Here is a 124,943-nt window from a genome sequence, read left to right on the forward strand (position 1 = left end):
TTATTACAAGTATGTAGCACATAAGGAGGCCTCAGCCTGCTAAGACAGGGCAGCTGCTGATTAAATAATAGACAATTAACTGTCAGTCTTCAAAGAGTGAATAAGAGCTGTTAGGCACTGTTAGAAAGACTGATTTTTAATATGATCAACATTTATATGTATTTATTATAATGACCACACAAATATTTATGTTAAGCAAGAAAACCACAGGGAGAGGTCTGCATTTTGTTATAACTATGTAATATTCTGCATGGCAGAAATGTCCAAATAAGATAGGCATGTTTGATGTGTCTGCTTTTAATTGAACCTGGAGGATGGTGCAGGGCTCAGTTAATGAATTAAGCCAAATAAGTTTGCAGATGTTCTCCAAGCAATCATCTAAGCCTGATTCTTAGACTTGCCCATAGACTCTCATTGAAGACCTAAAATTTGTTAAACCTCCACAACTTCCTTATAGGAATTCTTTCCAATGATTGATAACAGACTCTTAAAGTTCTCTTATAAGCCAATTTCTGTTTTGTCTCATTTCCACTTAGACTGTAATACTGCCAAAAGGTCTGCTTGTCCTTGGTTTTGTCACAGTTTGTCCATATAAGGCAGCCAGACCAACCTGCTTGGAGTGAAACTTGTGTTTACCTTCACTTTGAGAAGATTGCAGTGAGTTTGTTTAGCAAGAGGAGGGTGACGTAGCTTGTAGCTGACATTACCAAAGCCCTGATGGGTACACATTGCAGAATGCTCAGCAGCCAATCAAGCACCTCCATCAATTCTAACACATCAATAAATACTGAGATGTGTCACTTGTGTTCTCTCTCAGTAATTCCTTGAAAAGATGCTGTTATCAGAAGTGCAGCTTATCTCTGCCTTCCCACTGCTGTAGGAAATGTGGCTCTGCATAAGGTTTCTCAGTGACTTCTACATTCTGGAAACTTGCCAGCTATTACTCATAAATAAATGTATTAGTCCTGATAAATATGTGCAAAAGGGAAAAGCTTTTCAGTTCTAACATGAAGTAAGCTCAGTAAGAGTCATAGTGTTATGTCTAAATGGCATATAGTGAAATTTTCTGTAAACACAGATTGAAATTCAGCCCCTCCATGAAGTATTGATACATCTCCTTGACTCTCTGAAGAAATTGAAAAAAATCATACAGAAAATGGCAGCATCAAAAAGTAGTAACACCCCAAACTGACAAGCATATTAAGACAATTTAGGGCCTGTATCTGAAGGGAGGAACCTTCAAGTGAACTTTTCAAAATTCCCATGCAACTTCCCTAGAGATGTTTAGGGCCTTCTTTACACAACTATTATTATTGCTATTTGGATCATTTGTCAGCTGAATATTCTGTGGATTTTTCTTCCAATTATTACTTTCATGGCAGTTGTGCCCATTTCCTCCCCCATGAAGATGCACGGTATTTCTGACCCAGCTATTCCAGCCCTTCCCACCTGCTCTCTGCTACTGCAAACAGTGGCACCAAAGGTGAATTCCCAGCTCCTCTGAGCACTCACAGCACCGACTGCTTGCTTTCCTAAGTGCTCCAATTATCCACTACAAAAACCAACTTGTTCCATCATCATATGGGAAAGTGTGTTTTAGTGCCTGGAATGAAACCTGAATCCCTGGCCTCTCCTCAAGCCAATCCATTGCTGCCAGAATAAACAAGGAAGAAAAAAACCACCAAAAAAACACATTGAAATGACCTCAAAATGAGCCCTCAGATTTTGCTGTTGCCTGATTATATACTGGGTACAGAAATTCTGCAATTTTAAGTTTGTTTACTCCTCAGAACCTCTCCACAAGTGTATGATACCAAGGTATTTTGGGAAATTAACTTCCCGCTGAGGCCTTCATTTATTATCAATAGATAATAGAGCTTTGAAGTTTGCTGCCTTGAGCAGATGGAGTGAAGGTACAGTTGGACAGAGCCAGCAGATCTCTGCACTTACAGCTTAGGTTCAGTAGGAAAACAACAAACAAGGCAGGAAGGAAAATGCAATTAATTATCCTTCAGAAGGTCACTTCTCTTACTCCAGTTAGAGGAGACAACACATACAAGAGCACACCATCTTCCTAGCATTAACAAAGCATACTCTAAAAGGAAAGATGCAACCCTGAGGCCTGGCAAGGAGCCTGGAAGCACATTTCTTTCCTGATAGCAGCCTAGGAGGTATTTTCAGGAGTAATCCTTTCATTCCCAGAGGTTACATGTCTTCCAAAAAGCACACAAGCTTAGAGCTAGCCAATCCTAAAATGCCTTCCACTACTACAGTATGCTGGTTATGATTTAAAGAGAGGCATTTAAACATACCTTTAGAGGGTATATAAAACTCAGGGGTCTAATTTGGCAAAAGTTGTTGCCACCAAACCATTTTCATCCAAGGAATTCCCACTCCATAACTTTTTGCATAGTCAATCACCCTTGCATTGCTCACAGGAAGCAGGGACAGGATAAAAACCCAGCCAATATCCACTTTGTAAAACTAAAAGCACTCCTTATTGGTGTCTTGGCACATTACTGAGATCTGTGTCAGTAAATATGGTGGAAATTTTTATATTTGAAATGTTCCACTTTTCTTCAAATGCATCCAGAGTTCAGTAAATCTCATTTTTCATCCCTGCCTCTATACATGTGCCATTTTGGGGAAGAAGGTTAAACTTCACTGTCATCAAAACTCCCTTTCCTCATGCAGATGGCTGAACAGAGCAATTTTTCCACATATAACTGTGCAGGGGTTTTTGACAGCATCCCCAGAGAGATGTGCTGGTACCACAGGTTGGAGAATTGACACATTTGAACAAAATTTTCCCAGCAACCAAAAGGAGCAAAAAGCATGTGGCCTCTGGTATCAGCCGGAAGAAGTTGTAATGAGTAAGAGGAATAGGTCTGCATAGTAAGAATATGTCACCATTAGTTTGTAACTTCTGAGAATAAACTCTTTTATACTGTGTTCCAGGAATATTACCAAATAGCTTCAGTGTATTGAGTGACTCAGCGTGCTGGTGAGATGGAATAACAGTTCAAAGGAACCAAAGCAAGGAATTCAGAGTCTCATGTGCTAGTGTTGCTGGAAAACTCAGTCACCTAACCCTTGGCAAGTTATCAAAGCACTAAATGGTAATATAACCTCAAATAAATTGAAATTGCATAGTGCCGGCTCATCAGTCCAAGAAAGAAAGTGTGACCATTATAAAACAGATGCCTCAATTAATTTGTTATGATACACTGGCTCCAAAGCTGTGGTCCATTAGGCAATAATCCAAGACACAGATCCAGGATTATTAGCATCAGACAAACAAGCTGGCATTTGAAAACAGTTTTCCTGTAGTCTCAAAAAAAAAAAAAAATCAGCTCTTTCAAAATCATGTAAAATACACATTACTCAGGACACTGGCAGTGGCTGAGGCTGTGTTTTGTTTCAGCTGCATGATTTCCAGGGCTCACCCCCTGATGGAAGCACCCCCATTTCATCCATGCTTTCTGACAGAGCTGAGCTCTGCAATCACCACATCAGTGTCAGAAAGATTTCTCCTGCAGGCACGAGCGCTCCAGGTCATCTCACAAGGGGCAATCATTAATAGCCAAGTTTCATTTTAAAAAATGTTAGAAAATACCTAAACCATGGTAACTGAGGCTGAGTACAGGCTAGGAATGACATCCATCAGTTTTGGATGCCCACTTGTGTTTCCAGGAGCCATATGAAATAACAAGCTAGCAGTCCATCCTGTGCCCATCCAAAGCCAGAAGTTGATTTCTTAAATCCCCACAATACACAGCTTTGGGTTATGCCACAGTGAGCTTCCACATCCCAACAAAACCTTGATGAAATGATGGTTAGATCAGCACCCTCAGCTGCTGTGTGGAAGAAAAATCTCCTGTTAAATTTGGTTACGCAAAGTTGAACAGAAGTGAGTTGAGCCAGCCATGGCCAGCCAGGAATCTGTTACTTTAGACAGAGCTCTGAAAAACAACTGGAAGACTTTGGGGTTTCAAGCACCTCAGCGCCCAGGCAACAGGTTTTAAAACTGTTTTCCTTTCAACTCTGGAAAACAAATTTCACCACAAGAGCTAAGAAAATCTTCACCAGCAGTAGCTCAGATACCACTGATTTTTATCAAAACCAAAAGGCTAGTGAAATTGCCATTTTCTTCTTTCAAAAGAAAGCTACTGACAGGTTCTGATAAGGAGAAAACATTAATATACAAAGTGCCTGTAGCCAGGGCAACTGAAGGGCTCAGCTGAGCTAAGGCTTGCACTTCTGATAAGAATGCAAGCAGGTAACTTAGGCATCCAAATGAATTTTCCCTTTGGTTTGTGGATATGTTTACGCCACAGAATTGGAATAACACAGGAAACCAAACTTACTGTACTTACTTATTAGCAGGGTTAGAGACCAGGGAGGGAAGGAAAGGCAAGAAAGCTGAGATTCATCAGGTACATCTCTAAATGTCACATATCTCCAAGTGATTATTTGCCCTTAGTAAATTGTTCCATTACTTATCACATGGATCTGCTGAATGGTTTCATGCTAAGATTCAACTCTTCTATGTCACTGAGTCTCCCCAAAATGGGGAAAAAAAAGCACCATTGCTACATGGAATCATCACACTCATTTAGAAGCACAGATCAGATTACAAGTGTAATTGAAATAAATCCATCCTCACAATTTTCAAGTTAGGGATGCTGAAGTACAAGAATCCTCAACCAGAGGCTTAGATGAGATGTAAAAATTGCCCCAGTTATCTCCTCATCATGCACAGCACACCACAGGGCTAGTCTGTCCCTTCCATCAAATATGGGCTAAAACCCTACCCAAAAGCAACTGAGAGCAAAGTTATTTAAATCAAGAACAAACTTCGCATTTCCAGGCAATCCTATGTGAATTACAATGCTTGGAACAGAAAACCCAACAGCAAAAGTGAAATGGGCAACGTGTACTTGCCACTGTAATTGGAATAAGAGATTAAAAAGTCTACCTACTGTGCAAATAAAGGATCAAAGCAAACTGCATTGCTTCTGGTTCCCAGGAGGTGGGGTTTACTTTTTTCTTGTTTAGTTTGTTTAAATAAGGCATTGTTTATTCATTCTTCCATCTTTCAATAGAGCCATGAATGTCCCCAGTCAATGAGGCATGCTTCCTCCCAGGGTACTTGGAAAAGCATTGCACATTTACAGAACTCTCTCTGTCACAAACATTTATTCAGTGATGTCTTCAGAAGACCATTCATGTGATCCCTTCTCAGGTTTTCTGCTGGGCTTTTTTGCCTCTTCTGAAGCCTGGACTGCAGGAGAAAGAGCACCTGGTGAGATCCAACAAGCTTGGCCATACAGGAAACCGCTTACCAGTGAAAGGAACCAGAGGCTGACAGCTTCTGCAAGAAGATGCAAAATAATACAGGAGTAATGATGTAAAAATCACACCCAACTCTGCACCAACACTGCAGCCTCAGGAAAAACTCTGCTGTGGAAGTTTTTGCCAATTTTCCCCTGTGAAACAGACCCCAGCAGCACAGATGCAGCTCATGGCCCTGAGGCAGACAAAGCCCACCTGAATGAGAGACATCCACCTCACCTTCCCTGCCCAGAAATACCCCAGGAGCAGGAGTTGGGAAAGACAGGGCCATGGCTTCTCTGCCCAAGCTACAATGTGTGTCAAATTAAGACATCAAACCCATAGTAAAATTGAAATAAGAAAAGGAAGATTTGTTTAAAAAGGTGAGTGATGCCATTCACTCATGAAAGACATAATTCTCCAAGAGATAAATAGGTTTTAGCCACCTTGACCCAGTACTGACAGCCACTACTGATGTAAATCCTTCCAGACTCCTTGCAGATTAAGGATACTTTAGTTTTATGTTTAAACAAATTAAAGACAGTTTATGAGAGAACTCTCACACAAATCCACACAGGATTGGAATATCAAGCCTAGTCTCCAACAGGAGATTGAATCCAACAATCAGCTTCCCAGTAACCTGGTCCTGACAAGCAAAGGCTTCTTCTGTACTGGCTTCAGGCCACAGAGATCTTGCCAGACTTAACACACAAAAAAACCCCACAAACACAAAACTTGCTCCAGCTTACCAACATTGCTTTTCTGTCTATGCCAGAAGTACAAAATAGTTTAGAACAGACTGTTCAAATTTGCTTGCAGATTTTAACCAGGACATTAATCCTCTGTGACACTTTTTTGCCCTGTTTTTCTTTACAGATATGATCTTCTGCAACCTAGTAGCAATATATCAAAAAATGTAATTATGCAAAAGCTTAACTAATGAAACAAGTGCCAAATTACCTCAAGGAAGGTTAACAAGAAGGGGCAATTGATTAAGCCCAGCTAGGTTTCTGTGACATGAAAAAAAACATGACCTCCTCTTGTATACGTTTGCAGTATCAAAAACATTTATTCTACATCCCATTTCTACAATTGTTGCCAAGATAATATTTCAGATTAAAGTACAGAAACACACTCCAACATTAATTTTTGTCAAGAAAAAACTTAGCAAAATAAAATTCAGAGTTTTCGTTGGTGATTTTTCATGACTAAAAGCCCTCATACTTCTAAATAGCATATCCCAATGACTTTTTTTAACCCTGTAGTCTGTGAAAGGATTCTTAAACTCATTCAAAACCTAATTTTTATGCAAGAAAACGTGGTGTAACCTGCTCTGTTTTGCTTCTCCCCTTTCCTTCTTTAAGGCTACAAAATGCAAACATTAAACATGAAGGGAAATAGACAAGAAATAAAAATCACATAACATGGCTTGCACATATCTTCATGTAGTGCACTTTTTGTATAAGTGTGATTTATTTCAGTGGAAAAACTGACTTACCTGTTGTGATGCACGAATTTGAAGAGAATCAATCCTGGAAAACTGAGCTACAACTATAGGGAGCAGGAATAGAAGGGTGTTCTTCCCAAAGGCAGGTGCTCCTACAGTCACAGTAGTTGCAGAAATAACAGGTCACACAACAAAATAACATTGCCATTGCCATGTGATGAATTTAGTGTTATCAGTAGCAAAGCCATCCCTAATTCAGTCTAAAGTAGGTGTTGCATTTTATTTTAGGCATCATTGCATATAAACGATGATGCAATCAAAATGCTGAAGCTCTTAAGCGAGACCCTTCCAGGTTCTGCAGCAGATTTTGAAAGCATATTAGATGACAAAAGTGAAGAACCAACATTTACCCTGGCTTTATTTTCTGTTATTTCTGTTTTTGACAGGCTCCAGGCAAACAACTCAGGAATGTAAGGCCTTCCATAGGTAAGCAGCCAGTGCAGCTCACTAAGTGCCAAAGAGTAAAGGGAACATTTATGGGAACTTCCAGAGCAGGTCTGGGCTCAGATCTGGCAGAGTTGTCTTCTGCTGAACATCCCTGGGTGCAGGGCACACAGCAGAAGGCAGCACATAGAGAACTTGGCTAAAAGCTTTCCCCAAAAATAGCACAAAGAAGAGTTTAAAGCAGGTCTGTGCAATGCTGGAAAATACTGCTAGTCAGACTCAAAGCACCAGCTTTATAAACCCTGCTGAGCTCAATTAACCAATTAATTAACTTATTAACTATCTAAGTTACTGAGCAGTGAGACCCTTCTGTCCCCCCAGTAGCAGCTCAAATCCATACCCCTGCCCACCAAGTTCCTTTCTCAGTGGTTAAGGGAAGTATTACAATAAAAACTTTATTAAAAGAGAATAAAAATACAGAAAGGAAATAGAATTGATAAGAGATATCTTTTGCATATGCTGGCTGGACATACCTTAGCCTTCTTTTGAACCTACAGATTGTCCTTGGAGTACCTTGCAAGAAGAAACAAGCTTGACTGGCTCATTACTAAAGCAGACACAAGTTCTTACCTATGCTACAAGATGTACAAGTCGTAAAGCAGAAACTAAAGAGAGACTCGTGGCCTTGCAGCAGGTCCAGCACCCACTGAGCTCAAGCATGCTGGCAGAGCCAGGTGGTTTCTGCCTGCCACCAGTGCCACCTTTCCAGGCACTGAAATACCCACACCAATGTCACCTCAGGGCTCCCTTGGACTTTGCTGCTCTGAACCTCCAATGGGCTGAACTGAGTCTACAAGCTTTGTTTTAAAACACAGCTTCCCTCAGGGCTAAGGGACACAACACCCACCCAGAGCACAGAAAACAAAACCCAGGCTCTGTTTTTAACTCTCCCTGAAGGGAACTTCCGAGTAATTATTCAATTGATCACCTACTTAACCTATTTACTTAAACTGTATTTTACTGCTCAACATATTTACTTAAAGCTGTGGTACTAGAATTCCATGGAACTCACGTGCAGGTTGTGCATCCAGCCTTCTATGCTGGAGGAGCTTCCTGTAGGAGTGCTCTAGCCTCTGCCACTCAGACGATTTGATGCAAATATCCTCTTAGTAAATCAGAAAGGTAACTCAGCATAGCTTTCAAATTTTAAAACACTCCACTATATATTTTAGATCAATGTCTTAAATAAACCCTTTCCATTAAAACTTACAACATTTTTTCTTTCCCAAATACAGCATGTACTACCACACAAAACCCCTTGTAACTTCAGTATCCTTATGTAACAGCAGTTAATTGCTCAATTAGCAGTTGTCAAATCACCCGTTTGCCATTTAGGACAGCCCCAAACCTATGGGGAATGAAGGCTGTGGGCAGCAGCAGCTGCTAAATGAGCGTTAAACCCCACCTGCTGTGGGGTAGGATCTGCTACTTGTTCCAAATGAGAATACCTTCAATACTACTCAAACTATCCACACAGCTAATTTTGGATGTCAGTGTATCCACACAAAATTACGGCCTAGTTTTCCTGGTGTTTCTATGGCGCTCTCTAAAATATACTTCTGTCGAGTTTGAAGAACTGCATTTTGTTTACAAGTACATATCCTTGGCATGCAAAGAAAACACTGCGTTAAACTTGGGTTTGCAAGACCCCTTGACATAACAACCTACTTGGAATACTAGAGAAACCTGAACCAGCCCTTCCAGTAGGGACCATGAGCTAAAGGAGAACTTTCTACTTCCAGTCTCTGTCCTCAGGAGAACAGCTCTCTGCTCCTCTTGTAAAGCAGTGGAGAAGTTGCCATCTCTAGGTCACTATTGCACTGATTTGTAGTCATTTCCCTCCTGATTTGTAATCACTATCAGCAAAATAGAAAAGCTTTACAGAGCCTGCCAATTAATTCAGCACAAATTTCTGGTAAAGATGGACTGGTGGAAAGCCCTGGCCAAATTCCTTCTCAGAGGAAATACAGAGCAGGAGATTAAAATGTGATGTTCTGAGCCTGTCCTTGTTTTCTTTACACAAGTTTCATCACAGGGCAGCCATCGCAATTCCTGTTTAGAGAATCCATCAAGCAGCAATGGCTTCTACATTTCACTTCAAGAAAACTGTGCCAAACTTCTCCAAAAACCAGCTGCCAAAAGTTGGATTCTTGTCTCTGTTTATAGTTGGGTGACCCACATTTGATTAGCTCCAAGGGGTTTTGGTTTAGAGGCCGGAATCACAACTGCACAAGGTTTTAATTAGGTATTTGGTCACTCTGCCCTCTCCTAAATTCCAGCCATTTCCTTCCATGCTTATACACAAAGTTGGAAGCTTTTAGGGAGGCAGAGTGAAACATGTAAACGTCCCCAAGCTGGCAACAGATGACTAACTCCTCAAAGTAGCACAAAAAATCATTTCACCAGGAGAAGTCCTTTGCCAAAGGACTGGAGTTCAGCAGGTAACTGTAATTGTGCACATGGCCGAGTCAATATTGTCTGGTAATAAACTGATTTTAAAGAGCTGCTGTGATTTGCACATCACACGTGACTGCTACAGAATGTCTTGTCAAATGGTAATAAAGTTTTGTCTAAAAATGGTGTATTAATTTCCTGTAATAGTAGCACATCCTCAATATCAGTTTAAAAAAGAGGATGGAACAAAAAGTGCATCTGATGCCCATGAAAATATTTTCTTTCCAAATCCAATTAGTCTAAAAACCGCCTCTTTGACTAAATTCTGGCATCAGGCTAAGAAACAGTCTGAACTTACAAGAGAACATGAGATAAGACTAATTTTCATAAATTTCGTGGTTCAGTACATTCAGTTTGTACTGCAGCTTTTTCAGATTTATTGCCGTTTCGCTCAGCTCAGTGTGTCCTACACAAAGGAACTGTCTCACCTACAGTGTGAGCTCTCCAAGCCCATGGAGATGGACAAGCAGAATTTTGTATACTCCTGCTTATCTTTCACTTAGTCCAATCTTCAGTATTTGTAGCATTTATAGTATTTGGTGCAATCCACAAATAGTGACCCTATTCCTTAAGTTTTCTTTTCACTAACAAAAGGAAGGGAAAATGCTTCTGTTGAGAAAAAAGAAATTTCTTAGCAGGAGCACACTAACCCCTATGGCCCTCTTTTTATATGTACCGTTCAAAACTGTGCAGCAAACCCTGGCTGTAAGCATGGACATTGTAAAACTAATGAATTCATCCTTCAAGGAACTGCTTGCCAAATTTGCTGGTCCAAAACTGGCCTCCCATTTCCTATTCCCCTCTGAACATGCACACACTTGAAAACAAGAAGTTATGGCACTCTGCAACCCACGCCTTAACCAGTATCCTTCCTGATCCTCTCAATGTCTCCTTTCCTTTTTCTACCTCTTATATTTCTCTGCTGCCATTGTGCTCTTTTGCAGTTATGTTCTCAAAATAAATTACCTCCAAATTTTACCTTTCCCCATTAGAAGAAAGAACAGTTCGTGTCCTGTTACCTAACTTATTCTTTCAGATTTCCTTTCCTATTGCAGGGATGACTCAGCTGATAATGAAACAACTGCTAAAACCTCACAGCCTAAACCAGCAATTTTAGTCTATCTTCACCTGATATGCTGCACATTTTGATAGGGTCTCAGGTGCTGGCAGCTGAGTTCTCATCCCTGCAGACAGCTGCAGGCAGGAACTGCTGTATTCATCCAGAGAATGAAGCCTCTGCTCTTCAGCTGGATTTGAAGGACTTTTTTCACAGACTTTGATAGGACTGCAGCAGTTCCATGCTCTTGTCATGCTAGTAAAGCTAGTTGAAAGTTAACACATGCTAGAGGAAGTCACTCAGACCTTGAATGCATCCTTCTGTCTAAGACTTCTAGCCTCATCCCTATGAATTGAGGATTAATTAAACATTTTGGTTAATAATGTAAAATATTATTTTATGCAATGTAACACTTATCATATAAGTTTACCTGGAAATAATGTCTGATGTTTACACCGTGATTAGCAAGATAAAGCCAGGAAGTCACAAACAGGAAAAAGTTGTTATATTTTATGGGTTAAACAAGCCCTCTGACTCATTCTCTGACAGTTAAAAGGGTAAGCACATTGCTTTTCTGGCTACAGGAATAATGGGACTGCAATTAGACAACAAGGCGAGGGCTGTAACAAGATGGTCTTTCTGGAATTAGTTCCTTACAGTCATCAGCAATAGAGGTTGCATTTTGTGGCTCAATATCTCTATGGCAATGATTATTTGTGAGAGCTCTATATTCAATCCACAGGAATCAAGGAAATGTTAATAAATCGTGGCAGATAAGAGAACCTCCCCGAAGACACTCCAGCAGGGGAGCTGCCCCTTCAGTATGGGAGCTGCTGCCTCTGGGCCTCTGGACTGTAGAAGTTTTTAAATGGCTTTAGGGGATCCCCAGCCAGCCCCAGAATGGTGGGGTCAAGCCTGAGAGGCTGTTCTTGCTGAAATAACAAAGCCCAACTTGCTTATTATTATCTTTAAATATGCTTTTATTTGTCACTAGGTGTACAAGCAATTCTCCCCCTAGACTATGATAAATTGTGAATATTTACTCTCATGAAGACAGAAGAATTTCCACCACATCCACTCTTTCCAGCCTCCTCCAGTACAGAAGAGCAACTCCTGCCTGCAAACCATCCTGTCCTTTTCTTGGTTGCTTTTGGGGTTTTTGGGTTTAGGGTTTTTTCTAATGTGTGTGGGAGGTTTTGGTAGGGTTTTTTGTTTGTTTTTCTTTTTTAAAATCTCTTTCCTTGATGGTCAGTTCCTCGAATCTGGCTTATTGCTGGTGTGGGGGTTTTGGCTTTTTGGTTTTTTTTCATGCAGTCCAAGTGTATCATCCTCTCTTGCCCACTTGGCGCTTCCAAATTTCCTGAGCTTATATGAAAGAATTTTCTTCTCTCCAAACAGTCACCATGATGCTCTTCATGTCCAAAAAGCCTTCTCTGGTTTCAGAAAGGAAGACCTCTCTGGCACTGAGCCTGGAGCTGCATGAAGAAAACAAGCCAATGACTCCTCATAATTCTCCCTTTGGTTCCCCTGTTTACAGATAAACCACACAGATGTCAAGTGGGACCATCTTAAAACTTCTGGTCAACACGGTGATTTTGCATAAAAGTGTATTAACTTCCCATCTTAAACAACTATCCAAAAGTAAACTAAACTAAACAATGCATTTAGTCTTCAACTTTGCTCCAGTATCAGAGAGCTGTTATTCAAAAAAGATCCCACTGGAAGAGGCTTTTATAAAACCTCTTCTGCCTGATTATGAGAAGAGCTGAGATACAGGACACAGAATGTCTCCTAGAAGTACCACGCAATTATAAGGGAAATGGAAGACGAATGTTTTGGAAATGAGACAACAGATATCTTTTCCTGAGAACTGGAAATCCGGTCCTTGAGGTTGGCTCCTGTTAGGAGAAGGCCCTCCTGGACTCCTTAAGCAACTTTGCCACTAATATGTAACAACTCTAAACAGCAAAGCTGTGCAGTAAAATAGGTTTGACTGCTAGTGATCCTACACAGAAGGATGAGAAGAAAATGACACATGACAGAAACAGTACATTTTTGAATTTTCAGCATCCCCATGACCTCCATTTACAGCAAACCAACCACAACTCCAGTGTTTATACCACCAAAGCCAAGCCAAAATACATAGTCAGTAGAAACCAGATTATATAGTGCTGTTTACACTCGTGTAGGCACTGAAAACTTCCCTTGTAGGAATGTCTGCAGGCAGTTGTTGAGACCTTCTGAGGCACCTGCTTCCTTATTAAAATTAGGAGGAAGCACTAATTCTAGAGGACCGATCATATTCCTACAACTTTCACACACATCCCACAAAGCTGCCACTTCCACAAAATATTGGGTAGGAAATTTGGTGTCAAGCTGTTCTTTTAACAGTTAATTTCTGGTTTAAAAAAACTCAGACAAGGAGTTGACCTTATTCCTCTTGTAGGAAATCTCACATCGTTACTGAGCCTAGAGAGGCAAGAGCACACTCACTCCCTCCTTAGAGAAGGAATATTTTTCAGGTCATTCTTAGAATATATTTGGAGAAAAGGAGCTAAAACAACACTCTTGTTATTATTTCTTGCTTCTTTCCCAGCAAACTTGTGAGAAGGAGCTTTGCTGGAAAAGGAGCTCTGGCAACCTTCCTTCCTCTGCTATTTTAAATCTACCTGTGATCCTAAGAAGGTCGATTCTTTTGACACTGCACTGCAAGAGACAGGAACATTTAATTCAAGCAGCCTTAAGAGCCTTTAAATACCATACTGGGAAGTTTGTTTTCCACTTTTTAAATATGAGATTGGATTATTTTAGCATCTTCCTGCAGTGAGACTCCTTATCTCTTTTTGATTTTGGAATGCATATGATCAAAATAATACTAATGTTCTCCAAAGTACCTTCTAAAAATGTAAGATGTTCATGCCTCTTGGAGCTTGGGCCAGTCTCCTGTTCCTTCCCAGGGACTGGAGGAACGTGAGAACTTCAGAACTGAAATCTTCACTGCACAAGCGGATTGCTTTTATTTTTAACAAGCACCCCCCAACAAAACTTGCTGTGCCCTGTGTATAACAAACATTATCATAAACCAGCACTAAAACTAGGCCACTGCAGCCTGACCACAGCAGGACCCACCCCAAGATCAAACCCTGCACCAGGGATGGGATGTGCTGTTGAAGCACCTGCTTTCTGAAATGTGCCTGCAATCCTGTCTGTAGTGCTCAGCCCATATAACACAGAAACATTCCTATTTTATTGGACCCTGTCAGCCAAGCCTTTGGGCCATGCCAAGCCCTTCAGTAATATTTACAGCCCCTGTCCCCAGCTCCATCTATCAATAAAATGCAGCTGAAGTCACCAGCACCACCTGCTCTTGCAGCTTTGCTGGCCAGCCAGGATCCATGTAAGCAGTGCTGTCAACCTGCCTGTGCTGAGCCCTCTGCTCAGCCCCAGCTGAGGCTGACAGCTGCTCCTGGAACATCTGTATAGGCTGCACTGCACTGGGATTCCTGCCACAGTGTTTCTCACGTGTTGCTTTATTCCCAAGAGCTAGTTTGTTATCTTGGAAGCAAAAAAAGTCAATAAATAGGAGAAATAAATCAGAAAGCATGGACGTATTTTTATGTGAAGGTTAAAACCTGGCCATCTCACAAGTACTCTGAGCTGTGCCAAGTGTATTTTAATGGAGCACATAACAAAAAGAAAAAAGAGTATTTTATGTCATCTGTATCCATGGTGAAATCTGCTGATCAGAAATATGGAAAGCCTGGTGTTTTCTGCTTGTAAAGGAATGGAATAACAACTGGCTTCTCCAGTGTCCATCAGTTCAGGGTTGAAAGGAAATGTTTCACAGGGCAGGGAAGTTTTTTGAAATCTTTTGCTTGATCCAGCTGCTGTGTTGGACTTTTTTTTTTTTTTTTTTTTTTTCTTTTAATAATTAGAGTCCCCAGGAAAACAAGGGGAAAAGTCATGATTCCAGATGCAGACTAAACGTTGTGCCATGAGACCACCTCCAATCTTTCAACCCAACCCTGTTTTTCATTGTTACAACACACAGTTTTAAAAACTGGCATCATTCTTCTTGCATCGATTATCACCAAAAAGGAGAAGTCATTTGATCCACAAAACACCTATTTTTCTTTCTAAATGTCTGTCCCTCAGAATATCCTTTTGTAGGTGTCCCAAACTCCAGGCAAGGAATTTGCACAGCAGTAATCTCCACATTTCTTAGGGTATCATGTCATCCAGCCAAGGCAGTGTAGGACATAAAGAAGCACCTACAGGAGCTTTACCTTTTCCCATTATTTCTCTCAGCTCGGATATAGTGACTGGGAAAGGCACAAAAGCACCAGTTTGGCACCGGAGCAGCCAGCTGAATCACACCCAGAGGCTCCATGAGGGCTAGACCCAGAGCAGCAAGACCACCCCCTGCAGAAGCAAATCACCATTTGGTGTGTTCAGCTGTCAGGTGAAACCCCATCCCTCCACATCCCTTTCTTGGATGCACAAGGAATAAGGCTGAGGGACAGCTGGCCTCTTCCAGCAGAAACATCTGGGAGTTACAGAGGCTGAAATGGCTCATGTTTAAAGTCACTAATGGTTGTTCCATCCCATAATATAAACATCATTCTGTAAACATATTTTTTCTCTTTTGCAAGAATTAATTGTCAAGCAATTGCCCCATTTTTCTTCCTCCTTCCTTCCTTATTAGTACAGTAGTTTTCATATGGAAAAGACAGAGATGAATCCAAACTTCCCACCCTCAGGATAAATTAGTCCTTACACTGGGATAAACGAACAGAAGTGACTTCTTTGTTTCTCCTTGAGGTAAAATCTTGTCTTGCCTTCCAGGAAGGGCAAGTCCATGGCTGACATTTCTTCCAATCTTTTACCTGGAATATGACTTGCTGAGCTCAACATTTTCATTGCCTTGTCATTGCAAAGTTTTGACATCCATGACACAAAGATATAAATTCCCAAGCACAAAAAAAAATATCTCTGATGGAGAACCTGTGCACCTTGGAGCCAAAAAAATTACAAACATTATAACTCAAATAAGGAACTATTTCCCAGTGAAGAAGAACACATAGTTGTTTGTTCCTGCCCTGTCATTCCAGTGATACTCATGGTTGCAAAAGCAGTAAAACACACATCCCGTGATCTTTTAAAAGGAGTGTTTGATAAAATGAGATATTGAAAGAGATGAACAGACTTGGCAAAGGGGAAATGCAGCAGCCTGGTGTTGCAAGGTGCCTTCCTGCAGGTCTCTGCATTGTCACTGAGGTGCTGTGGCAGTGCTTTTTCTTCTTCTCAGATGGCTGCTGAGGCTTTCTCTTTTTTCTGCCCCTGTCTCCCCAGAAGCAGCATGAATCAGTAGATTTGATGTGTGCCATAAGCTATGAAACCCACTAATACATTTTTTGCATAGGAACCTTTCTCAGCATCCTTTGTGCCACAAGTCCTGTTTCATAAACAAATTAGGGGTGAAGCTTGGCATATGCCATTAGATTATTGCAGTGCTAAGGGCAGGAATAACCCAGGGTCAGTTGGAAATATTTCAGGAAAACACTGAAAATCCCTCCTGATTTCCAAATCAATAAACAAGAACCTACTGACATTTTTCTTGCGGGAGAAAAAAAGCATCTGCTGTATTTTCTCTAAGGGCTTCTCTTGCCTCCAGGGTCTTTGTATATAAGTGCAGCTGCCTGGAAGATTTTCTATGCAGCCTGCAAAATATTTCAAACATATGAAAAAATATAATCTGCAGTGGTAGACTTGGATAGCCAACAGAGTCAGCTGATGTGGCTGGAAGGACAGATACAGTCACTGGCTGCAAGAGCAGACAGGAGCCACTGCAAACCCAGCAGAGGAAGAGGGGAAGAGCTCACCTCTGTACCACCTGCCTGGTGACTGCCAGAGAGCCTGGCAAAGTGGGGGAATAGTCTGGGCAGAGCACCAAAGACATTCTTATTGAGACTGTATATCCTAGGAAGATGTTTTCCTTTGAAAGAATCAGCCTTTTCTACCAGAAAACCAATCAGCTGGAACACCTCCAAACTGCTCCAATGTCTAGCTGAGTCATTCATGTTTTTCTACCCATCTTCCAGCTAATTAGCTCCAGCTAAGACAGCACATGGAGATTTGCTACCTCTGCAGGTAGCATGTCTTGGTGAGCATTGCACAAACTGCCAAAAACAGGATGTCTGTCAGCAGCCGCTGTGGACTGTTTGTAATCATCCCCTGCCACTTATTAAACACAGGCTCCGAACCCAGCCATTAGCTGTGGTTTTGTTTCTTGTAAAAGATTAACTTATTTTTCTCACCTCTTTTATTTTTAACTGATAAACATTTTACAAGTGACAGGATACTAAATAATTTTGCTTATCTGATTTTATCTATACCTCATCTTCTAAACATACTTTGAGCCAGGGTAAAATTAGAAAGAGATGTTCTAAGTCCTTGGCACTTAAAATCTCTCTTTTGGCTCAGCTGACAGGACTAACTGGATGTGATTATTTATATAGCTGTGTAAATGTTCGTGGTCCTATTTAACCAAATAAAGTATAGGGCCTGAGTCTAGCAAAATCATGCACACATACAGGGTCCTTACTTGTAGAATTTTCAGGGGTAAATGCTTTAAGCCCTAATCATGTGGTGGTCTGAGCAATAAATAAAACTTTTAAGGGCACAGAAAATGCCACAGTGGGACAGAGCACTGCCTTCTCTAGCCCTGCAGTCGGTGTCCAGTGGTGGTGAAGTAAGTAAATAGGGAAAGCACAAAAATCCAGCTGTTTTCTTGCTCTGTTCCCCTCATAGCTGCTCAGCATTCACAGCTATTACAACAGGGATTTTAGAGCATCCCCATCCTTCTAGGAACTTATTTGTGGATCTGTTGTCCATGAATTCACATGAACCCAGTGACTGCCCCATCTCCACAGCCTGTTGAAGACAGGTTTGATTTTATTCTAACTGCTTTCCTACTGCTTGTATCAAGTGATGCCCTAAGTGTAGTTTCACCCCTTTGGTCATTGTGATTTCCCTTCTTTGCACTATCTCCTTGCTCCTGTTAGAGAAGTCCAAAACAGCTGTCCTTTAGTATCCATGTACAGACCTACTGCCCATGAACATCGCAGCCTGCTCCCAGCAGGAACTAAAGCATGAAATAACACAAAAACGTGGAAGATTCACCACCACCACGTTTTTCTAGTGGCTCTAACCATGACATTCTAAAAAGGGCAGCAATTAAGCATCAAACATTAATTACTTGGTGATATTTTTGTCTCGCATCTTGAGCACTCGCAATATTTCTTGAGTGCATCCACATTTAACTACTGGCTAAAATCTGGTTAGGAAAAATAAAAAAAGGCAACAGGAGCAAAAGTAGTGTTTCAGCAGTTCACGAAATGCACGTCTAGAAAATGGAGAGTGCCTTGTGCAGCCCTGAAAATGGCATTGGAGTAACTAAGGAGCTAGCAGAAAATAAGCTCCGTTTATCCAGGAGCTGATGAAAACCCAGCCTGGTAATGACTGGACAAAGGCTGACTGTGGCAAAGTAAACAGCACAAATGGATATCTCTGCCTAGAGAGGATTTCACCTCAAAACGGTTTCAGAAAAGGAATCATTGGAGCTCTCAATCTCTCTCCCTAAAACTACCCTAGATTCCAAAACGCACAAAATGCTGTTATCACACTCTGAGAACATTCCAGTTCAAATCAAATTTGGCTGTAGATGAGGATAATTTCGCATGCATTTGAGTCTGCTTTGTGAAAAGGTTCTTTAAAAAAATATACCTATTTAAAACCCTCAAGTGGATTAAGCAGGAAGCTCAAGGTGATTACATTGCTGGCTGAAAACATTCAAAGGTTCTATGTACCTTAAGGAAAAGAAGTCCCTGAGCATGGAAACCCTTGCTAATTAATGACAAAGACATGAGACAAAAGACAGAAAACAACCACTACTTCTCCAAAAGGTGAGGCAGGTCAAGGCAGCTGCCTGAGTTAGTACAATGCAGTTTCTTCTGCATTGTTCCCAGTGAGTTTAAAACTTCATTGTGTTTCTCAAATGCATCCCAGCATTCTGTGGTTCAAGTCAAAACTCATCACTACCCTCTAGGAAGGGGGTGACTAACAGCAGGGCAAAATACAGGCCAAGGTAGAAACTTCTGAGATTGCAAAATCTAACTGTCCTCTGTTGCTGTAAAAATAACAGGATGCTTTCCAGATAACAATTTCTTTTAGATTTCTGAAAAAAAAGTAGAAATCTGACTCAATTCTCCTTAACTCCAGAGGAAGTTACATTCCAGACAGGGCTATTTTAACTCAGAGTCTGCAAAGCACAGTATTGTTAATTTTTTTTGCAAAAAGAATATCTGCTGGCATTTACATTATCTACTTTTTATATTCTTGCTAAACAGTATATACTTTTTAAATGCAATTAAACCTCAATTACTATTTAATCTTACTTATCCAGTCCTCAGATCAGACTTTCAGCTACATGCAGCTTATGCAGAGCAAAGTGGGTGAGGATAAACCTACGGCACAGGTTAGAATAACCAATGTAGGCACCCTGAAATTTTCAGGATGCTTTGTACCTTTCAATTTTCCCCAGGGTATTTACTGGCTAAAGGGAAACCTTGGAGCTGCTCACTGGCAACTTTCTTACCTAGGAGAGCTCACAGAGCTGGAAAATTGCTGTAAATCTGCTAAATGGTACCACATGACCAGGTCAATATAGAGGATTGGGGAAAACATTCTCAGTTTCTTGTGTCATTATCCTTTGGGTAAATATTTATAAATAAATACGCCCTTAAATTTGAGCAATTGCAAATGGTAATAACCTGCTGCTTTTAAAAGCTTAAAACATTGGGCCAGTACTGCTATTTCACTGAGGGTTTGAAAAAAAGAAAAAAGAATCACAGTCACAGCAGCACAGAATGCACAGTTCTCAGAGTTGAGAGAAAACATGAAAAGTAAAATAATAAAAATAAAAATACAGAAAGGGAAACATTCAGCCTCATTGTTCAGAGGGCACTTTCCAGCTGCCAGCACCACTTCAAAGCTCTTGCTGAGCCTGAGGGGTTCACACACATGAAGAAAGAAGCCACAGATGGATTTCTCTGCAGAAGAGAAGCCATGAGTGCACACCTGTCTGGGAATGGGACAGGGTCCAAAGGGAGCTCCCAGCCTGGCAGGGCTGGCTCTGCCCAGCTCTGCGCTTGGATGGTGACGCAGCCCTTGCCAGGTGACAGCCAGCTGTGACCAAGAGACGGCTGCAGCCAGGCCTGCCAAGCCCAGCCCAGCCCAGCCAGGGCTGCTGGGACTCAGCACAGCTGTGTGCGACACTGGCACTGGGCTGTTGCACACAGAATGTGACCCTGGGCCAGCTGCAGGGGCAGATAAACAGTGAGCAGCACACCCAGAGTGGCAAATGCTCCTTTCCCAGCCCTCGATACAATCGCTTCCCTTTCTGCCCATGAACGTGTTTGAATATGCGTTCGCAGCGTAGATTTTGGGTCACGCCAGGGAAGAGGGAGGTTCATGGACAGCAAGGAACAACCTGTCCACATCTAAGGGTTGCTTTGCTCACAGGAGGTGCAGCCATCTACCAGGTGCTTTGCCAGAGGTGCCAGCTGGCTGGGCGTCAGGCGGATCCAGCAGGGAAGCCGCACCACCACGTGTGCCACAGCTGAGAAAGGCTGCTTCTCACCACTACAGCCACCATAGTAACCCAGCTCCATCAGCAAGACAGCCAGCCCAAACCACAGCAGGCACACTGTAGGCCTGACTGTACCTCTTCTTTCCTGATCCACTTTCCTCAGTTCTAAGAGGACTCATTGTGATAACATCATAAATATATGTTGATTCTTCACTCAGAGACTTAAAAAGCAAGCAGACAGACAAGCAAAACCCAGTCTTACTAGATTTCCTCCCATGTGGGAGAAAAAAAATGGGGATGTAGTTTAATAAAAACCTGTTGATTTCTCAGCTGTATTTATAACCAAAAAAAAGTCCATCAGAAAAGAAAATGAGCTGGCTAGGAATGCATTATAAATGCAAATGCAAACTGGCAAAGAAAACAAAAGCAGCTCATTTTGAGAGCATTTTGAGCTGTAACAAAATAACCTCTCATTTCAATTTGTTTTAATAAACACAAATTAAATAATACTGGTGGGCAGATGATCTAGTAAACAATATTCAAAGTACCATGCCTGTATGATACACACAGGGCAATTGTGTAATACCTGCTGTGAACCCAAAAGCACAGCAGAGAACCTCACCACATCCTTCTTTACTCTCCATTTACTTGCAGAGAAACTGTCAGTGCAAAAATACCCTCCAGCTTCAAGAAGCTTCCCATGTGTTTAATCTGTACCCACTTCCAAATCTCTCCTTGCTGCTTACTGCGCATGGATTGGAGTATTTGTCTGAAACAAAGAAAGTACATATGCAAAGAAGGAATAATTCCATAATACATGGAAAAAACTGTCCTCACTTCTCCTGTAGCCAAAGCAAGCAGAAGATAATCAATGCTGTGGCCACTGGTATAGGCCACAGCAGAAGGTAATTTCCTCCAGATGAATTTTGTTCTTCTTTCCATTACCCCTTGCAATTTACCTATGCATCTTATAATTCCTAACATGTTCACATACATCCCAGAGAGCTTATGTGAGCCCTCTTGTCCTTGGTTTCTTTCTCAGTTATACACTAGCCAGGAATGCTGTCCCAGTCTTCAAGTAACAGTTTTTGTTGGAAAACTACCAGAAAAACAAGCTTACTTAAAACAAAGACATTAGGTAAACAACTTGATTTGAAAAATGAAAAACCCATAGCAACTAAATACCAGTTTAATGTTAAATGTGAAATAAGTTCATCGTTCCAGAGCTTGAACTGCAGCTCACGTGTCACCTCTCAGAGCAGCACACATCAGAAAAAGTACGGAAGAATCCTGGTTTGAAGTGTGTGTTTACAAACTGCCACACAGTGGGTTTCGTTTTTAAAAGAGTTAAGAGAAGCTTCCTGGAAGGAGCCGGTGAAATCACAGCCAACATCACAGAGCACCCTCTCCTCTGCAGTAGCTGTGCATCTTGGAAAAGATGAACCTGCCAGGAGAGAAGTGCTGAACAGATGAGTTCGACTCTCCTCCCTGTCACCTTAAATTAACCTGCCCCATCCTTTAAGAACTGGCAAGACCTCCTTTTTTCCCTTTAAATTGTCTATTTGGTACATGTTAGTGCTTAAGTGAAGAAATGGTAGATTTTGTTGATTCTTTTGTTAGTTCAGGTTTCTTGCTCTCCTTTCTCAATGATGCATCAAGCAATCCTTGAAGAGCATCCTTGAGAAATCCCAAGCAGCTAATGTAGAGAACACTGGAGGCTGTGTCACACGGTGGCACTAACTACAGCCTCTTTAAAAAGGAGTTTGCCAGAACAGTCAATGAGTTATTTGCAGCCTCTCAAAATTCTGAGTGCTACCTGTAGAAATGTGCACTCCTGCACTGACATTTCCTAGCACTGCAAGAAGCCAAAAAAAAGTTTCTTTAAAGCAAAATTACCTGTGCCTGCTGTTTGCTGTGACACTAAGTACTCTGAGTACATCTAGCACATCTTGCAATATCAGCAAGGAGAGCTTCACTAATTTCTGTGGAATTTTACCTAACATGCATTCAAACACAAGAAATGACATTATCATTCTCTCCACATATTTTTATAGGTTTGGACTGCTATTTTCCACCTGGAATGATTCACCTAAAGTCAGCAATTAATTGCTCTGCTCTGTAGGCCTGTTTGAATGCTGAACTAATAGAAAAATGTTCTAGAGGAACCATGTACCTGCCTACAGCGCTTGGAGGATGGAGATACTATTTTGCAATATTTGTCATGAAGGGAATGACTAATCTGTCAAGATACTTGACTATGTCTCTCTTCCAGACTGGCCCAAAGACACTCTGGTTATGTCCTGACCTCCTCAGTGTACTCTTCAAACAGCCAGGAGGGAAATTCTATGCTTTGATGAGGACAAATATCACCCTGTCCTTCCCTTCTCTCCCAGCCTTTGCTCTGGGAGTAGTCCAGGGCACCACTGTGGGATTAATAACCTTGTACAGGAAATCTTCATTCTTTTCGAACTCCAGAGAGTTTAACTTACAAATTTTGAAATAGTTTTTGACAGTGTGATGACTAGAAGGGGCGAAAGACTGCCCTTCCTGAGATGTCTCCTGACTTTGATAAGCAAATTTGCTCAGAAAATGCTTTCTCTCCTCTCCACTACCATGCAGTCTTTACTGCATCTCAAAGACATTCATTACCTTTCTACTCTTCACCAAAAAGCCTATACTGCAACACTGAAGGTGATAAAGAGAAAATATCACTCTAGAATAATTTTAAAGAAATGAAAAAATTTCCTCTGACAAATTTGATATTTTGCCACAGTTTTTATTTTCCACTAAGAAATTCTAATTAAACCTCTGCTACTTCTACCCAGCATGGAGATCAGGGTGTCCCAAGAAGTGGTTTTGTTTAAACTTTTTTGCCCATCACAAAATAAGAATGACATTTGATACCCATTTCAAAAGAAGTGCTTGTTTTCACTTACTATTTTCAATTTTTATTTTAATTTGAACTTTTAAGGTGATGCACAAATAGTTATACTCCTATGCTCTAATTTCTAATTTTCTTGCTGTTGTGCTCCTGACAGTATTCACCTGTGGGAGTTGTAAAAGGGTTTGATTCTCTAAGCCACAGAGACTTTCTGAATCAATATCTGACTAACCTCATTCAGGTATTTGCAGAGACTTTCATTAACATGGATTAAATAGCCATCAGAAGGGCTGTGTGCTGACTGTGTTATGCGCAGATAATTTGATAAAGGTGGTGCCCACATCCAGATTTAACAAACATATTTGATTATTTAATGTCCCTCTGCACACCCAGGTTAACAAATACAGGCTTTGAGGGGGGAGGAGCAAAACAGGCTGCAGCTGGAACAGAACATGGAGCCAGTGTTCTGCATCACCTGGCTAACCTCAAACAAGATTAATCATCTCTCTTCACCTGAGATGGTGTAACCCAGCTCGTATCTGCTAAGAAAACTTCATTGTCAATAATACCCCTCTTCTTGCTAAGCTGTTTGCTTTCTGTATTGACAAAAGGCATAAGGAATATGAGAATGTCCTGTCCTTTAGAATGCAGTCTCCTTTCAGCTTATCTTTACAGAAGGGATAAAGCAGATCTGACACGAGCAGGACAGCCATCCCTGCTTCCCAGGGAACCTGTTGTTCCAATTCCTGCCTGCTGCTGTCCAGGGTCCCCTTCAAAACCAGCATTTCCAAATATCCAGGGGCAGAGGGGGAATCACAATTTAGGCTCAAAGCCTAAATTCACATGCTTTTCACAGCATCATTAAACAGAGATGTACACATCCACACAACAGCAATACTGTAAGCAGACATACAGTCCCAGCTGATCCACTTGACAAATTTCAGCTCTATTTTAGAACTTTTATAAACTAATGTAAGTGTTTATGTAAAACAAGGTGGCTGAGGGCTGGGACTGATGAGTTCTCAGAGAACTCTGTCTAGTTTATACATTACTCAGAGGATTTTGCTGTTAAGTGAAACAAGATCCATTTGTAACAAGATATATTTTATTTTTTATTTAGGAAAGACTTAGCATTTAATTGGTCCCGGTTAGTGTTAATCCATAGTAGAGTTAAATTTAGATCCAGAAATGGCTTCTGGTGATTTGCACATTTTGAGGTTTATGACTGGAAAATTATACTGAGGGAAATACAACAGCCGGCAGGGCCAAAGTCAGAGAATGCAACAACTTGACTTCAGCAATCTTCAGCAATTGAAAAAACACAAACAAACAAACAAACAAAAGAAAAATAAATTTAAAAACCCAACCCAAAACAACCACAAAAAAAATCCAAAGAAAACCACACCCCCTACTACATGTAATTGAAATTCTAACAGGAACTAGAAAGGCAGAATGCAATGAACGGGATTAGAATTAGACTAAGGGTTTGAGTGAACTTCTTCACTTAGTAAGAAAATCAAAAAGAGTGGCAGTTTTAATATTCATAATCATAATATTCATCTAGAAAGTGGTGCCCTACCACAGAGCTCGTGCTTGGCTTCTGTTTTTTAGCAATGCACGGCACAAACCTTCGCTGGCACCTGTAGCTGGGCACCTCTGTGCTCCTCTGTACTGATGCAGATCAGCCCCTGCACTTCAGAGAAGACACAGCCTGAAAGAGAGGGAAGAACAGAAGGTCAGGATGTGCTGTGCTTTGGTGATCTCCTGTTCTGATGCTTACATGAATCATCCCATGGACACAGCACAGGACCGTACAGCTGTACGTGCAAGAACAATAAAAATACCTGCCATTTGCATTACAAAGCAAAAAGACTTGGCTCAACATCTTGTTCCTTCTTTTGAATATGATTTTTCAGTTAGTCATAGCTGAGGGTTCAGTAAGACGTCCCTCAAATAGTTCCCATGCATGATTTGAACTACCATGCAAAAGCATGTTCTATCCTCCTGGCTTTATGAAACTCAGCTATAAACTCTGGACCACTTTTCCTGTGTCCTACAAGTCAAGCAAAAGAAAGAAACAAGGGTTGGCATTTCACAAAATGCAGACACAGATTTAAGTATCACTCAGTGAGAAGAACTCACTGGGGACTTCAAAAGATCAGCGTAGCTATTGCGACATAGAACGTAACCGAGATGGAAAAATCCCAATCTTCTTCCTGGGATGTTTACTGCCTGTGTTACAGTCCCCCTGTACATCCAGCCATCCCTGGTGCCCGCAGGAATTGTATAAGCAGAAAAAGAACAGAACATTCTCAAGAAAGGCTCTGAAAAGCAAAGTGTGATCTCCAGGGTGAGCGCTTGTGCCATTAAATGTCTGACATCAGATTTTGCTGCAGGCGATGGCAAATTTGTCACCGACTTCAACAGGAAAGTTTGGGCTACAGGCTCCCTCCTCCCACCACTTTCCCTCGGCCTTGCCCCTCGTCAATGAGATTAGTGGGACAGAAATAGATGGAAGCTTTAAGGAGGACGAAAAGGAAAAGCTTGGGCATTATATTTGCGTTTGTCCTCAGCTACCAAGAGCTTCCCTGTTTCCAAAGGGCAGAGGTCAGCACACCCACAGGCAGATCTGCAGTGCTGCTCTGGGCACTGCTTGGAGTCACTCAGCCCCATTCCCAAGGAAAGGAATCACAGCTCGGAGACGCTAATTTTCCAGCAGCACTATGCTCTGTGCTGCGCTAACACACCTGAACCTGTGCTGCAATTGCAATCTGGGGCTTTTCTTTAAAACCACAATTCCTAATTTTCCTGAGATTTTCAATATACTGTTGCAAGAGAGAGTGCAGGACAGAGCTGAGATGCCAAATCTCCTATGCCCATTCAACGTATGGTGCCACTGGTGTGAAACAGATTCCCCATCAGAAAGGCAAGCTAACAACCCGAGCCATTTTGCCATCTTGCTTTGAAAAACCAAAAATTGATAAAATGAAGTAATGTTTGGGTTTGGTGCCTTTAAAACTGCTCAGTGAGCCCAAACATTCTTGCAGGCAGTGCAGCCACTCAGGGCCACTTCATGGCCACTGCACCTGGCGAAGCTCTCAAGGGGACAATTTTGCTGGCCCCCTGCCAGCAGCCTCTTCCCTGCCATCCCAGCCCTGACTGAATCCTTGCACAGCATACTGGCGGCATTGCAGGAGCTCAGATGCCTTTTCTTGGTCTTTGAACATAAATGGAAAACACATTTTATCGTGCAGATGTGTAATTGATGTCCTGAAAAAGTGTCCCAGCCAGAAAACACACCAGAAGCAAGAAAGTATTTTGTAGTGTCTCTTTTACTGGAAAACACAACCTTAAAAGTATAATAAATATATAACCCAAAATATATCTAATGCAGCCGATAAAATTCAACTTTAAATAGTTTTTAAACCAAATGTTACAACAAGAATGTTTTATAAGGTCATCTAACCTCACACTTCCATATTCAGCTTAATTTTTTACCTGCTTTTTTTCCACTTGTGGAAGATGTTACACATGTTATAACTGCCTTCCTTAACTGGCGCTTCCATTTCATGGGTTTCTGAAAGAAGCAATTAAAAAGTTTGAAATAGAAAGTATCAGATAAATACGTGATTCATGCTGCAATTTTCCATATGCTGGCTACTGCCAACTTTACAACTTGGCAGATGCTGGGAATATCCCAGCTCTACCCTTGCAAGCCTCCTCTAGGATCACCAAGAAAACATTTTGTCAGGCTTCAAACATCTGCAGGATCTCTGGTGTGCTACAGGTAAGCTCCCAAAATGTAATTGCTTAAGCAAACCTTCCTGTAGCTTGCTAGACTCTGAAGTTTTCCACTTGCCAATAGCTGGCACATTTTCCCCCATTCATCTTTGAGAACCAGGTGAAAGAAACTCGAAACCAGCATCCAAACTGGGGAAATCTGCAAGTCGGGTGGCAGGTGGGAACGTGCTGTTCTCCTTTGCAGATCATTTGATCCTTTGCAGAGGCTCCAGCGTGGGGAAGGCCCAGGGCTGAGTTTCCCAGTGTTTTTCAAGGCTGCCTGTGCCAGGCTCGCACGTGCGGGCAGTGTTCCCGAGTGTCACAGGCTGTCCCGCAGCCCTGACATGCTCACAGCTGCACGGCTCGCCTGGCCCTGGCGCTGCAGTGACAGTGGAAGCACTGGAAGGCAGTCAGCGCACACCCATCCATCATCCAGGCACTGCCTGCCCCGCTCTTCACTTTGGCAACTTCACCCCACAAAGTTTCTGGAACGGAGGCTTTTACAGCACTTAGAGCCTTACTCTTTCCATTCTTTCTCCTATGGTAAGCGCCCTCACAATAATTGCCCTTTAGAAAACGTACATATCATATACAGGACTAAGAGCTACCTGTTACAAAAATCATTTAAAGCGGTTTGGTAAAATTTATAGGCTGGAACTTTATTTTCCTATCAGATCATCAATATATACTGCAAAGTACAACCAGCAGCACTGAAAAGTCGTTTAAATGCTGTCACAAATTAAATGGCATTCCTTTTCCACAGACATCTCATTTAAAGCAAAATGCTTTTGTGCAGCTTGTGAGTGTTCAGCTAGCAGAGGTTGTAAGGCTACAGCGATTACCTAAAAGGATCAGACATTTATGCAATGTGATTGTGTTGAAGTCAGCCGGTGCTTTTGAGAGTCAGTCTCTCTGAACACTGCTTTTTGTGGCAGGAAAAAAAGGCTCTAGGGTACTATGGAGAGGAAGACACATGCACAGAAAAGAGCAGAAAAGCAGAGAGAAGTTAAAGAGAAACTCACATAGTTCCTAAATCCAAATTCTTTGGACATGATACCCTCCAGCTGGACACTGCTGTGAAGGACCACATGGCCTTTTCAACAAGCTGAGGGCTCGAGAAAGGCAGTGAAACTTCAGCTTCCAGTGCTAGGGGTAATTTACACAATTCACGGGTAGGTGGCAACACTGCACAGAGCTAAACCCTGTGCAGGCGCGGGGTGGAAGGGATCCACAGCCGGGATTAGCAGAGGGGCCGCACCAAAAGCACCGTACGCTCAAACTTAGGGTTACTTCATTTTTTGAAAATACGGCTAAGTCCTTCCTCTTTCGCGTACTGGCCACACTCAAAAATCTGAATAACCTTAACACAAACACCTCCAGAAGAGCAGGGTATATTTCTGGCTGACGGAAAGGACAGCCAGCCCTTTGCCGGTGTGACACGCCAACAGATTTCCAAGAAGGAGGTGGGGGGGTGGGGGGGGTGGGGGGTGCGCGAAATACGGAAAAACAAAATAAAGGGGAAAAAGAGACGTGATGCGGAGGAGAGGCAAATTTTGCTATACTGGGAAGACAGGCAGGCGTGCCTGGCTCGGTGCCGCCCGCAGCCCAGCCCATCCCGGCCGGCCCCGCCCGGCCGCAGGGCCATAAGAGCGGGCGCGGCGCGGCGCGGCGCGGTCGGGCGGGATGCAGAGCGCGCTGCTGCTGGCGGTGCGGCACGGCGGGCGCATGGAGCGGGGCCGCCGCCGCAGCGAGCCGGAGGAGGCCGACAAGGGCAGGATGAAGAGAACGATGTGAGTCCCCCCGCCCGCAGGGAGGGGAAGCGAGTTCCTTGCCTTCAGGGGCTGTGCGTGACTCCTGCTGCAGGAGCCGCCTCAGGGAAAGCGCTGCTGCCTGAAGCTCTGCGAGTTGTCATTTTTAACGAGCATCTCCCTCTTCTTTCTTCCAGCATTAAAGATTGGAAAACAAGACTGAGCTACTTCCTGCAGAACTCTGCCAATTCTAATAAAAGGAAATCTAAGAAGGCAGGGAAACACCGCAACTACTTCAGGTAAGTTGTGAGAAAGAGACTTTGTTTAAGTACCTCAAGTGTTCTACAAAGGCAGTAAAGCTTGAGCAGTGTAATCTGATGTTCTCCCTCTCTTTCTGCAGACCTTCCCCTGAAGAAGCCCAGCTGTGGTCAGAAGCCTTTGATGAACTTCTTGCTAACAAATGTAAGTTTTTCATCAAAAAGTAACATTTGGGAGCAAAGGGATGGAGAGGTTTATACGTCTGTAAGAGTTTGCTTCCTTCCATGTCAGTGTTGTAGCTCTCATGTAAAGAGCTTTGGTTCTGGTCTTGCAAGTTAAATGTTTTTAACAGTTCAAAGCCAAAATACACAGAAGTGGCTTTTTTTAATTGTAAAATAACAGTAACACAAAGAATACCTCATTGTAGTAGATTTTTTTTTTCTTGAAGCCATTGTAGCTAGAATCATACCTATCAGCTTGGCTTTGCCAAATGGGAAAAGGGCATTTTTTCCCTGAGCTTGTATAACCAAGGCAAACGCTTTCCTGTAATGTGGGAAGGATTCTGCAACACAGGTTCAGTGATCTTGGGGTTTTACTGTAGCTCTACAAGAAGCAGCATTCAACAGCAAAGCAAAAAGACTAAGAAATAATACTACTATTTGCTCTTTGAGCTTGAGTCATCATTTCCATTGAAAGAATATTCCAGAGTACTGTAGCAGTCATATTTACTGCAGTGTAAAGGTTAACAGAGGAGACCTTATCTTGAGAGAAGTGGATTTTTTTAATGTATTCTCAGGCATCACAGGAGGAAACATATCAACTAGAAATAGTTTCATTTTTTGTGTTTGCCTAAGAAACGGCAAACTCAAAGTAAAACCTGCTTTAATGTTGAAGCATTAATTTGTTCGCAAACATAAATTATGGAAATTTTTTATTGCCATTATATCACTGAAAATAACAGACCTAGAGCAAAACATTTTGGTAGAAACTGATGTGACCAACAGGTAAAATCAAGATTCCTGAAATAGTTAATTGATGGCAAGTATTTTTTTCTTTGCTTAGATGGTCTTGCTGCTTTCCGAGCTTTTTTGAAGTCTGAGTTTTGTGAAGAGAACATCGAGTTCTGGTTGGCCTGTGAGGACTTCAAGAAAACGAAGTCACCCCAGAAGCTGACATCGAAAGCAAAGAAAATCTACAATGACTTCATTGAAAAGGAGGCTCCCAAAGAGGTAAAGAAAACCTGGTTAAACATAAATGCTCTGTTCTGTGAATTCTTACAGCCGTTATTTCTTGGAACTCAGGATACAGATATCAAACTGCATTGTTATATACCTCACTGCTAATGTCTGGGTCTGAGTGCAGCTGCCTTTTCACTGAGGTGGAAAATGGCACAAGCATCATTGCAGAGAATTTCCATTTTAACAGAAAAGACACATCTGAACTACTTTTGGCTTTGTGCAAAAGAAGAATTTTCTTTTTTAAATTCTCCATTAATTTGACCCTGTAGTAATAGGATCTTGCCTTTTTCACCCCTTCAGAAGTTGTACTGTATATTACACTTAGTTGAATTCCATTCTCAGTAGTAATGTTCCTCTTTGTGTATTTCAGATAAACATAGACTTCCAGACCAAGAACATGATTGCACAGAACATTCAGGACGCCACCCATACCTGCTTCAGTGCGGCGCAGAAGAGAGTTTACAGCTTAATGGAAAATAACTCCTACCCACGCTTTTTGGAATCTGAGTTCTACCAGGAACTGTGCAAGAAGACACCCATCAGCAGAGCAGCCCAGGGCACATGAGCGATGGAGAGGAGGGAGAAGCAGCCTCTGGACTGGTGAGGAAGCCAAGCCACAGCTCATGAGCAGCATCCTGACCTGAAAGGCTGAGGCACTGAGCGCTCAGTCTGTTTGCCACAGTGCAAGGACAAATCCTGACTTTGATGCAGAGCTGATGGCCCAGAGTGGTGCTGTTGGAGGGTGTTCAGGGGAGATGGCAGAAGTGTGCCAGCCACTGCTGGCACTGCCCTTCTCTGCCAGTGCTGCAGTGAGAGCTGGCTGTGCGTTAGACCGAAGTGTGCTGTGCAGGAGCCCTTCTGTCACGGCCCAGGAGCGATGCGGCAGGTCCGGACAGAGCTTCCTTCTTGTGAACAGAAGCTGCTCTCTGCACTGGGGCAGTGCTGGGAACTTGAGTAATTGGTTGCCTATTTATTTTTCCTAAACATCCCCCAGCGCTGCTGTTGTTGGTGGCTCGGTGTGCTCACACCGGTTCTGTTACTGCCTCGAGCTGCCAAGGGCTGTGCTGGGTTTCTGTGCAACCTCCTCACAGTAACAGCACTGTGAGGGGAGGAAGGGATATAATAACTCAGTTCCCAGAGGAACAGGTTCTGCAGCTAAAGTATGCAGGGCTGGGTTGTGTCAGCAGGGCTGTGTGGGGCCAGACTGAGGGCAGAACTTGGCCAAGGCGAACAGGAGCTGTATAGTATTATATTTATATGTGGATTATGATTGTGTTCAATGCTGCAATGTCATAATTCTGTCTTGAAGACAGCAAGCTTCAGTGAAGTTTTATTGTTTTTAATAAACTATTTTGATACAAAGCTTCTTTTGTTCCCTAATTTGTGTTGCACACACAGATACTCTGGAATCCAGTGTCAGACAGTGTGTATAGGGACTGTGGGTCCTGGGTGAGATCTTAATGGGGCTAATTTTAAAGCAGTTAGTTCTTAATCTATGAGCTGAGTTGTTTGGGTTTTATCAACAGAACAAAAACCTTCAGAGCTTGAAAGCTTAACAAGGAGACATGTTCAACCACATCCTCTGTCCCAACATGTCTGTGAAGCCAATCTCTAAGACATGCAAGGCACACATACAGCTACACATGCTGACAGATCAAACAGAGCAGCAGTGCTGCTGCAGGGCACAGGATGCCATTGGGATTACAGGTACCCATAGTACTGCACTTGTTCCTGCCCAAGATCTCTGCTTCAGAAAGGATTTAGGAGGACTTTAGTATCACAAAACCTAAAGTGCATAGTCAGGAGAGGCAATAGTACAATACAGGTGCTTGACTCTCAGCTAGGCGACAGTTGCTTGTGGGAAAGTTACTGCTCCTTGTTATTCCATGTATTATTTTTTCCCCAACCCAGTCCGTAGTTAGCTTTGTGTCATCTGCACTTCAGGTCTGCTCAGGGATTGGCTCTAGGTATTTTGACTTCAATGCTTGTTTCAGAGTTTTCATTGCTTAGTTCACATATATCCACAGCAGTCACTTCTATAACACTTCACTTTTCCAAGCATCAAGAAAATTCTAACTATGGGATTTTCAATTACACATCCAAAAGTTGTTCAAAAGCAACTCCTTCAGGTCTGTATATATGCATTGCAAGTGGGGAGCCTATAAGAAAGATGGAGAGGCTCTTCCCACAAGAGCAAGGAGTGACACAAAAAAGGGGAATGTATTCAAACTGAGAGTAGATTAGATTAGATAAGAAGGAAGTCCTTTGCTGTGAGGGTGGTGAGGCTCTGGACCAGGTAGTCCAGAGAAACTGTGGATGCTATCCCTGGAAGTGCCCAAGGCCAGGCTGGACAGGGCTTTGAGCAACCTGGTCTAGTGGAAGGTTCCCTGCCCATGGTAGGGGGGCTGGAACAAGATCATCTTTAAGGCTTCTTCCAACCCAAACCAATCTATGATTCCATGAGGATTCTCCATATAGTAGACTCCACATGCACACACAGAGATATGCATATCTGTTATACTGGCTCAATACACAGAAATTAATTTGGTACAGCCCCCACCTTGCCATAGCCCTGTTTCTGGGGCTGTGAGAGCTGGCTCTTTTGCAGCTGCATTTGCTGATCAGTTAAGTCCACATAATGAAAGCACAAGAAAAACTCATCCCAATAATTTCTTGCAATGTGTTTTTTTTTTACTAACAAGGAAAATGAGATTTGGGCTAATAATTGCTTTTGTAATATAACAAAATAATAAAAATAGCAGAAGTAGGCCTATTAAAGACTCAGACCTGGTGCTGGAATAATTCTGTGAAGATTGAACTGTGCCAGTTTGGGATGTGGTAATTAACCACTGCTGGTGTCTGGTTTTAAGGAAAGAAACATTTCTAGATTCAGCAGGTGCCTAAACTACTTCTAGCACAGTATGTAGCGGAAATTAAGTGGGGGTGTAAGGCCCAGCATCCCTGCCTGAGGCTGCCCTGGAGTATTTTAAAAATTTGAATCATGAGCACTGAGCATTAGGAAGGCCATGCAAGCAGCTCTGCAGCTGCCACAGAGTGTGCCACCAGGGTGGCAAAGCAACCAAGCCATGCTGAGTCCCTGGCACAGTCTGTCTGCAGCACCAGTGAGCCCTGGCTCCAAGGCCAAGCTGTGCAGCAAAACAACCTGGTGTATCAACAGGAAAAAAAAAATCTTTTTAGTAAAATCCAACACACAACGTTCCTTCCAATTACTGCTTTTCCATTTTTAATCAGAGACCTGTTTTCCCAATTCCTAGGAGTAAGCTTGATCAGAAAACAGAGTACTCCAGACATACTGGGAGCACTGCAACCTGAGATATTGCTATGAACATTTCCTGTGGAAATAAAACCCCAGTGATTGCTTCAAGAGATGCTGGTTCTGTCCTCTGGGCAGCCTTACAGCTGCAGTTAAAATTGGTACTCTGGTATCAGTATCCACTGGCAACAATAAATAAATAATAAATAATAAACTGCTCCTGCCCCCACAGCCCGTCCACATTCACACACCCCCAGTCCCACCGGGCTGCCCTCAGCCAAACACACCATGATGCCAGGGACAGGACTGGCATGGGAACAGCAAGGGGAGGGTGACACAGCTGGGGGCCTGCAGGACAAGGTGTGGGCGCTACTCAGCAGCTGCCCAGAGCACCGTGCCTGTTTTAGCTTCCAGCAGGTTATAAAACTGCTCCTGCCCACATTCCCTTTGGGGTATGGGCTGGAGCTGCCCAGGCAGAAAAATAAGAAGGGATGTCAGTGAATAGCTGCAAAGGAGCACAGAACCTGGACAAATCTGTAAACAAGCTTATATGGAACAGACATGCTGCAAAAAGCTGAGGAGTGAGAAGTGGGCAACTGTAGGAGGCCACCCCAGCAGCTGGGCGCAGCCTCCAGCCACACAGCGAGCCCAGACTGACCCCAAGCAAGTCACTGCCAGCCCATGCCCTCCTAACACACCTGATACTGCATGTGGGTCTGAGGATCTGGAATTGCTGGAACACCCCAGCAAATCTGGAATAACAGCAACTTCTAACTATCCACATATCCCTGTTTTTGAACCACAGTGTCAAAATATTTGGTGCTTTTCCTAGCCGCTAGAGGCAAGCAGTTTCCCTAGTTGTGTAGTGCAACAAAGACACCTTTATGACAATGAAGAGAAATGCAAAATTGCAACTGGAGTCTCTCTAGTAATTCCCCAAACAAGAACTTAATGCAAAGACTACACAATCATTTTTAAAAAAAAGTAAATCTGATTTTCTAAGCCAATCACATGATTTTGGGAAACTAGGTCAGGAGTTTCAACTGACCACATCCAGCAACAATTTGGGCTTTGGAGGGCTTGCCCTGACACCACAGCATAGGACAAGCTGAAAGAGAAACCTCCATGCTGCCAAAATGCATCATGTAAATGCATTTAACCTCCTAAAGCACAACACCAAGGCTGCTGACCCTCATCAAGTGCTCTGTGGCCCAAAGACTGGAGAGGGTGAGCTCAGCAGTGAGGATGATTCACCTCTCCAAGAGAATGGGAAAGCAATGCCATGCAATAAACAAATGGCAGTGTGGGGATCCTGCTCCATGGGTTTGTGTATTGTGGCTGAGAGATAAAACCAGACTATAAATACAATCAATCTGCTTCTCCACTTGAAATTGCAGCTCTCTCTTTGGAAAAGGGGTCACTAATGACGATTTAAAGGGCTGTATAGGCACGGATGTATGCGTGTGGAAGGGTTTCTTGGATGAGACTTTGTAATTTGGCAACTTGAACAGAGAAGAAACGTGACCTTTAGAAGTAGTTCAAGGATCTTAATGGATTTTTTCCCCCCTAGATTTAATTTACTTGATTCAAGAGGGAAAAACTGGTCAGAAGATGGGACAGCATCCCAAATTCAACTTCCTTCGGGTGACAAAACATTACCAACAACTCTTCTTTATCCCACCAGCACACATAACATGTGCCAGGGAGCAGCAAGGGTTCTACATCAATCCAAGGTGCACCCCAGAGACAGGGCTGGTGACAGACCTACCTGCAGTGTAGGGAGCAAGAGCTGTATGGGAGGCTGCACCTACAACAACATGCAGAGGGAAAGAGAGGGACCTCAAGGCTGAGCTTAAATGGGGCCCCTGCCAATGGGCAGCAGGTGGGGATACAGGAGGGACTGGTCAGGGCAGTTAAACCCATCAGTGTCCTCAGGGTCCTGACACAAATATGGAGATGTCCTTTTTTGAAGGTTCCTGTGCTATCCATATGAGCCCATCAGCTCAGACTGTTTCTGAGGAGGCTCCACAGTCGGATTTGTGGTGAACACCCTCAGCAATTGGCCTCATTCAGTTCTGTAGCTGTGCTAATTGGCATTACCCTGAGTGCCCTGACGGGGAAATGAGGACTGGCCAGCCCAGGGAAAACAGTCCCGCTGTTATCCTACGTAGGAGTTTCGAATGTGAGTCCTTTGGCAATCTTTCATTAAAATAATCATTTAGATCAGAGTTTCCAACAGCTACAAAGTACCCATGAGCAGCAATTAAAAAATGTTCCATTAAAAATATTAAATATTCCATTCAAGATAATCTAATTGACATAAATTAGTACTTATGTTCCCCAGCCAGGTTTCCCACTTGGGATCTCATGGAATAAGTTGTGTTTCTGCGTTACGGATTTAGACTAGAGAGCAGCTCGGTGGCTTTTTGGATGGGAGCCTGCCTTTGGGCTTCCAGGGACGTGGGACTAATATGGTATTTATAGGGCTCGGAAAGTCGGCTGTCCAATATGGAAAAGGCATTCAGGAGCAGAGCAGGCTATTTAATGAGCTGGTGTGTTTCTTTGCCTTTGGGGGTGTCCAAGGGAAATGGGAATACCAGGAGCATGGCAGAGGGGCTGTGCTGGCACCCTCTTGATTTGACTATTGCTTTTAAAGGTCCGTGGGATTACTGGGTTCCCTGGGACCAGGCGGAGCTGATGGGGCTGAGCCTGGGAGGCAAAGGGACACTGGGGGAGAGCCGTTCCCAGTGTCCCAGGGCCATCACAGCTGTGGCATGTGCAGACCTTGGAGGGTTCCCCGCTCTCAGCAGGCTCTGTACTGCGTCAGGGAGATTCTGTGCCGCATGTGGCTGCCCTGCCTGGCACCTGCCCAGCCTGAGCACGGCTGTTTGCAGAGCTGAGCTGTCTCCTGTCCTTGGATCCTGCTGTTTGCTGTCCCTGATACCTGCTGTGGGCTGGGTCCAGGCGTCAGAGCATGGGGAGGAGTGACTGCCAGGCCAGACAGCACTCTTCAGCTGCCTTCAGTGCCATTGGCACACCAAGATGTCATTTTTTCCCCTTGTCCCCTGCGCAGGCTGCTGGCTTTGGGAGCAGGGTCCTTCTGTTTACAAAAGGAGAGGTCAGCTCACTTGGCAGCAGCAGCCCTTCAAGACAAAAATGCCAGATAAATGTGCAGCGTAAATGGGTCACAGTTGAGAGCTGAGGCAGAGATCAGCCGTGACTTCAGGAGCAGAGAGTCACAGAGCTCTGTGGAGGTCAGGGTGGAGTGACGCAGTGACACGATCCCACTGGCTGCAGCTCTGTGATGCTGCAGAGATTATGCATGTTGCAACAGGCCTGTGTGATGCCTGTGTGAATGCATAGGTCACTACAGCAAATATACAGAATATTCCCAATAAAGGCTCCTGGCTTCTTTTTGTTGGAGGGAAAAATGAGGTGCTGTGCAGAGCTGGCTGTGAGAAGCTGAGTAGCTGTCTTGTAGCTGTTTGAGGAAATACGAGAGCCCACAATTTTCCTGAAGTGTGGTGTTCTGAAACACAAACACACTTGTAAACAATTTCTCCTTTTGTGTGTTTCCTTTCAAAAACAAAAAAATCACAGTGGTATAAACCCCACTGTGCTCTGGAACAAGCAGCCTTTGCACACCAAAAAGGTCTCTTGGTGTGCTCCTGCCCTGTAGCTTTTGGAGAAGGTACCTACACCTCACACTTCAGCAAATCTCTTTGTATGTTTTTTCTCAAGGTTGCTAATTTGGGAGAACCTCCTGAAAGGGGTTTTCACGTGCCTTCCCTTTTCATGGCTGGAATAGGAAGAACTATGTTTCTTTATCAGCTCTCTTGGACACCACAGTTAATCTCTTTTGGTAGTTTCATTCCTGTGAGAAAACCAAACGTTTATCAGGGCAACAAACTAATGACAATGCTTAGCATCGAAAGGAGCAGCAAGCAGCAACTACATGATTTGCAGCCCACATCCTGGCTAATGCACCTGTCCTGCAGCATGCCTGCTGTATTTAACCCAGACTAATTATTACGTAAAGCCTACTTGAGCAAAGTCAGTTTTTTATAGTGTTCATCAAGGGTGTGAGCAAGGTGTCGGATCTGGTGCCAAATAACCCCAGAACTCCTGCTCTGTGCAGAGATAAGAGTTTGCAGAGGGAAAACCAGCTCGGCATTGCCCAGCTGACCACCAGTGCTGCACCCAGGGGTAACCAGAGCCCTTCTCCAGCCTCCTTTGAACAAGGGGCTGGACATCCCTGGTTCATCCCCATGGCCTCACTCTGTGATAGAGGTAGGGAAACCAAAGCACTGATTGTTAGTTAAGGAACATAAATAAGAGCTAGAATGACATATTAGGAAATACTAAATACATCTCCTCAGCTTTGTGCAAGGCAATTACACCAATCTACAGCACCCAGAAGATTTTAGTTATATATATATTATATATAACTAAGTTATATCTTGCAGTATAACTGAAACAGCAAAGCAGAGATTATACCCGTAATCAGGTTGTAATAGCCAGCTCCCAAAAATAGCACCTAGAAACCCTAGAGGACGGTGAGTCTCTCTGAAACACCCTGAAGCAGTCACTGGCACGCTTTTAGAACAGCAGTATGAGTCCAGCCCAGCAGCCTAGCCTAATTACAGGAGCACCGGGATTTAAGACGAGCACCCTTGGCACAGGAAGTGGCTTCCTTAGGGAAGACAGAGCACTCCCGCCACACCAGCCACGTGGCTGGCAGGATGGACAAAACAGGACTTTGCAGAGGATGGCTGGCCACTAGTGAGGGGAACAACCTGCCCAGCATTTGCTTCAGCCCCATGAATCACCACTGAATGAAGGTTTCTGGGTCAGGTTCAGGATGAGAGTCATCCCCTGTTCCCACATGAACAGGTAGAATTAGCATAGACTCAGAGAGCAGTCCCTGTGGAACATATTTTCCACTAGGAAAGAGTAAGTGACTAAAAATGATGACACTCATCAACATGGCAACAAATTAGGAAATAATGTCCAAAGATGGCAGCAGCTCCTCCGAGTAAGCGCAGGATGGTGGAGCATTGCCCTGCAGCTGCCTGGTGGACTCAGGCAGGTGCTGCTGGTGACAACCAGAGGACCACGAATCAATGCCACCAGAAACAAATATGAGGGGAACAAAGTACTATTTACAAGCAAAGAACATATCAGCTGCAGGGTTTGCATGAGGTCTCAGTGCCATGGACAATAGAGGAGTGTGGAAGAACTGTCACTAAGGAAGCATGGAAGTAGGTGATAGCAGACTGGCAGCAGATAGGAAATATTCCTTCCTTTAAATCAAGGGGAGCTTGAGTAGGGTAGAAATGATGCAAGGGTAGAAATGGAACTGCTTTGCTGACAACAAAGCATAGCTTGTGCCTGTGGGAATTAGTGTGGCCCAAATTACTTTTTCCTGGAACAAGCCACTTGTAGAACTGACACAACCACAAATGAATACACAGGGTTATTTTAATAGCGGTTTACCAAACCCAGCCACATTGGAGCAGCTTCTTTTAAATCTCAACACGTTGTTAACATGTGTATCAAAGGACCTGGAGTGACATCACCAGCTGGGTGACAGCTGCTTGCTCACATCCTCCCCAGTCCCACCACACCGGGGGACTGACAGGCCACAGGATATGCCTGTGCTGGGACAGAATCAGCATTCCTCAGTGAGCTTTCCATTGGGAAAGGATGGATTCAGGGAATTCTGCTCGGCCAAACGAAGGATATGGCTCTCGTGTTACGCTGTGCTCTGACGTACCAGGAGCAGCTGCTTTCCCGAGACCAGGACAGTCACATTGTCACACTCCCCCGCCCCTGCACGTCCCTCGCTGCCCTTGCATCTGATTTAGCAGCTGTGCAGCTGCTGTGGAGCTGGATGAGCAAACTGGTCAGGCAGGAAACTGTCCTTTTTTTGGTGAATTTCTTTTCCATGGAATCAGACCACTGATCCAACTTAGCCTGCAGCCACGCAGATGCTAAACAAGGGTGACAGGGAAGAGAGGGACACACTGGTGAGACATGGCCTGAGATACAGGAAGGTGTGGTTGAGTGACGTTGAGGTTCAAGTCCCTCATCACTGCTTTGTCATACTTTTTCCTTTAGACTGCACCTCCACCTTCTTTTGGTGCATCTTCACAAGAAATGCCATTCATCTGGAAACAGCAATGTTGTTTTTCTGCCCCTCCTTCCTTGATAACCCAGCCAGACTGGTCACAGGGCAGCACATCAGGAGATATTTACAGACTGTGGGAGCAGCTGAAATGGAGGATATCACCAGCAAAGCTGTGAATGTGGTGTTGTCCAAACAGGGAAGGGGCAGCTCGGGTCACTCATTGGGGAACAGAAGGGCTGGTTGGCTGGTTTATCATCCAATAAATAATTTCATGTTACAGATCACATGAGCACCTACTGACGCTTAACAGTCTGGTTGGGAGGCACAAGGTTCAATTATGGCATGGAAATAATTTTAGTACATTTGTAACGTGACCTGATCTGAGTCATTGATATAATGCAAATGGGCAAAAGTGTCAATGGACAAAGCTGCTCAGAACATCACTAGCCTTTTCCAAAAGCAGCCTACCTGCCTTCCAAACAGAGCTGGAAATGCACTGATGCAAATTCATATCTTCCAGCAGTACTTCTTCCTTTATTTAGTGGCTTTCTGATGACGAGCACAGTTTCCAGAACAAGTAAAACTCATGCTGTTATGGCATAGGGAACACTGCCTACAGTGTATTGATTTTCATAAGGAAAATGTCAGACTACAAATCTGCTGCCAGGACACTGTTTTAAGTGATTAAAGTAGCCGGCTTTTTTTCATGCTTTCACCAAGCAGTGATACCTTCCCAAACTAGTTAGGATCATACTGATTTGCTCAAGGATCCAGTATATTTGAGATGAGGGTTAGTTCTAACTTACTGTGTTGCTGTATCTTTCTTCCTGTGGAGTTTATAAACACTTTGCCCCTCTCAGGCACTGCCCGTAACACAGAAAGTAGTTTACTGGCAGCAGGCACAGCTCAGCAGCAGCAGCTGAAGCTGATGTTATTATTGACTGTAGTTGCCGTATTTTGACTGGGGCCAAACAATTCTGATTAAAGCAAAGGCTTTAACTGCTCTTGCCTGAACAGCTTCAACTCACACCTAAATTTGCTCAAGTTTCAAGGAAATTTTATTTACAGCACATGTGTGTTCCTAACTAACCTATACTTCCTACTTTCATCTCTCCAAAAGAGGCAGGGACATATTACTTGAGAATAGGGATGAAGCAAGGAAGTGCTGTGATTGATCCCTGATGTATTTTCAGGAGTACCAAAAGTCTTGGATAAGTTGACGTAGCAGGTTATTTCCCTTTCCCAGAGCCTGAAGACTGATGATAATGACTTCTACTCTTGCTATCTTCCCCAACTACAGTTTCTATTTACTGCCACAGCTGCAGTATTGCAAAACTCAGGGAATCCTTTTCATCTGCATTTTCTCCTTGGCAGGAGTAAATGAAGTCAGCAATATCAGATATCTTTTTCCCTCTGTCATCCTTTCATGAAGAAAGAACCCAATCTGTCCTTGGTCACTAAGAGCTGGATGTGATGGAGAGAAAATAGCTGTGAGATGACCTTGGAGCCAGGTTTCTGGTTTGAAATGTCTTTGAAATGTAGCTTTTCCATAGCACCAAATGACGGCAGTTGCTGACGGGCACATCTTGAGCTGCAGCACAACTTTCCTTCCATTAACCTCGGCAGCCGCCGCCTTCCTCCCAGGGGGAGCATCTGGTGTTCTCCAAAATAGATTCCTCACGCAGGCAGCATTTACATTTCCCATTAACCTTTCACAAGAAGCCAGGTTTTGTCTGAAACTGGTGTTGGAAGTTCAGCCAACATCACCTCAGTCACGTCACACCTGCAGTAATGCCCTCTTGCTTTCTTCCAGGGTGAGGATCAAGTGCTCCAAGACCTACAGCTCTGCTGGGAAGTCTCACCTTCAAAAATTTCCCTCATTAGTCATAGCATCATAGGATGATTTGGGTTGGGACCTTAAGGATCGTCTCATTTCCACCCCCTGCCGTGGGCAGGGACACCTTCCACTGTCCCAGGCTGCTCCAAGCCCTGTCCAACCTGGCCTTGGACACTTCCAGGGATCCAGGGGCAGCCACAGCTTCTCTGGGCACCCTATGCCAGGGCCTCCTCACAGTAGTATCTAATCTAAACTTATTCTCTTTCAGTTTAAAGCCATTTTCCCTTGTCACTTCATGCCCTTGTACAAAGTCTCTGATACAAAAGGCTAACAGGTACTGCTCTTGATTTAGATCCAAAATAAAGCACAATGAGTTACATTACAAGATACCTGAGCACCCTGGAGGTGGTTTAAAGCATTTTTCTTTCTGACTGGCGTTGTGTAATATATCCAAGTTATTGATTAATAGCTAGGTCTGGTGCCAAGGGAAATCATCACATTCACTTCAAGGACTGATATATCCACCTGTCAGCTAGTGCTTGGACAGGAGTTACAATCTGAAAAGACTGTGTTTAAAATACAAGTACTCATTAATATTAAAATAAGACATACTTTGTTACAGCAGGGATACTGCAACACGTGTATCAGACAACGAGGCCCATGGAAAAGAAATATATATGGACCAATTCTTGATAGATGTTTCAGAGAGATGTTTAATTTCTCCAGCTGCATATACATGAGATAGCAACTCTTTTGAATAGATATTCCCCTCAAGTTTAGCCTTTCAGAAAAGCCTGAAATGCAAATCAAGTAATCAGCCACAGAAGCGTTAACTTCATCTTTTCTCATTACTCCATCTGAGCATCTGTACAGGAATTTTGTAAGAATGCAGCTGAACACATTGAAGAGGGAGTTATTTATTTATTTATTTTTAAAATTAAAGCTGTAAAGACAAAACAATTGAAGAAATGCAATACCAGATGTTAGGAAAGGCTCAACAAAGGGCACAAGAATCAAAACCAATATAAATGTATACATTACACTTATGCTCACAACAGTCCTTTGATATTCAAGACTAACCAACACTCTTTCAGGGAAGAAGTACTACCCTGGTCACAAAAAGGAGGGGGTTTTCCTGCAACATTAAGCACAGCTATTGTACTAGGTTCTGGGCCATTAATTTTGAGTTAATTAGGCATATGTGCAAACTGCAGTCAAAGTTGTCACTTAAAACTTCCATTCTTGGAGAAGAGCCCGCCACATTTTCACAGCCAGTGTGGTGTGGAGATGGGGCAGCCCTGGCAGCAGAGGCACCTATCCTCCTGTCCTGGAGCAGCCCCAGCTTATCAAAAAGCTTTTCTCTCTGCTCTACCTGCTGTTACCAGCCTGTATCAGCTTTCCAGCTCTGCAGATTTATGGGTTTGCCTCCAGAAAGGTATTTGCTGAGAAGTTGTGCCTGAAAAATGGTGACCATGTTTAATAACTACAGTTTGGGGAATAGGTGAGTGACACAAAAATCTTTCAGCTTCCTGGGTGCCCAGTCACCTGTGTGGGCATGTGGGAAATGGAGATGAGAAACCTCATTTTGGGGACACATAAAAAGAAATAAGAAAATACACCCTGGCCTTGACTTGGCTCTGCCATACAACAAGGCTGGCACACTTTTGTTACAAAAAATGAAGTTATTGCTATATCTTTCTTGCTTCTCAAACTACAATGATGCCTTTTAAACAGAGTATAGGATTTTGCAAAAAAGAGATGGTTGGTATAAAGACTGGTATTTATAAACATCAGCACAACAGAATTTTCTATCCAAAATATCCTCTCAGTCCCTTAGTCTGGGAAAATATGAAGCAATTCAGTGAGGTTACAGTGATGCCTTGATTTACTGGAAAAAAAAGGGTTTAATTCTTTCCACAATTCCACTAAACTTCTTTTTCATTGGAGGATTTGCTGGAATAGTTAATGGAGAATAAAATAAGCCAGAGTACTTGGCCCAGGATAGAAACATTCAGGTGCTGGTACCCAGCTGTCATTTAGCCCTTACTTAGTTTAGCCTATTCAGGGAAATACATTAAGCTAAAATGGGCTTTCATGTGGAGTAAGGTTCCAGGAACACAAACATTCAGGAATCACATTAACTTGGACAAACCCGAGCTAACTCCAAAGCAATTTCCTAACACTAGATCTTATTTTATTGCCATACGTTACTGGGAGGAGGTGGAAAATAGAGAGATGTACAAAATCCCCAGGCGACATCAGAACAGCTTTCAAAAGCAATTTTGGCTTCCCTGTGCTCCCGCTGCCTTCAGTAGCCAGCACTTAAAGAGAAATCCTGTTACCACAGTGGACAACTTTCCCTTTCAGAGATTTGTTTCCCACAGAAAAGCCCATGGGAACAGGACGAGAAGCAGAAAGCCCCGGATTGTGAAATCGGACCCACGTTCATCTCCGTGCTGCTCTGGGAGCTGGCAGAGCATCGCAGGGGGTCCGATGCTGGTCAGCACCGGTGTGCCACGGCCTTCCTAGAGAGAGCGTCCTGCAAGGAACAACTCTTCCAGGAGCGGTGGCCGGCTTCCCTGGGCAACAAGCGATTTCAGCAAGTGTAGCGATTTCCCAGCTACAAGTGATTCCAGCTCTTTGTGAAATCACCCAAGCCGAACTCGGGGATAGAGAGACAGGAGCCTTGTACAGCAGTTCCCCAGAGGCAGCTTTCATTGTCCAGCAGCCCCTGTGAAGGGGTGGCCAGGGACAAGGCTCCCTGGCTAGGGGAAGAAACAGGGGCTTTTTATGGGAAAGGCAGGGGGTGGGGTAGAAACTAACTAGCCAACTGGGTACAGGCTATTGCCATATAGAAACAAGGCATGCTGGGGGTGGTTCACTTTGTTACCCTAGCCCTAAGGAAGGTTGCTTGTCTCTGGGGAGATTCTTTTTTGCCTCAGGCCTCTGTCCTCCAAGGGAGTGCGGAGGGCTCTTGTGCCAAGGGCTCCCAGACCTCCACAGCAGAGGATCTGTCCTCAAGAAGGATTTCACACCTTGTTCCCCAACAACCAGTTTTGAAGGGGTTTCATATTTTAAGCCAAGAAGGAAAGGTGTCAGAGGGGCCTATTTATAATTTTGCAAATAGTGCAGAGAAGTCAAAAAAAAAAAAAACAACAAAACAAACTCTCCCTGCTTCACACAATGCGGGAAGCGTCTGGCACCCAACTGCATCTGCTGGGAGGCAGATCTAAAACAAACAAGAGGGAACACGTCCTCGCACACTCTGTAATTATGCTCTGGATCATCCAGAGGTCGAAAGTATCAACAGCCTTAAGATATGACTGGCTAGATTAAAAAAAAAAAAAAAAAAGCCCAAAACTAGTCTGAGTGATTACTAGAGCTGATGGGCTGCTTGCAACAGATATCCAGGCAGTGGCTTGCAGTCAGAGCACAAACAGAGAGGGATCATCTTGTCTTTGCTCCCTTCAGCTATGCTGAGTAAGACAAGGAGCAGGGATTTGTGCCACTGTGCAGAGCACCCCTAAGAGTTACAGGGATCAGTTGCCATGAGGATCTAGGAATGAGTTAAAGCAAAGCTGAAAAGCTTCTCAACACTTTTGCTGAGGTTGTAATCAGGACATAGGAGCTTCATATTTTCCCTGCCCCTCCCGTACACTCTTGCAGGCACACACAGCCAGTGCTGCCAGTTGCTGAATTCTGCAGCCAAGGAAGGGGCAAAAAAGCAGCTATTCACAAATGGTAAAAAAATCAGTGTGATTAAAAGTTCTCTTTCTGCATTATCACTGCAGGAGCCCAGAACAAGCTTATTTAACATCACAGACACTCCAAAACCAAGCTACTTGCCCCTCAGGGGTGTGTTTCTATATTATGCCAATGTTGCTCGCACACCCAGGGCTTGAAGAGCACAGCACAAGGCACTTTAAAGAGAGGCAAACCCAGTACTATGCTGCAAAAATGCGGCCTGACAATCGTGTGCTATTGTCAGAGACTGGAATGCAGTCCCACAGCAGCGTAGCTGGGGACTTCCCATCTATATTTAGGGTGTTGCAATGCTACCCTCTTGCCCACACGTCCTCACCCCCAGCAGGATGCCAGCTCTAGCATTCCTGGCACAGACAGGGAGCAGGCTCCTGCATCCCCTTCCACAGCGGTGTTGCAAGTATCAGTGCTCGGTTGGTGTGAGAGAGGGTGGCAGGGCTTGGTGGCAAAGCCGTTCATCACTTCCAGCTACTTACGTGGCTGAGAGAAGGGTGAAGGGGTAACTCAGAGCTGTCAAATACTTGCAGGCACACGGTGCTAAACCGGCGTGCACTGTTCCCACAGGAGCTGTTTGCTCTGCTCCCGGAGCCTGACCCGCCGAGTAGGCTCTGATAACCTCTCGTGCTGAGAGCCACACCGGGGTGCTTAACAAGTGATTACACCTTACCTGCACGTTTCCCCGAGCGTGAAGGGGTTATTTACACTGCGGTACCTGTGCACATTCCCACGCTTCCAGCCAACAGGAGCGCGGACTCACATCCAGTCCCCAGCATCACACGCACTGGACAAAGGTGCACCCTTCACGGCTCACACACCATTCTGCACAAAACCGAAAGGAATGTTTGGTTTAAAATAGAAACCTGATGCTCCCTGCTTGCTTGATTTGCTGCTCGCATAAGCCAGGCCAAAAAGCTGAGGTGCAGTCTTTGTTCTCACTCTGTCGATTTAAGACTTACCCAATCTTATTTGTGTGAGATGGCACAAGTTTTTTTTTAGTGAAGCCCCACTTACACCCAGCACTCCTACACACACTACTCATTATGCCACTTCTTAATATTTTCCATATCAGTCACTGCTGCACCCCAGGATACACATATTGAAATTTGCCTTTCCCTTTTGATTCACTGGGAGATGTCATCATGCACAGCTGCGATGTCAGCACGGTGGCACTGACACGTCCTCATGACACAGCTTCCTGAGTGGAGCAGTAAAAGCAGGGCAGTAAGGAAATAACTCCTTGCTGCTACCAGAGCAGTGGCAGAAAACAATCAGGACATGTTAATTAACTGGCTGTTTAGGAATGCTTAGAGAGATTATTCAGCAAGGTTTGGGCAAGGAAAACAGAAAGTGAAAGTTTAAGACTTAGAACCAGAGATGTAGATTAAAACCACGTTGCATCTGGGCAGCATTTTTAACTTTTCTGGTGTCCTTTCTGCCTTATGAGAGCTATCAGTTATTGGAGCTGTTGTTTAAAATAAAACTAATTCAATTTTCTTTTTAAAACATGTCTATAGCACTTGTGGTTGCAGAGCAAAGGCTGAAATGTGACTTCCAAAAGCACAAAACACTACAAGGCTAATAAGCCCCACTTTTCTCCCTGACCCAAATCCCCTTTTTCTTACTATTTAAGAGGCCTTAACTTTTTAATTCTTATTGAGCATTTAGGACTAACATAAAATGGTGCAATGCCATTGCCTTTGTCTGGAGCCCCTGTTGCTGCAGCACAGAGAATCTGCTGGAGGGTGATAGAGTCACCACTGTGGAACATTTAAAAATTATTATTTAGACCTAGAGGTCAGAGCCAGCCTTCTGGCAGCATCGTCTTAAAATAGCAACAGTTTTACTCGGTTTATAAATCTAAATACCATTTATGGCCATAACCCCTCAGCCGGGGGTGGGATCCCCTTTTGATGTATGAACCTTGTGTTTCAGACTGCGAGAATCAAATGAAACTGCCAAAATAAAGGCACATCATGGAAAAACCTCCAGACAGACAGCAGAGGGGATATACGAGCGTGGAGCTGTGCAGACACTCAGAAACACGCACTGGATCGTTGTTCATTAAACACCTACCAGAGTGTGAGCACCAGGGGTGAAAGAGCCCCTGCTCTCCGTCACTGTCGCTGGGGACAGCCACATCCCAGCCCCTGCCACCAGCAGCAGGGACAGCAGTTCCCAGGGGCACGAGGGGCAGGAGGAGCAGCAGACTCTGCTGCAAGAGCAGCCGAGAATTGCCTCGATGATGGCAAAGGAGTGGTTGCGCAATTAGCACAGAAACGAAACAGGCTGCTGCGTTTGTCACCTCCCCGGAGAGCGTCGCAACGCCTTTGCGTCCGTCGCAGCAACACCTTGTACTTAGTGCAATCAGCGTGAGGTCCCAACAATGAGGTTTTGGGGGTTTTTTGTTTGGTTTTCTGGTTTTTTTTCCTTTTTTTTTTTTTTTTTTTTTTTTTTGTGTGTGTGTGTGTGTGTGTGTGTGTGCAGTTCTAAATGTTTTTAGGGCCTGAAGGTTTTCAGGGTTTTTGGAGAGTTGGTTCGGTTTTTTTCTTACCACAAGCCGGATGCAAATAGCATTACTCACATTTAGCAGCACATTATTCTGGCTTCCAGAGACAACCTGTGGAGTTGGACAGGGTGATATTACAAATGCTGAGTCAATCCCAGGGTAAAGGCGGCTCTTTCCTGAAGTGTACTGTCCTCACACCTGCATCTGTGTGGGTTTAGGAGCTGAGCACAGAGATGTCACTGACCTAAATATGTTGGGCTTATATCTCTTTTTGATCACACGTCTTTCCTCCATGTTGATGACAGGACAATGAAAAATTTGGAGAAAGAAAAAATAAAGTCCAAGCAGAACCCAGAACTCAAACATTTTACGTAAGAGTCCCTGAAACAGCACATTTTTAAACAAGCGCTGTAGTTTAACTCTAAACCTGGTTGCATCTTTGTAAATGCAAGAGGCAGACAATAAGTAAGCATTATAAGATATATTTGTATTTTCTATCTAAACATTTCAAGAGATAGAAAGAGGATTGGGTGGGACTGGGTGCACAAGAAGTTAATGTACGACAACACTGTTTATAAATAAATTCTCTGAGGAATGATACAATCAACTTTTCTAACAGAAGACTTAAATTCTTGCCATATTTTCCTTAAACACTGTGAGGCGTTTTGATTATTCTTTCGGAGAAACTGCCAGTGTCACATACAAATCTCTGAGATAGTTTAGTGAAGTGCTATGAGAAAGGTCTCCAAAGCCAATTTGCTCTTTGCTGCTGGGCTCCACAGAGGAGTTGCTTCACAGATGAATTTCAAAGTGATTGAAGTTTGACAGCAGCTGAAAGAGCTGGTTCCTGTGGGACATGAAGACAGCAATGCTGCAAGCCACTGCACTGCAAGGTAAAAAGACGTTTCCATCCTACTTGATGGAAATGCAGGTTTTGTTTTGGGTGCTCTGGATCTGACACTGTCCTGCAACCACAGAAGGTTCCCACCTGTGTTAAGTGAATAACTGAGCCCCTTTGATCTCTGCCAAGTTTTGCACTTTTGCCTTTAAATATTGGGCAGAAGCCTCACCTCCTCCTGCCAGCCAGCCCCGATCACTGACAGAGGTTGTGGCTCCTTCCCTGCATCACTGGAGATAGATTGCCTGTACATCAGAGATTACTGCAAAGTCCAGACCAGACCATTCCTGTTTGGGGAGAAAATGAGAAAGTACAAAAGGTGACTGTGGGTTATGTTTATAGACGTTCTGTGCAACAGCAAAGCCGCACAGAAACTAGAGAATGCACAAGGGCACCAAAAAATACCAGTTGCATGCGGATTTCGTATGTCACCTACCTGTGAATGATCTGCACAGGGACGGGGGTACAAGCTGACCACAGCCCTGCCCAAACTAGGACAGCAGCGTGCATTTAAAATGTCTCTGGAAATCAAAGCAGCACTTCAGTTCTAGATGGAAGACTAAGCAAAGTTTTACGAGCAACCATAATTCAAGCATTTCTTTTGCATGCCCAGTTTTGCACCCATGATTACGTTTTCCTGTCACAGATGTACCTGTATCTTTTACGCACCGATGCAATATCTGTGTAACACACAATGCTCTGTACGTTCACCAGAAGTTCTCAGGGAGGAAATCCTGACAGCTTGTCACTGCTTTCGTGCAGCCTGCCCTTCCTTCCTCCTCTGTGCAGTGCAGAAAGTACGGGGGACATCCTCTGCCATCAGCTGTACACCTAACAGCACACATCCCTTCTTAATCACTTCCCCAGAGCATTCAGACTCATTTACGCTGTTCACAAATAGCGATGTCAGACGCAATTTCATGGCATAAAATAGAAGTTACCTTATCTCTCTCCTGGCCCTGTGCCCTTCTCTTTGTGCTCAGTGCACAAAGAGTAAATATGTGCATTAAATGTTGTATTTTGTCTCTGGTTTTGAGAGTCTGCTTCTTCTAGATAAGTAGCTCTGAAAGTTTATACTGGAATAATTCATCTTGCAGTAGGATCAGTAGATTCTCACTATTGACTTCAAAAGAGTTTAAATGTAACCAATAGAACCAATATTTTGAACCAAATACTTCTTATTTTTCCAACAGAAATGGTACATATTGATACTCTTGCTAGTGCTTTATCCACACGTCATGACTCTTGATGAAGTCTGTGACTGCGATTAAAAAGGCTTGGAAAATGCAGGGGAGGGAATGGAAAAACCCTAGAGCTTCTGGCTTGGGATCTATCTGAAATGTATTGATGGATGCCGATAACATGTAGGAACAGAGTTACAACAAAACTGCCACCAAGATGTCTATAAGTAAAAGAAAACTGAAATTGGCTCTTCCACATCCAGCTTGTTTCAAAGGAGGCCAGTTCTAGCCTCATGTTGTACTGGAGTTTCTCCACTGAGTTCTCAAATAGTTTTTAAGAGGAAAAGACAATTTTTTTCTGTAGATGGAAATGGCAGTAACTCTGAAAGCAGGTTTCATTATCTACCTATGTTCAGTTTTCCAAGTGTGACGCATTTGCATGGAGTGGTTTACCCTTCCAGTGCATGCCAGCAGTGAGCCATTTGCAACCAATAATGTCCAACTCTGAGATATAATGCCACCTAGTACCTGCTGTCTGCCCACTTCTACTGCATTTTTCAAACCCTGGCCTTGCAGCTGCTCTGGGTAGCTGGAAGAGAACCTTATCAGCACAGATTCCATTTAAATTTACACCTTCCCGTGTCTCTGCTTTTCCGACCTGCTTGCACATCTCCCAAGTACTGGTGCAAGTTGCTTCTGACCAAATGCAAGCATCTCTGCCCAAATATAAAGTCTCTTCCTGACTGGAGGTCATGTTGTTGTACAGCAGTGAGAGCCTCGCCAGTGCCAGGGCTGATTTATTATTGGCTGGTGATTCTGACCTGATAACATTATTTGTGTTGGTAGGTGCTCACGTGTCAGGATTAGGGCAAGACACAGAAGAAGGAACACAGTGTTCTGCTCCTATTTATGTTTCTTGCTGTACTTCCCTCAGAGACCAGCATTGTTAACTTCCCCTGTCAGACAAGGGACACTCAATTTCAGGTCATTTATACCCGTCTCTTACAGTTCAGGAGTTATTATATGAGCTTAAAGTCTGATGGAAATGTATTTGTAATACACATATTTACATCCAAGTAGAGGTTTGTGGATGGCTCCTGTCAGAATTTAGGACCTCAAGCCATCAGCAGAACACTAGGAAAAGCTATATGGATTCAATGGCATTACTGTGCTTTGCTAGACGTAAGGTCCCAGTGGTTCCTCTCTGGAATTTTGGAGTGACATGGAAGAGAAACCTGGCACTCCAGCAAAGGGACACTCACGCTTCACAGGGCAGGGTGGCTTCTAGGTCTGTACTGCAGAGCCCCAGCTTTCCAAAAACACACCTAAAAGGAACTCTGCTGGGACCAGTGGCTTTGCAGGCACCTGCAAGGGTGAAGCAGGAAGAGATCTGCAGAGAAAAGTCAGCAAAGCAAGACTTCCACTTATGGCCAGGGCTGGGATAGCATCTGCTGCATCTGCTGTTGGCCGTGAAGCACCAAGCAACCAAAACCCAACACCAATATATCGACCGTGGTGAGCGCCCAAGCTGCACGCAGGACATGAACCAGAGAGCAGGCTCGGGCTGCTGCTCCACGCAGAAAACAGACCTCTTCAGTCAGAGGCTGACATTTTTACAGAGCTGCTTTCCAGAGCCCAGGCGCGCTCCAAGCGCAGAATAGTTTCCACTGTTTCCCTTTTCACACACGCTCAGTTTTCCAAACCATTCACCTTTGGCAAAAAGCTTCATGCCTGGCCCCTGCTAGAAGGTCAGCTTATTTTGCAACATGAACTGAACTCTATTTGTTAAAGATCTGGGGCAGCAAATGAATCTGCTTTTACATCCCAGGGTTTTTTACTTCTTCATTGTCACTAAATTTGTATACACATTTCCTTTTAAAATGTATAGTTCATTTTTTAGAAGAGACTTTGTCAACTGATAAGCAGAATTATCTCCTAATAATTTAAATATGTAACAGGGAAATTAGGTCTCTCATTGCTACATAGACTTTTTTTTTTTTTAAGCAAAACCTATTTTAGTCCTGTACTTTTTGTGCCATTGTCAGATTTTTTACGTGCGCACAGTGACATTTTGCATAATTTCCATGAGGGAGACTGAAACCTTTCAGGGAAACACAATGCAAAGTCCAGGAAGAGAAAACTTTTCCTACAGGGGGAAAGGAAACAACAGTGCCAAGGTTAACCAGGCAAGTGCTTTCCGCTGTGCCCCACAGGGCTTGCCCCTGGCTCTGGCTGATTCATGCTGACATGGGCTCTCTGAATCCTACATTTTCACCAAACTCGTGTGTTTTGGGACAAGTTCTTGTTAAGGAAACTTCCCTGTCCTACCATCCAGGAGCCATTCTGGCAGTCACACCTGCACCACCTGGGCTGGGACTGGGGTCCCTTCGCAGCTACACCCCCCACACTCACACAGCCACACCAAGTTTCCTCACTGGCTTAGCCCCATAGCAGAGTTTCAGACATCCCAATCCTTAAAGTAATTCAACTTTGGTGCAATAACTAAATGAGAAATCAACAGCTTAAGCTGATGTCTCTGAGCAGGGACTCCAAGCAAAGGAGACCCTGTCACAATGCACGTGAGGGAAAGTCTGGGGCCATCAGCTTCTTGTGTCCCCAAGTATCCCTCACCTGGCTGTGCCACAGGTCCCCAGGCCCTTTGTTATCCAAAGGGTCAGGGATTCATGGCCTCTTGGGGCTCCTGCCACCCCTGAGCTACCTGCACTGAACATATTCCTCAGCAGAACAAATGCCAACAGCCGTGATGCCAGGAGGTTGGCTCTCATGACAGAACTGATGAATCCCTGTGCACAGACCATCATTTTCCAGCCCTCCCCCTGCTCTCAGCCAGCTTGGCCTGCTGGGCTCCAACACTTGTCAGGCCCTTCTGTTTTAACTCATTGAAAGGGCAGAAAACGATCCAGAAAAACAGGTTTTACTGTATTTTATATTTTGTTAGAAAGATAAATTAGCTCAGTTATGGCTCAGAACTCGTTCAAGGATGGGGCAGGACTGCCCAGCCAAGAGTGAGTGAGGAAAGGGCAGAAGAACGAAGAGATAGGGCAGGGATGAAGGAAAGGCAGCAAAACAAGCTGTTGCAATGGCCAGACAGTAAACAACACTGAACACCTAAAATTTTCATCTTGGCCATCAAGATATACCCTGGCAGGAACATGAAGAATAACGAGGGAATATAAGAAATGTCAAGACTTAGTGGAATAACAACAGTAATCTTAAAAACCTCAAATGTCCAATGACATGATTCTGTATCACAAGTTAGCAAATGGAAAATCATCTGAGACAGTATCAGCTTTAAACCACACTGGAGCTATCTTCTACTTCCAACTTTCTTCTGTTTCTGTGATTACACTTTGTTAACTCTGATAATTTATTGCACAGCCTCTACAAACGTTATGCACATTTGGTCATTTTGTCATTCAGCTTCCATTTCCCACAGAGACCCCATTTGCTGTTCTTACCAAACCTCCTTTTCTTGAAGTCATTAGTATCTAAATAATGGCTGCAGTGGCAATGACTTTCAGTGAGAGGCACCATCATTGTTCAGTATTTCCAGTTGTCTCAGTTACACACAAATGCAAAGCCAGGAGCAATAAAAATAAGGTGGCCGGACACTTTAAAAACAGTACCTTCATAAATGCAACCTGTGCTTCAGCTTCCACGCATCTGAAGACAAACTCTTTCACGACCAAGTTACCCAACACATGCAACAGCTCCGAAATCTAGAGCTGGAGAAAGATCAGGAGCCAGAAGGACACTAGGAAAGAAGTTTAGGACAATACTTTCTCCAAATTACCAGCAAAGTTGATGAGTTGTAGCTTGTTTTACAGTTAAAAGTCACAATGAAATCTAGAACACAACAGGAAACTTTCGTCTTGGGACTGAGAAAAGCATTCATGGAAATAAATGAAATAGTTCTGACAATACATATGAGAGAATGATCTTCATTACACACTGGGGAAAAATACTTAAGAAATTCACACTGATTACACAAAAAGGCAAGCTCAGAGTTTAGAGCTGAATCTTTAATCTCTAGTGTTCACCTGGTTATTGCCTGCTGTTCTTTCTCCACATTTCTCAGAATTATTCAATGTTACTATTTTTACCACTCCTTCCTTACAGCTATTCATCACAACATAGGTGAGAAAGGTGACCAAAAACTAAAATACTTCAATTCCAAAAGAAAACTCAGGATTTTGGACTCTATTTCTATACCTTTTTGCTTCCTCATTAGTGAAACATTTTTTTCTTTTTTTCTTTTTTAGCCTCGAATGAACTTCAAATGCAGCAAAGCACTGTATTAATGTAGGAAAACACCCTTATGGCCTTCATAGGCACAGAGTCACTTCACATTTATTGCACCACTGTACAATCTTCATTTACTTCTCACAGTTATTAGAGCTGTGTTGCACAGCTGCAGAGTAAACCTCATTTATTTTGTGTTTTAGAAGCAATGATGCTTTTTCCACTATCTTGTTTCAAATACGTTCCCTGTATGTACCTCCATCTCTTCATCTTTTGGTACAGGCCAAAGACTTTAATCTTCTCAATAATCTAGATTTATTAAAAATAAAGAGCAATAGTGAAAAAAGTGACAGAGAACAAGAAAAAACAATCACAAACACAGCTGGGCTAACACTTTGACAGTCACAGAAGAATGGCACTGGCACCACCAACTAAATTGAAAGGGTATTGCACATTTCGGCCACCCAGCTCTGACAGCTGGCAAGACTTTAGAGGAAAAGTTTTACTTCTCCAGAAAATCCATGCCTAAGCAAAATGCTGAAATGTTTGTCTTCTTGGTTGCAACATTATGTCTTTTAAAAGAACACCCCTTACCCTACAAACAAGCAACTCAAGCATTTACAATAATATTACGTATATAGAACATGAATAGTTTAAAATTGGGTTAAAAAAGTTTGGCTTGCAGTGCTTAATGGAAGATGGAAAATAACGCAGTCAACAGAGAAACATTATACTGCACAAGAGAAATGTTCTAATCTATTCTTAACTCACTTTTATCAATAATCCCCACAGCTGGCTTCTGGCCATCCCAGATGAATAATTCAGAGCCAGGAAAAAACAGAGATCTGGACAGACATTGTCCACATCTGTAATTCATCTGCTTTGCTATATTAAGTCATTCACCTGTTAAAATCCAATTTACTAGCATATAGTTGAATATGCTTAAAGGTTACACAGCTAAAAATATCCCTGCCTCCAGGATTTTCTATATTGTAGAATACATGAATTACCCTTGTGAGTAGGCTCTATAAAAAGGCATTGCCTTGTATTTCTAGAAGAAGGCATTTAAAAGATGTCAGGGGTTGCATTTTGCTCAAATAGCTTTGCAGCATATATAAAAGTGTGTAATTTGTTTCTAAAGATACTTTACTATTGCTATTATTTGGCAAAAAAAAAGGTACAAGGGTCCTCATAGGGAATAGTAGCACATGCCTAAAACTAACAAAACTATAACATTTTAGTTTCAGGGGCTTTTTTCCCCTTAAAGGAATTTTTTTGTAAGTGCTCTATGGTGGAACTAACTTCAACCTGCAAATTTTCTTTCTGCAAAGCCACTGCTCAGACACGCTCCCTCTTCTTGGAGAAATCTCCACTTGGAGCCCACTTGAGCAAGAGGGAACGTTGCTTTATTCCACCCTGAGCCCCGTGAATAAAACCATTTGCAAAGCTCTACATGTGCATCACAGCACCTGCGTTGCTGTTGCTACAGCCCTGGCAGGGCCTTTTGAAATATTTATTGTTTGCCATTATACACAAGGTGGAAAAAAATGCTCTTTGACTCTTGGGGTCCTGAGATGACTTTCAGCAGCCTGAAAGTGACAAAGGTTTCCATCTGTGTTATGGATCTGGAAACCACTGATATGAAGAGATAACTCTACAGCCTCCATCTCCAGTGGCCAGGACATCAGCCTTTGGTGCCACTGAGCAAGGCTTTACTAGAAATGAATGAAGCTGTCTACATACAGCCATTGTCTTGCAGCTGCCCTCTCCTACAGAAAATGCAGCAGAAAAGCCAGTTTGTGGCAGAATACCAGTTCAATTAAATACAAAGCATGCAGGTAGTAAATTTTTCCCCATAAACCAAATTATCCGAGGGTCAAAAAAACAACGGAAAATTGTAATTTTAGTGTCAACACTATGCCAAGTATTGTCAGAAATAGAGAAGATTTCTGCTCCAACCAAGCAGATGGGAATTATTCTATTGTTGAGAGATAAAGCAGAGCTCCTGCCCGAGCCCTGACCGCACAAGTACATCTCTCTGTCTGAGCCCAGCCTTTCAACCACCCCCCATGCAAAGCAGCTTTCAGGAAGAAAGTCTGATACTGCAGCTATTTTTACTTTTGCTCCTTATTTCTCTTGTCCAAAAATGCAAATGCAAGGATGAACTGGTTCCATGAAAAACCAAGGGACTTCCTTTGATAAACAGGATGTTGGGTTTTCTATGGAGTCACACACACACACCTGTTCTCTTTATGGCTGGGTAAACATCCTCAGCTCCCCGCAGATCCTTTTACACACTGTGCACATCAAGCATCTTGCTCTGGCCCCGCCCCTGGCTGGGGTGTTGCTCAGCGTGCCCACAGAGTCAGCAGGGTGCGTTAATCACTCCTTATCTTGTTTGCAGTGCTGAGACAGAGAAGCGTAAAGATGAACACACCAATCCATTCACAAACACTGCAAAGAAATACTCAAGTTTTCCTTTCAGCAGAGCAAATATTGGGAAGTGAGCTGACCAAACATGAGGTCAGCTGGCATCCTGATCTATAGAATTACTTATATTTACTTTCTCTTGCCTTATCTCCCTTGAATAACTTGCGTTCAGGATGTAAGCATACATTCGTGTTTATCTTTCCGAATACGGGACCATGACTGGAGTAAACCTCTGCTGGAGTGAAATTCCACTCAAGTCAGTGGTATCCAGCCATGTTCCAACATGTGGGCTGGGTTAGCTTTTGTTTTGACTCTTTAGATGACATCCTTAAGCAGGGCTTTAGCTGCACTGAAGTTCAGCACTGCCCACACTGCCCTTCAGACACAGGGAGTGGGTGCACCAGCCTTTGCCTCCAGCAGGAGACTTTGGGATACCAAGCTCACAGGGAGCTGTGCCCCCTCTCCTCACTCTTGTGGTCCATGCCCTTCACTCAGTTTCCTTTTTCACATCTCCATTTCTTTCCACCTTCCCAGATTCATATGGGTCTTCAGTTGCTCATGTGTCCCTTTCCTCTCCAATGTCCCCAAGGACGAGACAATTCTGCAGGGCAAGCCTTGGCCGCCTTTCTCCAGGGAATTTTATCTTCAGCACATCAGCAGAATCAGAGAAACAAGAGATGCTCAGCTGGAGTTGGACAAGGTTTATACATTGCAGTGAGGGCACTGCCCTTGAGGCACGAGGCTCCCCCAGCAGCAGAGGTGTGTGAGCTCTCACCAACGCCAAGTTGGCCCTAAGCAAGCAAAAGTGTAAATGATTCCCTTTTAGACCAAATCATGTGACAGTTTACCAGATTGAAGAAACCTAGGCTGGCTTAGGGTTCTTCGTAGGAAAACAACACTGGTTTCATAAGCTCAAAGACTTTAAACCTCATAAACTCATGAGCTGCAGCTGACTTTTGACTTTGAATCATTTGACTCTGAAGCTTGAATGGTAAAGAAGAAGCATAGTTATGGACCTGAAACTTTTAGGCTTTGCACATATCTGATTTATGGGCTAAAGAAAATTAAATAAGATGAATATTTTTGTTAGAGCAGCTTCTTTTTAGAAGCTGTTTCTCTGAGACACTGAGTGGATGCTGGTTTCAGAGTGATAAATACAAACCATCATCTCAGTGCTCCTGGAAAACAAATAGTCCTTTGTTACCGGCACCTTGGAAATGAAGTAATGAAACAAAGAACACAGAGGTGTTTGGTGGCTGTACTGGAGTCATTACACGTGTGATTCTGCTCTTAAATCTTGGGTAGCAATTTTCTTGTAAGAGACACACAATATAGGTAATAAATGACTGACAATCTTAAAATATTTATCATCTTAATAATCAAAACACAGGGAGAGAGACAGGAAATCAATACATTACTTTTAGAAACAGCATCAAGAACAATGATCTGAGGGAGAATAATAAGAGGAAACTGAGAAGATAAAGCACACTAGAGTAATTTTAGACGGAAAGGCGACAATAACATTCTTCTAAAGTAGCAAGGGAACCACAGTGAGCTGATCTGGGTAGCTACAGGTTATAAATAGTATGGAACAATAGAGGCCTAGAAATATCAGAACTTTTCAAGCTGAGGGAGAGAAAAGAAAACTTAGCAGGCCCATAAAGGATTTTGTGCAGTAACTAATACTCCTGTGAGTGGGACGCTGCTGTTTTTCTCATCAGTGTTTACAAGTGTCCCTCTCACTGCATGTCAGACCAGGGCTGAAGAAAAACCTTACCTAATAGCAGGGTTACTGGAGCAAAGCCACAGGGCAAGATCAGAAAACTTGTAATTGAGCATCTTTCCATGACCCCTGTTGCTATGATGTTGATGGAAATGATGGATGATCTCCATGACCAGCTCTTCTTTGAGAAGAACTGGTCGAGTCTGATAAGTTGCTCCTTTTTTCAGAAACAGTCATGTCACAGGGATTACTTTTTCTCTTCCACAGAATATTTTACCAGATTATAAAAGCATTCTTCTGACTATCCAGATTACTCCCCCTCTGGTTTCATTTGCTTTAATCAAGCATCAAGGTACAATAGGTGCAGACATTTCTATTACTCTGCAATGCACAAGGAGAAGTTACAAAGAAGATGACATTAGAGAGAAGAGAGGTGGGAGGGACAATGGTATCCAAAATAAGGACCACACTGTAATACTTGTTGTGACTTAAGAGTTTTTGAGTATTCCAGTAGTTCAAACTCAGGCAGCCCCATCTCCCAACACATTTAATGACTTGCCTAAATCAGCACCTGGACATTTCACCAAAATCTCTTATTTAGCTTATGGAAACCTATTTATAGTAGTCACTGCAACCATTCAGTTTTCAGACCTTTCATGGATATTTCATTACATTCTCTGTTTTCCAAAATGAGTCATTCTTCCTTCGGAGTCATTTTTGAAGATGACAATACAATATGCAGAGATAACGCAATATTTTCCTCCCTCCGGACATTTTCTAATTTAATTTCTTATTCCGTTTCAGAGGACATTATAAACATGTATAATGGCATTTCTATTGTTCGTGGATCATCAGCTGCTTTCAATCAGCAGAGTTTCAGTTCAGTTACAAGTTCTGAGCTTTTTTTTCACTGAAATTAGAATGATACAGATATACATTCAATTAAGATTTGGTCAAATTACATAAATATGCTAATGACTGTAAGCAAGAAATTATTTCTTTATTTTTAAACAGCTAGAGAAACAACAATTCATTTAATTACATTTAAAAACCTTAAGGAGAGTATAAATAGGAGGAGCACTGAAACATTATCCCATATGAGAATACAGTAATCTAAAAAGGTAGGCAGTATTCTTTTGGACCAACTTTTGGAGCAACTATTAAAAAAAGCTTGTGAATAACTGGGCATTTTGCCCAAAAAAGCAGTGGAGGACAGCACCTTCTAGACCAGCAGGGTCTAAATCTCAGAGTTTGGTAAACATCAGTTTGAAATACTTTAATAAAATGAGGTCAATATATTGTGGTATTCCCCTGTATTTTAGATATGAGGGGAGAGAGGAGGTAAAGGGCACAATCCAAGTTTCAGTTTTGTCACTACCACAACTGGTATTCATTTATGTGCCAGAAAGGACAGTGGCCTTCCTCCCAGCTGTCTAGGAGGCATTCAGGAAAACTCATAAATCTGTGACCACCCAAACAGCACAGACGTGCAGGATGCTCAGCACAGGTCACTGCCAGATCATAATTTGCAAGTGTTGATTAAAGAGTAATCTCAGCTATTTTTAAATCTAGAAAACAGGCCTAACAAGGAAAGACAATTAAACTATTCTGTATTTGGAAACATACTTGTTGACAATGGGTTTGGCTTCCCTTGCCCTTGCTCTGGTCTGACCCCAGTGATTCCATATTTTATCCTCATCTTCCAACTGAAAGACCAGGACAAGATGCACTTGATTTCTATGAGTGAGCTCTTTAATATACTGACAAATTCTTGTCTTAGTTCTCCCTTGCATCGCCTCCTCCCTCTGCTCTCCTCCAGGAAAGAAACAAAAATACCTCAACCAACTGAAAGGTCTATTCGACCTCATCATACAAATTTCAGTCAGAAACAATGTCCTGTCTGAGAAAAAGATTTTGTAATACAATCCCTTCTGCTCTTCTGCAGGGTTAACTTTCACACTGGTTTCACGTAGATAATATGAAATCTGAAAACTACAGAGGTAGATTTTTTCCAGATTTCCTTATCATCAGCTGGTACATTACGTGACCAAAAGGAATACAAACGTGCATTTTGTACAAACCCATGACATTTATGTTAGTTTCAGTGAAAAGCAAACAGTCCCTGTTTCATGCCCCAAAAATATATACAGGTTTTAGGTATTAAAGAGAACCCACAGCATTCACTTCTGAAGTTGTAACTTCCAGAGTGCTAAAGCTCTTCTAAGTCAGCACAGCAGATTGTCTCAGCAGCCATTAAAATAACTACTGACCAATAATCTCTAATAAATTAGTTAATTGATAAATGTCCCACAAGGTGGAAGAAAAGCTTACCAAAGAGGTCATCACTAATCCTTCAGACTTATTTAGGACATTATGTTGACAAATTGCTGATCATTTAACATTTCCTAGATTTAAATTTGACAATTCAAGATTCCAGTATGTCCCATCACTGTATGTGCTTTATATTTCAATAATATTCACAAGAATTTAATAGGGAAACTAAAAAAAAAATTCCTTATTTCCCTTTTACAGATCCCAGGGATTGGATTGGTTACTCAAGGCATGCTAATATTTATATTTGTCTTCTACTGAGGTTTATCTGAATTTTTACAGAGATGAGTGTGTCTCTTGGAGAAGGACAGATACAGAAAAGTGACTTAATCATTACTTCATCTTGTCCTTAAATAGCATCTCTGTGTCTGTGTTCAGCTATTCCAACCACCATGTTCAGCCTGAACCTGAAACGGTTTGGTTTGGATGCACGCCTGTAAAAAATGGACAAAATCAACCTTTGTTTACTGTTCTAGCACTGCTTTTAGTTGCTGTCAGTATGTCCTACCCCACAACAGTGAAAAGCTTTAGATTTCTTGATGGTGGATAATCGTGATTGCTTGCATGGAAAATGCTGTTTGCACCCCCTGAGAGGCTGAAAGCCCCCTGTGAATATGGCCAGTTGTGTGTTAGGTGAGATACCACGGAAGCAGCCACTCGCTGTACACAACCTGTACATTGAAGAGGTCTGTGCTTGAGTATCTTGCTCTTTCATGGACTTAACAGTGCAGCTAAACAAAAAACCACCAGCCCTAAGAGCAGATTTCCCATGCGATCAAATATTTCCCTATAGTTCATCTGGCATTTGTCAAGTATGTAGAGCAAAATCATACTTAGAGACAGTAAAAAGAACACAGCAGGAAGAGTCTTCATGAAGTCCTACAAAAACTATTACAAATTCTGCAAAAGCAGAGAGGGGAAAGGGTGCAAGAGCTGCTCCCCTTGCAGGCATGGAGCTTCTGAAATACTGCAGTTCCTTTGCAGCTACCCATTTTCACAGTGTTCACCGTGTTTAAATAGTTCCTGAAAGATTGGTAGCACAATCCCTTGTATCAGGGCTCTCACCTAGAAATCTTAAATCTTGCATTTCGTTACTGAGTGTATCATATAGGACCGATTACTAGTTTTATAGTACTTTCACCTCTAAAAGTCTGATGAAAGACAAATTCAAAATATGTTCTACAGTAATATAGCATCATTCTCTCTAATATCCAAATGGAAAGGAGCAAGAGATTATTACATGTTAGCAAAGCAAGAACTGGAAGCATAGTGGGGAGAAGAAACTTCTGCTCCAAAGCTAGGATAAATCAACAAACCAAGGTTTTCAAGTGAACCTCATTCTCAAAAGGGTGAAAAAAGCTAAACTTCAGAGTTTCATTTCATCTTCTAAGTTTGGGCATAGCTTTTGAGGCAATCTGAATGCAATCTCTGCGGATGCAAAGTTCACAGACGTGACTGTCTGCAGAAGTGTATTAAAAGGTCATTTATATTTGCTTTTGCACACAAATGGAAATTATTCCCATATGGATTTACTGGGCTCTTTGACAATGTTATGGAATAGATTTGGTCAGTCAGAAGATTATTCAGTGTCTTTCAGTGTATCATATGTTTCCCTCAGAGCTATTGCAAAACAGAGAGAGATTTCTGGATGAAAATTTCAGAAGTATCTGAAAACACAGGAAATTTCTTCAAAGAACCTTATTCAGTCACTTCCTGGTGATCCCGTCCTTGCTGTGGCTCTGATTGCTTCTCTCTCCTATCAGATGGGTACTGGAGATAAAGCTGTGCTCAGTCACAGAGGCTGGTTTATTATTTCAGCTGTTGTTCAGACAAAATGACCAATACTGCCACGAACCTTCCAGCTAAGCCAGACCTGGTGAAACATTGGCATGCATGCACTGAACTTCACATCTTTTGATATTTACACAGGACAACGAAAAGCTGCAGTTCTGCTGTCTCAGGCCACTCAAAGGTACTTACGCGCAGAGGATAATTCTGTAGGTAAGGAACCGCACACCTCAAAACCACTGTCTTTTCAGGTTTTGTTTTTGTCATTTTACGAAAGATACAGTCCCATTGGAATTTCCACATACAGCAATTCTCATACAAGGAAACATCGAAATGATCACGATGGTGTTGAAGCAGTTTATCTGGGAATTTGGCTCAAAGTTGTAAATTATAAGGAGGGTCAAATTTTTCTCTCTGCTACCATGGGCTTCAACAGGATTAGACTTGTAACAGAACAGAATTTTTGTCACTTGCAGCAAGTGATGGCCAAGTGTCACTTCTCTTAAGCGAGTTTCATTTCAAGTAAATAATTAAAACCCCCCTGTTATGCATTACAGCATCCAGTGAACACATTACCCCCACCTCACTGAATAATAACACCAAGCAAACCCAAGAAATTTCTGGACAAAGATTTCCCTTCATCTGACCCATAAGGGGGATGTTTTGCTTTCCTCTGCTTGAATTGAGAGCAACTTAGTACCAAGGTGTTTCTTGAAGCAGGTTCAGTTACTCACGTCAAAGTATTTTAAGAATCTGCCTTTAATTTATTGCTGGAAGAAGCAAGACTGTTGAACCTTAAGGCTTTTGCACGTTGTGGAAGCTCATAAAGCCTTGAGAGCTTTGTCCACAGACCCCACAATAAGTATGACTCATGGAATGCTATTCTTTTCTCAGTATGCAATAAAGAAAAGTATTATTTATAGCAGCATGCAAACTATTAAGAAACTGTTTTTCTTTGAAGTTTAGACATAGCAAGGGAACAATAATTTGGATAAACAGCAGTATTTACAATTTCTTTGAATTGGGGCCACACATCGTATCTTGGCCAAATATGTGGTTACGATGAAGTATTCCAAATTCTCAAAAGAGTTCTGACATCCACAAGTTTGTTGAGGTCTAATATCTGATTTGTTTTGGCTCAGAAGTTACTTGAGCCCCAAAGTAATTTTAAGAGCACAAACAATGGAGCAGCTTCCTTGCCTTAGGGCTCTCACTTCCATGCCTCACGTTGGGTCTTTACATATGTCCTCAAAAAGTTCCTACAGTTCTCAACAAATGTTCCTGGTTGGATTTGCCAAAAGCCTTCAGCACAGGGTCATCTGTTCCCACTAAAATTTGCGGCAAGAGCTTGGTAAGACGCACTGGAGCAGAGTTGTAACAAGCTGTACGTTACATGACTGCTGCTGCTCTTATCAGCTGTGCTCTGAGCACTTAAATCACGCAAGAAATCACTCATCAGCATTCATTTTGGCACAGACTAAAGAGATACAAAAACTCTTCCCAAAGATGCCATTTGAGGCACAATCAGCTGTAACAAAATGTTCTAGAATGGCACAGGGTTTATGGCAGATATTTCGTACGGAGACAAATTGCTCTTCTTCTGAGGCTACAGGGAAGTCCAGGAAGTGTCATCCTACCAAAAATAAGAGGGAATGGGTTCTTTCACATGTAGCAATCAGAGGAGAAATGTACGTACAGGTCCAAATAATGCAGCACCTTTTCACTTGGGCTATAATATATAGCCCAGAATGTGAGTGTTTAAAGCCAGGCGCAAACACATCAGTTTCAGGCCTACTCTATTTAGGATAAAATCTGTTTCTCATGCCTGCAGCTCAGCAACATTTTCAAGTCTATTAATAGTTATGTAAGACTCAGATTAAATACTCAGTGCAAAACCACCCCACCCTGCGTGAAAAGGAACATGGTAAAGGTCTACCAAGGAGCAGACACCAGAAAACGGATGAAAGACTCCCTCTCTTTAGGACTTTCTTCATGGCCCAGGCTCCTGTAGTCAACAAGGAAGAGAAGAGCCTTCACTGGCAGTCCTGACAGGAAAATAATGAAAATAGCAGTAGCTCTGCTCCTGGAGCAAAATGTATTCGCCTGCAGTTGTTCACTGAAAAAAATTCAATTTGTGCTGCAGAGTTTAGATGAAAGACTTAAAAGTGTGCTTACTTTTGATTTTGTCTTCCCCACCTTCCTGGCACGGTGTGAATCCATACAACACCCACAGACTCTGACAACAGGTGACCTTTCCCCTTATAAACAGAATATTGGCACAAGATTTTGCGCTTCCTGTGTTTCCATTCAGAACTATGATATAGGAATCAAATGCAATAAAAAGCAGTTGCTGAAGCATGTTCTGAAACATGACCTGGGCTGAAGGAACAACTGTCGCACTTTGCACACAATTCAGAAGGGCATTTGGGTTCCTGCTGTCACCAGAAGTTGTATTTTAATCACTACAGAACATGATATGCCCGAGACAACCATGCAAGAGCTGCACAACAGCCAGTAATTTTCCTCAGGTCATGTCAGGCAGAAGGTACCATAGTTTCTTTTCTCCCCATCTGATTTTATGCCATGTACTCAGAAAGCTGTCGTCTGGCCTTTCTGTCCCCGTGATGTATTGCATCAATCTCCCAGTTCCCACAAGTTCATATTTAAAGAGCTTCTGTTCACTTATGTCTGCCCCGTAAAAGATCTCTTGTGTTGTTTTTCCCCCCACCCCCTTCAAGAGCAATAAACATTCTGCTAAGAAAAGGCTTTAGCATCAATCAGATTTCAGCGCTGATTAGAGGGGAGGTGCTCTGGCTGCACTGGAAAAGGGCCTCTTTTGACTGTTTTCCCTTCTAAAATTAGCTGGGCCATTTCCCGAGAGAAGTCTGGGGATAGACACAGACACCCCCCTGCCAGCACACTGGAGCTGTGTCGGAAAGCACAGGCAGAGAGCTCCAGAGCTGCTCAGAGTGGCCAAGAAGGCTGGGGAGCTGCTCTCCTCCTGACTGGCAACAGGGCCATGGAAAGAGCCCTGGCTGCCAAACCTAACCTGCAAGGCTCTGTTTCAAACACTGAGGCATCAAGGGAAGGCCTGAAACTGCAGCCAAGGACAAAACCCCACTCAGCTGCAGCCCTTGCAGAGCCAGAGTTGTTATTATTTATGCCAGGATTTGTTCTCCCCTTGGTTTGCCATTTCTGCCAACAGCAAGATCATTTCCCAGAGATGCCCTGGGTGCAATACTGCAGAAAGACAAAAGCAGCAATTCCTAAAAATGTTTCCTGCCCTCATGCACAAAAAGATGCTCTATCAGATTTTCCAGGAGTTGTTGAATTCAACCAATTTACTCAGTTCTGTGAAATTCAGTAGGGTAAGTTTTGGACTAGGGGACAAAAGTTCCAATACCCCCATTGTAAGTAATGAATGTATCTCTCTCAGAATCTGTGCAGGCCCTATTTGTACAGGTTTACATCCTTCTGACAGTGGGACAAAGATAAAAACAGGTTACAGTGACTTTTGCAGGACATGTACATCTCTCTTTGCTGGGGTTTGCTTTCTCCCACGGGCCAGCCCCTCTTATGAAACAGGAGACAAACATTTGCTTCAGGTCATAGTGCTGTGAGTTGCATGCAAGAGATTTAACAGAAAACATTCCCTTTTAAAATAAAGAACTGGAAAAAACATGTCCTGTTATGGACAACTCTGGAACATGAGCTGAGCATGGATATTTAGATTAAATGCAGTTTTTAACAACAACTCACTAGAAAGAACAAGAGTAAGACACTGACTGCTTTTGAGGTTCTACTCTGGCAGTACTTATCAAAAGTAATCAAGTTGTAACAGAATGGGAGGTATATCTAAAATAAGCACATAGATTCTTTATCTAACATATACTGTGTAAATAGAGAAGATCCTCAGTAACTGAGGATGAAAGCAGCATTAAAGAAAATGCTGAATAAAGGCAGCATTAAAAAGAAAGAGACACAGTCTGGGTTTCCCGAGAACCAATAGTATAAATCCTGGGCACCCCTTTGAAGTAGGGTAACTTGGCAATACTGTGAGAAGCAGCTTCAGGTTTTTAGACAAGTTAGGGATGAAAAAAAGAGGCTGCAGATCACTTGCTCTTTTGTTTCTTTCTTCTTTCTGACACAATAATTAAAAGATTTGAATTTTAGCTTTCAGGATTTTTTAAAGATCAAAATTAAGATTATAAACAGAGGAGGGAACGTCCCTTTGCAGCTTTGTCATTGTCTTTATGCGCCTGAGGTTTGATTTACACAACCTAATGTTGACATGCAAGCACATGTAACAGCCAAAACTGGTTTAAAAAAAATCACTCACACCTACATATACAACAGGAATATTCCCACTCCTATATTTCACATATTCAATAGTAATATGCAATGCTAATATTCATACCTGAACTTCTTCTGCTCTTGTTCTGTCTGAATTTTTTGACCCAAAATGGCAATGAGAAGAAACAAAGATGAATAACAAAAGGTAAAATTTTGCTTTCAGGAGCTTCATTAGATTTTATTCCCACAATTACATAAACACATGGTGTTTATGTAAACACAACTGGTGCTGCTGCAGACTGATTTCACATCACTGTGTGCAGAGGGAATAAACTCATTGGTGCCATCCAAGATTCTTGCACTCTATTGTTAACTTCTTTTGCTTTATGCCACACCTTTTGTGCCATATCTATTAGGCCTTAATTGAAGCCTTTCAGGGGCTCCACTGCACTATCAGCTAGAAAGGACTCCTTCTGAATGTGCCCATTCAAATTAAACTTTACAAAATACCATTTTCCAGTCTTTTCAGAAAGGGGCTCACTGGTATTTCCAAATCAAAATGTTTCCCATGTTCATAGCTCAGGTAATTCTTTTCATGCTGAAATGAAACAAAAATTGAAAGTTGTCATAACAGTTTTTTGGCAGATGCACTAAGGATTGAGTCCACTCCACTTCAGCGACCTCATCCATAACTCAAGCACTCACAGATAAGACCCACTTCCAATTACTCAGGAGCTCTAGGGCAGACGTCAGTTTGAGGTCTGTGAATGACACTTGAAACCTTTGTATTTCTCCATATCCAGGGCTAAACTTTGCAAAAGGAATGTTGTTTTGGACAGAAAACAAATGAAACACCATGTGAGCTACGCATACCAATGCAAATAGAATTATTGCACTTGAAATGTCACTAAAACACATTATTCTGTTTGAAACCGCTGTGGAATAATGAACGTTCTTGGTGTTCAAACCCAGAATGGATGTTGGGAAACAGTGCTGTGACTGACAAGCAAAAATGCTTTTCTGTGACAATGGATATCTTATCTTGCCACAAGACTTCTTTCCTTTTCTTGCGGGAGGAGAACCTTTCATAAATGATAACATATAAAAATCATGTCAATGTTTATGTAGTATCTTAAATGCAAATTAAAGGTTGATGAGGGGAAAAAAATTTATTTCATCAAACTGCTCACCAAGATACTGATATTGACAATTATAGGCCAGATTTTTTTAATGTATGTAAATACACTGACATTGCTATTTAAGAACACAAAATACAATGTCTGCTCATGAAGGTCATAAATAATCAACCAAAGAAAGATTTAAAAAACCAAAATTGCATTTAAAACCCCAAAGAGAACCAGAAAGTGACTATTTGCAGGTCTTGAGGCAAAACCAGGATTCTGCTACAGGGGTTTTTTTGCAGTACTGTTAAGGATTTAGACAGTTTAGTGTTTTAACTTCAGGCTCTTTAGGACTTTATGACTGCTCTCTTTGATAATTTGTAGGTGTCAAGGATTTGTAGAAAGAAAAAGATGCAAACAAAATGGATCATAAGACAATTGATGCAACTGAACATGAGCACAGACATCCTTATTTAATGAATTTCCAAAAGTAAAATATAAGGGTGATTTCAGCCTATTTGAGTTAATATTAACTTCTAGGAGCTTGTGATTAATTTAATGTACTCTCTAAAGCAGTGCATGTAAGACTTCTCTACACCAGAAGGACTATTGCCAGCAACTTGCTTATTAGGATTTGCTTGAATTGCATTAACAAGCTATTTTTTTCTCTTTATGCTTAAAGCCAAACCATGCTGTGCTCTGTAGATTAGAAGACACTTATAAACAGCACTCAGCCTCTTCTAGCCTAGAACAGGCAAATCCCACATGCTCCAGCAGTGCTTTGTGGAGACTGGGCATGAAAACATCAAGCAGGGACTGAACAGTAGTTGAGTGTAGTCCCTGCCTCACCCCCAGCCAATCCTGCTGTGTGCCCTGATTCTCCCCTGTCAGTGCAGAGATACAGGTTCAAAAGCAGCACATGATGTAAAACATGTGTCACCAAAGAAGTTACACAAAGTGGCTGAGGGCAATGGTTTTCACAGGAACTCATGGCATCCAACTCCATTAATGAATCTGAGAATTATGTCTGTATCTTTTCATCAGGTGTCTCTAAACTCCAGCAAAATGTTCACTCCTACAACGCTGGGGGGGGGAACTCAGTGTCCAAAACACATCAGGAAGATGGAAACTCCCACAAGTGAGCTATAGCCAACCACCAGTGTGGTATCACAAAGGGTGACGTTGTGTGCAGGGTCCAGAGCACACCTGATGAGCACGATCCCACAGTCTCCTCTCCAAAGAAGAACAGGATCAGCACTTTTCTTTTAAAGATGTGCAGAGGAAGAGAGCAGTGGTGGTGCTTACCTGCTCCATAACCTCCTCAAGGGAATCTCCAAGGAAGAAAGCAAACATCCTCTCCTTTTTCCACAGTAATTGGGTGCAGCATAACAAGAGGGGCAGAGGTACCCTAATCTAGATAAAGGCAGAAAATAAGAGCACAGTAAAAACCCAGAAACACTGCCCAACCTGTAAGTAGCGAAGAGCTTTCTGCAGCAATTTCTGCTGGCTCCAGTTTCTGCATTTTCACTCCAATTAACCATAATAAATCACAGTTATAGTGTAGCCAGCTTAGAATGTGCAGGCACAGCCTGAAAACATGAACAGCAAACAGCTAGAAAGGATCTAATGCTATCTGCTTTCTAATACTCTCTTTTCTCAGAGTTTAGGACAAAATATTCCCTGAGGTCTGAGGGCACTTACAAACCAGAAGTGGCTCCACTGCAGGAAAATATCCAGACCTAGTGCTCCCCCTGCCTGGCTGAGGCAGAAAGGAAAAGTCTCCTCTCTGCAGCAAGCTCATCCTCCCAGGCTCCTCACACGCCCAGTTCTACAGAGCATCCAAGAAATGGGGTCCTCAAGTCTAAAAACTGCACGTTTACCCTCTCAGAAATAAGAATACAGAAGCATACATTAGGTCTGGATTCATTAATTTGTCCTTCATGCAGAGTAGATTAATTTACTATTTTATAATTTTGAAGTAGTCTTTGCACCTATAAATATTACTCAACTGCTTTTCTTCAACCTCTTTCTATTGGGAACTCATAAAATTGATATATTTTGCTTGGCCATACTCCAAAAGAAAAAAAGGTCAGGAAAGTAATGACAAGAGAAACAAAAAAAAGAGATAAGTTTAGACAAATATGAGGAATGGGAACAGTACACAGAAGATTTTTTATTTGTTCAATAGATGGTTTAGCAGAAAAATGGTGACCTCAAACACTGAGCACTTACAGTAAAATATAAAACCTCTTATAAATAATGGACTAAGAACAATATGAACTGAAGCCCAGACTAAATTAAACATCTCACTTTTAATTCATCACTCTCTCAGAGCTGTTCTGAACTTAGTTTTACTTACAGTGCAAAAGAAAATGTTGAAGGTATTTCTCACCCTCTGCAGTTAAGACACCAGGATCTCACATTTGAAAACTATTTAGAAATACGTATTTACTCAGAGACAGGATCTAATAAAAAACATAAATTACACATGCAGGTATGAGCCTTCCTACATGTCTATATGAGCTATTTATGTAAGAAATCTGACTTCAGTAGGACTGTTCACGTGCACAGACTTTCAGAACTAGGAATGAGTCAAGCGCTAGGAAAATAGCATTCTTCATACACTAAAGTTTCAAATAGCTTGTGACATCATCTAAAATTCCCATGAAGCTCTTAAGCTCCACTGTTGATCATGATATCACAATTAAAAACCTCCTCACGCATGTGTGAGACTTCAGTCCAAAACTAATTGAAGCATATAAAACGTAACCAATTAACATGGCTCACCTATAAAAAAAATGCTAGTCCGCATGAGTTTTTCTCACCAGTGGAGGTGGCTGATGCATCTGACATACTGTTTAATTTTTCTACTAACTATTTTTGTTTAGGGGAGGAAATAATACATGAATGCATGACTTCAAAATGATTTTCTATGGACAAAGCAAGCCTTTGTTTCAGAACACAGATCTGGACTTTGGCTTCATCACACTGCAGATCACTGCCTTTAGAGTCAGCCTTGTGCCGTGTAGCAGGGGATTATATTTACCAAGATATGAGTACAGTAAATCCAGGCTATCTGGAAGAGAACCTGGAGCATACAATGTCCCCACTGTGTCTGCTGTGAGTGCAGTCATTACCACTTTACAGCAGTTGAGAACTATAAACTTTATTTCCTGCGCATTGTGTTTGTGTATGTAATAAACCATGCAGCGGACAGAAGTCACTGAATTTAGCTCTGCAGAGAAAGCCAAGCACACTGAGAAACTGGGTTCTTCACTTCTACTGCTCTGCCATCCAATCAAGTCATATTTTCAAGTGTTTCCTCCACCTTCATTACAAACTTTCCAATTCCTGCCTCAGATTTCTCAGAAGGGAAGTGTCAGGACATTTTCTTGGGCAGGACTATCTAACTTGCTTATCTCTTGCATATCTTGTATATCTGGGTGTCCTCATTTGTTTTGGAAAGAACTATGACAGAACGTACAGTGCAATTATCCTCATGCAAATACTGCAAGAATATTACCTCAGTAGAGTTCCATCGAACTTGAAAAACGAGTAGCTCTAGCACTATATAAATTCTTCCCCTTCTCATGGATTTTAAGTCCCTTCGACTCCTGCAGAAGATGCCAAGCAGTTGTCTGTGTGATAGAAAAGGTCACTTTTCTTGTTTTTCCCGTCTGAGTACTCTTTATTCATTCTGAACTCCACTTTTCAGCTCTTTGTTTTCAGCTGTTCATAAACTCTTCAAGTAGTTTCAATTCCAGCGTCATCCTGTACCCAAGCACTGCCAACTTCTCCTCAAGACACGAGAGCATCCAATTACTGCAGAGCACTAAAGCCCTTCCAAAGACACCTGGCTGCCTCTGGGGTGGTCACAACTTTTACCATTTTTGGTATCCTGAGTCCTTGTCAGGCTCTAGGCACACTTAGTCAGACTTCTGTGAAGCAACCCAGACGATGCTGTTCACGGGGGTTTGGTGGCTTCAAACTGTTAGCAGATGGCACAGCATGCAGCTTGCAGTGATTCATGGAACTCAGAGAGGGGAACAAATTACTGCAGAGTTTCATCCCACTTCAAAGCACCAAACCCAAACTCCAGCTGCATGGAATTTGGATACTGCTGCATCATTTCCAGGGAAAACAACCATTTCCTCTCCCCCCTCCCTCAAATACTGTTAGGGCCAGGCCCCCAAAGCCAACCATAGATTACATTGTCCTTCACTGAATCAATCAAAAACATTTCTTAAAATGTCAGCCAAACATTCTCCTCTGGCTTTGACTTTTGTATTCCTATTTTACTGTAAAATTCTGTATTTATTAAATAGTTCATAAACACAATGTAAAACATAGTTGGCAATTCATGTCCCATTTGTCAACTGACAAAGTAGGAAAGAAAAACGTGGAATTAGACTTTCCCACCTATTGAAGGGGTTTGAGCATGTTAAGGAGATACATGAAGAAAGGATATCTACATAAGATACTGCTATCATCAAAATATTAGAAACTTGACTTGAATGTTTTTCTATTGGGACAGCTCCTTTATAAAAGTTGCTGAGGATTCTTTTCATGCTAAGGACAAGTTACTGTCTGATTGAGCTGAATCTTCAAAACTTCAAGCCAACCATTAAAAAACAATTGGGAGGGAGGAGTCAGGTGGGGGAGAACGGGGAATGCTTCCTTTGGGCATGGAACCCACACACAGCATTTTCCCCTCTTCATTTGTCATGTTATTTTCCACATTTGTTGTGCAAGAACAGCAATTATTATGTGTGCAAACACGATTTAAATGCATGTAGTGAAAGGATCTCAAAGTGAAAATATATCCTTCTTAAGGTAAGGCATAAAGCAAAGGCTGAATTCCACACTCAGACTTTGATTTCTTCTTCTGAATTGCAAGATTCAGTTTTCAAATAACTGGTTATTAAGGTTGCATGTGTATAATATATTTCGTATCCAGAATGCTTCCTATGATCATAAAAATTATGAGATGGAAAAGGAAGAATGTGTCACACTACAAACAAATTGAAATTCAGTTGCTTTCCTTAGATCTTTCTATTAAAAACTGCTCTTGATTGTTTCCTTCAGTACTCTTCCTTGCTTTAATTGATCAAACTTGTGGATGACATTTCTGGTATCTGAAGTATTAAACCGTCATTCTGACCAGGAATTTGTAATTGAATTCTTATGGGAACTTTCACAAACAACCGAAATACCTTCAGTTAAGCAACTACAGAGCAGATTCCCCTCTGGTTACTTTTCTTGGACATCTCTATGCTTTTCTTGCAATGTGAGAAAGATCATTTTATGTTTAATCAATGATTTATTATGAGTCACAAGGAGTTAGGTTTAATGGAAGAGGAATCACGTACTACAACACAATCCATTGCTGCTTCCTCACACTAAATTCCTTGCTGCCTATGGAATTCAATGATGTTTTTATTGTCATGTCAGACTCTCACATTTCAAACACACCAAGAGGTTCAGATTCCTCAGTACCTCACACCATGAACTGAACAGAAACAAGTGCAGCCAGCACTAGCAGAGTGAACTTCCCCTAGCAACTGCAAGTCATTCTCACAACAGCCCACTTCAGATAAGGAACTGTGAGACGTAAAACTGAAGGGTGACTTTTTAAGAATCAAAGCCAAAGGCCAGGTTCAACATTCCCTAGACTCGACCTCATGTTATGGGATGTTAATATAGTGAAAAATGCAAAATTAAGTACTAAGAAGTTGTATATATTGAAAAGCTACTCAAAGAAACCGCACAGTGAAACATGAATGTCCAAATACATCCCACACTTAGGGCTCCTGCACTCTGTAAGAAAAATTAACATCATAGGGATTGACATTTGTAAATCTTATTTCAAATCACTCAAATTTATTGTATAGATCCTGATTCCCATGAACAAAAACACAGTCTAAACCAAACATTTGCCTCAAAAATATTTCAGGAAATTCAGGCGCAGGATCTCTTATAAATGCATACACACATGTGAGAAACCTACCTGGTTATTAGAACATACTGTGCCTTGAAAGGGTTACTGCAGCAGCTCTAAAGAGCAGCAAACCTCCTTTGCCCCAAAACACCCCACAAAGACTTCACTTGCAACTTTACACTTGATTGTCATGTAGTTACTAATCATCTCTTCATCACTGAGGGAAAGACCTTTCACCCAACTGTTTCCCCTTCTTCTGGGAAAATGAACCAAAAAAACTCCCAACCAATGATTTGTGTATCCATTCTTTCTTAGGCTTTCCCATTACTATTCCCAGTTTGGTTTTATCACTTTATTTAAAACCTCCCTCATTCTCCTTTCCCAGTGAGAAGAAATTTTTGATGTTTCTTCCTTTTTTCAAGGCAAACTCTGAAGCAGAGAGAATGAGAGGCATTTTTCAAGGTTCTTTGGCCAGGATAAGAAGTTAGGGAGCTGCAACTTATGACATCTAGCAAGACTGCTCCACAGCCTAAGTATTTCTGGAGGTCTGCTGTACCTGCATCTGGTGCTTCCACAAAGGGGAGATGGTTTCAGTAGGAATAATTAAACTTTCCAGAAAAAAAGAATTTCTCTGTTTTCTTATGGGGGCCTTTAAGTTCTTGTAGTCATGGATATACTCACTTATTTTCTCTCAGAACTAATAAGCAACTTCATGCAAGAAGATGTGACTGTTGAAAGTCAAAAAGCCTTAATTACTGAATTTCCAGAATCCAAACTGTCTTAAAGGGGGCCGAAGTCAGCCTTGCAGTTAGTTAAAGCAAGTTCTCACAAAGTATGAGCACACAGCTTCAAGTCCTTAACAATAAACACTTAACCCCTCAAGGTGCACAGGTAGTGGGAGAGATCTTTTCTTTAGAGTGTAATGAAAATTTTCAAGTGTCACAACAACCTGCTACCTGTCCCAAAGAGCAGCAGAAGAGAGGACTGACCCTGGCCAGCAAAGCCACATCAGCAAAACCCATTTTCTTCTGACCTGTGCACACACAGCAGAGAACCTGGGTGAGGGCAGTTAGTGCAGTCAGCTGTCAGCTTTTACAGGCTTAATTTTGCTTTTATGGGCTTACTAACCTAATGATGTATCAGAGAGGAATCTGCACAGACCTTTCCTCCAGTGTTGTTTTCCATGGCACATGTAAAACTATTCAAAGACAGAGGTGAGTTCTGGATAATGAGCCTCAGGTATCTGAGACAGTACAATCCTACTGTCCTTATCTCTCTATTTCTCAGCATAGCATGAAAACTGCCCTAAGACAAGCTCTCTCTTATCAGTCACTAGAACACAGACAAAGTTAAGTGATAGTCTCTACCAGTACCTGCCCAGGGGACAGTTATATCTGCCTCACTTCCACGCACCAACATTTAATTCTAATGATCTTTTTTGCTTCATGTAACCAAGCAGGTAAGGCAGGGAGATAGATACAGAGAACTCAGTACACACCTCGCTCTCCTGTTAACGTTTTACCAGAGTTGGGTATGAGTTTACATGAGGGGGAAAAACCATATACAGTCAACGGGAAAACTGATAAATCATCTCACACTGGTAGCTTTCAGCAGGATAAATATTCTCTGTCTGGGTGAAGACAGCAGCCACTGCAAAGATGCCACCCCACAGCTTCACATTAAAGATGAGCTATATGAACACAAAGGCTTTTGTCATCCCCAGGGTTATCATAACACCCTACATTTCCCTCCTCCCTCTGTCACCAGAGCATGTTCAGAATTCAAGTCACTGTCTGTTTGGATGGTTAAGCCTTTCTGATAAAATCTGATAAAACAAATATCCCCCACAGACATACACAGTTCCTAAAAATACATATCTGATGATGCTTCATCACTTTAGAGAGCAAATCCCTGCTCTCATGTGAGCGGGGACACAGAGCTGGAGGACAGCATGATATTTAAAAGATGGAACAGGGGAAAAATAAATGAAAGCAGCTAAAGAAGCTTCACTTTTAAATCTCTTCTTTTTTCCCCCTAAAAACAAACCTCATTTTCAACAGGAAATGAGGAATCTGTAGTAATGTTTATATCACATCTTAGTGGTACCACATTAGGGCTTCAGGAAGTTTTGTACTCACTATTTACTTTGAAGGGCTCTATAGATTTCTGGGGAATTGAGAAATGACCAATGCCTTACTGGAAAAACTGGAAAGAAGTGGAATGAGGACATGGAACATGGAAAAGCTCACAATACTCTTTTCCACTCTTAGAAAGCACTTTTCTACTAAGAAACAACATTTATAAGCTGTGATGCTGTTTGATTTTTTGAGCACACCACACAGGAACCACAATGAGTCGAGTCAAATGTATCCAGACTGCTCAGAGGGCTACTTTAAATACCATCAGCAGAATTATATTATATATTCTATAAAACCCATTATTTTTTCTCTATTTGGTGTGAAGAAATGTTAATTCATGGACACACTTGTGTGCACATTTGCTGAGTAAGAGGATGTTCAAGCCAGAAATTATTTTTATAAGAAATATCTTACAGCTATTTCATGTTTTCTTGTTTAAATTGGGATACACAGCAATTATCTTGGTACCAGACTGCTGTCGATAACATTAGCAGAAATTAATACAAATATTTACATAAAGCAAGCTTTATTTTTCATTCATCCAACTGTAAATATCAGATACTGATAACACTGCAGATGATTGCTTAGTTATTGTCAGAGACATAATCCCAGCAATTAGCAAGGTGTATACTTAAAAAAAGAAGTCAAATATTAACATAATCTCCAATTGGTGTAACTAGAGCATAAACAAACTGTACAAAATATGGAAAATACTTGCTTATCATGGCAAAATATTTAACCAGATTTGCGAAGTGCCTTCAATATAACAAGACCTATTAGATCTTATTAATAGAGAGAGGTGAGATTATCCAGATCAGACAAAAAGGCTCCATGGCTAAGCTGGTTTGCAGTTATTGCATATAACAGAGAAATCTACATCCATTTCACTTAACCTTGTAATTGTAACTCTGTGGGAACAACTCTGCATTATCCCCACTTCCATTGAATAGATTTCATGAACACAAGAAAGTGAGAATGCTAGCAGAACTCTGAACCCACTGCACACAGATGACTGATTTAAATATCCCTATCAGGTGTTCACCAAAAAAAAAAAAAGAAGAGAGGGAACTATAACATGTAACTATTTACTCCATTTTTTCTTTGTTTTTTTATTTCATGAGGATGTTCAGGGACCTCAGAGAAAAATCTGTGTTTTACAATCTCACATAGTTCCCATTTCAGAAATGCATAAACTTTCAGAGAAAGAAATTTCACTAGCAAGGCACAAAGTGATCAAGCCCACATATCCTTAATGACCGAATTTTGACACTTTTTTAGCCATTTTTTTCTCCTCCCCTACAAAGCCTACTGTCTGTAATGTATTTGCACTATTAATAAAAAAATGTATTGCTAAAATGATTCAAACTTTTCTGAACACTCTGTAAGGATTTACACTGGATAAAGCCTCTTAGAGTAGAAAATTTTGATAAAATGCTTTTGCAATAACACCAGCATTCTTTCACAAAGATATTTAGTGAACACAGGCTATAAACTTGACACATCTTCACTTTCCTAGTATGCTTTTGAGATTGAAAACAAATAAAATTGATCAAATATTCTTTAGGGACACACTAATTTTACTGTAGGAGTAACTGCACTGTCAGTTTGATGTGGTTTAGTCATCCTACTTAAACCCACAAATTTTGAGGGGACTTCATAGCCAAGACTCAAAACCAGGCTGACAGGACATATTTCAGCATCAAACCTAATTATTCCAGAGAGCTCCTTGTTTTCAATCTAATCAGGCTGATTAAGCAAGCACCATGGCACTGAGTGACAGAACGAGGAGTTTCAGCTTTCTCAAAACAAGACTGAAATCCTTTCAGTGGATTAGCCTGACCATTCATTACAGGAGCAGTTTGAGGAATGTGTAAGAATTATTTCTTTACACTCATCAAGCCTTAGCACGGAAACCACTGAAGTGTTAAGGTGAAGCTTTGCCATGTTGATTCAATGTTGGGATGAAGGACATAAACAGCTCAGCCCATGCGGTAAGATCACACCTAAAGCCTGACAAACATGACATGCACACTAACTTTGTTATTCACCACACTCCAAGTTCTGGATTGCTGGCTAAGGAGGCAGGATTTTAGTCTTCTGGCACATTATAACCTGAAAGAAACAGGTGACTCAGTATTTTGAAATTGGGATGCCAATTCTATTAATTGGTCAGGGAGAAAGAAAGAATATCTCATAGCTCACAACCAGTGCTGCTGAGAACTGCTTCTTCTCAGCCAGTCATCTAGAAATGCAGGTCTGCAGTTCCTCTGGATGCACTACACAAATCATGGCAAATGCTCTTAAAGCTCAGCTCCACAGTCTGTTATGACTAATGAGAGATAATACAACTTTTCAGATATATTTCCCCAGGTAACACACTTTTACAACTTCTCTTAACAACAACAAATGCAACTATGCTTAAAGATTTCATTACTCACAGCAGGTAAAACACAGAATTTATCATCACATCTACAGCTACCCAAAATGTCTTACAACTAAGTCATGTTCAAAGTATAAAATGTTACTCTGGGAAGGAAGAAATCAGGCTACAGGAGGATTCTGAAATTTTTATGCATTATGCAAGGATTGGCAGCCAGAGATCACACTGAAGCTTGAGATTTTGTGTTTTCAAACTCTTAGCAAATGGGAGACACACTGACCTCTTTTGGGCAACGGGAAACAGAACTGGCAGAATTCTTCACAGAAACTGAAGTTACTGTTTATTCTCATTATACCCAAATCTCAGTTCTGACAGCTATGCCACACTGTGTTTACACCAGCAGAATGCACAGCCCCTGAAACAAATCAGAACCCAAACCTTTCACCATTCTACATACAGCAAAACTGAGGTTCCGAAAAGTCTACAATGGATTAAGGCCCAAATCTCTGTTTTGACTTTTGGGCACCTTTAATTTGCTAAATCCTTGTCATGGTTTAAACCCAGCTGCCAACTCAGCCCCACATGGTTGCTCACCCTCCACCAGTGGGAGAGTGAAAGAGGGGAAACCCGTGGGCTGACACAAAGGCAGGTTAAGGGGTCGGGAAAGGATGACAGTAATAGAATTAGAATGCACGTGTGCTGCAGAACGCAGGGCTCAGCACTCACTGACCCAAGCCCAGCCAGCTCCCAAGCAGCATCCCAGGCCAGCTCTGCCCCAATTTAAACACTGGCCATGACATCACAACTGGGAAATATCCCTTTGGTCACTGGGGCCAGCTGTCCTGGCTGTGTCCCCTCCCAATCCCTGTGCCCCTGCAGCTCCTGGCTGGCAGGGCATGAGAAGCTGCAAACTCCTGGACTCACAGTAAGGCCTGCTTAGCAACCACTGAAAACATCAGTGTGTTATCGACATCATTCTCATGCTCCATCCAAAACACAGCACTGCACCAGCTACCAAGGAGGAAATGAACTGTATCCCAGCCTAGCCAGGATCAACTTCATATCCAGCTCTGCATTCATGTGACACTGCCCTAATATACAAATAACTGCCTTTAAAGCCAAGACACACATTATGGAAAAAATGGTTCTACAAATTTGGCAAAAATAGTAAAAAATCTGCTGTAAGTGTGATCAGGAAAAAAAAAGATTCATAATACAACAGAATACACTAGTTTTGAAATGTTCTACTTCTGCATTAAACAGCCTTTTTAAAAAACAAAACATTTTTCACTTACACATTGGACTAACAAATTTTGTTAAAATTTGGTCTTTACATCCATCCTTTTTGTCCTTCCACAAATCCAGAAAGATTGCTTGCAATGTAAATTTTCTAATTTCTGAAACAATTGCTACTAAAATTTGTTGATAATTGCAAAAATAATTTGCTGCTTCAGCAAAACTCTTTTCCCTTTTGTACATGCCCAAGTATGCCAATAAAAGGAGAATGAAATAACTTCAGTATAAATTTAAGTTGACATCTAATTACAAATTGCAAACTTCTCTAAGGATGACAGGGTGCTGTGGGAATCATCAGGCTACCACTTAGAAAGACAGACAAATGTTTTCAACAGGTTGAAGTGGCGTATCAAATGTAACTTTAAGAGCAGAAATGTCTCTTACAGAGGAATAGTCTTTCCCTTTCCTTGGACAATAATGCTGCAGTTTAGTAATGCTGCATTACTAAAGGAGGAGACACTTACAGAGAGTTTATGTTCTCATTAACCTGATCAATTTTGTACAAAACACAGATATTGATCTCAGGTCTTTCTGAAACAGACCCTACCTTTCCAGCCACAGCAATGACTTGAGGAAATCCTTCCAGCAGTAAAGAGCACAATCTGTGTTTTACTTCTTCAGCCAAAATTTTATCCTGTGTATATATATATATATATATATATGCAATATATATGAAGCACCAACAGATAACAGAATGTTCCACATCAGGGTTTCAAAAAATTCAGCCTACAAGACCAAAGGAGTTCACAGTTCAATGAAGTGCAGGCAAAATAAGGGAAACAAACAGGATATTTTACTATTTACAGTTTTGAAGGTTTGCCAAAACCAAACCAAACCAAAAACAACAACAAAAAAAATCAAAGCTCTTTTTCTTCTGTTTCTGCTTCTTATCTGAGTCTTTTAAGAAGAAACTGGAAGTTTTCTAAACAAACTCATGTACACTGACAGTGAATAATTCAAACAGTGTGTATTGTTGCAATGGGCTGTTACTATCCATCCCAAAACAATCTATTCACAGTTCACTTGCAGGCAGCATTTAAGGTGCCAGGACACCCAGTGAGCTCCACTCCCCAGGCATTCCCTTTGGTCCACGGGACACAGCTCAAGCATCTTCCACAGCAATGTTGTCAGCCACAATAATCTTCCATACACCTTTTTCCTTGTATTACTTCTCATTTTTTCCTTCTAGTACTTCTCAAAGTCAAATAAAAAGCACTGATTTAAAGACTTAAATTGAACATGCTTCAGAACAGGAATACCTTATATCCAAGAATATTAACTCCCCAAAACAATAGCATGCCTTCTTTCTACCCCAAATTTAGAATGCATATACTCAAGTCACAAGGCTGATGACCTCCATATCCTCATCATCTTATCCCATAATAAAATACCACAGAAGAAATTTTGCCAAAATAAAAATGGGAATATTTATTATCTTTTCTACTAAAGCAATGCAGTTCTTTTGAGATTATACATTGGTCTTTGCAAATGTTTCTACAGCTAGATTCATACTTTTCCATTTTGTAAAAAAATCAGACACATACTTCATAAAAACAAAGACACAGGCTATGTCACTGAACAACTGGAAAGGATTGTAACTGTTAGTAGGGATGAGCAAAGAAAGCTCATGCTTATACTTAAACCTCTGGCATTTGTATCGTTATCACATGTTCAAGTGGGACAAATGGGGACATTTTCCTTGCACATTTCTGGGTCCACTTCCCAAGCTTTCAGCAATCAGATAGACTGGTGAATACTGAATGTGACCAGGAGAACCTAAACATTGCTCAGCAGTACCACATGCACAAGATGCAGGGGAAGGAAGAGTCAGACCCGTGCAAACAGTACAAGACAAACTGTCACAACTGGCAAACGTGCACTGGACAAAAGTTGAAGTTTATGAAAAGTTTTATTGGTTGTCATGAAAATAGTATCAGAAGCAAATAACTGTATGTGTTTTGCAAAGTCATCTTCATTTGGCCTCCTGAGCTTTCTTGGCATTCTGTTTTTCTTTCGCCTAGGAAACAAGGGGAGATGATGTCAAGCTCTGATAAGACAAAGATCATTCTGAAGCTTTGAATGACCACTCATTACATTTCTGAATATTAAAAATATGCTGGAAAATGAAAAATTTAAATGTAAATTTAGACCCTTCAGAAGCATCCTACTACTATTTTACTAGGTTAGTATATAAAGCCTTTTATGAAAAAATACAGGTTTAAATAAATTATGCAAAAGAAACTGAGATTGGGTAACTTCTGCAGGGGAAAAGCACAATTTTAGAAGCATAATTGAAACCTTCATTTTTCATACCTCCATACCAATTTCATTTAACATAGAAAAATCTCTTCCTAATGGAAATATTTTATGTCACAAGAAAACACCACATTCAGACAAACTGATTATCAAAACTGAACTCTGAAACAAACAAGATCTCAGTGGTTTAGATCTTTAAAATGAGCGGAAAGAAACCCCACTAAAGTTCCTGTCAAGATATTTGCAGACAGATTCTCATAACTTATATCAATCATAAATAGTTCAAATTGACAGGAAACTGGCACTTTCCTCGTTATGATTTCAGTTAAGAAACAGATTGAGCAAGAAGAGGGGACAACTCAGAAGCAAGGCCAACAACTTTCTGTCAAAACATTAGTTAATTCTGAATCAGGCTTTTGCTGATTACTGCTTATTATTGAACAGAACAGCATCTCATTCAGTGATTTAGAATTAAGATCTGTTACCATCAACTCACTGGTCATTTACTTGTGAAAGCAGCTTGATGGGTGTTACAAATGACTTGTGTTAACATAAAACAATTAAAACTCCACAAGCTACTGTCTTATAAACTACAGGCCTGCAAATTTACCTTCCTAAATAAATTCAGCTAAAGAATGCACTCATTAAACAATACACAGCTCTTTTTTCATTACACTGATTCGGAGATCCTTTCTCAGTGAGTACAAAATCAGGGATCCTGCCTCTGGCACTCAAGCCTAAGTGCATGCCAGCACAGAAAGCCGAGTACAGTTCAAGTACTTGACCAGTTTAAGAACCTCGCCAAAGTGGCAGACACACTTATTTATTAAAGTTTAATACAAACCTTAGCAGTAAATCAATGCTAATGGCTAGATACCTTAGAAAGGGGGGAAGCCAAGGCAGGGAACGAGCACGGGAGCAAGGGAAAGGGAGCGCTCCAACTCGAGCGCTGTGCCACGGCTGCCACCGCGCGGTCACCGCCCGCTACAGCGGCCGCAGGGCAGCGCTCCCGGCCAAAGACCGCGGCAGCACGAATGGCACGGGCTCGTCCATCTAACAGAGAACGTAGGAAGAGTCACAGAAACATACGGTCAGCTAGGAAATACTCACTTTCTCTACTAATGGTATTAACTGCTGGTGCTCTGCTAGAGTCTTTAATAATTCCATGATGAAAGGCAGGTAGTTATGTTTTCTCCTAATATTTTCAATCTAAAAATAAATTAAAAGCATTAACAGAATTATTACATGGCTGAACTATCTTCTAGTCCCCATCCATTTCCTTCAGATTAATTGCAAAGCTCTCACATATATATAAAAGCTGGCTTTTTCTTACAACTGTTCCAATAATTTCATCAGAAAAGCAAAAGCTACATACCTTATATCTTTTTAATTTTTGGTTCTCTTCTTCAATTAACATCTGGTATTTTGCAACTTCTGATTGTATAGAACTTAACATATTACTACTTTGATCTGTATCCATAGGCTCCTCCTTCCACAAAACAAAAATTTAAATGGATGATGTTACTCCATTTTTAAATTCTTTCTTTTTTTTTAATTAAAGCAAGTTTTGTCTCAGAAGTATTTCTATCACAGAAAGATTCAGTTTTGTTTACAGTTATGGGAACATTCCAGGAATTTCTGCAGTTAGTTACAAGCAGACTAGTTCAGGTACTGGGAAAAGAACAGTTCCAGCACCACAGCAAATGAGTCAAGGCAGAAAATCAAAATGACACGTTCACACTGTGCTGAGTGCTCAGCTCAGAGCTGCAGCACTGAGTGCATCCACATCTGTAGCAATCACTCCCTGCTTTTTTTAGTTCGACTCCATTTGGAGCGAGGAAGGGAAGTGAAAAATAAAGCCAACACACAGAACTATGAGAGAACTACTTTAGCAACTTCAATTCCATGGCCTACCTCTGCCAGTTGCTGCTGTAGCTCTGCAATCCTCTGCTCATATATCATCTTCCTGTCAGACACGATAGCCATCAGGTTAAACCTTATCTCACCTTCACTGTATCTAAATGTGGAACAGAAAAACAAAACAACAAAGACAACCCACTTTCAAAACTAGTCACCAACATGACAACTCAAAAGCCCCCTCCTTGATTTCACTTTAAGGAATGCATTTCACGGAAAGAACATTTTAAATGGGTCTAATTAAGTTAAGTTTGCTACAGATCCAGTCTTGCCACAAAATAAAATCAGCCCGCAAACTACCTCTCTCCAATATGTAACTCCCAATAACCTTCTCTCCCCGAAATTTACTATTCCTGTTTGTGGTCACAAAACAAATACTGAAACTGTCCAAAAAAGAAAAGAAAACATGACAACAGAACTTACAGAAGACTGCAGCACATAATAGTTTTTACTTTCTCATTACTATTACTTGTTAGAAAATATTGGAGACTTCTCCACACAGTGGAGTGTCTAATTCAACAATTAGACTAGCAGGCCTTTTGGAGGTTAAATTCTCCAAAAGCAACTTGGTAGTCCTGTTTTGCTTATCAAAAAAAAAAAAAAAAAGTCCTCAAGCAAAAACTTGGAGCTGTTTTCTAAAAATGGCATAAAATCAACTTTATTTCTAACAAATTCGGGACTGCAGTTTGGAACCAGAATTAAGAAGTAGGAAAGTTCCATAGTATGTTTTTCTAGCTTAAATTTCCAAGACAAGCCACATACCTAAGAAAAACTTGTTGTTATCTCTAAATACCAGCTGTATGGAGAGAATGACTATTTAGTGCTTTTAAGTTCATGGGCAAATGTTATTCATGGTCATGACACTCTTAGCTTTCACTCCCAAAGACCCACAGCTGTGTAACAGAGAAAACAATCTTCTTTTCCAGAGCACTTGTAGGATCTCTCTTCACTACACAGACACCCACTTGGATTAATTATGCAGCAGCCCAGTGCATTTGAGATTTATCTATCATCTGCCTCATGCTGGACAACAGGTTCTCAAGTCACACAGAGATATGCATAAAAAATGACATGTAAGAGTTATTGCTTAGAAATTCAGCTGAAATCTTTTAACTGAGGGAAATTAGGACTATGGAATTTGAAGCATAGGTAAGGTGCTATATTTTAAAGGCATCACGACCATTTACTTTTGTATGCGCTTCTCTATGACGGGCCGCACTGCACTTATCCAGTCATCCTGATTGCATGCACCTGGGGAAAAAGCAGGAAAAAACTCATCATCTTTGCAAAATTCAACAGAGGAAAAAATTCACCATCTTTGCATAATGTATTGCAAAGCCGACTCGTATAATTCAGCCTTATGCAGCAACTTCAGAGTATTTAACAAGTATTTCTTTAGCTACTGAGGTCTGAAATTACTCAGGTGGCTTTTTCAGGAGGTGGAAGATATTTTATTAATAACAATATTTAGATAATGCAGTGGCCAAAGCAATGGAACAAAGCTAAATTTTAAGGGCATAAGCATCTAACATTTGTTTTGTTGGTAACAAGAAATTATGGGGCGGGGGAAAGTATGTGATGTAAGGTTTTTATGACACAAGGGAAATTAGTTGGTATGACAACATTGAAGTAAACAGCAAAGGAAATCACTATGGACAGGTACAGCTGTTTAATATTAACTCTTGATTTTGTCTGTGTAGATGCAATACAACGCTAAAAAGTCAGGCAGAAAGAAAAACTATAAAAGGATATATGATAGAGAACTAGATTCCAAGATATATGAGAGAATACCTACAGGTGATTTCCTAAGCTGGAAATGCCTCTTTTGCAATTTCGAGATCTAAAAATTTTCTAAATTTAAAGTAAATTTAGAGACTCATGATCTTGTGACCATACAAATGATGGTACTGTTAGGTCTGCAGACTGTACAGGATCTCCAGACAGACTAAAGACAAGATTAAGCAGCAACCCACTGCTCCGCCTAAACATAAATAAAATTGTCAACAACACTGGGAAAACACTCTAGGAATGGAGTGTGGAACATGTTGACAATGTATGAGGCTCTGAAGTACAGACACGATAGGCACTGCAGAGCTTTTCAAGACACAACAGGGCACACATATCTCAAGAAAGATTACAAAACATGAGCCAGTCTTAGAGAGAATAAAGCAGTTTTCTTTTAAACCATTAGGAAAACACTTGCTGTCTAAGAAGAAAGAGGGCAGTGAGTAAACACAAGCCACATAATGTAAAAAAAGTATCTGGAGTTGGCTGTATACATTCTCCCTTTATGTAAACTTCTCACTTGCAACAGAACTATCAAGGTTTTGGAAGGGATTGCAGGACCTGATCATTTGGTTACTGAATGAAAAGAGAGAGCACCAGAGACACGGAGGAAGCAGGGAGAAAACTGTATTTTCAGACCAACAAAACTAAAACAATACAAATGACTGCAAGGAAGTACAAGCCTACAGCACATTCAGAAAACTCCCTAGATATTCTTTATTTTAATAAATAACTTGCTTTGAGCCTATAACATATGACCAATTTGTTGCAAAAAGCTATGGTTAAAATGAAGGATGTTCAGAAAAAATGTAAAATGTTACCTAAATCAATTGGTCCTTCCCTTAAGCCATCTAGCTCATAGAGCCTCCCATTAACAGGAACATAGCTTACGAAGTGAAAGGCATCTTCTTCCTTTGCTGAAGACTTTGCATCAAACTCAAACATCTGTTGTCTGCAAAAAAAATTTAAAAACCCCTGAGATTAAAAAGGATTTGCTCAAATTTTGGCCAGATTTAAAACATATGTTACCTGGCAAAACTGTTGTGGACTTGCCGAATCACTTCTGAGTTGCTCAGTGCCAAACCTTTCATCTGAAAGGAAGTAACAAAACACCTGTAAACCACCAGAGCTGTAATACTGGGACACTCAAAATGCAGAAAACAGCAGGCACTCACCGCAGCATCAAAGCTTTGGGAAAATTCTTTAAATTCTGACAAGGTCTCTCCTAGGTGAATGTCTTGATGAGCACAGTTTAACAGCACACTTACTATGGCTTGAGTTGCACAGGCATTATTTATGACCTAGAAAAAAGCATGGAGAATTTGGTCAGCAGTGGTGATAAAAGTTCACTCCAAACTGGGTTTGTTTTTGTTACAAACACTTCCTGTGCTGATTCACATTAGAGCTGCACTCTAACCCACACTGGATTTGCTGCCTGGGTAGCTACAGAAAAGCCTTTGCTGTAATAAAATCAGCTCTGCATGGCTGTCATATACAATTCATTGATAAAACTCGTATTTCACAGCTGTCCTCAGAAACTGTCATTCCACTGTCTGAAGTGATTAATAAAAGGCATAGAAGAAAGGCAAAAATCCTTGGATCTCTGTGGAAAAACTCACAGTAATATTCAAAGCAAGCTGCCCAAATAGTGTTATTTTAACTATGGCCTTAAAAAAAGTCAACTCTCCCAAGAAAATTCCTTCAAATAATCAATCTCCTACTAGGAGTAGGAGGTCAAAAAATTTAATTTGAAGCAGTAAAGCACATTATGGACCATAGAATTTTTATTAGAAGGTTTTATTGGACAAAAAATTTCAAATATTCGAGGGATAAACTAATAAAACGTCAAAGTGTTCCAAGATGTAGAGATTGTTTAAGTGATGATTAGCTGAATAATGTAATTGTTTCTTTACTTGCAATATACCTATCCTTTTCAAGTCAATGTTTAAGTCACTAGTTTGACACCATTACACTTCAGTATTAAATACTCCACTTTTAGAAAATATAAGCAACCCCCTTCATATTAAAGCCATGTCTTTAATGTTGTTTACTAATAACCAAACTAAAACACTGTATTTAAAGAAAGAGGCTACAAGGATTATTAAATATAATTTGAGATTTAACTAAAGGCACTGTAATCAAATTGTATGAGGCCATAATACAAGAAAGACTTTATATTAGCAGTTTTTTCTCAGTGAGCTATAGGTTAGGAAAAAGTAATGTATCATTAGTCTTTGAGACTACTTTGCAGTTGAAAATGCTACTTAAACCTTAAAGCTTCCAGAGAGGATGTGAATTTTGTAAAAAAAAAAAAAAGAAAATTAGTTCAGGGCTGTGAATGTGAAACCACTTCCAACAAGAAAGGAGAAAGAAAAAAAAAAAGAGAAAACCCAAGCAACCTGTTCTACAATCAAAGCTAGCCCTAACAAAGGAAAACCTAGTATGTTAATACTAAAAGCCACATCATAAATTTATTTTCTATGCTTCAGGGTGTTCTCAGTTCAGATTATGTCTGTATGCAGATGATAAAGAAATAATAAAGCACTTTTTAATTTAAGAAAAATACAATCTAGTTGACTTAAATGGTAATCAAGGGAGTCAACTACACATGCAGAACAGATTACAGCAACCAAAACTCAAACCAACTGCAGGTACACAAGCTAAGGGCTAGAACATGCACAGCTGCAAAATAAAGGACATACAAGGAAAATCCATCAAGGGCACTGAAATAACGAACCTGCAGCAGAAAAATTCAAACCTCCAGACTCGCAGAATGGCATAATTTGAATTACACTTTGTCATAGGTTAGCAAGCATAGTCCTGGAAGGGATGTCCTTGCTAAGGGGTGCTTACAGCTTCCTCTGGGAACTGATAGAACCTATCAGCTGGCCAGTTTGAATATGGACAATTCTCTAAGCCACTTAAAGTTGTGAACACCTCTGTGATCCACATTTAAGAATAGGCAAACTCCCCCTCCAAGCTCTCTCTCATTTCCGGTGCTGGGACAGGTGGCTGCGGGCCCCGTGTGGGGTTGTCTTTTCACATTGTCAGTGGGAGAAGGGAGGAAGGTGGGGGGAGGAGGAGAGTTCTGAAGGTGGTATAATTTTTTCTTTTTTTCTCCCTCTTTTAGGTCTGTTAATAAACTTCTTTATAGTCTTTCAAGTTTGGTGCCTGCTTTGCATTTCTCCTAATTCTTATCTCACAGAAGATAAACAGTAATGAGTATTTTGGACCAAACCACTACAACTTGACATAGGAAAAAGAACTAAAGATTCTCTGAGATACAACTAAAGAATGTTATCAGAGACAGTTGTAAAGTAGTGCTAGGATGAAAGCGGGGAAATCCCAAGAGGATCAGAGTGCATGAAGCTGATGCAGCGTAATTAAGCTGACAGAGAAGCAAAAGAAGGTAGGGACACCTGTGCTGACAAACTGTTGGAACAGTGCTGGTACAATGAAGGCAGGGTCATCACTACAGCAAGCTGTATTTGTTAAATGATAATTAATACAGAGGGACAGGACTAAATGGCAACTACTTTTGCTGAAAAATCAAGATGGAACAATCAGTTGATCTCTTTAGAGACAACTCAATAATGGCGTCAAAACAAGGAAGGGAAATTTACAGAGATTTTGTGCCTAGAGGGAAGATCAACACTGAAACTGCTGAATAGCAGGTTACAGAAGCTTTAAACAGGAAATAAAATCAGAGGAAAAATTAGACTTGGCAGAGAATTAATAGGCTCATCAAATATTGGCCTTTAAGCCTATTTTGTATTCCAACTACAGTAAGAGATAAGTCTGATGAAGTCTATAGGGACCAAGCTGAACAATGTCTGACTGGTAGAAAACAATATACAAAAGATGCAGCTCTGGGGGCAGTGGCCTCTAGCTGTTGAAATGAAAATACATTACAGAACTCAAGAACTTCAGTCAGTGAGAGGCAGGAGGTAAGCAAAAGGCAGCAATAACTGTCCTGTAGCAGAAGAGTAGAAGGAAATGCAGGTGGTATGCATGAAAATCCAGTGTGTTCCTGGATGTAGATGACACAGGAGAACTGCTAAGATGGAACAAGGGAATATCCAGCTAGTGGTAGCTCACAGGCAGGGTTAAGAGGGCAGGCTGAGGATGTGATCGCAGGACCAAATGTGGACAAGTGCCAGGTTTATTTGTCACACAGACACAATGCCATCAGTGCACACAGCACTGCTCCACACACAATCTAGAGAATCCTTCAGGATACCCATCTCTCTAATTTTCAGAGTATCTCTTACTTAAGATGCCTCAGCATTAGCAGAAAACCTTTTCTGCATTCAGATAACATGATAATAAACGCAGGTTGCTCCCAAAAGATTTTTATTTGGACTTGAGGATTAAGAGGATTGTCTGTATTTGTCCAGAAATATCAACATTTGCCTGGATATTTCTGTCCAGGAAATCTTGGTGAGATACTAGATTGGTCAGTACTCAAGACTCCAACTTAAAGCAGAGACCCATAGTTAAGAGATTTTGAAGGTAGAAGTTCAAGGTGTATTTAATAACATTTGAAAGAAAATTATAATATACACACAGAAATGTATCAAGAGAAGGTTAGCCCTTCCCCAAGTGAAGCTCAGCTTAAAACAAACCAAGGAACCACTTGATTAGGCTACTCTCTAAGTAAGATGCATTACTTCCTAAGCATGCACCTTTATCTAGGGATCCAGTCTGACTTTCTGGATCAACTTTAGGTAGAAGCTCTTTAAATTCCTGACTCACATCTTCCACCTGATGGATTATGTATTTTGCTTTTCAAAAAAGCTGCGGACAAGCCTGTGCTGCAATTGGTAGTATAACCAGCAAATCCCTAGGCTTCACTTACTAAACATCCCAACATTACAGAACAGTTGGTTTAAAGGAGCTCAATGTGAAAAATTCAGCATTAGCACAAAGTTCCACAACTTATTCTTGTTTAGAAACCCTACATAATTTTTTTTCCATTTTAATTTTTTGGAGTAAAGACATAATTTTTCTACAGCCATATTCAGTTAATGAAAATCTCCTCCTGATTTGTTTCATGTCTTGAAGTTGTACTTCTTGTAAGTTATCTGTTATCCCAAACTTAGCTCTAACACAGATATCTGGTCTATCTTAATGTTACCAAATCTGCAAGGGTCAAAAATTTTGAGTTTGAAATCAATTAAGTATTGGAAATGTAAAAATACATATGCTTCCATTAGTGCCATAAACATAACCAGAGACCAGTGTTTTGTTATTAATAGTATCATTCATAAGATACTCCTTCTGAAGGCATTCCCAATTAATGAAGTTAATGTTCTGTCACAACAATGCAAAATAAAATAAATACATGGCATCTAAGAAAGGCAGGATACCAATACTTCTGTACTAAAAGCTGAAGCATTTATTAAACTCAAAAAAAAAGTAGTTTCAGGTCTAACAATGGCATTCTTTTTTGTCCAGAGACACTTCTGCAGTGCTCAGCAGAGAATGCAGCTCCTCCAAACATTGTGGCAGGGAGCTGAATACATTGAGTAGGTGTAATCATGTATCCACTGTGACTTAAGCAACACAGAAATCAGGAATTCAGAGTTAAGGCTGAAATTGTATCCTTAACTCACCTCATTGTGCCTAGGTATCCTAGCTCAAAGGGTATGTAAGATCATCCAGAGTTCTGTGGCCTCAAATAGAGGACCAAACCATACCTAGGCATAACAGGGAGGCCAAATTTTAACATGAGTGCACATAAAAGTGACCATTAAAAAAAATCCTTTAATAAGCATGCATATCAGACAGACTTCAAAATTCAACCCCCCAGCATACTTGTGATTTAACGTAGAACAAGATCTAGTTGCCATTTGGAATTCACCTACAACATCACTATGGAAGTGGAAATGAGGAAAATGTGAGCATGCACAAGCTTCTTACCAAAACTGAGTTTCCTAATGCAATTTTAAAGATGTTTTACTAGACAGTTTGAGAGCTGTAGCCTTTCACCTCTAACTAAAGTTCCCCACAATGAAACAATTTTTAAGATTGAACACATAATAATATTGAACAGAAACAATTTAATTTCCTATACTCAATTGTTGTTACATATTAACAGTAACCTTGTCTTGCTCACCCAGGAGGCAGGAGGAGACTTGAAAACATGTCTGCACTAAAACCAATTGTACCAAATGTCTGTAGATGGGAACATTTAAAAGAAGAAAATGCGTGAGAAAGAAAAGAGAGACAAAGAATTGCTGAGATTTTTCAGGCTCCAGTGTCATGACAGTTTTGAAGATACGGATCAACAGATCAATAACCTTAAATGTCATAAAAATTGCCCTAACTAACCTATTTGTTCCGGGATTCCAGCCTACAAATGAACATAATGTAATTTTACATCATCACTTCTGTAATGAAGAAAAAAGTCTTCCGGAAAGACCCGCAAAATCAGCATAAAATCTGGAATAAAACATACAGAGGAAATAAAAAATACATGTGAACCCAGTTGCACAACGGTTGGGAGGACTTGCTCTTTCACAATACAAACATTCAATACGAATGCTCATCTCACTTTGTGCTCCTGGGTGACTCAGAAGGATTCAGAGTGTGGCTTTGAGAAATGCAGTAACTTCAGCACTACCATAAAGAACCCCCTGTTCTCTCTCACCTGTTGCCAGCTTTGTCCTGTATAGACTCGCTAAACAGACACATCTCAAAGTACAGCACAGATCAGCCCAGAAAAAGTGCACAGGAAACTGCTGGGGGATGAGCTGCACTGGCTCACAGAAGCTCACTGCACCCTGCTCTCATCAGCAGCAAATCATAAGATCACTCAAGGAAACTTACCCAAGGAAACACTACAAGTCCTCAAAACATTGCTTGTCAAGTTGGATCTCTAACCCAGGCTAACTTTCCTCAGTGTGAAAGTCACCAGAGCTAAACTGGTATTAAACAGATTCCTCCAAAATATCCAAAGCAGTTTCTTTCTGTTGACTTTTAATAATAACTTCTCTGTACCTATTTCCAGTTGTTCAGTCACAATAGCTCAGTCCAGGCAAAACTGAACTGATATGAAGCACAAGCACATACATGTCTACAAGGAACGTTTTGGTTTTGCAAAGCCACTGCACTTGACTGACAGATAACGCTAAAAAATGAAAGATACTAACTCTGAACTTTTTGCAAATGACTTTTGAAACATCTATTCCATGCCATCAAGTGGCATAACCAGGCAGAACTATTTTTCTAGAACATTTCTAGAAATTGCTTTCCATACTAAAATTAAGAGTCACTCTAGCACACTCTCTTTAAAGGCAGCAGGTGAATGAAAGGGACAATTAGAAAGGAGGTTTCAGCTTAAGAACATATTAAAATATGAGTGTTTCAAAGAAAACTATTAAATAGACTTCTCACTGCTAGCCTTTAATTTTGTGGGGTTTGTTATCAAATCTAACATTATCCAAATTTTGTGATGTACATTCTGCAATCTCATCTTAAAGCTCAAGAAAGCTCCTCTTACTTATTGCCTTTAAACACAGTGTCAAGGTTCAAAGAAGGGAAGAGAGGGCGGAAGAGGCAAAAGAAGTGGAGCAGGCAGACAAATGCTTTGAAACTTTTCAGCATTAACAAGAACAACAACTCTAGGAGAACCTCAGCTACACTCAGGAAATAAGATGGAATCCCTTGAGTGAGGGAAAATTTACCTTCACTTTAAAACAAAAAAAACCACCCTCCAAAAAAATCCCTCTCTAGATTCCGATCAGAGTAATTTCCTCCCACCATGTAACCACCTTTTGAAAGTTTTATCAAGGGTTTTCCCTGAGTTCTTTGCCTCATGGCTGTTCTGTAGCTACAGCCCATGGCCACTAACAGTAAGTTTGGTGAGGCAGAGATCACAACCTAAACCAGTGCCTATGAGAGCTATCAAGCTATAAAGACCATTAGCAAACTGCTGCTGATCATTGTATCATAAAAATGGTGGGCAGTGTGTGGCAGGACTCAAGAGCTGCAACAGGGGAAGAATGAAGAGAATCAGCATTAAAAAAGCTGATCCACAACAGCATGAAACAGGAAGGTGATTATTAAAGGAATAAACCAGCAGGTAAAGAGTGGCCAGGACAGCTATTTGCATTGTTTTCCCTATTTCTATACTTTTACCTGGAAGTGCGTGGAGATTTTTTCATATTCTGAAATTTACATTCAAAACACTTCTGCATTTGTGGTGTGAAATAAAACAACAAAAAACCCAACCAAAAAAATAAAAGCCCCCCCCAAATACCCCACCCTAAACACCCCAACAACTAGACTACGTAAGTTCACAGAAATCCTAATAATTTTCCCTTTGATATCAATGTTTGGTAATTAACACCTGTAGGGTTACAGTTCCTGTTCAGACTATTACATTTATCAGCGTTTTGGAAGCAGGGCTCAGAAACAACCTAAAAACATTGTTAAATACTCCCTACTTTCATTCTGGTCACTTTCTCTTGTTTTTCTTGCTTGCAAACAACACACACAGCAGTCTGCTAACTCTAAAACAGAATTTCAGTACTACCCTGTGTTTAATAAAACACAATAGATTACCTCAGCAAAACCAATTTTTCCTATTATTTCTAATTTAAGTTCACCTTTTTGATTTGAATGCTTAAAACTTGCATGCCAAAATGGTCTGCAAACCCTTAAAGGAAAGCATTATCCTACATATACTGCTCCAGCTTCAGAGCATTTGAGAAAAACAAGAAATAAAAACAGAACCAAAATAGATTTCTTCCAAGAAGTTGTTGAAAGTGGTTTCAAAAGAAGTAATTTGCTCATTCTGCTGGGAACATTTACCAAAACACTATTTACTGCACAGAAGACTGAGTTACTCTATGCGTGAGGGCTGACAAATAAATAAGAGCTTTACTCTTCCATGGCTGCTATTTTTGTCTGACTTGACAGATCAAACTGATTTGCTTTGTTAATCACCTTTCAATACACAGCACCTACTCTCAGAATTTGTTGAAGCTATTTCACCTTGCAAAATGCCAATTTCTGTACATATTAACAAAAAATAGGGGTTTTTTTTGGTATTAAAAGCTGTGTTTCATGACACATCTAAAACAATTACTGAACTTGTCATACCTGCTTAGCAAAAAATATTGTATCCAGTCTGGAATCCTGGACAACAGAACCTGCTGGCTCCTCTCCAGGCTGCCACTTGAAGAGAAAAATCAGCCCATGTACTGGCCTGAAAAACAAAATTTATATGAAAAAGGTCACCTGTACTGATGAAAAATACCAAAATGACCTGTACTGTTGTTTACCTGTACGCTGGTATGGTAATTCTGTTAGTTCTTTCTAAATATCAGGAACTTGCACTGAAATTTTCAGATGTGCTCTTTCAATTAGGCAGAAGACAATTCAGGCTTCTTTCCGTAAGTGCTAAACAATCCCAATCTGAATTATCATTTAGCCGCTAATTTTCAAAAGTCAGGACCAGTTTTCCTGGTTACTGCAACTTTTACAGTTGCAGAACTCTCATTTCAATTGGTTAGTGATAAACAGCTGTCAAAGCATTTGTCAATCATATACAAGAGCAGGAGCTAAAGTTTTGGTAATCCTTCTAGACACAGAAGAAATACCCAAAGAGGAGCTCTCCTGAAACTTCATGCTTTGTGTTATCTCACCAACAAGTGAGAGAACCCCAGTTTTCTCTTCTAGTAAAAATGTGTCTTGCTTTTCATACTGCATGTCTTGAATAGTGAACAGCTTTTATTACATGTTGCACTGTATTCAGTATGCCCAGAACACAAAAATTTATCAGTAAGGGAAATAGTTCTTACCAAATCTACAGTTACAGTAAGACAAAAACTTACTCATCAACTTAAATCTAAAGGTCATCATCACAAAAGGTTTCTCTACAAAAGGCAAACATACATCTGTACTGCATAAGAAACTTTTCTTAAGCTCTGACCAGAAGTCTGAGATGCATTTTTTCAAATTCTCTCAGTGGACCTGCTGTTTAAAAAAAACAAGCTGTTCCTATATTCTTTCACTCCCAGTGTTTATACACTGTGTAAAACATTGCAGGTGTAAATGGGAAGGGAGGAAGGAAGCTGGCCATCTCCCAGGACATGCAAAGCTGTCACTTAATGACAAACAGGTAAACGTTCTGATGGTGCAGACAGCAAATAAACCCCTTCCTAGGCAACATTTCTGCCATTCAGGTGTTGCTTGCCAAGCATCTTCAGTCAAAAATTCTAGAAGTACATCATCTGTACCAACTGCTGCATCTTTTGAAAGATTAATCCTACAAGCATAGGATATTTGCACAAGATACAGGAGTATGGCCCAGGTTAAATTACATTTTCCTCTTAAAATCCTGTATGTGAACATGGATAACAACACATCACAGACAAAATGTTAGAAGAATTAATGTTGCTTAATGAGGGCAGAATCGTTCCACATGGCACCAGTCATTGTCAGTTATAAAAGGCCTATTTGCCTTCACATACATATGGAAGTGGTTCTGCAGGAAAAACGAGTTACAAAAGTATCTAAGTACAGGAAAATAATTTAAGACAACAGAGGAAACATCATGTGATGTGAGGAAGAAGGGAGATAAATCAAGGAACAGAAATTCGCCCAAGAATTTGTTAAAAGATATAATGCAAGCTAATGGCAAAACACATTAGGAATCTATTTCCACATTCTAGCTATTATCAGCATCTCTTTCAAAACCTAATTAAGCTAGATTAAGTACCAAAGCATTAATAAAAAGCAATTTAACTGCCAGGTATAAAATTTAATCAAAATCCTACTGAACTTCTGTGGAAACTAAAGGAAAAAACACAAACACAAAATGCCCCAAACAAAAAATCCACCAAAAATACACCTGAGTTTAGTACACATTCTTTCAGGGACATCAGATGAATGTGAATAAAAAACATGTGCCTTACTTCAATTTTTCAAAGTTCTCTGGCTCCAAACTCCATATTTCTTCAACTTGTGCTCCTCTACAGCCTGAAATAAGGAAACACACAGGTCTCTCCAACTAACCCATTTAAAAAGGCACACAGCCAGTCAAGACACAAAGACATTATGTAATGTTTGTAACTTTTATGTCCAGGCTATGGAAAAGTCTATCTATGGGCTTTAACACACCTTGATTAAAAAACCCAAAACAAGACAGGTAAAGAGAAATTATTTCAGGAATTTCTGAACCTGTGTATGGTGATGCTGTCTTTACAACACAGTTGCATTTTAAAAAAGAAGCAGAGGAGATTAAAATACCTCTGGTCACTCCATGTCCTTTGCTTAACTGAAAACAATACTGTTTTTAAAGGCATTATCAGCAAGTCCAAAGCAGAACTTTAAACAGCTATCTCCAGACAAAGACCCATGGTAGCAGACCAAAAATGCTGTACATTCAAGCAAGGTATTTACATAATACAGAGGCTAAAAGGTTAAAATATTTAGTATGTGTAAGTTTAATTTATTACTTATATAAAAACATCAAAGAAGCCCGTCTGGACTTCATTTCTGAGAAAAAGACATGACAGAAACTATAAATCAATGAAACCTAGAGTAAAATAATTTTGGTTCTTTGGCTGAAATCCTGTGTAGATTTCTCTGTTGTAATAACCACGTACTCAAAGTTTCACCAAAGATTTTAAACGCATTTCAACACAAAGTTTAACATTCTAGAAGGTCAGGCAGCCACTTGAAGGCTATCCAGCCACTGCCAAGCCCCACGGCTCAGCCTGGGGACAGCCCTTTCCCAGAACGTCTTCGCTCCCGGGGCTCTGTAACCTGAACACTTTCCCACCCTTAAGTCTTAAGCTGCGCCAGGGAAGTTTAGATTGGACATTCGGAGGAATTTTTTCTTAGGGGTGATTAGACACTGGAATGGGCTGCCCAGGGAGGTGGTGGAGTCACCGCGCCTGGAGGTGCTTAAGGAAAGACTGGAGGTGGCATCCAGTGCCATGGTCTGGTTGGCAAGATGGCATTGGGGAACAGGCTGGACTCGCTCATCTCTGAGGTCTTTTCCAACCTAACTGATGCTGTGCCTCTACGCGGCACGTCCCTGCCGAGCCGTCCAGCAGCAGCGCAACACGTGCCGCGGCGAGGGCCGAGCCGCACCGCACAGCCCGCGCTGGGGCCGGCCCGGGGCAGCGCCGCGGAGGTCACGGGAGCCGCGCTCGCCCCCGGCCTCACGTCCCTGCACCCTCCCGGCCCTGCGGCAGCCGAGCCCCGCGGGGAGCCCCCACCGAGTCCCCCGCACCCGCTCCCCGCCCGGCCGGCGCCCCACGCAGGGACAGCGGGCTCGCACCCACCGGTGCGGGAACAACCCCGCGGAGCCCCCACCGCCTGCCCTGCCCCGCTCGACCCTCACCGAAGCCCTTGATGAGCTCGGTGAAGACGCCCGGGTCGCTCTCCATGAGGCACCACTCGCCGGCGCTGCTGCCCCCGGACATGGCGGCGCCGCCGCCGCCGCTCAGGCTGCGAGGCCGAGCCGCGCCGCTCCCTTCCCGGCAGGACTCGCGCCGGGCACCGCCATGGAGAGGCGGGGCGGCCGCAGGAAGCGGCGGCCGGGACTGGATCCGGGGCAGCTGCGGGCGCCGGCGGTACCGCCCCGGCCACGGGGAGGCCGCGCCGCGCCCCGAGGCTGCGCTCCGGGGCGGCTCCGGGGTGGGCGGCGGGCGCGCGGCCCTCGGGCGGCGCGGCGGGGAGCGGGGCCGGCCCCGAGCGCGGCTCCATCCGGGCACCGCGCGGGGGGCGCGGCCCCATCCGGGTCCCGGCGATGCTGTCGGGGCGCGGCGGGCGGGGCTGGAGCCGGAGACTCGGAGCGCCGGCGGCCCGAGCGGGACGGCCCTGCCCGCCCCCCGCGCCCGCAGCGGCCCGGCCGCCGCTCTGTGTCCCCAGTGCCTCCCCTGCTCATCGCCCGGCGGCCCCCGGAGCTGCGGCACCGCCCGGCCCCGCCTGGGCCGCGGCCTCGCAGGCAAGTGGCGCTCCCGGGGTCCGGGGGGAGCGGGGCGCGGGGTCCCTGGGCCAGCCCCGGGGGGCCCCAGGGCCGTGCGGGGAATGCGGAGAGGCCAAAGGGGTAGTTCTGGAGGGTACCTGGGCGTGAGGGGCCCGCGGGGCGTTCGCGGGCGTGTCTGTGGCGTTACGCGGCTCCCCCGTCACGCGTGTTTATCGTCTTTATGGAGACTGACAGCTGCGATCAAAGCTCTTCGGGTATCCGCTTTAGGTGCTTCTACCTCCTAATTCTGTGCTACGTCAGCTAAGCTGCCTTTGCCCCCCAGTCAGTACATTTTTTTTTAAGCAGACAGGCTCTTGCAAATTCTGCAGTAGAAATGGGTGGGCAGGTGTGTGGTTCATATAGTCGGGTATCTGCTGTGCTGCCATCGTGCATCACTCCATTGGTGATTTGGGAAGCGTTCTCTTGGCATCCCAGTTGACATAGAGGTGCTTATTTTCCGAAGTATGAGAGCTATGTTGTCAGAGCTGTGCTGCAGCACAGGCCTGTTTTGTTGCAACCATAGCTCGGTGTGATGGATTTGGTCTCTCTGCTCAATTAACTAGGAGATGTTCCTTATAGTGTTCAGTTTAATGCTTACACAGAATTTAGAGAGCAGAGGAGGAAAATGCAGTTCGTTGTAGAATGAAGTATATGTAGTTTCGAAGTATCTGAAGGCGATTTGAAATGTTGTCTTTAAAATGTTAATGCTGGTTTTTTTGTCATAGAAGATCACACTTTTTCAAAGTTTAATTCCATGGGATTTCACTGCAAAGTTTGATTCGTTGTTAACATAGCAGTTAAATTTAAGAGCTTAAGTTAGAATTTGTAGTTCTGTTGAAGCTTTGTACTTAATGTGGTTTTTTTTTTTTCATCCGTTCACAAAACTTGTAAGACCTTTTATTTCTTAGGAAAGCTAAGGCAAGTTAGAAAAAAAGCCATAGAAATCAACGAAGATCAGCTTAAAGAACTGAACATAAAGCTATTGACTTATCAGTGCTGTATAGACAATTTCAGAGCAGTCAAAGCCATATATTACCTATAAATTTATATGACGGTTGAAATATAGTGGGTTTTCTCTTTCATTAATAATGGTGAACAACCGTGGAGTTTAGCTTAGCAGTTTTTGTTATAAAACTCCTCATTTGGGACTTTTAAGGCTTTTCACATTGCTGTTTGCATTCCCATAGCACAAAAGTTGGAAATGCTTATGGAGCCAGAATATTGTTGATGAATCCTCCACAGCTGTTTTAAATTCAAGTTTCCTGCTGCAGCTCAGCAGGTGAAGAGTAGGCTTATAGTAGAGCATGTGTTAAGTGAGCATTTGCATTTATCTATCTGTTAGGGTGAAAGGCGTCTCTGATGTACAGGTGTTAAAGGAAAAAAATAAGCTTGAGGTCTGGGCAGAGGAGAGGAACTGGTGCAAGGGAGGAAATAGCTTTGGGAGCTTGTGAGGCTGGGATGTAATACAGGGTTAGAAATGGCCAGCATGACTCGAGCAGCTCAGCTGTGAATAAGTGCTTTTCCAGTAGCTCCTGGTGAAGTGTAAATCTGATACTTTTGCTGTGACTGTTCCATAGTGAGATTGGTGGTTTCCGTCAGCTACTGCAGATATCAAAAGTAATTTTTAAAATATTTTAAAGAACTCACAATTTGTGTTAGGCAGTTGTTGGAAATCGTAAGAGCATCTGGGCTTGTAGCTCATAGTATATTCCTAAGAAAGCAAATTAAAGAGCTAAATGTCAGAAAAACTATTTGCAACTCTCTTTTCTATTACGGGTCTGTGTCACAAGCATATGGATGCAGGCACATGCCTCTTTCCGGTGTTGAGAGTGCATGAATAGCCTGGTCCATGCAAAAGTAAACATAAAAATTATCCATTGTTAATATCCATAAGAGTTTTCCCATTTGTCTGATTTTAATGTAGTAATATTTGTTATAGTAGGAGTATGAAAGCTACAGCAAGGAATTATTCTAAATATTTTATATACATGGAGATCTTGTTGTTCATGAGTGATCCTTTATGCTTCCCATTCTTATTTTTCCTTCAGGATAATGGTGTTTCTCAGTGTCTTTCATGTACCATTTTTTTTCTGGTAAATAAATGGATGCTTACTGTGATTTCAGAATTTTTTGTTTGAGTTTTCTGTGTTTATTATGAAACATTCCCGACTGTTTAATGAAATGAGCTAATGGAACTGTATTGAAATAAAATGTATTTAGACATGAAAAGGTCCTGATGTGGTATTCATGCATGGGGAATACCAGCCTTGTTATCTTCAGTGTATTTGCATGCTTCAGATGTCAGGGAAAAAGCCTGCTCAACCATGATGTGTATTTAAATAGGTTTGGCAGGAAACATGGTTAGAATATATAATTTCAGCTGAGCACTGATGGTCTAAATAATACAATGAAAGATATTTCTTAGTTAATTTTCAACTTAAACCTGCTTTCTTAAACCAGGTGTCAGCATACAGCTTCTATTTTTATGATTTTATGAGTTTGTAGAATGTAATGGGAGCACTGATGATTGTTGTTTAATTCTGGATGCAGATCAATGCAGATATGGAAAGCAGAGAAAAGGTGCATTTCTGATCACTTGCAGAAAAAGGGAAAAATTCTCTGTCAAAGAAGTAGGGAAGTTGTTTGTAAATCAAAGTGTTGCTTACCTAAACTGAGGGGAAAAACCCCTCTGTCTAAATTAGTGACATTTATTTTGCTAGCTTATCCTGGTAAATGGAGCAAAAAGACTTTTATTTGTCTTCTGAACAAGAAAAGAGTCAAAAGTAGATATCTGCAATACTTGAAAATTGTTTAGTGGATTTCTTTGAAATGTAATTTGTGTGTGCTCAGACTTTAGTCCCTGTATTTTAAGATTTATATGGAGTTTGAGGGAGTGGATTATTGGTGCTGCCTTTTTGGTTTTCCGTAGGAGCTCTTGGTGCTATTTAGTGTATTTTTATTGTTTGGTGAGAACTGAGTAAACTAAATTTATTGTTGTGCTATTAATGTTTTGGAGGTAGTGATGATGAGGAACTTCCTTACCCTTACCCTGCTGATTTCATTTCACCTACTTTTGCTTTATTTTAAATGTCATGGCTTGAATTTTACTGTGCTGGATGTTCTCCGAGTAAGAGCAGTGGTGTTGTGTTACAAATACTACAGCTGAACTCTCTTGCAGTAAATAGAAAGACCTGAATGATTGTGATTTTTTGTGCTGATTTTTGCTTCTTAACTTCGAATGTAAAGCAGTACAGAATCTGTGTTTTCTTGGATCTCACTTGGAGCAGCAGACTCTTTGAGCCCGAGGCAAAGATAATTTGTTCTTGAGCTACTCAGTTGTTAAAAAGCTGTTGTCTAGGCCTCACTGAAACCCACCATACATAAACTCTCACAGAGTCTTCCGACTAAACAGTTTCTCAGTATCTTAGTTCTTCATTTTAGCCTTGTTTTTCTTCAGTTGGTCGGTATTAGCGATTCTTCAGCAAAATAGAGCAGGGCAAGATCTGAATTTTGAGCCATTTAGTGTGCACTATAAAAATTTATGTGAGAAAGTGATGTAATATATTAGTGGCAAAAGGCTATAACACCAGATGGTTTTTGTCTGCCACTTACTGGGGGTTAAGTAGTTTCTGAGTTGATTTTTGTCGTTATCATAACTCAGAGAGATTTCTGTTACTTTTCCTCTAAATGACAGGATTATCGCACACTTGGAGTACGCTCTGATTAAATTTATGAAAGAGGACTTAAGATTATAGACAAGATGTATTTACTTTGCCAAACGAGCAGTCAACAGTAGTTGTTAATAGAATGTGTTATTCTTGCAGCAGACCCCTGGAAGTCTAAGGGATGGAGGCGGAGGAGAGCCGAGCGCAGGTGCCGGGCGCGGCGCCGGAGCCCGGCTGTGCCAGCGGTGCCGGCTGGCCCCTCACCGACAGCGCCCGGCTGCAGCACTTCCTGTGCTTCGGCTCCGAGGGCGGCGCTTACCACGTCAAGGAGCAGAAGCTGGGCTTTGAAAACGCCGAAGCTTTGCTAAGGCTGATTGAAGAGGGCAGAGGCTGCGAAGTTGTTGAAGAAATAAAAGCATTTAGTCAAGAGGGCAGAGCAGCAAGACAGGAGCCCCTGCTCTTTGCCCTCGCAGTTTGCTCGCAGTGTTCTGATGCCAAAACAAAACAAGCGGCGTTTAAAGCTGTCCCCGAGGTGTGTTGCATACCAACCCATCTCTTTACTTTCATCCAGTTTAAAAAAGATCTGAAGGAGGGCATGAAATGTGGCATGTGGGGCCGTGCTCTGAGGAAAGCTGTTGCAGATTGGTACAATGGAAAGAATGGCATGGCTCTTGCTTTAGCAGTTACAAAATATAAGCAAAGAAGTGGTTGGTCTCATAAAGATCTTCTGAGGTTGTCCCACCTAAAACCTGCCAGTGAAGGTAATAAATTTTTATTTACCTGAAAATACTGTGTTTTAAACCTTTTATATTTACTGTGGAAGTATTTTGGAAACCCAAGTACCATTGTAGGTGAATTCTTAGTGAGGATATCCTGTAAATTGCATCTTAAAAATGTGGGTGTTCATATCAGAAATAGACCTGTTTATCTTCAAGGTAAACAGAATTTGTTCCTTCTTTTCTTCCATATGCCAAGAGAAGATAAAATAACCCAATTCCCTCATTTTGTTCCTATTTGCTTACAAATTATGAAATAACACTTTTTCATTATGTGGGAAGATCTGTTGGCTTCAAATCATAGAATAATAGAATGGTTTGGGTTGGGAGGGACCATAAACATGATCCATTTCCAACCCCCCTACCATGGGCAGGGACACCTTCCACTAGACCAGGCTGCTCAGAGCTCCATCCAGCCTGGCCTTGAACACTTCCAGGGATGGGGTATCCACAGCTTCTCTGGGCAATGTAGGAAATACATAAAGCTCCTTAATGCTAAGGAGATTAATACAGTAATTAAAAGTACTGCTCTAAATTGTGTGTGGCTGACCTTTTCAACAGGTGTTTGGCAGGTCTGAGAATGAAACCTGCAAATTCATTTGCATGCTAGAATGATAAATGCCAGTGTACAGATGGTAATCCTACTTGAGAAATGGTTTTCTTTTTCATCAGGAATTGCTATAGTCACTAAATATATTACCAAGGGATGGAAAGATGTCCAAGAAGCTTATAAAGAGAAAGCAGTTTCTGCTGAGACTGAAAAGCTCTTGAAGTATCTGGAGGCTGTGGAGAAAGTAAAACGCACAAAAGATGAACTGGAAGTCATTCACTTGATAGAGGAGTATGGTCTAGTTAGAGAGCATCTCCTGACAAACCATCTGAAATCTAAAGAGGTAGGTAAACTTCCTTACCTTTGAATTCTCCATAGAGTGATGCTGTTCAGAGTCTTGAGTCTAGATTTCTTTAAAAAGTAGCCCTTATGCTATTTTTCAAGTTGTTTACCCAAATAGTTAAATAATTAAGATCTTAATATAATTTGTACATTTATTTAAAAATACATTTATTCGATGTATAGATGCCAGGTCTTGCAGTTTGAGAATCTCATCTTTCTGTGTTTCCCTTCTCTTTCTTTCATCATAGGTTTGGAAGGCATTGCTCAAGGAGATGCCTGTTTCTGTATTGTTGAGAAATTTAGGAAAGCTGACAGCAAATTCAGTGCTTGAACCACGAGGTTCAGAAGTGGCAATAGTATGTGAAAAACTGAGAAATGAGAAACTGCTAAAAAAGGTAAGAACTTCTTTTTAATCAGTGCCAGCCTTTGTGGAGTTTTGTTTTTAATTTTTAGTTTATTCTTTTTAAAAACTGCAGTTTAATGCCTGCAACATTATTTTAAAACTTCTGTTTATAATTTTTCATTTGATTCCCCACCTGCTTTCTGAAACTTTCTGATAAATTAAGTGTATTGGCAGCTATTGGATCTTTTCTTAAATGAGGGCTGTGGCAAGCTTTGCTTGTTGGGTTCATCAATTTCTTCTGAGTCTTGTAATTTTTAAGTGAGTTAAGAAAATAGCATAGCAGCTGAGGGGAAAAACAAGATGGGCAAGGAGACTTTCCTCTTTTTTGATTGCTTTACTGTCCATCAGAATGCTGGGAAAGTAAGAGGGAAAAGAGAATTCCCCAGAGAGAGAATAAAAATTTTAGGGATTTAGTCAAAAGTAGAGAGGACAAGTGTCTTGACGAGCAGTTTTGTGAGTTGGGAAGATGAAAATCAGGGCACTTAAATTCTTCAGCACCAGAGCTGAATTGAGCACAACAACAGAAGTCCTTTTTTCCCCATCCTACTGCAATTCCCTTTCTCTGGTTTCTTCCTTAATCATACTGGAGGCATGGAGAAGGGAGAGCAAAGATCATGGTGCAATACCTTGATGGAAGATAGACAACAGGCATTCAGATTTTCTGAGTTTTGCTGCTGGCAGTGGTTAAGGACTGCAAACTCCACTTTAAGATAAAGATAACAAAATGTTGATAAAGTTCTGTAAGTTAAGTTCATATATGGAAAGAAAAAAAAATTGTTTGGAGTGTTCTATAGAATGAGAAAAATGAATGCTATGTTCCAAAAATAATTTCTTGTCCAGTGTTACTGTATCTGGTATAAAACTAGTTTTAAGTTGGTTCTTTTCCGTGCTCAGCTCCTTTCTCTTCAGTTGGGCAGGGACTTTCTCTTACTGGAAGCCTGTGATGGAAAACAGCACTGGACAATCATAGAGCTGCAAAATTTTACCAGAATTCTGGTGATGGCATCACATTTGGTGTTAACTGGAGGATTCTTGAGAGGGAATGAGGTCCGTTGTCAGTAACCCACAAGTATCAGTTCATCCAACAGCTGTGTAAAGACTGCATGAACTCTTCAGATTTAACAAATTTAAAGTAACCATATACTAAACCAGAGATTTTTTTGTAGTAGGAACTTACTTTCACATTTAGTTTGTTACTTTTTTTTTAAGGAGGTTAAATTTTCATATCCATATTTTTGATTTCTACCTGTAGGGTAGAATACATCCATTCCATATTTTGGTTGCATTAGAAACCTATAAAGCTGGACATGGAAGCAGAGGGAAGCTTTGGTGGCGTCCTGATGAAGACATTTTAGGAGCTTTGGATGCCTCATTTTACAAAGCTTTCAAGGTAATAATAGTTCTCCTATTTGTTAAGCTTTTTAAGAGTTCGGTGTTTTCTGAAAACTTACCAGGAACGGTTCCTGTGCTGGGTAACAATTCTGAAACTTTGGCAACAGCACTGTCCTGACATTACCCAGAAAGAGTAAAAAATGCCCACTTCAGGACTGAAAGCAGAAGAAGAAATTAATATATAAATGATGTGTACCTGTTACATTTTTGTCTTTTATTCTTTCAGACAGTTGAGCCAACAGGAAAACGCTTTGTAATTGCAGTTGATGTCAGTGCATCAATGACACAAAAGGTTTTGGGCAGTGTGCTCAATGCCAGCACAGTTGCAGCAGTAATGTGTATGGTGAGGCTTTCAACTTCTTATTTATAACTGTTTTCAGATTGCATTGCTTTTTTGATACAAACGTGCTCTACAGCTGGTTAGGCATCAAGGGGAAACTTACATATAACATTTTTTGGGCACAGTGACCTTGTGTCTCATTGCTGAAAGCTACTGGCAACCACATTTGGAAAGATCAGTTTGAAGAAGTTGGTTTCTGTGGTAAATCAGAGTGGTCAGGGCAGCTTTTTCACTTACCTTAGTCATAATAAAATGGCTTACTGTATGTAAAAAGTGCATACACACATTTTAATTTTTTCAGAAGCGTTCACAGAATAATACAGGCTAGATGAAGAAATATTGGGATAATTCTTGTGTCTGTTTGAGTTATCGATGTGGCCTTTATTCACAATCACTTTCCCCTCAGTTTAGTATTCTAAAACTTCTTGGGTTGTATTCTTGTATTGCAGAGGAGTTGAGCTTTTGTTGGTATTTAGAAATGCTCAAGGTTTATGTCAGAGAGGAGGAAAGAAAAATAGAAGTATCTTTAGTTACAGTAATTAGAGCAGTCGTTCAGCTCTTTTTGCAGTGTTTATTTGCAGTAATATTACAGAATTTTTCAAGTGTAGAGTGCACCATTAGTGTTTATGAGGAGCCATGGTGACTTAAATACGAAAGCATTTGTCATGCTGTGTGTTTGGTAGGGAATGGCTCAGTTTAGACATTAAAAATTCGGAGGAATATAACTGAATTATTTTTGTCTCCCTCTTTCTCAGGTTGTAGCACGGACTGAGAAGGATTCCCACATTGTTGCCTTTTCACATGAAATGGTCCCTTGTCCAGTGACAGCTGACATGAGCTTACCTCAAGTTTTAGTGAAAATGTATGAAGTATGTAAAAAAAAAAAGTCTCAGCAGTTACACTGTATTTTCTTTGTAATCAATTCTACTACCTTGTTTAATCTGTATCTCTCTAGTAAAAGATTGGATTTTTTTTTTTTTTTTTTGGTGCATTTGATTTAGAGAAAGCCCAGCAAATGTCATTATTTCATTTGCTGGATATTAAACATTGCAATTTAGAATGGCAGTGCTAGGTCACATGAGTTAGCTTGAAAAGAATATTTAAAAAACTCAAACAAAAAAAAACCCTGGACAAACTAAGATAAAATGACCAAGTTTAACAAAAAAAGTCTTCATGTAGTAACACATGGTAGAACGTGAAGCTTACATCAAAAGTAATTTTTCCATGGTTTGTTAATTTCTGTATTAATATGTTCCATGTATATTTATTTTTGTCTCTTTAAGATTCCAGTGGGTACCACTGACTGTTCCCTTCCAATGATATGGGCTCAAAAAACTCAGACAGCTGCTGATGTCTTCATTGTATTTACTGATAACGAGACCTTTACTGGGAATACTCCTCCTGCAATGGCCCTTAGAGAGTACAGAGAGGTAAACATGCTTCTGACTGTTTATGATTAGTAAATACTGTACAGAATAAGTACCAGCTCTAAAAATCTTTTAGAGATTGGACTTTTTTGTAGCCTTCTTCAGTAAATAATTATATATTGTTTAAAACTGCTCAATTCTGCCGTTAGGCAGAATTAGTACACATATTGCACTAATTGTGCATATTTAAAACCAGAGAATTGCTGAAAGGATTTGTAATTAGCCTCCCCTGCTCGGTGTGCTGCAATGTCCATGAAACTTTGTTACTCAGGGACTGTATGAATTTCTGCATCCTATATATAATTGATGGAATACGTTTTTATAGTTTTTACAGACTGAAGTTTGACTCTCAGAGCTAAATTTAACTTTGATGTTTGCAGTAGATATCAAAAAGTTTCAATGAAGTAATGAAGACAAGTGTCACTAGGATGATATGACAGTATCTTATGAGGAAAGCCCATTGTCTTTTAAAGGGACTGCTCCAAGCTGTACAGCTGCATACTTTTAAATAGAACAAAGAAAAATACCTTCTCCAAGCACATTGCTATTGGAAACTCTTAGTTATTCAGCAAACAATCCTTTGTGCTTTAAAGAAACTATTTTTTAAACTACCAAAAATGCATTTGTCAGGCATGGGTGTATGGACTTTAATCTTTACATACTTTCCACCCAGCTGAAATGAATACCAAAAGTCTTTAATTTGGTTTTCTTAGCTGAGGTTAGCTGCCATCCCAGTGTTGACAGGCATCCTGCATTTCTGTTCTGGCATTCCTCGTTTCTGTCAGTACAGCTCTTCAGACAGCGGCTTATGCAAGCGAGATTTGGCCCTCTGGCCTGTTTAAGTTACTGCATATGTGCACATGTTTCACTCTATATGTATTTTCTGATATTTTTTGCTGTCCTTCCTCTAGAAAATGGGTATTCCTGCTAAGCTGATTGTTTGTGGAATGACCTCCCACGGTTTTACGATGGCGGACCCGGATGACAGAGGCATGTTGGATATCTGCGGCTTTGATACAGGAGCTTTGGATGTCATTCGAAACTTCACTTTGGATTTGATTTAAGTTTTTTAGGCATCTGCTCTTCCCAGTGGGTCCATTGCTGGCAACAGACTTCACCCTGGCAACTCCCAGCCAAATATACTTTATTAGCATATTGCATATTGTATACATATCAGAATGTTACGGGAGGTGGTGGCACATCAAGCATCTCTGACTAGAGCTTCTCACTAAGGTGTTTGTAAGGATGAACAGAACTTCAGTCCCATGCAAATCTAACAGATTCAGAGAAACTCAGCGCTTGTATCTCTAGTGTCAAACTAACTGTCAGTAGCCAGTGATCCCCCTGCCATTGGAGGTGGCAGCCACATGTCACCACTGTCACCTCGGCGCTGTGCAGAAACACCCTGCGCATTTGGACACTCCTGGTGATGGCTGGCAGTGCAGTCACATCGCCCTTCAGAGTCCTGCAGCACAGCTGGCAGCCCAGCTCCATGCCCTTCACAAAGGCATCGCCAGTCTTCAGCCACCCTCCTTGTCTCCACCATGCTCATTTTCCCAAGGCAGTTGGTTTTTTCCTATATACGCACTCAAAACTCTTGTTGGACTTAATTCCCTGACTGGCCTGGGCTCTGCGTGAGCTGGAGCTTCACAGAGCATCATCCCTTGTGTGATATCCACAGTGACTGTGCTCTGAGTCCTGCGGGCCAGCAACAGCCAGTCTGGGTCTGTCCCAGGGAGCAAACAGGACCCCCTGTTACGATGGGATGATGGCAGGAGCACAGTGTACTTTACAAACCCTTGGTCCCCAAGCTTCACCCAAGTCTTCCTGGCAAGCCTGCCCTGCACCACATGGATCACCCCATCCCTGTTGTCCTCAAGTTCCACAGCATCTCCTGGCTTGAAGAGAAGGGTGGCTTTGCCTGGGCTCAAGGAAGACACCACTACAGCAAACATTTCATGTCACCATGCTGGACCCTGCTCTTGCTCTCCACCAGTGCTGGAGTCAGCCCGGACACCAGCTTGGCCACATCCAGCTGTTCAGCAGGGTACATGAAGAGGGCCATGATGTTGTCCAACTCCTCGTGAACTTTGGAGTTGTTGTGCGGCAGGTACCCTTGCTTCAGCAGCAGGCCCAGCACCTGCCGAGGACATGCTGCCTTCATCAGCCACAGGAGCTGGGGTTGGACTGCAGGATGGCCACTTCTTGTCCCCCAGGACTTCAGCAGCAGCAGAGAGACCGGTGGTGCCAGGAAGCAGATGGATCACCTCCAGAGCCCTGAGCACCACCTTGAAGTCATTGAGGAAGCTGAGGAGCCCCAGAGGCCAGACTTGGGCCTTACAGGTTGAGAGAATGCCTGGCAAACAATCATGAAAGGATGTTAGAGATGCAGGAACAGGCTGTCCCCATGTGCTGAAAGATGAGCCAGTGGGGAAGAAGACTGGCCTGATTGAATGGGGAGATGTCACTGGAACTCAGGGAGAAAAGACCTTTGGAAGAAGGGGCAGGCTACTCTTGAGGACTACAAGGATGTTGCTAGGTTACGCAGGAAGCTTAGAAAAGTGAAACCCCAGCTAGAAATTAATTTGGCCACTGCCGTAGTAAATAACAAAACGTATTTTTACAAATCCATCATCAACAAAAGGAGGGCCAAGGAGAGAATCTTCATCCTTTATTGCATGTGAGGGGAAGCATTGCCACAAAGGATGAGAAAAAGGCTGAGTACTTGATGCCGTCTTTGTCTCAGTCTTTAATAGTCAGACCAGTTGTCCTTGGGAAGAGAGAGACAAGGAGCAAAATGAAGTCCCTGTAATTGAGGAGGAAACAGTGATCTACTGCTCCACTTAAATGCTCACAGGACTGTAGCGCCGGATGGAATCCACCCAAGCCACTCTCCACCACTTATCATCAATCCTGGCTAACCAGGGAGGTCTCAAGATGAGTGGAGGTTGGCCAGTGTGACACCCATTGAGCAGAAGGGCTGGAAGGAGGACCCAGAAAACCACAGGCCTGTCAGCCTGACCTTGGTGCCAGGGAAGGTTATGGAACAGATGATCTTGATCACACAGCACATGCAGGACAGCCAGGGATCAGGCCCATCCAGCATGGGTTTATGAAAGGCAGGTTCTGCCTGACCAACCTGATCTTCTGTGAATGGTGACCTCCCTAGTGGATGAGGGAAAGGCTGTGGATGTGGTCTACACCATGGATTTCAGCAAGTCCTTGGACACTTGCTCACAGCATTCCCCTGAAGAAGCTAGGAGCCCGTGGCTTGGACAGGTGCACTGTTTGCTGGCTAAAAACCTGGCTGAATGGCTGGGCCCAGAGTGTGGCACTGAGTCACATCCTGCTGCTGGCCAGTCATCAGTGGTGCTCCCTGGTGCTCACTGTTGGGGCCAGTCCTGTTCAGTATCTTTATGGCTGATCTGGACAAGGGGATCGAGGGCACCCTCAGTCAGTTTGCAGGTGACACCAGGTTGAGCCAAAGAGTTGATCTGCTGGAGGGCAGGAAGGCTCTGCAGAGGGATCTGGACAGGCTGGATCCATGAGCCAAGGCCAAGTGTATGAGGCTCAACAAGGCCAAGTGCTGGGTCCTGCCTTTGGGTCACAACCACCCCATGCAGTGCTCCAGGCTGGGGCAGAGAGGCTGGGAAGCTGCCCAGTGGAAAAGGACCTGGAGGTGCTGGTCAAGAGTGGGCGAGCAAGAGCCAGCTGTGCCCAGGTGGGCAAGAAGGCCAAGGGCATCCTGGCCTGGATCAGGAATAGTGTGGCAGCAGGACCAGGGCAGGGATTGTTCCCCCTGTACTGGGCACTGGTGAGGCTGAACCTCAAATCCTTTTTGCAGCCAAGCATTGGAACAGGCTGCCCAGGGAAGTGGTGGAATCATCATCCCTGGAAGTGTTCCAAAACCGCATTGATGTGGTGCTTAGGGACATGGCTCAGCGGTGGACCTGGCAGTGTTGGGTTGATGGTTGGACTTGATCTTAAAAGCTCTTTTCCAACCATCATGATTTTGTGATTCTTTGTTACCTTTTTGTGAAGGGAAAACAAGAAAAGCAGATGAGGAATCTCTTTTTTTATTTTTCCTGTTGCACACAATTTAAAATAACAGAAGTTTGCTAAAAGTGGTTACAGGGTTACATAGTATATAATTTAATTTCATTTATAGTAGATTATAAATATGGAGAGATTTTTAATTTCCCCCGTTGCTGTGGAGTGCTTATTTGCAAGTATAAATTCATGAGTTACTTCTAAAATGGGGCTGGAAACAAATGGGCTTAGTATTTTTAATAATGGCAATTTAACAGCAACTTCATTGAGAGGGAATTTTCTTTGGGCTTTTTAAAATCTTTGTATTTTAAGTGTTACTAATGTTCAGTGGTTTCTGTGGTTACAGTTAAAAGCTACAAAAGAAGTTTTTTCTGGTGTGTGTTGAGACCATGTGACTGTGATACAGTGTAAAAGTTACCCAGGGACATTTTATACTGATAAAACTGAAAGTGCAAGAGCTCATGCTAATCTTTTTCTCTCTGGATTATCATCTGGATTTTCAGGAGGAAATATCTCTTTAGATAAATTGAGGGGCAGTTTCTGCACAATACAGTTTCAAAAGCACTAGTTTAGAATTCAAATGCTTTACAGGAAGTTCTAAAAACTGTTTTTAGTAGAAAAAGGCCTTGGAAATGACTGGGATGTCACATTCAGTCCTTGTCACAACTTCAAGAAGCATCAGCACACTTTCAGTGAGCAAGACCAACAAGTACATGTGTCTTGGCCTGCTCACCGAAGCTGAGTGGGAACAACCAGAAAGAAAAAGCTATTTTTTTTTTTTCTTTTTTCAGAAGAATGTATTCCGTGACTCAGAAACAATCTTCCTAACAGGAGAGTATTTCATTTTTTAAAATCTTTTTGTAGATTAGTGTTACTTCTGATTTCATAAATTAATTCAAGCTAACATATTTCAAAACTACCTCCAGTTTATAGTGACCAATTCTTAAAAACTTTTATGAACTGTACAGTTGCCTCCTTCATGTTCACAAAATCTTGTTTAGGAAGTGATTGAAACTGGATTCTTCATTCTTTATTTTTAGTCTGATAGTAAGAGTGTGACAAGGAGAAAGCCAGTGAGTATTCTACCACTTTGGAACAGAAATTGATAGCAATTTGTGTGTACATGTATTTAATTCTGTGTTTTATATATGTGTGTATAGGGGGGAAGTTAAAAGATCTCTTTAGTAGATCATTCTTAAAAGATTAGAAAGGTTTTTTAGTGATGCTTTTACGACTTTCTCTAAAACATATGTATGTCAGCCTCTTTTATGCTAAAGCTGGCTGTTTTAAACAGTGAATTTGAAGTTAATTTGAAAATAATTATGATTTATAAAAATGCCACGTTTACCCATAGTGGTGAATGACATGTAAGACCATATTTTTCTGCCTAAAACCCGAGCTTTTAAATGTAAAATGGAAGTTCCTACTATACTTTTGGTACTTGTAACACTTTTCATTATGCCTCATTCCTATCGATTATAAATTCAAAGCTTGCATTCTGTAGCAGGGATATCTCTTTTGGTGCTAAAATAGGATGTTACATGTTACTGAAGGTATTCTGCTACTTACGCTCTCCCTTAATGCATGATCAATGCAGTGAGGGAAGCCTTTCCTGACATTAAAGCAGGGTTTAAAAAACTGCTGGGTAGAGTGTTGCCTTTCAGCCAACATGAATGTATCACTCCTGAATTAATCACTGCTCTGACAGAATGCTTGGAGGACACAGGACTGCCACCAGCTCCTCAGGTGACTTCTAGAGCAAACCAAGTGTTCCTACGAAGGCTGAGACGTAGCACTTTTGAGTTTGGAAAAAGATAATCAGCCATTTCTCTTGAAAAATTGTGCATCATTTTTAGGGTCTAAGCAAAACACCATGAATATGGGGAGTAAACTCATTTGCTCAATACATGTTAATAATTATTTCAAGTAAATGCACTGATGTTTGGGGGTTGGGTTTGGTAGTAATGTGTTTTAAATGACACAATAGTCAAACATCTGATTAGGTGTTTCCTTCTAAGCTAGAGATGTCGAAAATAACTGATAGATGAGCATCTTTTGCAAGTACTTTTTCTTATTTGGAGTAGTATTTGTGAAGTAATAGGAAATATTTTGGACTAAATATAAAATGAAAACTTACAACAGGTGTTTCAAGTAACTTTCAAGTAAACTTATTGCAAATAAAAATTAGAGTAGTTACTAACAGATGGAATGAATGGTTATAGTGGTGTTGCATCGTTGGAAGCAGTCCAGTTTAAAATGCAATTCCTTGAACTAGAGTGTGGAAGTGAAGATGAACTTTCCAGTAGGACTAGTAGAATTTGTAGCTCCCTGTATCTGTTGACACTGGATAGCTGTGACCAGTGATGAAAGGTGGTCATCCCTGCTGGGGTACAGAATGTGCTCCTAAACATTTATGGTATCTCTGGGCTAAAGACCTTGTTAGAAATAGGATGTTCTCAGTGGTTCGTGTGATGTAAAACCAGCACTGATGAGACCATGTTGTCATCTGCTCCTCCTTCAAGATTTGCACAGAGAGGGGAAACTGAAGTAAATGCTGACAGCTGAAATTTTATAGTATGTGGACCTTTCTGGGGGTTTCTTTCTGGTTTTGTCATTCTCTTCCAATAAGGGGCATAGAAGAATGATGCTGCATATTCCTTGTCCATAGACTGGATCGTTTTTATCTGCCCATACACTGAATTTTAGGGGACAGCATGACTCATTTGCCATAACATGCATTTGTCCTGTTTCTAGTCTTTAGATATTAAACTGATAATTTCCAAAACACTATCTAGACATGTAAAGAGGCAATAATTACTGTAATGCTTCAAAAATAATAAAAAATGTGAGCTAAGATAAAGTTGCTAAGATTAAGCTTTAGTTCAGTGTACAATAAACTACCTACCCTTTCACCAAAAAGGAGACTTTCAAATTAATAGTGGTCTTTGCATTGGAGGAACACTGACTGGAAAAGCAGAAAAGGGGCTATAATTGTGCACTGCAGTTTATCAGTAAACATTGAGCAGGGAGAAGTTTAAAGCTAGTTAGTTTTATTCAAAATACTGAATAAAAATAAGTCTAAATGCAGAGTGCAACTGTAGACCAGGCAAATGCAGGTTTCCTGATACCTAACAGAGTTAACTGGTTTCAGTTTGACTGCCATTTCACTGTGACCCGCTTGACAGTTCTGGAGCATTAGACTTTTCTGTCTAAGGTCCTAATGTTAAGGCACTTTAGCTTTAAGAAAGAAGAAAAGCATGTCGTGGCTGGAAGCACAGAAGAGGTGAAACATTCTTCTGTAAGGAATGACCATCAAAGGTCAGGTTTCTTCATGGGGGAGACACAATCGACAATGTAGAGAGGGCAGGAGGCTCTCGAGTTTTTAAAAATAATGCAGTGAGCACATCAGCATTGTGTAATAAATTCAGTAATGACAATAATAATTTTGCCAAGAAATAGAATTTCATGTCAGGAATTTTAGACCTGGAGCAAGGAGTAGGAGAGTTTGAGGTGCTTGTAGAATTCAGTCCTCTGTGTTTCAAAAAAGAGAAATCTAAAGGTAGGTGTAGCTCTGAGGTCAGCAGGGCCAGTCTAAATGCCCACTGTGTGAGGGCTGCTAATAACTGGCACTAAAATACCTTGCTGCTTAAAACCACTGTTAAACAATAAATCTTAAGGGGGTTTATGTTCTTTTACATTGCTGTTGATAACTGGTGCCCATAAATGGGTATGGCTTTAAAAGGCTATTCAACAAAGTACATATTCTTGGCTTAAAAATACACCAGCAGTTTGGGAACTGTATTTTAATAATGGCTCTGTCTGTAGAAACACTATGAAATATTTGTCTGCATTGCAAATGCTGCTTAACCCTGTCCCAAGCTCACAGCCACCATAACAGAAGCTTTAGTTTTGGTTCCATTTCTTTTTTGTTTCTTCTTCTTTTGCTTTACCCTTTTCTCTGTTAGTGTTGGGGATTTTTCTCCTTTTCCATCTTGTCACCTCAGGCCTATACTTGAATCTTTTTTCACAAGCTCTCATCCATTCCTTTTTTTTGTTTGTTTGTTTTTTTGCCTCTGTTCTTCTGCCTTCTTGCTATCACTGAGTGTGCTCACTTAGCTCCCTGCATCAGGACTGATGGTATAGTATTTATCTTAACTTTTTAAATAATGAACATTTTTTTTTCTTTAATTATATAAATCTCATACCAAAAATCTAATTTTCTGTATCTGTCAGATTTTTGGCAAAGCACTGTGTAAAAATCAGTGACAAAAGTATACTATATTTATTTACAAAAATCCAACATCTGCCCATGAATGGCTTTATTTGAAAAAAGTAGCCTCTTAAAACTGGCTTTTCAAACTGGCTTTTCAAGTGTAAAGCTTATTTCTAGAATTAGTTCAGTGATTTGAAACTTTTCATTCTGTTAAACAGTATCAAACTGCTGTCATGCAAAATTAGGAAAACATTTAATATTCTGGATAAACAGCTTCTTTGTAGTATTGACTAGAGAAAGCCTTCAAAGAATAGGCTGTAGAAGTAAAGAATCATTTGTCTTGCTTCTGCTTTTAATCCTTTTCTTTAGTTTCTCTGAAGTTCCACCAGTTTCTAGGTTTGTTTTGCTGTCTGCAGTGGTTTGCAGTGCACAGATATGCTGTAAGCAGCTATTCCCATTACTTTCTTGCTGGAATGGTAGAGATTTCATCTTCCCATGACACAGCAGAGTGTACAAATGGCTGAGCAAGAGTTCTGGGGGAAAGGTAAAACACTGTCCAGGACAGTGTTTTATGGATGTGCTGCTCTGAGGGAAATCACAAAAGATGAGCTAATTTCAGCAGAAGGTATGGTGTCTTTAAATATGTGTGCTTACATATCTGGATTTATGATTTTGATACTGTAAAGTGTGGTTTCTTTAGGTATTTCTGCATTCTGAATTTAAGTTTAAATATATATATATTTGCATATGTATGTGGTATGTTGAGAACTTTTAAAAATGCTTCATTAACAAATAAGTATAAATAGCTGTTTTCCTAATGTTACCAGCTTAAGAGTTAAGCACAAGTAGTTACAAATGTTTATTCATTCTCCTGTGAAAGTGCAGTTCTACTCTTTAAAAATAATTCTGTATTTAAAAAGCAACACATGGGCACATTCACAGCTCTGTGTGCTTCATTAAATAACTCAGTGTTTGTTTCCAGCTTCTTGTGCTTCTTAGAAGCATGGGATTTAAGCTGGATGAGCAGGTATCCAGATCTTTTAGTGGATACATGTTAATATTCAGATCCCACGGCAAGCATAATTTAAGATAAACAGTTTTGTCCCAGAGACAATGCTGGGGGGGGGGGGGGGGGAAGGAAATCTTTAATTACTATTATTGAGTTTTTTAATTTGGGGGTTTTTTTTGCTAGAGTAGAACCACACTTGAACTGCCATATCATGTTTAATTGACTTAAACATAACATGGCTTTGTGCCATCCAGTAACAAAGGCACTGTCTTGCTGCTACTTTCTATGGAATTATACACAATTAATGAAAAACTGTTTGGATGGGGAGCCTTAATACTGTTAAAAAGAAGCATAATTAACCCTTTGGGTGCCTTAAGCTAAATCTTATTTAATGAAGGGGCACTCACTTGGATCTGCAGGCACACAGCTTGTTTCAACAGCTGCAAGAGAATTTGCCTTAAGTGACAGTGCCCTGGGATTTCCAGAACTTGGAACTCAAAGGGTTATTTTAGACTACTGGTTAAAAAACCAAGCCCCTGAACAAAATGAAAAGGTCTCTGAAAAATTCCTTTGCATACTATTGTTATTTTTATGTGATGGGTTTATCAGCTTTGGGGACAAAATTATTGTTAAGCTTCTGAAAATAACATCACTGGCTGCAGAATTCTACGCAGAGAAAAAGAATACTTGGTATTCTTTTGACTGTATGTGCAAAATAAATTGCTTTTTTAAGTGTAAATTCAGAGAGAGGTGCACATTTGTGTGTTTACCTTGATGACTGTGTCCTAGCACCATACAGTAAGCTGCAATAATTAAAATGAAACAAGGTCAGTGTGTTTAATTAGCTGATTACACATTAAAGATGCACAATGCAGGCAACTGTATACTAAAGACTTTCTACAAATGATGCAGTTTAAACTTAGTTCCAACCTGCATCACAAAAGTGAAGCTGTCAAGTTTAAATGATACTCTTGTAGTCCTTGTAGTTGGCTGGAATTAAAGATTGATGCTTTCTTCCCTTGAGGGGGAAAAAGGAGTTTAGGTACATTGAGTGCTGAAAGCAATGGAAATAACAGGAGTCTTAATTCACAAAAAGTGAATAAAAAATTCATTGACTAATGTTTTTATTCTAATGTGTGCACCTTTAGTTGTGTAATGGTCCCTTTAACTGAAGAATGGGATATAATTTTCTACTTGCATATGAACTTCTTTGAAATAACTAAGAGTCTTGGCATTGCCTGGTCTGGCTTTGGATGTACATTGTACTGAAACTATGGAATTTTAGTCATTTCTTTTAGACATTTAACTGAAAGTTAAAATGGCTAGTAAACTGCATTCTGACTGTAGAATTTAAGTACTAAATAAACTCTATGCATATTAGACCCACTTCCCTTGATCTTATGTTTGATGCTCTTGTTGGATTGGTTGTAGTGTAGCTGCAGCTGAGTGCCCGAGCTGCCTGGCCCCTGGAAGGACATTCCTGAGTGACAGTACAGACTGGTACCTCACAGTGCAGAGTAAAGATGAAAGCTATCCCTCTCTAAAGCTGCCAGAATCTTTATTCCCTTTTCTGTTCCATTGGACACACGATTTGGGAGCTGGGTGACCAGGTGCTGGAATACAAGAGAGGCAGACATGCACACACCAATATCACTACGAAATGGGTTTGCTTCACACTTCCTTCATTTCAGTTTGACAGAGAAGAATTTTATTTAAAGAAACCATTAAATTAAACTGCCAATTTATTGAGACAAAGCTAGAAAGCAAAGCCCACAGGATTCTTTTTGCAGAGTCTGGACTTCCCTGGAGCAGGATGGAATCACCATGAAATGACATCACTGTCTCACTAGGAGCCCCAAGAGTTACATAATGCTTGCTAATGACCATCTGGGTTGTGGGAAAGCTGAGGCAAGGACACCAAGTAATTTGCCAAGTCCGTAAAGTCTGTCAGAGTGATCTGTGATTCAGAAAGCCATGGCTTGAGGTTGTCGAGTGCATGTGTCTGTGATCTTCTGAATTCATCTGAAATTCTGTTCATACAAAGGAAGACGAAGCTAAGCTAGAGATGGTTGCTCAGTAATTTGCTTTCATTTGGCACTGATGAACTAAAGGAAGCAGTTTGCCTTCCTCATGAAGCTTTTGAGCATCTGTTGCACCTCCAACACAAGTCCCATTGATAAACACTCTTGGGACCTATCAAGAAAACAAAAGTTGCATTAGTTACTTCTTGGAAAAAAGGTAAACATTCAAGCAAGCCCATGTGGACCCCAGTACACACAATTACTATGTTCTTCTAGATGTGTGTATAATATTAGTGTACAAGCCACACTTCTCCATAGTATTTACAGACATGGGAAACTTTGTGTGCCCCTCCACAGTGGGATGAAGTCCTTGTGTAGGTGATTATAATAAATTCCAATAATTGGGTCAAGTGAGACTATATAAAATAAAATACAAGTGTTAAACACAATGGTTTAAATACACAAATGAAAAATGGCTTTGATACTTCAGTTATTTCAGTGGCAGTATGGAAAAGATAACTGAGGGATAGCCAGAGGGGTTCTAGAAGAAGAGACAGAACCCTCCTGCAGCATCTAATTAAGGAGCTTGTATCCTAAATTTAACTATCACAAAAAAATTAAGGACTTGCTATGGATCTAACCCAAGAGGGATGGGTGTAGCCCAAGTTGTTACTTCTTATGTGTAAGAGAATGAATATACTCACTGTTCTGCCACCAGTCATCTGTTCCAGAATGTCTTGGAACTGCCTTCCATTTGTATTCACGTCCAGTTCCACAGCTGTGTAATTCACATTCAAACCCTCAAACAGGTTTTTTGCCATTTTGCAGTATGGGCATGTAGTTTTAGAGAAAATCACCACACAGTTGTGTGAAATAATGTCCTGTGTGCTCAAAAGAAAGTTAAAAGTCAGCGAGCTTCAAGCCAGTGCACCTTGAACAATATTAACAGTCATGAAAACTAACACACAAGTTAAAATCCTGCTGTTAGAGTAACAAACACAGGAAAATCTCTGCTAGCACCTCTGAAGGCAGGTTTGACCTGCACCTGGCTCCACACTGAGCACAAGGATGGTGCAGTGTGTGGTACAACTCTGCTCTGCAGTCTGCCCAACCTGCTGCATCTCCCTGGATTGTTTAGGACAGTTTTCCCTGTCTGTAAGGTACTTGGGATGTTCCAGTGATGAGCACAGTGACCAAAAACAGTGGGTTGAAGACATACCCTTATCACTCTACTGTAAACTCAAGGGGATTTCAGGCTATCATTTAGTATCAATACATTTATAAAAAAAACAATTTACTTGATATCAGTAATTTTACAAGGTTCTATCCCCAATGTCAACAGCAGCACCGAATTTGAGTAGAGGTCTGAAAAAACATAAGACTGGGTGCAGCCTAGGAGGATCAGGTTCCAGGGCTGTGGATAAACAAAACTGCCAGCTTGACTTGATAACCATAATAAACATAGTACCAGGTTCAACAGGCAGAGCTATTTACAATATTTCTTTGTATAAATAAGAAAATGTTTAAGTAACTGGTTTTTATAAATGCTGAAAATCAGTAAAAGCCACATAAATAATGTTAACCTGTATTTGATTCACAGCAGCATCATTAGACAATCCCACAGAAGCGGGCTGGCTGTTCCCCATTCTAGAACTAAAAAGAAACGACAGTCAGGTACTCGAGCTTTCAGCGGAACGCCACATTGCCCTGTTTCGTTTCGATATTGAACTGACTTCTCCATGCCAGTTCACTTGAGCCGCAGCACCCGCAGCCACCCAGGCTCTCAGGTGCCCGCAGGAAGGGGAGCAGCGGGACGGGGCGGCTGCGGGACAGCGCGGCGGTGCCGTGACTCGGGAAGCGCTCCGTGCCGCCGGGGACAGCCACACGCGCCCGTGCGATACACGTGTGACACCCGGTACACCGCCCGTGTGACACCCGTGTGACACCCGGTACACCGCCCGTGCCACACCCGTGTGACACCCGGTACACCGCCCGTGCGATACACGTGTGACACCCGGTACACCGCCCGTGCCACACCCGTGTGACACCCGGTACACCGCCCGTGCCACACACGTGTGACACCCGGTACACCGCCCGTGCCACACCCGTGTGACACCCGGTACACCGCCCGTGCGATACACGTGTGACTCCCGGTACACCGCCCGTGCCACACCCGTGTGACACCCGGTACACCGCCCGTGCGATACACGTGTGACTCCCGGTACACCGCCCGTGCGATACACGTGTGACTCCCGGTACACCGCCCGTGCGATACACGTGTGACACCCGGTACACCGCCCGTGCCACACCCGTGTGACACCCGGTACACCGCCCGTGCCACACCCGTGTGATACCCGCGGCACCGCCCGCTGCGGCAGCAGCCCCGCGCTCCTGCCCTGCCGGGGGCCGCGCCACGCCGCCCCGCTGCGATCCCTGTTCTCATCCTGATCCCGAACCCCGCCGCTCTCCCGCTCCCTGCTCCGGACCCAGGCCTTGTCCCGGTCCCTGTCCCGATCCCAGTCCCCATCCCTCTCCTTGTCCCCGTCCCGGTCCCGGTCCCTGTCCCGATCCTGATCCCAGTCCCTGTCCCGATCCCTATCTCTATCCGTATCCCGATCCTTATCCCATTGCGAGTCTCATTGCCAGTGCCGATCCCTATGCCGGTCCGGTGCCGGTCCCTGTACCAGACCATGTCCTTATCCCGGTCCCGATCCCTATCTCTATCCGTGTCCCGCTCCGGCGCCCCCGGCCCGCACTCACCGCCCCCCCCAGGCCGCGGCCGCGCGGCGCAGCGCCCCCTGCAGGGCCATGTTGCCAGCAGGAAGGGGCGGCGCTGCCCGCAGTCCTCACGGCGGTCCGCCGCCTCTGCTCGCAGGCCCCCGCCCCGCCTCCCGGGACTGCCCGCCGCGCTGCCTGCGCGCCCTGGGGCCGGGCCGGCTCCGGGGCCGGGGCCGGAGGGGCGCGGGGAGGGTTCGGGTGTCCCGGCCCCGGAGCCGCTGCTGCTGCTGCGGGGGGAATCGGGGAGACCGGAGTGTGGCCTCCTGCCCGGCCAACTCCCAGGTGCGAGGGTTTCGGCGGTGCCTCTGCTTTGTCCAGTGTAAAACTTACTCTAACTCTTCTCCGTCCGCGTTTCAGTTGCCTGCTCTTCCTCACGCTTCTTTCCTGCCTTGCAGTTCTTCAGTCAGAAACTGACCCGTGAAACAGAAGCGTTGGAACGGAGGAAATAACGTGTGGGGGATGAAGAATTCCTCCTGGTACCTGGGAATTTGTGTTAGCAGAGTTGGCTAATCCTGTAATGTGTGGAATGTTTTTAGTGGCTCCTGGGGAAAAAAAAAAAAAAAAAAGTGGAGGTTTTACTTTATGTGGAGGTGTTGGGGTTTTTTATCTCCTCAGTCTGCCCAGTAAGGGCTGTTCAACAATGTTCTGTTTTTTCACCCCCACATACCTTTGTCAGTGTAACCTGTTAAAGCAGTGAGAAAATGCAATTGAAACATTGTACCTATGTGATATCCTTTCACTTTATTAAATGGTAACTTGCTTTCTCATTTCAGGTGATTTTCTAGCAGAATCTCCTGTGATAAAACTGATAAACTCTTAGGTATCTAATGCCACATGAAAATAGTTTCATATCAAATCCTGATTCATTGATATAAATGCTAGTTAATAATGTCACTGTGATCCCCAAAGCAAACTGTGGGAACTGTTTTGTAAACTCACAGTTAAAACTTGTAATGAAAGTGTCATGTTAAGAGTAAAATCAGTATATCTGTTATATTAAATTTAGCAGAAAATCACCCCCTGGCATTCCAGCTGCTCCTTGGATACCGGAGGGGCTGGGACAGCTGGGGTTAGCTTCTGAGCCGTGGCCAGTTCAGCAGCAGACATGCAGGGCCGGTGTGGCACTGGAACGAGATGACCTTTGGAATTCCTTCCAGCCCAGACCACTCTGTAGTTCTGTGCTGGTGGTGGGTAGCCTGTGTGCAGAAGTATGTGTGAACACATGAAATATGAACAATACAGCCAGCCACAAGCACGTTCAGCTGGGAGATGCCAATGTAGCACTAAGAGTACAAACACAACACAGGCCGGCTTTCCGAATTTCCCAAGCAAGCACCCGGTATAGCCGAGGGATGGAGTCTTACCCAGTAGCGGCCCCTGTGGGGAGCAGATAGGTACAGCCCTCTGACAGTGCCAGGATACAGAGATAAAGTCTCCTCTGACCTCCCTCCCCACTGCAGCCGTATTTATATTGTTTTTAATGAGGGAGGGGAGAAGGTGAATTTGTGGCTGACATAGTTTCCCATTTAGGTGGAGTTTGATTTTAGTCACGAGCACATATGGGGGTTATTGACACAAAGTTGGGTCATGGTTTGGGTCATTCCCTTGGCTTAGTTCCCTTTACCTGCATTGTTCCTGCCAGAACATGACCACAGCACCTCTGTGCCGCTCCATCCTTTGTTTCATACCTGCATTGATTTCAGCAGGGCGTGACCGCCTCTCTCCCTGCTTTGTTCCCCCTTCCGCAGCAGCACACCCAGCTCCCTCAGGGATCCTGCTTGTCCCTGCTGAGCTACTGCCAATGAATGCACTCCTTCTCGCTCAGCTTTCTTTTTCAGTGTTCTCCCCAGTGAAGGCAGCCTTAAATGAAAAAGGAAACCAGAACTACAACGCTTTCTGGAAACTTGCAAATAAATCTCTTTGCAGCCGTGTGTGCAGCTGACTGTGCACCACACCATTCCCTGCTCCCAGAATGGAGCAGAACTGAAATGAGGGGCTTTGTGGTGTCATTGGAACGCAGTGGTTGTGTTTCTCACTGAAAAAAAGTATTATTTGTAGTGCAGCAGATGTACAGGATGTGTTTCTGAAGAGGTAGCACTGGTTTAGTGGGTACAGTGGGGCTTTTGGATGAGGTATGGAAACGGGACTTGGCCCACTGGAAGCATTTTAAGTCCCATTCCAATTTTCATGAGCTGTAGCTCCAGTAATATTCCAAATCCAATTCAGGAAATTATACTGTTTATTATGGCTTTGTCTTCTAAATACATAAATATTACTCTACACCCATTGACAAATAAATATTTGCTATAATTCACCATGTTTCTGGGTGTTGTAGTGCACATTTGTGTGTTAGACTATTTCAGCAGCGTATGTGAAATGTTATAAATACACTCGTGGTGCTCTGCATGCTGAGTTGTTCTGACAGACATGGGGATATCACTAACATCTTGAAACAGGGAATTCTATAGGCTGCTGGGGTTATAGTCTGTTTTGTCAGTCTCAGCACATGTTACTTACAGGAGGAAAAATGACCCAGTTCTGCCTTTTGCAGATTTAGGATGGAATAATGTTTTCTGCCAGTGTTGGAGAGTGTTAAGAAAATTCTGAGTATCCAAGGTTAGAATAAGTCACTGAGAGCTTGCTTCCAGGCCTCAAATCCTGCAGTCATTATTCCCCAGGGGGTACCAGTCTGTTTAGTTCTGCTGGGAACTGTATGCTCCCAGTTTTTGTGTGTTTGAGCAGGAGAAATTAACCTGGAACATGAAGAGAGCACAGAGAGATCACATGCCAGCTGCAACTGTGCAGTTGCTCAGGTGAGCAAACAGAGCAAACTGAGCTCCAAGATCCCAAATTCTGCAGGATAACGTAGGATGTGCTCCATGGTGTTACTATTTGTTCTTCTTCAGATTTACAGGCAACATTTTCCTAATGACCTTTTTCTGCTATGGTCTTTTGATGGCTTACTTGTATCAGAATTAAGGAGCACGTTTGTGATTTATGAAGCAGATACTTTTCTATCTTTTCCCCCCCCAGCTTTATATCCAGGATCCAGGAGATTTTCTCTCCAGCCTAAAGAGTGAGATGCACGCACAGCTTCTGAGAGAATCACAGAGTCACGGAATATCCTAGGTTGGATGGGACCCACAAGGATCATCGAGCCCAACTCCTGTCCCTGCACAGGACACCCCAAGAATCCCACCATGTGTCTGAAAACGTTGCCCAAAAGCTTCTGGAACTCTGGCAGGCTTGGGACCATGACCACTGCACTGGGGGAGCCTGACCACCGTCTGGGTGAAGAACTGTTTTCTAATATCCAGCCTAAACCTCTCTGACACAGCTTCCTGCTCTTCCCTCTGGTCCTTTTACGCTGTTTTCTTGAGGTGTTCCCCAGT

At 41.9% G+C, this 124,943-nt stretch overlaps 4 protein-coding genes across 7 annotated transcripts; 2 read left to right on the forward strand and 2 right to left on the reverse strand.

Annotated features, from left to right (window-relative positions):
- Positions 1-28,789: 28,789 nt before the first annotated feature.
- RGS2 (regulator of G protein signaling 2) lies at positions 28,790-31,713 on the forward strand (the record flags this gene model as incomplete). The annotated part of the gene is made up of 5 exons (XM_082286835.1): positions 28,790-28,896; positions 29,052-29,153; positions 29,255-29,316; positions 30,175-30,341; positions 30,721-31,713. 5 exons carry the CDS (start codon positions 28,790-28,792, stop codon positions 30,913-30,915), a joined length of 633 nt encoding a protein of 210 aa, XP_082142961.1. The 3' UTR covers positions 30,916-31,713.
- Positions 31,714-81,529: 49,816 nt separating this feature from the next.
- Positions 81,530-98,311, reverse strand: UCHL5 (ubiquitin C-terminal hydrolase L5). Of its 3 annotated transcripts, XM_082286705.1 has the most exons (11): positions 97,959-98,311; positions 96,523-96,586; positions 94,706-94,811; positions 86,773-86,898; positions 86,627-86,688; positions 86,419-86,549; positions 85,000-85,063; positions 83,810-83,912; positions 83,271-83,384; positions 83,006-83,104; positions 81,530-81,656 (listed from the first exon to the last, which is right to left on the reverse strand). In XM_082286705.1, exons 1-11 carry the CDS (start codon positions 98,038-98,040, stop codon positions 81,612-81,614), a joined length of 996 nt encoding a protein of 331 aa, XP_082142831.1. In that variant the 5' UTR covers positions 98,041-98,311; the 3' UTR covers positions 81,530-81,611. The 3 variants fall into 3 exon arrangements, with proteins under 3 accessions (XP_082142831.1, XP_082142833.1, XP_082142832.1); XM_082286707.1 differs by lacking the exon at positions 96,523-96,586; XM_082286706.1 differs by lacking the exon at positions 83,271-83,384.
- Positions 98,312-102,420: 4,109 nt separating this feature from the next.
- Positions 102,421-118,088, forward strand: RO60 (Ro60, Y RNA binding protein). 2 transcript variants are annotated; one of them, XR_014226654.1, is made up of 8 exons: positions 102,421-103,011; positions 103,699-103,919; positions 104,167-104,313; positions 105,574-105,711; positions 105,940-106,056; positions 106,809-106,915; positions 107,337-107,483; positions 108,392-108,490. XR_014226654.1 is itself a non-coding variant. In XM_082287201.1 (8 exons), the coding sequence occupies exons 1-8, from the start codon at positions 102,432-102,434 to the stop codon at positions 108,542-108,544; spliced, it is 1,617 nt and encodes a 538-aa protein (XP_082143327.1). In that variant the 5' UTR covers positions 102,421-102,431; the 3' UTR covers positions 108,545-118,088. The 2 variants fall into 2 exon arrangements, 1 of the variants encoding a protein (XP_082143327.1); XM_082287201.1 differs by having other exon boundaries at positions 106,809-106,922; positions 108,392-118,088.
- A 355-nt stretch (positions 118,089-118,443) lies between these two features.
- Positions 118,444-121,626, reverse strand: GLRX2 (glutaredoxin 2). Its single transcript, XM_082286897.1, has 4 exons — positions 121,534-121,626; positions 120,357-120,426; positions 119,478-119,654; positions 118,444-118,945 (listed from the first exon to the last, which is right to left on the reverse strand). The coding sequence occupies exons 1-4, from the start codon at positions 121,581-121,583 to the stop codon at positions 118,826-118,828; spliced, it is 417 nt and encodes a 138-aa protein (XP_082143023.1). The 5' UTR covers positions 121,584-121,626; the 3' UTR covers positions 118,444-118,825.
- Between the last annotated feature and the right edge of the window lie 3,317 nt (positions 121,627-124,943).

This window comes from Coloeus monedula, assembly GCF_965178545.1.
Source record: "Coloeus monedula genome assembly, chromosome: 9".
Classification (NCBI taxonomy): domain Eukaryota; kingdom Metazoa; phylum Chordata; class Aves; order Passeriformes; family Corvidae; genus Coloeus; species Coloeus monedula.

What these genes read in the sequence shown, in the direction of transcription:
- UCHL5 (XM_082286705.1), bottom strand. Translation starts at nt 98,040, where the DNA reads ATGTCCGGGGGCAGCAGCGCCGGCGAGTGGTGCCTCATGGAGAGCGAC. An exon ending in CCCAAAGCTTTGATGCTGCG is followed by an intron (nt 86,689 to 86,772) that starts GTGAGTGCCTGC and finishes ACTTCCTTTCAG; the next exon opens with ATGAAAGGTTTGGCACTGAG. An exon ending in GGAAGGACCAATTGATTTAG is followed by an intron (nt 85,064 to 86,418) that starts GTAACATTTTAC and finishes CTTTTTCCCCAG; the next exon opens with GTGCATGCAATCAGGATGAC.
- GLRX2 (XM_082286897.1), bottom strand. Translation starts at nt 121,583, where the DNA reads ATGGCCCTGCAGGGGGCGCTGCGCCGCGCGGCCGCGGCCTGGGGGGGG. An exon ending in GCCGCGGCCTGGGGGGGGCG is followed by an intron (nt 120,427 to 121,533) that starts GTGAGTGCGGGC and finishes GTTTCTTTTTAG; the next exon opens with TTCTAGAATGGGGAACAGCC. An exon ending in AGATGACTGGTGGCAGAACA is followed by an intron (nt 118,946 to 119,477) that starts GTGAGTATATTC and finishes TTTTCTTGATAG; the next exon opens with GTCCCAAGAGTGTTTATCAA.
- RO60 (XM_082287201.1), top strand. Translation starts at nt 102,432, where the DNA reads ATGGAGGCGGAGGAGAGCCGAGCGCAGGTGCCGGGCGCGGCGCCGGAG. An exon ending in TTGCAGCAGTAATGTGTATG is followed by an intron (nt 106,057 to 106,808) that starts GTGAGGCTTTCA and finishes CCTCTTTCTCAG; the next exon opens with GTTGTAGCACGGACTGAGAA. An exon ending in CCCTTAGAGAGTACAGAGAG is followed by an intron (nt 107,484 to 108,391) that starts GTAAACATGCTT and finishes TCCTTCCTCTAG; the next exon opens with AAAATGGGTATTCCTGCTAA.